This window comes from Dendrobates tinctorius, unplaced genomic scaffold (assembly GCF_039654945.1).
Source record: "Dendrobates tinctorius isolate UK_male_01 unplaced genomic scaffold, ASM3965494v1 ptg000086l, whole genome shotgun sequence".
NCBI classification, from domain to species: domain Eukaryota; kingdom Metazoa; phylum Chordata; class Amphibia; order Anura; family Dendrobatidae; genus Dendrobates; species Dendrobates tinctorius.
The window spans coordinates 61,239,685-61,383,863 of NW_027361754.1; the positions used below are offsets into that span (position 1 = coordinate 61,239,685).

The 144,179-nt window shown below is 45.8% G+C and overlaps 1 long non-coding RNA gene and 1 other non-coding gene across 2 annotated transcripts; both read left to right on the forward strand.

Moving 5' to 3' along the window:
* Positions 1–33,060: 33,060 nt before the first annotated feature.
* On the forward strand, positions 33,061–52,718 carry LOC141097946 (uncharacterized). Its single transcript, XR_012234100.1, has 2 exons — positions 33,061–33,171; positions 47,424–52,718. It is a non-coding gene; the product is annotated as an uncharacterized lncRNA (long non-coding RNA).
* Positions 52,719–136,656: 83,938 nt separating this feature from the next.
* Positions 136,657–136,738, forward strand: TRNAL-UAG (transfer RNA leucine (anticodon UAG)). Its single transcript has one exon. It is a non-coding gene; the product is annotated as a tRNA-Leu (tRNA).
* Positions 136,739–144,179: the final 7,441 nt, after the last annotated feature.

The window sequence follows — 144,179 nt, forward strand, 5'->3', positions numbered from 1 at the left end:
TATCCGCAGGGTCAGTTATGGTATGAATAATCTGGATGAGCCCTAGCTCCAAGGCAGTGTGATAGCTGAGAAGACAGCCTCCCGATCCTTGTAATGTGTGGAAAGTGGTTTTCTGCCTGTTTTCTTTATATCTAATTTCAGCATCAAATTGTCCCATTATAGCTAGAGGTGTTTTAGATCCATAAGGAAAGATTTTAGTCTGCACTTGTTGTAAGACTGGCCTTGTTTTCAATTGTTCATATGTAGTGCCATCTATGATATCCACTGAAGCTCCTGTATCTATTGTAAAGGTAATGTCAGTGTTGCAGATTGAGAGTGTAACACAGGGAGACTGTACTGAACCAGTGACAGAGGTAGTGAACACATAGTTCTCAGTCGCAGACATTTCTTCTGTGTCCTGATTTATCACTTTTACATCTGCAGATTTTGTCATAGGCAGCGGAGGCTTGTAGTGCGCTGATTTGCAAACAGCTGCAAAATGATTCCCTTTTCCACATTTACTGCAGGTTTGTCCCATAGTTGGACATTTATTCTGGTGGTGAGGGAAATCCTGTCCACATCGATAACATTTCTTCTGTTTCTGGGCTTGTTTGTCTGGTAAATTTTTCTGTTTGAGATTATGCACATGTAATTTATCCCCGTTCTCCATTACGGTAGCCTGATGATCTGCTATTTCTATAGCACGGGCCATTTTGAGCAAATCATGTAGAGAGATATCCTGCTGCAGAGCCTTACGCCTTAGGTTATTAGACGAGCAGGTGACAATTATTTGAGTTAGGATTTCATCATCTACATCTGTAAAGGCACATCCATGTGCTAACTCTTTCAGCCGTGTGACATAAGTGTCTATGGACTCTTCTGGAAGCTGCTTGGCAATCCTGAATTTATATCTTTCATATCTGATGTTCTGTTTGGGGTTGAAGTAGCCAGTGAGAGCTTTAGTGCAGTTGCTGTATGTGTCTGTTTCTGCTGCAGGTAACGTACTGTATATGTCATAGACTCCTGTGCCTGCACAATGCAGGAGCAAAGCTCTCTTTCTTTTCTCCTCCTTTATGTCCATGGCTTCTAGGAAATTCTCAAATCTGTTTAGCCATTTTCTCCAGTTATGGGAGAGATTAATGACATCAGTCATATCAAACTGTGGGAATGTGTGCAAGTAGTCAGCCATGATAGAGTCTCTCAGTGGTGCTGGCGTGTGAAGCGGTAAAATAGAGTCCGTACTCACAGCAGTAGGTGATTATATCCCATCCTCGTCGCCAGTTGTAATATCCACACGTTATGAAGAATTCAAGGTATTAAACTTTAGATATGTTTTATTCTTCGTCCTCCAGCACACAGCATAACAGTTGCATTCCCATGCTACACAGAAGTGAAACTGAAACTTCCCTTCTCATCCCTCTTGTCTCCAACCCCAAGTCCCATAAGTCTGGCTTGCTTAAAGAGACAGATCTAATTATTATACATTACAGCCCCGACTCCTCGCTTCGTGCTCTAGTGTACAGTGAGGCCTCGCTATACCCCTGTATAAGGATCTAGTGACGCAGTGTAGACTGTTATTCAGCATTGCTGCTTCCTCAGATTGTCAGCTCTTGTGATCAGGCCCCTGCTCCTCGCTCCTGTCTCTCCTGTACAGTGAGGCCTCATTCTACACCTGTATAAGGATCTAGTGACGCAGTGTAGACTGTTATTCAGCACTGCTGTGTCCTCAGATTGTCAGCTCTTGTGATCAGGCCCCTGCTCCTCGCTCCGTGCTCTCCTGTACAGTGAGGCCTCATTATACACCTGTATAAGGATCTAGTGATGCAGTGTAGACTGTTATTCAGCATTGCTGTGTCCTCAGATTGTCAGCCCTTGTGATCAGGCCCCGACTCCTCGCTCCGGTCTCTCCTTTACAGTGAGGCCTCATTATACCCCTGTATAAGGATCTACTGACGCAGTGTAGACTGTTATTCAGCATTGCTGTCTCCTCAGATTGTCAGCTCTTGTGATCAGGCCCCTGCTCCTCGCTCTGGTCTCTTCTGTACAGTGAGGCCTCATTATACCCCTGTATAAGGATCTAGTGACGCAGTGTAGACTGTTATTCAGCATTGCTGTCTCCTCAGATTGTCAGCTCTTGTGATCAGGCCCCTGCTCCTCGCTCCGGTCTCTCCTGTACAGTGAGGCCTCATTATACCCTTGTATAAGGATCTAGTGACGCAGTGTAGACTGTTATTCAGCATTGCTGTCTCCTCAGATTGTCAGCTCTTGTGATCAGGCTCCTGCTCCTCGCTCCGGTCTCTCCTGTACAGTGAGGCCTCATTATACCCCTGTATAAGGATCTAGTGACGCAGTGTAGACTGTTATTCAGCATTGCTGTCTCCTCAGATTGTCAGCTCTTGTGATCAGGCCCCGGCTCCTCAGTTGTAGCCTTACCATGCATTGTGGCATTTTTTGTTCATGTGCTTTGTGAATTAGTAAATGCTGTGATATGTGTCGGTGCACATGATGCCTCCTGATCCTGATGCAAACGCAGGTCCGTGCATCCCTATGTTAAGTATAGGGATGTAATCTGGATCAGGGTGCATCAGGATGGTGGGCACTGATCTGACTAAGGAAAGTGCCACTGACTGGGTGTGCCTTTCCTACCCTCCCCTTACCCCTGTTTGGCTCTGGCATGGCAGCTGCCCTCCCATGATTTGGTAGGGTGGGGTTTATATAGGGGGGAGCCGATTGGGATGAAGAAGGGGCTAGCACAGCCCCTTCCTACATATATAAAGTCCCTGGATGTTATCAGCCCTTCCTCTTCCTCCGTTCACTGCGGTCCTGGAAGTGCTTTTTTAGCACTGTCTCGCAGGAAGATGGCAGACCCTCTGATAGAGGCCCTGCGAGCTCGGGTTCTGCAGGAGGGTGAGCCCTGGTTTCGGACATTGGTGGAGGGGATCAGCGCTCACCTGTCCTCGGCAGTTATGCCCCCTAGCGCGGGTCAAGCGGCGGTCGCCCCGGCCGCCGCCGCTGTGGCTCAGTGTGTGCAGCCGGCGGCGGGGGGGCAGGGAGGAGGCAGGCGGTCTGAGGGCCGAACCCGCCCTCCTCTGCGTCTTCGGGAGGCCTCACCGGTACCTGCCGGGGTTCGTGGGCGGCGCGCGGTGAGGCGGAAGTCGCCGCCCCATCACTTCCGGTCTGGCGCCGATGAACATGGGGCGGCGGCGGCATTACAGGATGCGGCGCCCCGGTCCCCAGCAGCAGCACGCAGCAGCGCAAGTGTGTGCGCATCACGGGCGGCGTCTAAGGAGGTGGGTATAGGGAGGGAGGTGTGGGGTCAGCACAGCATGGGGCTGCCGGTCACAGCGTCGGGGCCCATTATGGGGGGCAGGAATAGTACCTCCTCCGCCGGGTTGGCGGAGGAGGCGATTCGTGAACAGGCCACGGTTGCTTTGGGGGGGTACAGGGACAAGCCACAGCTCTGCAGCAGCCGGGGTCAACCCCTGCCCAGCCGCCCTTGATTACACCCGTTAGTGCCGCAAGGGGTAGCTTAGATACAGGGGCAACTGGGGCTCCATATAATGACGCCCAGTTTCCAGCGGCCCAGGCCCCGCACGTTAGGGATGCAGAAGGGGTTACAGTGGTTCATGCGGGGATAAGGGGTTCCCCAGGTAGGAGGGAGGACAGGCGTAGGCGCCGGAGATTCTCGTCCTCTTATTCGTCGTCCCCACATTCGCGGCGGGAGCGTCGCACATCTAGGAGGAGTAGGAAGAGTTCCCGGCGGTCGGGGCGCAGGGAACCTTCTCATGGACGTCATCATCATCGGTCCTCGAGGCGTGGCTCCCCATCTTCGGTGACGGAGATGTCAAGCACGTCTGCGAGTCCTGAGCATGACCGGGGCCCTCCTCCTAGTCATCGGGAGTCGAGGGCGCAGTCAAGGACTTCCAGCCTGGTCGAGACGACCGTGCCTCCCAGGGCTACAAGTCGCAGCTCGTTCAGCCAAGAGGTGTGTCCAGGAGCCGGAGTACCTCCATCGATGGGAGTCCCTCCTCCATCAGTGGACCTGGGTGAGTGTTCCCTTTTGGGACTGCAAAATGCGGATAATGCTGTGGTTCTTTCGGCTCTGAAGGCGTTGTTTGGGCAATTGCCCTGAACATCCGGTGTTGCGCAAGACAAAGCAAAAGTTGATACTGCGCCAGCGGGAGTGTATAAAGATACCATGTTTTGCGGGGTGAGTGCGCTTGGGTCGCACATAGACGAAGAAACTAAAGCAAAAATTTGGAATAATGGTTATATAGACATTTGGTCGCTAATTTCAGTGGATCAACATACGGTGGATAAAGAGAGGAGAATGTTTGAGAGATTTGCGGATAAAGGGCACCAGAAGGTGGCGAAAACCATGAACAATTGGTTACAGGCTTTTGCAGTGCTGGGTTGCATTATGGGGCAGAAGCATCCGGGTCGTTGTTCGGAGCTTTTTATTTACCAAGATATGATTTACAACTCTTATAAGGCTCATGGTGGATCGGCATGGTGGCGGTATGATGAAGAATTCAGGAGGAGGTTGGCTCTCCATCCAGATATTGGTTGGGGGGTGAAAGCGACCGAGGTTTGGTTAAGGCTGATGATGACACAAAGGCAATCTCCCTTTCCATCAGCGGCTGCTGGACAATGCGCAACAGGCTCCAGTTCAGTGGTGATAGGAACTGAAGGAGTTAAATTGAGTTCTGTCTATGTTGCATTCTCTTGTTTAAAACCTTATCTGTTCTTCGAGGAGATGTCTCAGACATCTCCCTTGTGAACCAAGGTCAAATACCTCTGCTTTTTCGCCTAAATGACTTTCTTTGTCGAAAACAAGTTGTAAAATCATTTGTACTGCGCATGTCTGTAAAATGTTTAAATTCTTTACTATAAAAGACGGAAGCCTAACTGATAAGCCAGAGGCGTCTTGGCAGGCATCCCGAGTGGTATTATACAGCCGTGTCTGTGTTATCCTTCTCGACGGAGCCTTTGATTAGAGACATATGGTGCTTCACACCTAAGAACATCGGTCCTTCAGATGAAAGAGTAATCTGAGGGATCCCGACAGTTTCCTGGCGCCCGAAACAGGGACCTGATATAGGCACCTCTCCAAGACTACCCGATCTACAGACCACTCCAGTTACTGATGAAATTGTGAACAGCAGACCTAAACACCTGGCCAGGTAAGAGATCAATTTTTCTCTTCTCTGCTCTTCATAATCTATCATTATAACTAAGGTCCGTATAAAGGGGAATCTAGTAGAGGAGGGGGCCGTAAAATCAGGTCCATATAAGAACTCTGAGGAAATCGGGTGTGACACGCATATGTAATTTCTGCTCGAATGAGAGGTTACTGTAGGTTCTGTCTGTGCACAGCTATTTTTAGAAAAAGAGCTGATGCAAATCAAAATGGGAGAGGTCTGACATTACGGAATATAAGGCTGGGTGAACAGTTCATACTGCGCAGCCCGGACGGACAAGTTTTTCACAATAGACGATTCCGCACTAGAAATAGAGGAGGTTGTTGAATGGCTACTTTGATTTGAAAGGTTGTGGAAAGTAGAAAAATAAGCTGCACAGTAGGTATTCGTTCAAAGAGTGGTGATATTGCCTAACTGGGTCATGTGACAGCGTCCTTTCGGGGAGGTCACCGCCTAAGCTTAAATCAACACCCTTTACGAATAAACCTTGTGACAGATAAGAGTGTGACCGAATGAGCACAGGACCGTGAAATGAGCCTGTGACAGGATATGACTGAAGAACCCCAGTAGATGGACACTTTATTTACAATCCTGTGTGTTGTGGGAGTATTTCTGTTCGGATGCTACATAGCATATAAGTACACGAAACACGTAGTACACCGAGGAACAGACACTCCATTTAGCCTGTTAGCACCTTAGGAAGAAGGCAACGAGGTATAGTAGAGCCTAGTCTTGAGCTTACCCAATACACCACCTAAGGCAGGGGACTAACAGGAAGACAACAAGAGAGACAGGATAAGAATAAAAGATAAGATGGGGAACAGTCAGGGAAAGACACCTGAAGAAGGAAATCGGTTATGTGATATAATTGAGGATAGATATGGAAGTAGTGCAGCAAAGAACCTGGAAAAAGTATTAATCAAATCCAAAGTGCAAGATAGGCAGGCTGTGTGAATCCTTGTATATATGTCTATGAGAACCTCTGAATAAGATGAGAGATGAGTAATTGAGTAAAAAAAAAAAAAAAAAAAATCAGTGAATGAGCACGTATGAATGAATCATCACACATCATTTTTGTGTCAAGAGATTTGTGACCTTTCTAGTTGTGGTGGAATCCCGGACAGATGCGTTATAGATATTTCAAATCTACATCTGAGACTGAATGAATTGAGTAATGATATGGTTCGTGTTATGTGTGGCATTACATTGTAAAGTTTCCTGAATGCATTTGGCCAGAAAAAGGGCAAGGCATGGTTAATCTCATTATACAGTTATCTGCCCTTACAGTGAAATCCCGTGATTTTGAGTTTCTTTGTAGAAATTGATTTTGATAAGTCTAAAGAACTACAGAATTCTGTGAAGGACGACGCTGCATTCTGACGGGAGGGGTGAAGGATGGCGCTGCGTAGTTTTTCTTCTCCCTTCGCTCTTATCTCTGCGGAGTGTGAGCTGTGCTCAAAATTCTCTGTAATTCTATCCGTAAGGTACGCGCTGAAAGATTTGTGCATTTTAAAGCAACAGTACTTAATTGAAGATTGGAAGTTAAAAGTAAGATATGGTGCCTAATTTAGAAGGGAATTGTAAGTGATTGCTTGGTCATTAATGTGTTTGAACCTGCTTCTAGTTGTGTGATTGATTTGTATAGCAAATTGTGTCAAATTACAAGAGACAGAGAAGGAAGGAAGCAGTAAAACAAGTGGGACAAACATTGAAAAAGGCAAAAATACCAGAGTGTGAATGTTTGGATGTACAAAAAGGCACAGACAAGTGAAGAAAATAGCAAGTGAATAAATGATGCTTGAGAATGTGCAGCAGTATGGAAGGTGTATTATGAATGTTTGATTGACAAAGTGTAACCAGAGACCCAGACAAAATAGATGGACTTGTAAACACTGTGGTCAGACTCAGACAAACCCAGACTGAATAGCTACTTGTGTGACCTGTGCTACTGACCTAAGAGAATTGCACTAAATCCTATCCAGACAAGATCATAAGAAGCTGACATAATAGTGTGGATAGTGGGTAGTGGTGACATTGGCCCTTGAGGAGTAAGCTGACAGTAGACATCAGACGGCCAACCCCATGAGGACCTAGAAGTGTGACTAGAATAAGAAAGATACAGGTGTATTATCCCTGGAGCCCCTCTGACCAGCTAGCTTTGCTGAAGCAGCTGCCTGCCCCTGAAGACCAACCATTCCCGTTTTACAGACACATAAAGGAAGTACAGCAGACATATAAGTGTACCTGGGCAGACTTAGAGAGGTTGGTGAGTTTAAAGGCAGGTGACGCAATAGATCATATAATTAAGACACACAGATGTGACAAAGAATCAGGCTTGGGGCATGGATGATAAATCTGCACGATCTGGGGAGACGTACTGTGAGTCACTAAGACAATGGGCTGCAGTGGAACAATCAGAGCAGTCTGTACTCCTGACTAATGTGACACAGCAAAGAGGAGAGAGAGTAGAGATATACCTTGGACGGTTACAGCTGAAATGGGCAGACATGGGGTACATTTGCATAAACCCACTTGATGTTAGAATACTGGTGGATGCATTCATTGACGGTATGAACAAAGACTTACGAGACGCAGTACAGACAGCCAGACCTGAATGGAGACATGTAGATCCGAAAGACCTCCTTAAGGTAGCTAAAGAAATTGAGCAAACAAGGACAATAAAACGACCTGTCATGTATGCTGGAGCACAAGGAAAAAAGTGGAGACGTAATAGGAAAGGCATGTGAGATGACACTGACGATCCATGCCATACTCCTACAAGTTCAACCAAAACATCTGTCTATGGCCAGACAGCTCCGACTTGAGTGTGCTCTACTAATTCCTGAGTATGTCACTCCTCAAAAGATGTAACGTTCTGAATCCAGCCACCCTCCTGCCTGTGGATTCAGAAAAGGGGGAATTGGTGACCGTATTGGCAAGTGAGGAAGGATACTTTGACATGACGCATGAACATGTCTGCATAGAACTGATGAGTCAGGAGACAGTTGGGTTTGCACACATTCATGAAAAACCTGTTCCTAATGCAGACTTTGAGTTTCTTTTTTGTAGATGGCCCCAGATACCACCAGGATGGACGATTCTACACTGGATATGCAGTAGTATCCTCACATGAGGTAATCCGAGCGGAACCACTCTCTCCTCACATGTCGGCGCAGGAGGCAGAGTTGAAGGCACTCACTGAGGCGTGTAGAGCCGCTGCAGGTAAAGTCGCTAATATTTTCACAGATTCGAAGCCCATTAAAAATGCAGAGCTGGTGAAACAATTGATGGAGGCATTGATGTTACCAGTCCAGGTTGGCATTGTCAAGGTAAAAGCACACACAAAGGTGACTCCGTGGAGGTAGAGGGCAATAGAAGGGCGAACGAGGCTGCTAAAATAGCACAAGGCGGCCTAGAGAGAGCAGTGGACGGTGGCGGGGAGTCAGCGTATTCCAGCCACATTGGGTCTAGATGTCCTGAAATCCCTCCAGCAAAAGGCTGCGCAAACAGAGAAGGTACACCGAGGGAGACTGGGAGCTGAGCTGAACTCAAATGGAGTATGGGAGAATAAGGATAAAATGTGCCCACCAAAGTCCCTGTTCCCAATCATGGCGCAAGCAGCACATGGCCCCAATCACACCTCAAAAAGTCACATGTGTGCCATGGTAGATGCCTTCTGGATCGCTCCTGGCTTCAGTTGCGCAGCCGCGAAACTTGTACAATCATGCCTCATCTGTGCACAGCACAACCCAGGTAAAACAGTAAAAGTCCCTAAGAAAGCGACACCTAGGCCTCTCTACCCGTTTCAGAGACGGCAGATTGACGACATACAGCTACCAAGGTAGGAGTGTATGCAAATATCCTAGTATGTGTAGATCTCTTCTCTGGATGGCCAGAGGCCTACCCGGTGAAAACGGCTACAGCTCGAGCTACTGCAAAGAAACTGGTGATGGAACTAGTACCACGATTCGGTGTCCCTGAAACAATTGAATCAGACAGAGGTACACACTTTACTGCTGAGGTAATGCAAAATGTAATGCAAATGATAGGTGTAGAACAAGCATTTCATACACCCTACCACCCACAGAGTTCAGGGAAGGTAGAGAGAATGAACGGGACACTAAAATTGAAAATACAGAAAACCATGGAACAAACCCATAGACCATGGCCAGAGTGTCTCCCATTAACATTATTCTCAGTAAGGTACACACCCACGGGGAAAACTAAACTGTCACCCTTCGAGATACTGTTTGGAAGACCACCGAACACAGGGTTGTACTACCCACAGGTCTTAACACTCAATGTGGATAATTTGACAAGTTATGTAATCCAGTTGCAAAAGCATTTAACTCAAATGCATTCTCTAGTTTTCTCTTCCACTCCAGATCCAGATAGTGTGGAAGGAACTCACTGTCTACAACCTGGTGATTACGTATATGTCAAGAAACACTCCAGAAAGACCCTTGAACCCCGATATCAAGGACCTTACCAAGTACTCCTGACAACGCCTACTTCTGTTAAGTTGGAAGGACGACCAACCTGGATCCACGCATCGCATTGCAAACTAGCCACAGGAATTAACAAAGCATAAGAGTGCATAATGTTTTGGTTTGGTTTTGTTGCATTATCTGTAATAATGGTAGCTGCGTGGGACAATCTAAATTCTCCAATGTCCTTGAATAATAAGTTTATACAACATCATGAAAAATTACTGAATGATTGGTCAAAAGACACTCAGTCTCCAGCAGACTGCTGGATCTGCACACATTCACCAATATCGGCCACTAGTATTCCGTTCCTTGTTATTCCTATGCCACCCGAGGAATTATTTGCCTGGACCAGTTGTTCTGATACACTTGCTAATAATGCCACAAATAATGTGAAGTTATGGAACACAACTGTTGGAATACCTATTGTGGGATGGGTAGGATACCCTTGGTGGCAGGGTAATCTTTCAGGAAGTAATACATACCTTCAATATCTGGCATATAAAGGGGGAGCTTGGGTACCCAGGAATAGAACTCGATTAACCTACCTGGGGCAAATTCCAATGTATGGCCTACAAGTTAGTTTTAATGTAACTTCCCACTCTACTGATGCCTTCAAACCAATACTGCTAGAAAGAAGGTTGCATAACACGTCCTGGGAGTATTCCAATTTATTTCCCCAGGGCAATAATGAAACTTGTTTTAATATTTCAGGTAATATACCTTGCAACGAGTCATCTGGATATGAGAAAGGAACTCCCACCTGTGGAAATCCCGATGTAGGGTAGTGTAGCCCTTTAGGACAACTTCCAAATTGGTGTATGCTTCAGAATGTATCTGCGTTCATAGATTTAGTTCATAGACTGGTATTACAACATTCAGCCCTATGGGACCTACCTAGTGACATGTTCTGGGTATGTGGAGACAATGCATATAAATGGTTGCCAGTAGGGGTAAAAGGTGCTTGTACTCTGGGTCGTTTGACTCCAGCTACCTTTGTTATTCCGAATGACCAGTTGAATACTCAGAGCATACCTAAACACACGTTGTACAAAAGAGCTGCTGACAATACACCTCGCCTCTCTGGGAGACCACATATAGTGCAGATGAGTGTGGCTAATAAAATTGTCAGCTCTATTTTTATTTATCCTATGATTACTCAAATGTGGGATAAATTAGTCAGGGCTACAGATTACTTAGATGACCAAATATGGGATATATTGGATATATTGAACACCACCGTTGCTGTCCAAAATCATTGTTGTCTGTATCTTCGTAATATATGTGCTATTGAAACTTGTTTTTTGGTGTATCTCTGTATGCAAGAAAAGATGTAGAAATAGATAAGGAAGTTTGACTGTAAACAACAAGAATTTAACTATTATTCCTTTGAGTCCTAGATTGACATCTCATTTCTGGCATGAAGGAGCGTACTCTTGCAATGATGGACGTGGCTTCAGTATCTGGGGGATGGAGAAGGTAGAAGACCTGTCTCCCTTGGGCAACCCGTCGGCCTGGGATAGTACCTGGTGAACGAGCCACTATCCGCTGTTGTTGCAGGATCCAGTGTTCCAGATTGTGGAAAATGAATATGTCAAAGGGGGGAATGATAGGAACTGAAGGAGTTAAATTGAGTTCTGTCTATGTTGCATTCTCTTGTTTAAAACCTTATCTGTTCTTCGAGGAGATGTCTCAGACATCTCCCTTGTGAACCAAGGTCAAATACCTCTGCTTTTTCGCCTAAATGACTTTCTTTGTCGAAAACAAGTTGTAAAATCATTTGTACTGCGCATGTCTGTAAAATGTTTAAATTCTTTACTATAAAAGACGGAAGCCTAACTGATAAGCCAGAGGCGTCTTGGCAGGCATCCCGAGTGGTATTATACAGCCGTGTCTGTGTTATCCTTCTCGACGGAGCCTTTGATTAGAGACATATGGTGCTTCACACCTAAGAACATCGGTCCTTCAGAAGAAAGAGTAATCTGAGGGATCCCGACAGTGGTCGTGCGGAGACCCGGTGCCTGTTGGTTGTTCAATGAAGGGCACTGCAGATTCTACGGCCTTTGTAAGTTTAAGCATGAATGTTCGGCATGTGGCGGTTCCCATCCAGCATGTAAATGTTCGCGGCCAGCAGGAAAGTTGCCAGTTAAGCCGCAGCAAACTGATAGGAAGGACGCCGGTGAGCGTAGTCGAGATGGGACCGTGGTTAGACCGTTATCCTAATAAAGAAGCAGCAGGTCAGCTGCGTTTTGGTTTTTCTGAAGGTTTTTTCATTCCGTTCAGACTGCATAGATACAGTGGTTTCCCGGCGAATTTGAAATCAGCTCGGGAACATCCAGAGGTTCTCGTTGAGAAGATACAGAAGGAGGTTCGCCTTGGTAGGATGGCTGGCCCCTTTTCAATTCCGCCGTTTCAGGAGTTTAGAGTGTCGCCGTTAGGGGTTATTCCAAAGAAAGAGCCGGGTTCGTTTCGATTGATACACCATTTATCGCATCCGAAGGGGTGTTCCGTCAACGACGGGATTTCGCCTGAAGACACGTCGGTGTCTTATGCATCGTTTGATCGGGCAGTAACGTTGATCAGAGCCGCGGGAGAAGGTGCTTGGTTGGCAAAATTGGATGTTGATTCGGCGTTTCGTTTGCTGCCAGTGCACCCGGATTGTTTTCATCTGTTAGGTTGCCAAGTAGACGGCGAGTTTTACTATGACATGTGTCTCCCCATGGGATGTTCTATCTCTTGTTATTATTTTGAGCTTTTTAGTTCATTTCTGGAATGGGTAGTGAGATGGGAATCCGGGAGCAGGTCCGTTACCCACTACCTGGATGATTTTCTTTTCGTTGGTCCAAAGGACTCGGATTTATGTCACAGGTTGCTTGCGGCATTCACGTCAATTGCAGAGAGATTTGGTGTGCCATTGTCCCAAGAGAAGACTGTCGGCCCGGTGCAAGTTTTTATCGTTTTTAGGCATTGAAATTGATACGGTCGCCATGGTGTACCGTCTTCCCAGTGAGAAGATTCAAAAATTGATGTCGATGATTGAAGGATTCATGTCAGTTAAAAAAGTTACCCTCTTACAGATGCAATCGCTGCTAGGTCTCTTGGTTTTTGCCAGTAGAATCATGCCCGTCGGCAGGGTTTTTTCGCGGCGGCTGTCATTGGCTACTAAAGGTGCTTCTAGCCCTCCTCACCGGGTGCGGGTTACAAGGACTATGAAGGCAGATTTGGAAGTGTGGCGGTCATTTCTGGAAAAGTTTAATGGTCATACCTGTTTTATGTTGCCTCGCCGCATGGCTCGTGATTTGGGTTTGCATTTTACAGGAGATACAGACACTGGTTTTCTGGTGGTTTTTGAGAACAGAACGTGTAGGGAGCCGTGGCCGGATGTTTGGCGGAGTTCGGGGTTATGTCGTGATGGGACATTGTGTGAGATTTTTGCGATTGTCGTTTCGATTGAGCTTTGGGGTGAGTTACTCGGTAACCAGGAGATTCATATGCAGACCGCTGATTTGCGTGTGGCCAGATGTATCAATCATATGTCGTCCAAATCGCAGCCGGTATTGAGTCTGCTGCGCCGGTTGGCTTTATTGTGTCTGAGATTTAATATCTGGCTTCGAGCTCAAATGGTACAAGAAAGTGATCTTTGCATGTCTAATTTTTCCATTCACCCTGATTTGCAGGTGCTATCAGGTACTTGCCCCAATGCTCTCCCGGAGGTTTTCCGATGTCCGCTGCACCTGTAGGAGGTGGTCGCGAACAGCTGATGTCACTGGTTCGCTTGTCAGTGACTGCGTCCACGTGGCAAGCTTACGGTAAGGCGTGGATGGAATGGTGCTTATTGGCGGGTTCCAGGCCGGTGCGAGTTTGTGGGGATGCGAGGTTACAAGTTACAATAGAGTACCTATGCCATTTGAGGGATAGGGGTTTGTCGGGGACCTCAGTACAACAGTGTTTGACGGGCATCGCTTTTCATTTTCAATTGTTAGGTTGGGTGGATGTTACAAAATCCTTTATTATTCGGCAGGCTATTAAGGGGTGGAAGAGGATTCACCCTACTAGCGAGTGCCAGCACCCTATTTCACTAGCCTTGTGGGCCAACTGATAGATATTTCGCAAAAGGTCTGTAGTTCGAAGTTCGAAGCGACTCTCATATCCGCGGCGTTCAGTTTAGCATTTTTTGGCGCCTTAAGGGTCGGGGAATTGGTTCCGCGGGGAAGACAAGGTTCAGAGTGTTGTTTTCTAGTGGGGGATGTGGTTTTCTTGGATACGGCAGTGCGGGTACGCATAAGGAAGTCCAAAACTGATACATTGGGACGGGGTTCTTGGGTTTTGCTGAATGCCTCAGACTCCCCAACGTGCCCAGTCGCTTTGCTGATGGCATACTTGGTTATTAGATGCGGTGGTGAATTCTTCTTCACGCACGCAGATTCATCGCCATTGACTAGGTATCAATTTCAGGCGGTGTTCAATAAATGTCTGACGGGGGTGGGAGTGTCGGTGCGTGATTATGGCACGCATTCTTTTCTCATTGGGGCTGCTACGGAGGCTGCTAAGGAAGGTTTGACTGATGCTGAGGTTCAGCGGATTGGGAGATGGCGTTCAGCGTGCTTTGCTAGGTATATTCGCCCGGATTTATTGTACTAACGTTTTAATTCTTTCCGCAGATTCGGTTAGACCAACGGTGTGGCTGCTGGGACACTCATACATATTTTGGGCGGCGCAGCGAGCGGAGTGCCGCCCTGGTGGGAGGCATTTAGGTTTCCGAGATGTGTCCTGCATGTGGAGAGGCATCAGGGGTTTGCAATGGCCGCAAGTTCTCCCGGAAGTGGTGTCGATTGCAAGAGGAACCAGGGGTCCGACAATTTTGGTTTTGCACGCAGGGGGAAACGATTTATGTTCCTACAAAATAGCAGAGCTTCTTACGATGATGCGAGCCGACATGGAGCGATTCCATGGCTTTTTTCAAGAATTGGTGTTCGTCTGGTCAGAAATTGTGGCAAGGAGCGAGGGATGGTATGGCAGTGGAGCGCACCAGGAGGAACATAAATGCTCGGATTTCTAAGTTTGTTCGCGAGCGTTTTGGGGTAGTGGTTAGGCACAGACAGTTGGAAGGGGACAATGCTGCATTGTTGAGACCCGACGGGGTACACTTGAATGATATCGGGCTCGATATCTTCCTCTCCGGTCTCCAAGATGGCATTGAGCAGGCATTGCTTTTAATGGGTGGGGGTCGGAGTCCTGTTTGAGGACAGGATCCTCCGTGGCGGTGGAGAAGTTATGGCACGAAGCTACGGCTTGCTGGCTGACTTGCCTGCGTCTATGGAGCAGGGCATTTGGCGGCTAGCGCGTTTTAAGTAAGCTAAGTGCCTGTTTTTCAAATGGTTGTTAAATTTTATAAAAGAGGTTTTAATAAAGCTGTGACCGACTTTCACCCATCATTCGATCTCAGTGTTTGATTAATAGTGGTTAAGAGGGGCTGAGGAAATGCATTAAGGGGTTACCTTCCCCTCCCCTTAGGTCAACACAGTCTTGCTACGCATCACAACGCACCGTACCACAACGCTAGTGTGAACGCAGCCCCACTCGTGCAGCCCCTAACCAGGAGCCCCTATACTTGCTCCCAATACATTTTATTATCATTACCACACTATAACACAGGGCACAAGCCCTTCTAGTGAGGCAGGAAAGATCCCTGTATGACAGAGCAGCATGCGGACATAGTCTATATATTATGCCTGCATACTGGTCCCATACAGCACATCCCTCGCTTCCGAGAATGCTCAGTGCCACAAAACGGATTCCTGCACACGGAAGCACATGGATCCGTGTTGTCCTGGATCCGTGCTCCATAGAGCTCCATGTTAATTCCAGACGTGTAGCTGCGGATCCGTGCGTCTCCCTGTGCCTGTGTGTTTATCAAATGACACAAAACTGCAACAAGTTGCTTTTTTGTGCATCTGATAAAATATGCAGACATGCGGATCTGTGGGAAAACGGTGACAACTGGATGCACACGCAAGTCCCATCCGTCAGCACTGAAAGTCACTGGAGACGAAAACGGATCCGTGTGCAGCCAAAATATGCAAGTGTGACACCAGCTTAACCCTATATAATGATTGGGGCTGGACCTAGATCTCTCCACAGGTTTTTGTCTAAAATCACTTTATATTATTTACGCTACCCTTAGGGCTCATACTCACTAGCGAGAGAGTCGCGTGATTCTCGTGTGAGTCTCTCGCATGGAAACCTGGCACTGCCGCCGGCACTCGGACCGGAGGGGGTGACTGCATAGAAGTACATGTAACCGCACGCTCCGGTCCGAGTACTGGTAGCAGTGCCAGGTTTCCATGCGAGAGACACGCACAAGAATTGTGCGACTCTCTCGCTAGTGAGTATGAGCCCTTAGCAGCAACAGCTGACGTCCTCTATCCTCCTCCCTGTAGTGTTGTCCTGAATCCTCCTGGCCCTGCGTTCAACGGGATCCGTTACATAGCAGCACTAATGCTATGTAGCAGATGCGTAAGCGCACCCTTTGGCCGCAATGATACTAACGCATCCAAAATCGGCATGATACGTTACTTCATGACGTACCCTTGAACGCGGTCTGCAGCAGTCGGGGGTGTGTCATGAAGTAACGCATCATGCCGATTATGGCATCCGTTTGGATGTGTTAGTAGCATTGTGGCCAATGGTTGCGTTAACGCGTCCGTTACATAGCGCTACTGCCGCTTGCTATGTAACAGATCCCGTTGAACGCAGGGCCATTAACGCAATGTGAACCTGGCCTAACACTATGAGAAGATGATATACCAAACAATGTGCTGAGTCTCTCCTCCTGCACATACTATATACTGTATGTATACACCATGGATGACGGCAGTGGCGGATTAAGTGGACTATGGGCCCGGGGCTGTTCATAAAACCTGGGCCCCTGTACCCCCCTTCCCACCTGAGCGCTGCGGTCCCCGTGCGGGAATTGACAGCCGTACGGACCGCAGCACTTGGTTTGCTGCGGGTCCATACGGAAAACCCGCCACCATTCCACCATGTGTACCCCCCCCCCCAAGTACATATGCGACTTGCACAGTTAGTCATGTACCCACGAGCTGCTCTCCCTAATGCTCTCAATGTTCAGTAAAAAACTGAATGCAGGAAGAGAAGCTCGTTGTCACAGGACCATAACTATGAAAATCGCATATGAGTGAGGTGTCCATGTGATGAGTACTGGAACCTGCAGAGCTGAATCCTGACATTGCAGCTTCTGAATTCTCACAACGAATGCACTGCACACATTTAGGATTCTCCCTTGCCGATATACAGTCATGTCAACACAAGTATGTGATTTGTATACTTCTGGCCACATTCCAACTAGACGTGCCCGGCCTCGCTCCGTTCACTTTCATTGAGTGAGGCCACACATGTCTAGTCAGCATGTGACCGCATGTATGTAAATTACCAGCATGAGAGAATCCTGACAGCATTCAGTGAGCACTGTGAGAATTCAGAAGTCTGCAGTCACATAGAATGTCTGCAGACTCAGCACAGACCTGGACAACCCCTGTAATGCTCCTGACATAAATAAAAAACATGAGAATTAGTCAATATCACAAATAATATTTACATCCAGGTACCTTATAGATGACGTCATCTCTGGAGTCGTTCTCCTTTTCTTCTTCTTGTCCAGACCCCATGATGAGTTTGCTCATCCACATCTCGTCTCTGCAGACTTCCATCTTCTCCAGTCTTCTGCAGCAAATCTCCACACGATCCCCTTAAAGATAGAAGTGTCATTATAATGCTCCTAAATACAAATATCTGCAATATACTGTCTCCTCACACTATTCCCCTCCCTCCTCATACTGTCTCCTCATATATTTACCCCCTCACTCTCTATACTGTCTGCTCACACATATCCCCGACTCCCCATACTGTGTCCACATGCATTCACCCGTTCGCACCCCTTACTGTCTGCACCCATCCCCCATACTGTTTCATCATACATGCCCTCATACATACTCTTCATTTTGTGTCCTCAAATCTCCCCACATACATTAAATACCATCCCCACTCCAAATCCCCCCCATCCCCAATCCCCCACACACATTAAGTACCCCCCATCCCCACTCAATAACCCCTCGTCCCTACTCCCAAATCCCCCCACACATTATGTACCCCCACTCCAAATCCCCCCCACACATTAACCCCCATCCCCACTCATTAACCCCTCCACACATTAACCCCCATCTCCACTCATTAACCCCCATCTCCACTCATTAATCCCCATCTCCACTCATTAACCCCCATCTTCACTCATTAACCCCCACCCCCACATTAACCCCCCTCTCCACTCATTAACCCCCATCTCCGTTCATTAACCCCCATCCCCATCTTCGGTGGTTCTTCAGCTCCACAGAGGAGCACACTTACCACCAGCGTTCGCTCTGGGCGCCGGGAGTGACGTCAGCAGCGTGATCACATGACCTGATCACGCTGCTGACGTCGCTCTGACCTGGCGGTCAGAGCTTCAATTGTACTGGCGTCTATAGACGCCAAGTACAATTGCTGCCTGGGAGTCGGCGCGGCCTCCTTCTCTGCGTCGGCTGTCAGCTTGACAGCCGACACAGAGAACCGCCGACTCCCAGGACTGGTAGCGGCAGAACACAGCCGCCGGGGAGGGAGGGAGATACTGGCATACTGCGGACCGCTGCATTAGGCGGCCGGGCGGCTCGACTGCGCCCCCCTGGATACGCCACTGCCCTGGGCCCCCAAAAAACCTTGGGCCCGGGGCGACCGCCCCATCCGCCCCTATTAAGATCCGCCATTGGATGACGGGCCAGTAAAGAAGATCTTTATTCGGGACTAAGGCCGGGGTCACACTGGCGAGGAATACGGCCGAGTGAGAGGCGCTAAAAGCACGCATTAGACACGGACCAATGATTCTCTATGGGGTCCCTCGCACCAGCCGTATATTTCTCCTCCGTATCCTACGCTCCGTGCCACTCGCAGCATGCTGCGATTGTCAGCGTACTACGGCCGTAATACGCCAATGCAAGTCTATGGGTGCGCAAAAAATACGGATTACACACGGACCACACATGTGACTTGCGAGAAATACGCACCAGGTGTCTTTTAGAAAAGCCGGCAATTCAGTGCGCTATACAGTAAACTCACACTGACTGTTTTAATAAAGAAATGAAAGAATAGATATAGACACATAGAATACATACATGCATAGATATATATATATATATATATATGCATTCTATGTGTCTATATCTATTCTTTCATTTCTTTATTAAAACTGTCATAGGGCTCCATTATATGTCCATTTTGCAAGCCTGCGAGAAATTCTCGCCATACGGATTACATACGGATTACATACGGATGCTGACATGCGCAAAATATGCGACCACACCTTGATTACGGATGACATACGGAGCACTGTTTAGGGGTCTGTCATCCGTATTACGCATATAAAATACTGACCGTATTTTGCGTTGGTTAGTGTGACCCCGGCCTAAAGGTAATGCACAGATCATTGCAGATGATGATGATGATTATAACAATGTGCTGAGTCCCTCCATGCCATATATGCCATGGAGGAACTGGCAGTGTATATTTGGGACTGAAGGGTTAACTCCCCTGCATTTATTCACAGTCCTCTCCTGACTGCTCCTCCCCCAGATGAGTCACAGTCAGGCTTCAGTAAGCTGGGTCTGATAAGCTGCTGAGGCCCCAGGAAAAAAAAAAACGGCTTGTTCACCCTGCAGAGCCGGCTCATTTCATTCACAGCAGGGAGCCGGCTCTTTGAATCGGATCGTTCATGAACGACACATCACTAGAAGGCTGAAGCAGACCTCAGTGACCTGGAGCTGCTAGCACAGGAAAGAGATATTCGGAAAGCCTAATTCTCCATAAGAAAGATAGTTTTGTACGGAACGTAAGGAGACGAAGAGAACTAAGGACTAGGATTAGAGCAGAGCCCTTCCTCAAGTTCTAAGCGCATGGCCGGGGTCCGGTCCCCGAGGTTGTATGGATACTAATGGTCCTGCAGCAGACACCGGAGGAATAGAAGTTGTCACCACTTTATTCCCACACAAGACTTGGGGGCACAACAGCAACGTGAGTGAGCCGGGACTTAGTAGCAAGGAGTCCCCGAAGCAGGCTACAGCTGTCTGCCGTACAAGTAGAATTCTTAGGAACATCTGACAGGAGGAACTCCAGTGTAACTCAGTACTGTGAGTACTTCAAATAGGCCCTATAAGAGGAGACGTTCAGGAAAGGCACATGTTGGCGGAGTGTTGGAACGGAGTACTTCATCTTGCCTGGAGGTTGGCTGAGCCCCTGACCTGGAGGACACGTCAAAGATGCGGGCACCTGTATGCACAACAGACTGTGACTAAAGCTTTGGAACTACATGCCCTGGTGTCCTCCGCTTATTCCTGCGCAACACACTCAGCACTGCTACATCTCTGTGCCTAACACTACACCATCTACATCTCTTCCCTATTTCTTCATCTACTCTGACCTGGGACTACAGCCCTGCCTGTGGAGGGCCACAACATCATTACTGCACCACACCATCTGTTCCAGAGGATCTGTCTTCAGCGTCGGCCTAACATCTTCATTGCCGAACACCACAGGTGGCGTCACGAATCATACACTCATAAACTTTAATCATTATACATATACCATATATATATATACTACATGCAACATGCATACTACATTTATACCATATGCATGTAACATGCATAGTACATATATACTACATATATACCACATGCATGCAACATACATATATACAACATATATACTACATGCATGCAACATACATATATACTACATACATACTACATATATACCACATGCATGCAACATACATATATACAACATATATACTACATGCATGCATACTACATATATACCACATATATACTACATGCATGCAACATACATATATACTACATACATACTACTTATATACTACATGCTTACTACATATATACCACATGCATGCAACATACATATATACTACATGCATGCATACTACATATATACCACATATATACTACATGCATGCAACATACATATATACTACATGCAACATGCATACTACATATATACTACATATACTACATGCATGCAACATGCACACTACATATGTACTACATATATACTACATGCTAGAGTTGAGCGAAACGGGTCGAAAAAATTCAAAAGTCACCGACTTTTGGCAAAGTCGGGTTTCATGAAACGAAACCCGACCCTAGGATGAGGTCGGCCACGAGGTCGGCGACTTACGCGCCAAAGTCGCGTTTCAAAAGTTTGTTTTGCGCTCTTTTTCAGCCAATCAGGATCCACGGACACTGTGGGCAACGTGATGACATAGGCACGGGTCACCACCATCTTTCAGAAGGGCATGCAAGTGATTGGCTTGCTTTGGTGGGCGTCACAGGGGGTATAAAAGGGCGTGCACGCCGACCGCCATCTTACTTCTGCCGATCTTAGTATAGGGAGAGGTTGCTGCTGATTCTGTAGGGAGAGCGTTAGGCAGGGAAGAAGACAAAAAAACTGCTTCTGCTGCTAGCGATTTGGCCTGCACAACACACCAGTCACTGTGTGTGCAGTGCAAGGGGAGGCTATATTGTGGTGGATCAGCGGTGTTGGTTGTTGGGCTGCCTTTTAAGGCTTCCTGACACGCTGGCATTGCTGTTTACCCACTGCTCCGCAAACTGCTTTTTTAAAAGCAATCCAATCTCCCTTATCCTCTCGTCACTTTGGTCACAGGCAGCTTTGCCATCGAGCGTGTCACATAGCGCTCAGATATCAGTGGGCCGCACACAATCCACAAGTGTCCAGTGTCCAAAAGTGTACGCAGAGATTCAAAATCTCCATTATCCTCTCGTCACTTTGGTCACAGGCAGCTGTGCCATCGAGCGTGTCACATAGCGCTCAGATATCAGTGGGCCGCACACAATCCACAAGTGTCCAGTGTCCAAAAGTGTACGCAGAGATTCAAAATCTCCATTATCCTCTCGTCACTTTGGTCACAGGCAGCTGTGCCATCGAGCGTGTCACATAGCGCTCAGATATCAGTGGGCCGCACACAATCCACAAGTGTCCACTGTCCACAAGTGTACGCAGAGATTCAAAATCTCCATTATCCTCTCGTCACTTTGGTCACAGGCAGCTGTGCCATCGAGCGTGTCACATAGCGCTCAGATATCAGTGGGCCGCACACAATCCACAAGTGTCCAGTGTCCAAAAGTGTACGCAGAGATTCAAAATCTCCATTATCCTCTCGTCACTTTGGTCACAGGTAGCTGTGCCATCGAGCGTGTCACATAGCACTCAGATATCAGTGGGCCGCACACAATCCACAAGTGTCCACTGTCCACAAGTGTACGCAGAGATTCAAAATCTCCATTATCCTCTCGTCAATTTGGTCACAGGCAGCTGTGCCATCGAGCGTGTCACATAGCGCTCAGATATCAGTGGGCCGCACACAATCCACAAGTGTCCACTGTCCACAAGTGTGTGCAGAAATTCTAAAACTCCCCTGTCCTATAGACACCTTGTATCTTGTTTTACATTACTATATAGTTTGTTGGATTTTGTCTACATTTCTACCAAAAATGAGGAAGGCTGGTGGAAGAGGCCGTGGAATTGGGCGGGGGTTGGCAGCTGGTAATGATGGTGTTGGTGGTGGATCTGATGGTAGTGGCAAGAGCAAAATAGGGGGAAGAGGGTGCTGCTTCCAATAGCTCAGATGAGGAGCATCCACAGCAGACATCGACATCGCAACAGCTGTTATCTGGCAGGCCCGGAGCACTCTAAAGACAGGTTCCAAACATCAAAAGAGTTGCTGGACAGCTTGTCCAGAGGGTCAAAAGATCACAGCGTGCTAGGCCGCAAAATGTCTGCCAAAGTAGGAAGAGTGCAGTGTGGCACTTTTTTGAACAAAATCCTCATGATCAGGCCAAGGTTATCTGTAAGAAGTGCGCAAAGACCTTTAGCCGAGGGAAAAATCTGAAAAATTTGAATACCAGTTGCATGCTTAGACATTTAACCAGCATGCACTTGCAAGCGTGGACACAACACCAAACCTCAAGTGCCACATGTGCAACTGATCACAACGAAGGTAGTCAGCAACGCTACATTGTTTCCCCCACTGTAAGCCCACCGGTTAGCACAGCAGCAAATGTTGAGGTGTCGTTGCAAGGCCACAGCAGTCAGGGAATCCCACTGTTATATCAACGAAAGACTGATTCTAGGCCATCAGAAAGAACACCAACTCCATCACCATCATCAACCCTCTCTCAGTCCGCCCTGTCCACCGCTACTTCCACCATATGCAGCTCTCAAGTCCAGCTCACCCTCCCAGACACTATGAGTAGGTCAAGAAAGTACTCAGTCTCTCATCCGCGTACACTGGGTTTGAACGCCCACATTGCCAAACTAATCTCGTTTGAGATGATGCCCTTTCGGTTGGTGGAAAGCACAGCTTTCCGCGAACTCATGGCCTATGCAGTACCACGCTATGACCTACCCAGTCGCCACTTCTTCTCTCGCAAAGCCATCCCAGCCCTCCACCATCATGTGAAAGACCGCATTGTCCATGCACTCAAGCAGTCAGTGAGCGGAAAGGTGCACCTCACAACTGATGCATGGTCCAGTCGGCATGGCCAGTGCCGTTATGTGTCCATCACTGCGCACTGGGTTAATGTGGTGGATGCAGGGTCCACAGGGGACGGCGGTGGTGGGACAGTGCTGCCTAGCCCACGGTATAGGAAACAGTTGGCTGTAGGCGTTCGACCCTCCTCCTCCTCCTCCTCCTCCAGAAGCGACAGCTCGTCCACAGAGCGCAGTCGTACGAGCACTCCATCTGCAGCTGCCACTGTTGCACACGATGTGTCCCCCTATCGAGCAGCTAGTGGAAAGCGTCAGCAGGCTGTGTTGCAGATGATGTGTTTGGGCGACAGACACACCGCCGAGGTGCTGGCCGAGTACTTGAAGCGACAAACTGAGTCATGGCTGGGCAGTGTACATCTTGAGGCAGGCAAGGTAGTTAGTGATAACGGCCGTAATTTTGTGGCAGCCATAGCCCTTTCAAAACTCAGCCACATACCTTGCTTGGCTCACACCTTGAACCTGGTGGTGCAGTGCTTCCTCAAAAATTATCCGGAGTTAACAGCCCTGCTCCAGAAGGTGCGAAGACTGTGCGCGCACATCCGCCGGTCGCCTGTACACTCCGTTCGTATGCAGAAGCTGCAGCGATTGCTCCACCTTCCCAACCACCGCCTCATTATCGACATTGCAACAAGGTGGAACTCCACCCTGCACATGGTGGAGCGGCTGTGCGAGCAGAGGCAGGCCATAATGCATTTGTGGGAGGATACACGGCCAGGCACTTTGAGAGCAGACATGGAGTTGACAGGCGTGCAGTGGTCGAAGCTGAAAGACCTTTGTAAAGTCCTTCAGTGTTTTGAGGAATGCACACGGCTGGTAAGCGCAGACAACGCCATCCTAAGCATGAGCATCCCACTTATGCGTCTGCTCATGCAAACTTTGACGCACCTTAAGGAGCAGGCGTCTGCAGCCAATGTTGATGAGGAGGAAGAGGAGGAGGGAATCCTTGATGACATTCAGCCATTGTCTGCTCAGGGACCTCTCCTGGGCGAGGTGGAGGAAGAAGAGGAGGAGGAGGAGGAGGATGATGGGGATGATTACTTAGGGGAGGAGGATGCATCTCGTGGGGCAAGTGAAAATGTTGGCGTGGCAAGGTCTGGTACAGGGTTTGTGCGTGACTGGAGGGATGTGGATTTGCCAGAAAGTGCTCCTCCACCCAGCACTCGCAGTGCATCATTGACACCGGGAACATTGGCCCACATGTCAGATTATGCCTTGCGGATCCTAAAAAGGGACCCCCGCATTGCCAAAATGATGAACGATGACGACTACTGGTTGGCCAGCATACTGGATCCACGCTATAAAGGCAAATTACAAAACATCATGCCACAGGAGAACCTTGACCTAATATTGGCTAATAAACAAGCAACTCTGGTAAATCGGTTGCTTGAGGCATTCCCAGCACACAGCAGCGGTGATGGTTCTCACACGAGCCGTACGGGCCGGGGGCAGCTTGGCAGAGGTGTTCGTGGTGCACACAGCAGAAGTGGCGTTGGAGACAGGGGTTTCATGACAATGTTGTGGACTGATTTTTCAAATACCGCTCACACAACTGGTAATACTGCATCGATGGAAAGTGACAGGAGACAGCAGTTGTCAACTATGGTTACAAACTACTTTTCCTCCCATATCGATGTTCTCCCACACAGGTCATTCCCCTTTGACTATTGGGCCGCTAAACTGGACACCTGGCCTGAATTGGCCCAATATGCCTTACAGGAGCTCGCTTGCCCAGCTGCAAGTGTGCTATCGGAAAGAGTCTTCAGTGCAGCTGGATCAATCCTGACAGAAAAAAGGACCCGTCTGTCAACCCAAAATGTGGATGATCTAACCTTCATTAAAATGAACCACGCATGGGTTTCCAAGGATTTTGTCCCACCTTCCCCTGATGACACATAGGGTGACAGAAAAATGGCTTGCTTTGGTCCACCTCTTCCTGGTACTTCACCTATTTCGCCTTTTGCATCAGTTGAATGTCCAACATCAACATATGCCACTTTCTAAAACTCCCTAACTGTGCTGCCTCCCCCCCATGGCCGGGGTCACCACCTAGCGCACGACACCGTGCGAGTGCCGTTGCCCTGGACAGGTGGGTAGGCCGACTCTTGGGCTCGGGCACTGGCACAGGGTCCCTCATAGTGCAATCAAGTGTCTCTGACGGTGGTGGTGCACACCCGCCGTCAGACACACCGCTGTACTATGAGGGGCCCAGTGCCAGTACCGACGCCCACGAGTGGGCCCCCCTTGCTTGGCCAGGGCCCCAGCATTTGCAATCTTTACCTCTCCCTGCTCCTCCGCTGTGTAATCTGGGCCATCAAATCCATACTGTGCCTGACACCGTCTGAGCCTGCCTCCTGAGACATATATTTTGAATGTGTACGCTATCCATACATGTTATCCAGGGATACGGTACCCTTTCTAACCTTTGTGCAATGACGTGCAATCCATACTGGGCCTAACACCGTCTGAGCCTGCCTCATGCTGTATAGACATATATTTTGAATGTGTATGCTATCCATACATGTTATCCGGGGATACGGTACCCCTTCTAACCTTTGTGCAATGACGTGCAATCCATACTGGGCCTAACACCGTCTGAGCCTGGCTCATGCTGTATAGACATATATTTTGAATGTGTGCGCTATCCATACATGTTATCCAGGGATACGGTACCCTTTCTAACCTTTGTGCAATCACGTGCAATCCATACTGGGCCTAACACCGTCTGAGCCTGCCTCATGCTGTATAGACATATATTTTGAATGTGTACGCTATCCATACATGTTATCCGGGGATACGGTACCCCTTCTAACCTTTGTGCAATGACGTGCAATCCATACTGGGCCTAACACCGTCTGAGCCTGCCTCATGCTGTATAGACATATATTTTGAATGTGTACGCTATCCATACATGTTATCCGGGGATACGGTACCCCTTCTAACCTTTGTGCAATGACGTGCAATCCATACTAGGCCTAACACCGTCTGAGCCTGCCTCATGCTGTATAGACATATATTTTGAATGTGTACGCTATCCATACATGTTATCCGGGGATACGGTACCCCTTCTAACCTTTGTGCAATGACGTGCAATCCATACTGGGCCTAACACCGTCTGAGCCTGCCTCATGCTGTATAGACATATATTTTGAATGTGTACGCTATCCATACATGTTATCCGGGGATACGGTACCCCTTCTAACCTTTGTGCAATGACGTGCAATCCATACTGGGCCTAACACCGTCTGAGCCTGCCTCATGCTGTATAGACATATATTTTGAATGTGTACGCTATCCATACATGTTATCCGGGGATACGGTACCCCTTCTAACCTTTGTGCAATCACGTGCAATCCATACTGGGCCTAACACCGTCTGAGCCTGCCTCATGCTGTATAGACATATATTTTGAATGTGTACGCTATCCATACATGTTATCCGGGGATACGGTACCCCTTCTAACCTTTGTGCAATGACGTGCAATCCATACTGGGCCTAACACCGTCTGAGCCTGCCTCATGCTGTATAGACATATATTTTAAATGTGTACGCTATCCATACATGTTATCCAGGGATACGGTACCCTTTCTAACCTTTGTGCAATCACGTGCAATCCATACTGGGCCTAACACCGTCTGAGCCTGCCTCATGCTGTATAGACATATATTTTGAATGTGTACGCTATCCATACATGTTATCCGGGGATACGGTACCCCTTCTAACCTTTGTGCAATGACGTGCAATCCATACTGGGCCTAACACCGTCTGAGCCTGCCTCATGCTGTATAGACATATATTTTGAATGTGTACGCTATCCATACATGTTATCCGGGGATACGGTACCCCTTCTAACCTTTGTGCAATGACGTGCAATCCATACTGGGCCTAACACCGTCTGAGCCTGCCTCATGCTGTATAGACATATATTTTGAATGTGTACGCTATCCATACATGTTATCCGGGGATACGGTACCTCTTCTAACCTTTGTGCAATGACGTGCAATCCATACTGGGCCTAACACCGTCTGAGCCTGCCTCATGCTGTATAGACATATATTTTGAATGTGTACGCTATCCATACATGTTATCCGGGGATACGGTACCCCTTCTAACCTTTGTGCAATGACGTGCAATCCATACTGGGCCTAACACCGTCTGAGCCTGCCTCATGCTGTATAGACATATATTTTAAATGTGTACGCTATCCATACATGTTATCCAGGGATACGGTACCCTTTCTAACCTTTGTGCAATCACGTGCAATCCATACTGGGCCTAACACCGTCTGAGCCTGCCTCATGCTGTATAGACATATATTTTGAATGTGTACGCTATCCATACATGTTATCCGGGGATACGGTACCCCTTCTAACCTTTGTGCAATGACGTGCAATCCATACTGGGCCTAACACCGTCTGAGCCTGCCTCATGCTGTATAGACATATATTTTGAATGTGTACGCTATCCATACATGTTATCCGGGGATACGGTACCCCTTCTAACCTTTGTGCAATGACGTGCAATCCATACTGGGCCTAACACCGTCTGAGCCTGCCTCATGCTGTATAGACATATATTTTGAATGTGTACGCTATCCATACATGTTATCCGGGGATACGGTACCCCTTCTAACCTTTGTGCAATGACGTGCAATCCAAACTGGGCCTAACACCGTCTGAGCCTGCCTCTTGCTGTATAGACATATATTTTGAATGTGTACGCTATCCATACATGTTATCCGGGGATACGGTACCCCTTCTAACCTTTGTGCAATGACGTGCAATCCATACTGGGCCTAACACCGTCTGAGCCTGCCTCATGCTGTATAGACATATATTTTGAATGTGTACGCTATCCATACATGTTATCCAGGGATACGGTACCCTTTCTAACCTTTGTGCAATGACGTGCAATCCATACTGGGCCTAACACCGTCTGAGCCTGCCTCATGCTGTATAGACATATATTTTGAATGTGTACGCTATCCATACATGTTATCCGGGGATACGGTACCCCTTCTAACCTTTGTGCAATGACGTGCAATCCATACTGGGCCTAACACCGTCTGAGCCTGCCTCATGCTGTATAGACATATATTTTGAATGTGTACGCTATCCATACATGTTATCCGGGGATATGGTACCCCTTCTAACCTTTGTGCAATGACGTGCAATCCATACTGGGCCTAACACCGTCTGAGCCTGCCTCATGCTGTATAGACATATATTTTGAATGTGTACGCTATCCATACATGTTATCCGGGGATACGGTACCCCTTCTAACCTTTGTGCAATGATGTGCAATCCATACTGGGCCTAACACCGTCTGAGCCTGCCTCATGCTGTATAGACATATATTTTGAATGTGTACGCTATCCATACATGTTATCCGGGGATACGGTACCCCTTCTAACCTTTGTGCAATGACGTGCAATCCATACTGGGCCTAACACCGTCTGAGCCTGCCTCATGCTGTATAGACATATATTTTGAATGTGTACGCTATCCATACATGTTATCCAGGGATACGGTACTGTTTCTAACCTTTGTGCAATGACGTGCAATCCATACTGGGCCTAACACCGTCTGAGCCTGCCTCATGCTGTATAGACATATATTTTGAATGTGTACGCTATCCATACATGTTATCCGGGGATACGGTACCCCTTCTAACCTTTGTGCAATGACGTGCAATCCATACTGGGCCTAACACCGTCTGAGCCTGCCTCATGCTGTATAGACATATATTTTGAATGTGTACGCTATCCACACATGTTATCCGGGGATACGGTACCCCTTCTAACCTTTGTGCAATGACGTGCAATCCATACTGGGCCTAACACCGTCTGAGCCTGCCTCATGCTGTATAGACATATATTTTGAATGTGTACGCTATCCATACATGTTATCCGGGGATACGGTACCCCTTCTAACCTTTGTGCAATGACGTGCAATCCATACTGGGCCTAACACCGTCTGAGCCTGCCTCATGCTGTATAGACATATATTTTGAATGTGTACGCTATCCATACATGTTATCCGGGGATACGGTACCCCTTCTAACCTTTGTGCAATGACGTGCAATACATACTGGGCCTAACACCGTCTGAGCCTGCCTCATGCTGTATAGACATATATTTTGAATGTGTACGCTATCCATGCATGTTATCCAGGGATACGGTACCCTTTCTAACCTTTGTGCAATGACGTGCAATCCATACTGGGCCTAACACCGTCTGAGCCTGCCTCATGCTGTATAGACATATATTTTGAATGTGTACGCTATCCATACATGTTATCCGGGGATACGGTACCCCTTCTAACCTTTGTGCAATGACGTGCAATCCATACTGGGCCTAACACCGTCTGAGCCTGCCTCATGCTGTATAGACATATATTTTGAATGTGTACGCTATCCATACATGTGTACCACAGGGCTCTGTCCTGGGCCCTGTATTGTTCAACATCTTTATCAACGATTTAGATGAAGGAATTGAGGGTAAACTGATTAAATTTGCTGATGACACAAAGCTAGGAGGGATAGCTAATACTAGAGAAGAGAGAGAGAGGATTCAAAAAGATTTAAATAAACTGGAGAAGTGGGCAGCAACTAACAGAATGGTTTTTAACAGGGAGAAATGCAAAGTACTACATCTGGGCAATAAAAATGAAAAAAGCATATATAGAATGGGAGGAATAGGGCTAAGTGACAGCACATGTGAAAAAGACTTGGGTATACTAATAGATCACAGACTGAATATGAGTCAACAGTGTGATGCAGCAGCAAAAAAGGCAAATGCAATTCTAGGATGTATTAACAGAAGCATACAGTCTAGATCACGTGAAGTAATTATTTCCCTCTACTCCTCTTTGGTCAGACCTCATCTGGAATATTGTGTCCAATTTTGGGCACCACATTTTAAAAAAGACATCAACAAACTGGAGCAAGTTCAGAAAAGAGCGACCAGAATGGTGACCGGTCTGCAAACCCTGTCTTATGAGGAAAGGTTGCAGGATTTGGGAATGTTTAGTTTGCAAAAGAGAAGACTGAGAGGAGACTTAATAGCTGTCTACAAATATCTAAAGGGCTGTCACATTGTAGAAGGATCAACTTTATTCTCATTTGCACAAGGAAAGACTAGAAGCAATGGGATGAAGCTGAATGGGAGGAGACACAGATTAGATATTAGAAAAAACTTTTTGACAGTTAGAGTGATCAATGAGTGGAACAGGCTGCCACGAGAAGTGGTGAGTTTTCCTTCAATGGAAGTCTTCAAACAGAGGCTGGACAGACATCTAACTGGGATGATTTAGCGAATCCTGCTTTGAGCAGGGGGTTGGACCAGATGGCCCAGGAGGTCCCTTCCAACTCTACGATTCTATGATTCTATGATTCTATGATTCTATGTTATCCAGGGATACGGTACCCTTTCTAACCTTTGTGCAATGACGTGCAATCCATACTGGGCCTAACACCGTCTGAGCCTGCCTCATGCTGTATAGACATATATTTTGAATGTGTACGCTATCCATACATGTTATCCGGGGATACGGTACCCCTTCTAACCTTTGTGCAATGACGTGCAATCCATACTGGGCCTAACACCGTCTGAGCCTGCCTCATGCTGTATAGACATATATTTTGAATGTGTACGCTATCCATACATGTTATCCAGGGATACGGTACCCTTTCTAACCTTTGTGCAATGACGTGCAATCCATACTGGGCCTAACACCGTCTGAGCCTGCCTCATGCTGTATAGACATATATTTTGAATGTGTACGCTATCCATACATGTTATCCGGGGATACGGTACCCCTTCTAACCTTTGTGCAATGACGTGCAATACATACTGGGCCTAACACCGTCTGAGCCTGCCTCATGCTGTATAGACATATATTTTGAATGTGTACGCTATCCATACATGTTATCCGGGGATACGGTACCCCTTCTAACCTTTGTGCAATCACGTGCAATCCATACTGGGCCTAACACCGTCTGAGCCTGCCTCATGCTGTATAGACATATATTTTGAATGTGTACGCTATCCATACATGTTATCCGGGGATACGGTACCCTTTCTAACCTTTGTGCAATGACGTGCAATCCATACTGGGCCTAACACCGTCTGAGCCTGCCTCATGCTGTATAGACATATATTTTGAATGTGTACGCTATCCATACATGTTATCCGGGGATACGGTACCCCTTCTAACCTTTGTGCAATGACGTGCAATCCATACTGGGCCTAACACCGTCTGAGCCTGCCTCATGCTGTATAGACATATATTTTGAATGTGTACGCTATCCATACATGTTATCCAGGGATACGGTACCCTTTCTAACCTTTGTGCAATCACGTGCAATCCATACTGGGCGTGAGAACGGCTGGCGAGCTGTTAAGCAAGCTACAGCACCTGTCCAGACAAGTACAGGGATTCCCTAGCGAGGAGACTTATTTGATTGTTTTCAATGTTGGGACAGCAATTTTTGGGGAGCACTATACTCTGGAGAATGATAGATGGGGCCCACCATACACTGGAACATTCCAAAGGTGGACATCAGACACTGGAGCAGCATTTACAGGGCCCATTATACACTAGAGCATTAGAAATGGGGCCCATTATGTTTGGAGCATTATTTGGGCCCATAAGACAGTGGAGCTTCATCCATGGGGACCAACATATACTGTAGCATTATGTGGAGCTCATCATATACTGTTTCAAACATTATATGGGACCAATGATTCTGTATGGAGAAATAGATGGGCCTTGTCATGAGATGTAAAAAGTGAAGTATTTTTCATTGGACTATACCGCTATTTCTCTGCCGTATCGGAGCATGATGAGTTGTGGTATGTGTTAAAGGGGCGCTCTTTCGCCCAGGGCACATGAAAACCTGCAGCCAGCCCTCCCCCCCACAAATTTAGCCAAATAACCCCCATTTTTCAGTGCGTAACTTGTATTATGAAGTTAATTAAGGTTGACAAGCTTAAGTAAGAAGAATTGATGCTTTTGGCATTCAAATGGGCACTGTAGGTGTGTTTCCTGTCCTCCTCTCACTGCCGACTTTTATTCCCCATTGACTTACATTGGGTTTCGTGTTTCGGGACGACCCCGACTTTTCCCTATAATCGGACGATCTTGCTCGACCCGACTTTTGGAAAAGTCGGGTTTCACGAAACGAAACGCGACCCTAAAAAACCAAAAGTCGCTCAACTCTACTACATGCATGCAACATACATACTACATATATACTACATGCACACTACATATATACTACATGCATACTACATATAGACCACATGCATGCAACATGCACACTACATATGTACTACATATATACTACATGCATGCAACATACATACTACATATATACCACATATATACTGCATATATACCACATACATGCAACATACATATATACAACATATATACATGCATGCAACATGCATACTACACAGGGCCGGTGTTTCCACCAGGCAGACCAGGCAGATGCCTGGGGCCCCCACCTACAAAGGGGGCCCCCTGCATCTGCTGCCCATTTATGAAGTGCCCAGAGGGTGTACAGCAGTGAATAATGTTGTGCATTGCTCTGAAGTCTTGGAGCGTCTCTCGCAAATCCCCTTGAGCCCCCCCTGTCACTTTCTCCCTGCAGTCAGGTTAAAAGTTGAGAGTGAGGGGGAGGGGTCGATTACAGCACAATGACAGCCAGGAGATGCCTGCAGCTCTGTATGTCTCCTCCATAGTCCTGATCATGGCTGCTCCTAGCACTGTCCTGAGAATGGATATGCCAAAGTGAAGCCACAGAACCTGGTAAGAGCAGCAATAACACATTAGAGTGCAGTGATTTACTCACTGTGGTCTGGAGCTCTGTGCTGATCGCTGTAGGATCAGTATCACAGCCACATACAGCAGCGATCAGCATCAGCTCTGACCACAGTCACTAATCACTGCTTGTAATGTGACAGGGCGACCTCCTGTCACTACTGTCCGAATGACACAAGACAGGGATATTGTCTGCTGAATCAGGGGATTTATGATATAGAAATAAATGAATTCCCATGTGAAATAAGGGTAAACCATACACATATATAGTACAGGTGTGCATAGGAATCAGCGTTTTTGGTGCATTTTTTTTGCAGCCAAAGCCGGCTCTCTTGGCAGTAAAAACACTGCTTTCAAAATGCCCATTTTTTAGGGTATGTGCAGACGATCCGGAAATGGCAGCACTTTGGACGCAGCGGACATGTGCTCCATCTGTTGAACGCAGGTGATTCCACGAGTGGTCACTGAACCGTGCAGAATCACTGCACCCAATACATCGTAGGGGTGAGATTTCTCTTGCGGAGACTCGCATCTATATTAGATAAATTGACATGCTGTGGTCTGGAGAGTCGTGCTGCATGTCCGTCTCTGCGGGTGAGGTGCGGGAGTATGTGCACGCATAGTGGACATGGAATTTCTAGAAATCCCCCCCACTGTGCTGTAACATCTGGATGCTGCGCGTTGGATGCTGCAGATGTACGCAGCATCCAGAGTTTACTGATTGTGGACACAGACCCTAAGAGCTTTGCTGTTTTTTATTTTACAATGTGCATTTTGTCTACAGTACATGTTTAATAAAGTTCGTTTTATTCATCAAAAACGCAGCGAAAACAGCGTTGCGACATTTGCAGCTTTTCTTAAACTTTTTCATTGCTTTCTACGGGTGAAAAAAATTGCTGAAAGAAGTGACACTCTGCGGATTTAAAAACGCTGCAGTTGTGAAATTCAGTCAGGAGAAAATAAAAGGGTGTGAGGAGATCTCGGAAAATCTCAGTCTTTGCTTGTGCTATAAAATGCCGTAAACTTCTTATTTTCAGAAGAAAAAGCTGCAGAAATTCTGCATATGAACACGGTCAAAAGCTGCTTTATAAAGTGCCAGCGAAACATATGAGATTTCCGAATTCTCCTGCATGCGCTTAAATCTGCAGCTTGTCACTTCATTCAGTGTGTTTTCACCCGTAGAAAGCAATGAAAGAATAAAAAAAAAACTGCAGTTATTTCAACGGCATTTTTCGCTGCAATTTTTTAAGTGTTTTTGGTGAATTAAACTATTAAGTCTCATTTACACGTTCAGTATTTGGTCAGGATTTCACATCAGGATTTGTAATGCAGAAACAGCAGTGGAGCAATCAGAGGAAAAGTATAGTAGAAACATGTCACCACTAGAGTTGAGCGATACCGTCCGATACTTCAAAGTATCGGATCGGAATGGATCGGCCGATCTTAAAAAAAAAGTATCGGTATCGCCGATTCCGATACCGGAAGTCCCATTCAAGTCTATGGGACTTCCGGTATCGGAATAAGAAAAACCCTGTTTTTGCCTTGTACAGCCTCTCTGGGGTCTGTACGGGCCTTTCGGGGGGCTGTGCCGGCCTGCCAGGGGGTCTGTGCAGGCTCCGGTGGTCTGTGCCGGCCTGCCGGGGGGATGTGCCGGCCTGCCGGTGGTCTGTGCAGGCTCCGGTGGGCTGTGCCGGCCTGCCGGGGGGCTGTGCCGGCCTGCCGGTGGGCTGTGCCGGCCTGCCGGGGGGCTGTGCCGGCCTGCCTGTGGTCTGTGCAGGCTTCGGGGGTCTGTGCAGGCATCGTCCGATGGGACTACAAGTCCCATCGGGTGATGCCTGCTACCATGACAGTGATTGACACATTAGCCAATGATGGGACAGTAGTAGTCCCATCATCCGGCTAATGTGTTGAATGTAAAAAAAAAAATAAAAAAATTACATGCTACATACATGCTACATACATACAACATGCATACTACATACATGCTACATTCATACTACATACTACATACATGCTACATACATACTACATATATACTACATGCAACATACATACTACATATATACTACATGCATGCAACATGCATACTACATATATACTACATGCAACATACATACTACATATATACTACATGCATGCAACATGCATACTACATATATACTACATGCTACATACATACTACATATATGCTACATACATACTGCATGCTACATACATACTGCATGCTACATACATGCTACATACATACTACATATATACTACATGCATGCTACATACATACTGCATGCTACATACATACTACATGCTACATACATACTACATACATACTACATGCATGCTACATGCTACATACATACCACATACATACTACATACATGCTACATGCATGCTACATGCTACATACATAACACATATATACTACATGCATGCTACATACATACTACATACTACATACATACTACATACATACTACATGCATGCTACATACATACTACATGCTACATACATACTACATATATACTACATGCATGCTACATACATACTACATGCTACATACATACTACATATATACTACATGCATGCTACATGCTACATACATACTACATATATACTACATGCATGCTACATACATACTACATACATACTACATGCATGCTACATACATACTACATGCTACATACATACTACATATATACTACATGCATGCTACATACATACTACATGCTACATACATACTACATATATACTACATGCATGCTACATACATACTACATGCTACATACATACTACATATATACTACATGCATGCTACATACTACATACATACTACATGCATGCTACATACATACTACATGCTACATACATACCACATACATACTACATATATACTACATGCATGCTACATACATACTGCATGCTACATGCATGCTACATACATACTACATACATACTACATGCTACATACATACCACATATATACTACATACATACTACATACAATACATTCATACAATACATACATAGACATACAGTACATATAACATAGAGTAACATACTTACCAATACTTGTCACATTGTTCCCCGAAGCCATTGTCTTTTACGGAATAAATATTAACATAACAAACCACAAAAATACTCACCCACGATCCTAAGCAGTCCACGAGTGTGTCCCACGACGATCTTGGGTAGAGAACTGCAGCATCAGCTGATGCTGCCGTTCTCTACGGGCTGCAGGAATCCAATGACGGAAGGTAGGTATCCTTCCGCACTGTATTCCTCCGCCACTTAAAAAAAAAAAGTCCCTAGTCTCACTTTATGCCATTGCTGTGTGGGAATTTCCCACACAGCAATGGCATAAAGTGAGACTAGGGCTTTTTTTTTTTAAGTGGCGGAGGAATACAGTGCGGAAGGATACCTACCTTCCGTCATTGGATTCCTGCAGCCCGTAGAGAACGGCAGCATCAGCTGATGCTGCAGTTCTCTACCCAAGATCGTCGTGGGACACACTCGTGGACTGCTTCGGATCGTGGGTGAGTATTTTTGTGGTTTGTTATGTTAATATTTATTCCGTAAAAGACAATGGCTTCGGGGAACAATGTGACAAGTATTGGTAAGTATGTTACTCTATGTTATATGTACTGTATGTCTATGTATATATTGTATGTAGTATGTATGTGGTATGTATGTGGTATGTATGTAGTATGTATGTAGCATGCATGTAGCATGCAGTATGTATGTAGCATGCATGTAGTATATATGTAGTATGTATGTAGCATGTAGTATGTATGTAGTATGTATGTGGTATGTATGTAGCATGTAGTATGTATGTAGCATGCATGTAGTATGTATGTAGTATGTATGTAGCATGTAGTATGTATGTAGCATGCATGTAGTATATATGTAGTATGTATGTAGCATGTAGTATGTATGTAGCATGCATGTAGTATGTATGTAGTATGTATGTAGTATGTATGTGGTATGTATGTAGCATGTAGTATGTATGTAGCATGCATGTAGTATATATGTGTTATGTATGTAGCATGCATGTAGTATGTATGTAGTATGTATGTAGTATGTATGTGGTATGTATGTAGCATGCATGTAGTATGTATGTAGTATATATGTGGTATGTAGTATGTATGTAGTATGTATGTAGTATATATGTAGTATGTATGTAGCATGTAGTATGTATGTAGCATGCATGTAGTATATATGTAGTATGTATGTAGCATGTAGCATGCATGTAGCATGCATGTAGTATGTATGTAGTATATATGTAGTATGTATGTAGCATGTAGTATGTATGTAGCATGCATGTAGTATATATGTAGTATGTATGTAGCATGTAGCATGCATGTAGTATGTATGTAGTATGTATGTAGTATATATGTAGTATGTATGTAGCATGTAGTATGTATGTAGCATGCATGTAGTATATATGTGTTATGTATGTAGCATGTATGTAGTATGTATGTAGCATGCATGTAGTATGTATGTAGTATATATGTGGTATGTAGTATGTAGTATGTATGTAGCATGCATGTAGTATGTATGTGGTATGTATGTAGTATGTATGTAGTATGTATGTAGCATGCAGTATGTATGTAGCATGCATGTAGTATATATGTAGTATGTATGTAGCATGTAGTATGTATGTAGCATGCATGTAGTATATATGTAGTATGTATGTAGCATGTAGTATGTATGTAGCATGTAGTATGTATGTAGCATGCATGTAGTATGTATGTAGCATGTAGTATGTATGTAGCATGCATGTAGTATGTATGTAGTATGTATGTAGTATTTTTTTTTTTTTTTTAACATTTAACACATTAGCCGGATGATGGGACTACTACTGTCCCATCATTGGCTAATGTGTCAATCACTGTCATGGTAGCAGGCATCGCCAGATGGGACTTATAGTCCCATCGGACGATGCTTGCACAGACCCCCGGACATCAGCACAGCCCCCCGGCAGGCCGGCACAGCCCCCCGACAGGCCGGTACAGACCCCCACAGGGTGCACAGACCACCGGCAGGCCGGCACAGCCCCCCGGCAGGCCGGTACAGACCCCGGGCAGTCCACACAGCCCCCCGGCAGGCCAGCAGAGACCCCCGGAAGGCCCGAAATGACGGCGCATCATGATGCGCACACACCGCGCATCATGATTACGTCATTTCGGCTGTCAATCAACTTTGAACTTCCGATTCCGATGCCGACTTCCGATATTGAAAAAATATCGGAAGTCGGTATCGGAATTCCGATACAGCAAGTATCGGCCGATACCCGATACTTGCGGTATCGGAATGCTCAACACTAGTCACCACTTCTGGATTTCTCACCCGCCTGGTTTTGACTTGCATATACTGAACGTGTGAACGTGGCCATTAACATACTGTAGACAAAGCAAACATTCACACTTTAAAAAAAGCTGAAAAAAGTGTAAAGAACACCAGAAACAAGCTGAAAAACAGGTGTTTTGAATGCAACATTTTTACTGCCAATAGAACATGTTTTGGCTACTGAAAAAAATGCATGTGAACATAGCCATAGCGTTTCAGAGTAAGATTATCTGTGGTGTTACATAGGACTACAGGTGACATCTACTATATTATCTGTTCTCCGAGAGTTATCTCTGCTATCTCTGGTGTTACATAGGATGAGGTCACAGTCATATGACTGGTCACGTGAGCCAGGGAGGGCTTCTGTTCTGGAGTGTGTTGTGCATAGAGGGAATTATATGGCGATCGGTACACAGCCCCTTCTGAAACGACAGGTGGGCATGGTGGCTGATTCGCAGCACGGGAAAACTGCAATCCCGGCCGGGATAGCGGGTGGGAGTGTCAAAATTGGACTGTCCCGCTGGATCCAGGACAGTTGGGAGCCCTGCTGTGTTATCTGCAGTGTTAAAAAAACAAATTAAAGGGAATCTGTCACCTACTTTTGGAGGGCTATTTAAATGAGGTCGGTCCGGTCCGATGGGTGGTGTTTCCGATCTTGCCGCCTCCCCATCCTTGGCAGCCGTCCGCAGTTTTTTCATGAATAGGAGTAGGTGTCCACCATTTTTCGTGCATGTGCTTAGCATTCTTGGCTCGCGCATGCGCAGTATGCTTTGCCCAACTGCGGGCAAAGCCGAAAAGCCTGACTGCGCATGTGCCGCTTAATTGGGCCCAGGAACACAGCAAAATACTTCTGGGGCTTAGTTAACTGGCGCATGCGCAGTCAGGCTTTTCATTTTTGCCCGCAGTTGGGCAAAGCTTACTGCACGTGCACGAGCCAAGAATGCTTAGCGCACACGCAAAATATGTCGGACATCTAATCCTATTCATGAAAAAACTGCGGCCGGCGGCAAAGGATGGGGAGGCAGCAAAGATCGGAAACACCGCCCATTGGACCGGACCAACCATTGGACCGGACCGACCTCATTTAAATAGCCCGCCAAAAGTAGGTGGCAGATTCCCTTTAAGAGGGGGTTGGGGGACAACGCTTTGTCTTGGGGTTGGGTCCCCCAATCTTTTCTGACCCTAGCAATGCTCCTGTGTAATGCTATTAGTGGAAGACCCATTGGCTGATATAAAGCCCCTGAATATGGGGACCACAGTGCCAGCACTGGCTCCAGGCCCCTCTGCCACCTGTATCCGCATCCTGCTCATGTATTGTAACCTAAATGTGTGTTTTTACAATGTTACCATTTGGGGCCCCACTTTAAACTTTTGCCTAGGGCCCCACTTTGTCTAAAACCGGCCCTGATACTACATATATACCACATATATACTACATGCATGCAACATATATATATACTACATATAAACTACATGCTACATACATACTACATATATACCACATGCATGCAACATGCATACTACATATATACTACATGCATGCAACATACATACATACTACATCTATACCACATGCATGCAACATGCATACTACATATTTACTACATGCAACATGCATACTACATATATACTACATGCATGCAACATACATATATACTACATGTATAAAAAAAAGTCCCTAGTCTCACATTATGGCAAAAGCTGCATGGGAAATTTCTCACACAGCAATGCCATAAAGTGAGACTAGGGACTTTTTTTTTACAGTGGCGGAGGAATACAGTGCGGAAGGATACCTACCTCCCGTCATTGGATTCCAGGAGCCCGTAGAGAACGGTAGCATCAGCTATGTATATATGTAGTATGCATGTAGTATATATGTAGTATGTATGTATGTTGCATGCATGTAGTATATATGTAGTATGTATGAATGTAGTATATATGTAGTATGTATGTTGCATGTAGTATATATGTAGTATGTATGTTGCATGTAGTATGTATGTTTCATGTAGTATATATGTAGTATATAGAAGAACGACATCATCAGCTCACAGAAACTGACCATGTACCAGAGTCTACAGAGAGACTACAGACTGGCCCCATACCTGGAGAAACTCCAGGACCCCAAAGACCGCAAGATCCTGAGCCGGTATAGACTCAGTGCCCACAGTCTGGCCATCGAATCCGGCCGACACAGGCAGAGCTACAACCCCAGGGAGGAAAGACTGTGCCAACACTGTGACCAGGAGGCCCTGGAGGAAGAGACCCACTTCCTGCTACACTGCTCCAAATACTCAGCAGTGAGGGACACTCACTTCAGGAGACTCTCACATCTCTTCCTGGATTTCACCACCATGAAGGAGGAAGAGAAAACATACATCCTGCTGGGGGAAGAAGAGAGAGCAGTGGAGATAGCAGCGAAATATGTGAGTGAATGTCATAGACTGCGAGAAAGAGAACTATGATATGCCATGGATTTCTATGGCCCCCACCCTGGATCTGCCCCATGCCCCCATCCACCTTCCCTATGCCATGGACTTCTATAGCCCCATCCTGGATCTGCCCTCATCCACCTTTCCTACAGTCCCTACCCAACATCCCTACAGTCCCTATCCCTATTCCCTTCTCTACACTTGCTTTGGCAAAACTAATGTGTATTTAGTCCTGTCAATAAAGCTTCTTTGAATCTTTGAATCTATATGTAGTATGCATGTTGCATGTAGTATATATGTTGTATATACACTCACTGGCCACTTTATTAGGTACACCATGCTAGTAACGGGTTGGACCCCCTTTTGCCTTCAGAACTGCCTCAATTCTTCGTGGCAGAGATTCAACAAGGTGCTGGAAGCATTCCTCAGAGATTTTGGACCATATTGACATGATGGCATCACACAGTTGGCGCAGATTTGTCGGCTGCACATCCCTGATGCGAATCTCCCGTTCCACCACATCCCAAAGATGCTCTATTGGATTGAGATCTGGTGACTGAGGAGGCCATTTGAGTACAGTGAACTCATTGTCATGTTCAAGAAACCAATCTGAGATGATTCGAGCTTTATGACATGGCGCATTATCCTGCTGAAAGTAGCCATCAGATGTTGGGTACATTGTGGTCATAAAGGGATGGACATGGTCAGCAACAATACTCAGGTAGGCTGTGGCGTTGCAACGATGCTCAATTGGTACCAAGGGGCCCAAAGAGTGCCAAGAAAAAATTCCCCACACCATGACACCACCACCACCAGCCTGAACCGTTGATACAAGGCAGGATGGATCCATGCTTTCATGTTGTTTACGCCAAATTCTGACCCTACCATCCGAATGTCGCAGCAGAAATCGAGACTCATCAGACCAGGCAACGTTTTTCCAATCTTCTACTGTCCAATTTCGATGAGCTTGTGCAAATTGTAGCCTCAGTTTCCTGTTCTTAGCTGAGAGGAGTGGTACCCAGTGTGGTCTTCTGCTGCTGTAGCCCATCTGCCTCAAAGTTCGACGCACTGTGCGTTCAGAGATGCTCTTCTGCCTACCTTGGTTGTAACGGGTGGCAATTTGAGTCACTGTTGCCTTTCTATCAGCTCGAACCAGTCTGCCCATTCTCCTCTGACCTCTGGCATCAACAAGGCATTTCCGGCCACAGAACTGCCGCTCACTGGATTTTTTTTCTTTTTCGGACCATTCTCTGTAAACCCTAGAGATGGTTGTGCGTGAAAATCCCAGTAGATCAGCAGTTTCTGAAATACTCAGACCAGCCCTTCTGGCACCAACAATCATGCCACGTTCAAAGGCACTCAAATCACCTTTCTTCCCCATACTGATGCTCGGTTTGAACTGCAGGAGATTGTCTTGACCATGTCTACATGCCTAAATGCACTGAGTTGCCGCCATGTGATTGGCTGATTAGAAATTAAGTCTTAACACACAGTTGGACAGGTGTACCTAATAAAGTGGCCAGTGAGTGTATGTATGTTGCATGCATGTAGTATATATGTTGTATATATATGTGGCATGCATGTGGTATATATGTAGTATGCATGTGGTATAAATGTAGTATGTATGTATGTTGCATGCATGTAGTATATATGTAGTATGTATGTTGCATATATGTGGTATATATGTAGTATGCATGTAGCATGCATGTAGTATATATGTTGTATGTTGCATGCATGTAGTATATATGTGGTATGTATGTAGTATGCATGTGGTATATATGTAGTATGTATGTTGCATGCATGTAGTATATATGTTGCATGTATGTAGTATGCATGTAGTATGTATGTTGCATGTAGTATATATGTAGTATGTATGTTGCATGCATGTAGTATATATGTTGTATATATATGTGGCATGCATGTGGTATATATGTAGTATGCATGTTGCATGCATGTGGTATAAATGTAGTATGTATGTATGTTGCATATATGTGGTATATATGTAGTATGCATGTAGCATGCATGTAGTATATATGTTGTATGTTGCATGCATGTAGTATATATGTGGTATATATGTAGTATGCATGTGGTATATATGTAGTATGTTGCATGCATGTAGTATATATGTTGCATGTAGTATATATGTATGTTGTATGCATGTAGTATATATGTTGCATGTAGTATATATGTATGTTGTATGCATGTAGTATATATGTTGTATATATGTATGTTGCATGCATGTAGTATATATGTTGTATATATATATGTGGCATGCATGTGGTATATATGTAGTATGCATGTTGCATGCATGTGGTATAAATGTAGTATGTATGTATGTTGCATGCATGTAGTATATATGTAGTATGTATGTTGCATATATGTGGTATATATGTAGTATGCATGTAGCATGCATGTAGTATATATGTTGTATGTTGCATGCATGTAGTATATATGTGGTATATATGTAGTATGCATGTGGTATATATGTAGTATGTATGTTGCATGCATGTAGTATATATGTTGTATATATATGTGGCATGCATGTGGTATATATGTTGCATGCATGTGGTATAAATGTAGTATGTATGTATGTTGCATGCATGTAGTATATATGTAGTATGTATGTTGCATATATGTAGTATATATGTAGTATGTATGTTGCATGCATGTAGTATATATGTTGTATGTTGCATGCATGTAGTATATATGTGGTATATATGTAGTATGCATGTGGTATATATGTAGTATGTATGTTGCATGCATGTAGTATATATGTTGCATGTAGTATATATGTATGTTGTATGCATGTAGTATATATGTGGTATATATGTAGTATCCATGTTGCATGCATGTAGTATATATGTTGTATGTATGTTACATGCATGTTGTATATATGTGGTATATATGTAGTATGCATGTTGCATGCATGTAGTATATATGTATTATGCATGTTGCATGTAGTATATATGTAGTATGCATGTTGCATGCATGTAGTATGCATGTTGCATGTAGTATATATTGCATGCATGTAGTATGCATGTTGCATGCATGTAGTATATATGTTGTATGTTGCATGCATGTAGTATATATGTGATATATATGTAGTATGTATGTTGCATGCATGTAGTATATATGTAGTATGCATGTTGCATGTAGTATATAAGTAGTATGTATGTATGTTGCATGCATGTAGTATATATGTGGTATATATGTAGTATGTGTGTTGCATGCATGTAGTATATTTATTTGATCAAAATTATGTTTACTAAATACCCTTATTATTATTACCTTTATGCATTATTTGCAGTATACATTTTTTACTTTTTAGTTCAGGATATTTGTGTTTTTTGCTTTTTGTTTTCTCTGGTTAATGGTCATGTGTTGATATGCGCTTACATTGTGCATACACATTAACTTACTTTTCTCAGTTCAGATTTGTTTTTTATTCATTTCATTGTGCATTCAGTGCATATATGGGTGTGACCGCCCTCTTTCTGAGCTGGGAAAGCCATCCAGTCTGGCCTAAGCTGTTACTAGTGGTTCAGCCGCTCGACCCTTGTTCACATTCACGCCACTTGGCAAGTGAAAAGGTTTTAAATACTAGAGTAGGGACTGTCCCACAAGGGTTGCCGTGACGTGGCGGGATGGCTTGTACATTATTTTGATCAAAATTATGTTTACTAAATACCCTTATTATTATTACCTTTATGCATTATTTGCAGTATATTTTTTACTTTTTAGTTCAGGATATTTGTGTTTTTTGCTTTTTGTTTTCTCTGGTTAATGGTCATGTGTTAATATGCACTTACATTGTGCATACACATTAACTTACTTTTCTCAGTTCAGATTTGTTTTTTATTCATGTAGTATATATGTTGTATGTAGTATGTATGTAGTATGTACAGTGGGGCAAAAAAGTATTTAGTCAGTCAGCAATAGTGCAAGTTCCACCACTTAAAAAGATGAGAGGCGTCTGTAATTTACATCATAGGTAGACCTCAACTATGGGAGACAAACTGAGAAAAAAAAATCCAGAAAATCACATTGTCTGTTTTTTTTTCATTTTATTTGCATATTATGGTGGAAAATAAGTATTTGGTCAGAAACAAAATTTCATCTCAATACTTTGTGATATATCCTTTGTTGGCAATGACAGAGGTCAAACGTTTTCTGTAAGTCTTCACAAGGTTGCCACACACTGTTGTTGGTATGTTGGCCCATTCCTCCATGCAGATCTCCTCTAGAGCAGTGATGTTTTTGGCTTTTCGCTTGGCAACACGGACTTTCAACTCCCTCCAAAGGTTTTCTATAGGGTTGAGATCTGGAGACTGGCTAGGCCACTCCAGGACCTTGAAATGCTTCTTACGAAGCCACTCCTTCGTTGCCCTGGCGGTGTGCTTTGGATCATTGTCATGTTGAAAGACCCAGCCACGTTTCATCTTCAATGCCCTTGCTGATGGAAGGAGGTTTGCACTCAAAATCTCACGATACATGGCCCCATTCATTCTTTCATGTACCCGGATCAGTCGTCCTGGCCCCTTTGCAGAGAAACAGCCCCAAAGCATGATGTTTCCACCACCATGCTTTACAGTAGGTATGGTGTTTGATGGATGCAACTCAGTATTCTTTTTCCTCCAAACACGACAAGTTGTGTTTCTACCAAACAGTTCCAGTTTGGTTTCATCAGACCATAGGACATTCTCCCAAAACTCCTCTGGATCATCCAAATGCTCTCTAGCAAACTTCAGACGGGCCCGACATGTATTTTTTTTTATTTTACGTTCAACACATTAGCCGGATGATGGGACTACTACTGTCCCATCATTGGCTAATGTGTCAATTACCGTCATGGTAGCAGGCATCGCCCGATGGGACTTGTAGTCCCATCGGACGATGCCTGCACAGACCCCCGGCAGTCCGCACAGACCCCCGGCAGTCCGGCACAGACCCCCGGCACAGACCCCTGGACAGTCGGTACAGACCCCCGGCAGTCGGCACAGACCCCCAGGCAGTCGGCACAAACCCCCGGCAGGCCGGCACAGACACCCGGGCAGGCCGGTACAGACCCCCCGGAAGGCCCGAACTGACGTCGCATCATGATGCGCACAGACCGCGCATCATGATGACGTCATTTCGGCAGCCAATCAGAGCCACAACAGTGGCTCATTGCATTATGGGAACTTCCGATTCCGATATCCGATATTGAAAAAATATCGGTACTCGGTATCGGAATTCCGATACAGGGAATATCGGCCGATATCCGATATTTGCAGTATCAGAATGCTCAACACTAACTATCACTAATATCCCACATCATCCCATCAGCAAGAGCCACCGGACTACTACCACTAATATCCCACATCCTCCCATCAGCAAGAGCCACCGGACTACTAATATCCCACATCATCCCATCAGCCAGAGCCACCGGACTACTAATATCCCACATCGTCCCGTCAGTCAGAGCCCCTGGACTACTACCCCTAATATCCCACATCATCCCATCAGCCAGAGCCACCGGACTACTACCCCTAATATCCCACATCATCCCGTCAGCCAGAGCCACCGGACTACTACCCCTAATATCCCACATCATCCTGTCAGCCAGAGCCACCGGACTACTACCCCTAATATCCCACATCATCCCGTCAGCCAGAGCCACCGGACTACTACCCCTAATATCCCACATCATCCCATCAGCAAGAGCCACCGGACTACTAATATCCCACATCATTCCATCAGCCAGAGCCACCGGACTACTAATATCCCACATCGTCCCGTCAGTCAGAGCCACCGGACTACTACCCCTAATATCCCACATCATCCCGTCAGCCAGAGCCACCGGACTACTACCCCTAATATCCCACATCATCCCGTCAGCCAGAGCCACCGGACTACTACTCCTAATATCCCACATCATCCCGTCAGCCAGAGCCACCGGACTACTACCCCTAATATCCCACATCGTCCCATCACAGCCACCGGACAACTACCCCTAATATCCCACATCTTCCCGTCAGCCAGAGTACTTTCTTTGAAAACCTGAGTCAGCAAGGCTATATAATCCTGATTATATGATGAGCATTTTATGAGTCCAGTAGTTAGACAGAAAAAAAGTTTAACAAAGAATAATTCAGCCATTCTCATGTGACTTTTCAAAGTAAGTACACCAGCCTCATCATGTACGTTTAATAATGTATGCAGTTTGTATTATGACAGATCTCGTTAACATCCTATAATCTTATGAATCATCACTAGATTATATCATCATTTAACCCCTGGGACTCCGCCTATCCTGATAATGAAGGTACAACGGCCGCCCCAGAACCTCAGTGTTTGTGCAAAACGCAGCGGCCTTGGTATCCAGCAATTTTACCACAATCCTAAGCTTTACCCTGACATTGGGCACCCAGCTTGGGATCAACTGCAGTATTCAACATTTTTATTCTTCCCTTTTGTGTCTCTTCCCAGGAGGTGAGAGGTTCAGAGTTCCCGTACAAGAGGAGAGCACGAGTTCAGACTCCAGTCCTCCCAAGGACGGTCCAGCATGACGGAGGTCTCGCAATGGAGCGCAGTTCATGGACTGCTTATTACTCACTGGTATCCAGTGGCTTATTCTACCGGACAGCGATACGGGAGAGATCTATAGACACGCCACTCAAAAATCTCTGCACCAAAGCGAATTGTCAAGGATTTAACCTTTTCACAACCAGACCGGTTTAACTTGAAGCTGATTTTTATGTTTTTTTCCCGTTCGAAAGATACGTCTTTATTTTTGTAAAAAGCTGAAAAAAGATACAATTTTAATTTAATATTTCTTTAATTCTGCATAGTGAACTTGAAAATTTAAAATTTAGCTTCATTCTGATATATGTGATTTTTATTGATTTTCTACTCATGGTTAGGTCACGTTCACACGGTCAGTATTTGGTCAGTATTTTATATCAGTCTTTGGAAGCCAAAACCAGGAGTGGGACAGAAAAGTACGCTGCTCCAAAATATAAAGGGAACACTTACACAACAGAGTATAACTCCAAGTAAATCAAACTTCTGTGAAATCAAACTGTCCACTTAGGAAGCGACACTGATTGACAATCAATTTCACATGCTGTTGTACAAATGGAATAGACAACAGATGGAAATGAATGGCAATTATCAAGACACCCTCAATAAAGGAGTGGTTCTGCAGGTAGGGACCACAGACCATCTCAGAACCAATGCTTTCTGGCTGATGTTTTGGTCACTTTTGAATGTTGGTTGTGCTTTCACACTCGTGGTAACATAAGACGGACTCTACCACCCACACCAGTGGCTCAGGTAGTGCAGCTCATCCAGGATCGCACATCAATGGGAGCTGTGGAAAGAAGGTTTGCTGAGTTTCAGCGTAGTGTCCAGAGGCTGGAGGCGCTACCAGGAGACAGGACAGTACACCTGGCGATGTGGAGGGGCCGTAGGAGGGCAACAACCCAGCAGCAGGACCGCTACCTCAGCCTTTGTGCAAGGAGGAACAGAAGGAGCACTGCCAGAGCCGTGCAAAATGACCTCCAGCAGGCCACAAATGTGCATGTGTCTGCACAATGGTTAGAAACTGACTCCATGAGGATGGTCTGAGGGACCGACGTCCACAGATGGGGGTTGTGCTCACAGCCCAACACTGTGCAGGACGCTTGGCATTTGCCACAGAACACCAGGGTTCGCAAATTCGCCACTGGCGCCCTGTGCTCTTCACAGATGAAAGCAAGTTCACATTGAGCACATGTGACAGAGTCTGGAGATGCCATGGAGAGCGATCTGCTGCCTGCAACATCCTTCAGCATGACCGATTTGGCAGTGGGTCAGTAATGGTGTGGGGTGGCATTTCTTTGGAGGGCCACACAGCCCTCCATGTGCTCGCCAGAGGTAGCCTGACTGCCATTAGGTACCGAGATGAGATCCTCAGACCCCTTGTGAGACCATATGCTGGTGCGGTTGGCCCTGGGTTCCTCCTAATGCAGGACAATACCAGACCTCATGTGGCTGGAGTGTGTCAGCAGTTCCTGCTAGATGAAGGCATTGAAGCTATGGACTGACCCGCCTGTTCCCCAAACCTGAATCCGATTTAGAACATCTGGGACATCATGTCTCGCTCCATCCACCAACGTGTCACGTTGCACCACATTCTGTCCCGGAGTTGGCGGATGCTTTAGTCCAGGTCTGGGAGGAGATCCCTCAGGACACCATCTGCTGCCTCATCAGGAGCATGCCCAGGCATTGTACAGTAGGGAGGTCGTACGGGCACGTGGAGGCCACCCACAAAACTGAGCATCTTTTCCTTGTCATGAGGCATTTCCACTGAAGTTGGATCAGCCTGTAATTTGATTTTCCACTTTGATTTTGAGTATAATTCCAAATCCAAACCTCCATGGGATATTCATTTTGATTTACATTAATAATCATTATGTTCTATTGTTCTGAACACATTCCACTATGTAATGAATAAAAATCTGAAACTGGAATATTTCATTCAGAGATATCTGGGATGTGGTATTTTAGTGTTCCCTTTATTTTTTTGAGCAGGGTATAATTAGAAACATGTCCCCACTTCTGGTTTTTGCTTATAAATACTGATGTGAAATACTTACCAAATACTGAAGGTGTGAGCGTGGCCTTAGGGATATTGGTATGACTGGCTGTGACTTTATCATTTCTTTGAGGCTATGGTCAGACAGCTGTGGCTTCCCTCATCTGAGATAATTGAGTCAATTATGCTAATTAGATTATGATCACAGTGTGATCTGATTCTCACAATGGAGAAGATGGAGAATTTTTTTTCCCTATCTTCCTTATTGTGCCAGTCTGTGAAAATCAGGCTGCACTCAGATATCATCCGAGTGCAGTCTGGTGTTTTCTACAGAGACATTTACTTGCATGGCCGAGAGTGCTCTGAATATTTGATCCAACTCGGGCATGCTGCGTTTTTGTGGTTTGTCTGAGGAAAATATGGGACATACGCACTGCCTCTTAGACTAACGGTCCAAGTGCAAACCAATATTTTGTCAGATCAACATTCGGACTGAAAGTATGGCAATGTGCATGAGCCCTTAGTATGATATCTGCTCTAATATCTGCAGCATAAATTGACATGCCGATATTTCTGTCACAGAATCCTTCCCACATGAATCCACCCCAGGGGAATTTTAGCAGCAGAAGTTCAGTACAATGTTCAAAACAGATCCCATTTACTTGCGGTGTAAGATGCCTGCAGCGTGTTCTCGGCACGTCCGATCTAGTGCGGAAATGCAGAGTATTTTGTAATCAAATATCGTGTTTTGGGGCAGATTTTCATGGGGAAGATTTTCATGACCAGATGTCGGAACTTTAGGTCCAGTCACACTGCAATGTTATTGTGAACGTTAGGAAGTCTCGTTTCATAATCGTGCAGTCTGAACAGCCACGAGACATGCAGCCGAGGGGACTCAAACATATTATTCGTGCACGCCGAAGTCACTCGGTTAGCACCCGAGCATGCTCAGAGAGCACCTTATCCCAGCACGTTCAATCATCACTAGTCTTAGTGTGTCGGTGCCACATTTCTTTTTCTGATGGCTCCGCCAGAAGAATGAATCTCCAGTGTGCACGTGTCCTGAAGGTTTTTGTACCGCGACATTAAAGCGGATCGTCTCCAAAATCCACAAAGAATAGTGTATTTGGAGCAGTTCTTGTATTTTGTACCAGATCCACTCCTAAATCCACATGAAAAAAAAAGTGGTGCGTCCTTTCCGACAGGCACATACCGGTGCTTCTCACTAAATTATAACTGAACAGCCAGCTTCTTTAGCAATGACCTTTTGTGACTTACCCTCCTTGTGGAGTGTGTCAGTGACTGCCTTCTGGACATCTGTAAATTCAGCAGTCTTCCCCATGATTGTGGAGCCTACTGAAACAGACTAAGGGACCTTTTTAAACACTTAGGAAGCCTTTGCAGGTGTTTTTTGTTAATTATTCTAATTTACTGAGATAATGACTTTTGGGTTGTCATTGGCTGTAAGCCGTAATCATCAACATTAACAGAAATAATCACTTGGAATAGATCACTCTGTAATGACTCTATATAATATATGAGCATCACTTTTTGTATTGAAGAACTGAAATAAATGTTTGATGTTCTTATTTTGTGAGATGCACCTGTAAATGACCCGAGCGAGCCTCGATCTTAAAATATAAGTAGCCGATCATCTCTCTTACTCCATGAGGCAAGTTACGAGAAAGAAGGAAAAGGGTCGCTTTTAAAATCACTCAACTTGTAGCAATAACACAAAAATATTACCAGCTACTCCCTTGTCCGCAGCCAATTTCAAGAGTTTTTCCAAAAGTCACGTGGCTTGGGTATACTATTGTTAGCAGGACGAGCAATTATTTTCCATCACGTTCTGTAATGATTCTCGGGGTATTTTCAGAGCGTTTTTTCTTTTTAAAGGTGGAAATATCTGACGTAGTTTACAAGAGAAATCCATATCAATTTTTATTTCAGTCTTTTGGTTTCAATATAACGTTTGGAGCAGGATTGCACAAGGAAACCAGATCAAAGAAGGGAGGCGACACAATGTTTACACGGCTCATTGTTTGCATAGTTCATTGTTTGCATGGCTCACTGTTTACACAGATCGTTGTTTACATGGATTCATTGTTTAACCCCTTAGCGACCGCCGATACGCCTTTTAACGGCAGTAATTAAGTGTACTAAAACCACAGCGCCGCTAATTCACGGCGCTATGGAGAAAGCGAATAGCGCCCCCCCAGTGACGGATTTTCTCCAGGGTCTCGGCAGCCGGGGGTAGCCGAGACCCCAGAAAAAATGAATCGGTCAGTTTTTACCGACCCCGCTTTTGCGATCACCGTTATTAACCCTATAGAAAGAAAATGGCGGGCGCATGCGCTGTGCGGACGCCGGGAATCTGCCTGCTCCGGCTGGCAGATTCCATTCTGATCACTATGATAAACTATCATAGTGATCAAAATGAAAAAATAGTACATAACCCCCCCGTTTATCACCCCCTTAGTTAGGACAACATAACGAAATAAAGAAAATATTTTTTTTTTCAGTTTTCCATTAGGGTTAGGGTTAGGCTAGAGTTAGGGTTAGGGTTAGGCTAGAGTGAGGGCTAGGGTTAGGGCTAGGGTTAGGGTTGGGCTAGGGTTAGGGTTAGGGCTACGGTTTGGGCTAGTATTAGAATTAGGGTTAGGGTTGAACTAGGATTAGAATTTTGATTAGGGATTAAGGTTGGGATTAGGGTTAGGATTAGGGTTAGGGGTGTGTTGGGGTTAGGGTTGGAGCAAGAATTGAGGGGTTTCCACTATCTACCATCTTTGGGGGTCTAAAAATTGGGGTCTAAAAAAATCACTTTTGTGGAAATAAAAAAGACTTTTCATTTTCACGGCTCTGCGTTTATAAACTTCTGTGAAGCGCTTGGAGGCTCAAAGTGCTCTCCACACATCTAGATAAGCTCCTTGGGGGGTCTAATTTCCAAAATGGGGTCACTTGTTGGGGGTTTCCACTGTTTAGGCCCATCAGGGGCTCTGCAAATGCAACATGACGCCCGCAGACCATTCCATCAAAGTCTGCATTCCAAAATGGCACTCCTTCTCTTCCAAGCTCTCCCATGCGCCCAAACAGTGGTTCCCCCCACATATGGGGTATCAGCGTACTCAGGACAAATCGCACAACAACTGTGGGGGTTTGATTTCTCCTGTTACCCTTGTAAAAATAAAAATTTGGGTGCGAAAAGATCATTTCTGTGGAAAAAAAATTATTTTTAATTTTCACGGCACTACGTTATAAACTTCTGTGAAGCACTTGAAGGTTCAAAGTGCTCACCACACATCTAGATAAGTTCCTAGTTTCCAAAATGGGGTCACTTGTTGGAGGTTTCCACTGTTTAGGCACATTAAGGGCTCTCCGAACGCAACATGGCATCCGATCTCAATTCCAGCCAATTCTGCGCTGAAAAAGTCAAACGGCGCTCCATCCCTTGCGAGCTCTGCCGTGTGCTGAAAAAGTGGTTTACCCCCACATATGGGGTATCCGCGTATTCAGGAGAAATTGTACAACAAATTTTGTGGTTGATTTTCACTTTTAACACTTGTGAAAAAAAAAAAAGTTGGTTCTGAAATAAATTTTTTCCAAAAAAAATGTAAAGGTTAATTTTTTCCTTCCACATTGCTTTAGTTCCTGTGAAGCAGGTAAAGGGTTAATAAACTTCTTGAATGTGGTTTTGAGCACCTTGAGGGGTCTAGTTTTTAGAATGGTGCCACTTTTGGGTATTTTCTGTTATGTACACCCCTCAAAATTACTTTAAATGTAATGTGGTCCCTAAAAAAAAAATGGTTTTGTAAATTTTGTTGTAAAAATGAGAAATCGCTGGTCAAGTTTTAACCCTTATAACTTCCTAACAAAAAAAATTTTGCTTCCCAAATTGTGGTGATGTAAAGTAGACATGTGGGAAATGTTATTTATTAAGAAATTTGTGTGACACATCTCTCTGATTTAAGGGCACAAAAATTAAAATTTTTAAAATTGCTAAATTTTCAAAATTTTTGCCATATTTCCATTTTTTCATAAATAAACATAAGACTTATCGAATAAATTTTACCACTAACATGAAGTACAATATGTCGTGAAAAAACATTCTCAGAATCAACGGGATCCGTTAATGTGTTCCAGAGTTATAACCTCATAAAGTGACAGCGGTCAGAATTGTAAAAATTGCCCTGGTCATTAAGCTGCAAAATGACAGTCACTAAGGGGTAAAACAGCTCATTGTTTATTCGGATACATTGTTTACAAGACTCTGTTTATGCAAATTCATTGTTTGCACGGCCCATTATTTACACAGCTCACTGTTTAAACATCTCTTTGTTTACATAGATTATTTGTTTACACAGCTCATTGTTTGCATGACTCATTGTTTACATGGTTCACGGTTTACACTGCTCATTGTTTACCTTCCTCACTGTTTACACCGCTCAGTGTTTACAGAACTCATTGTTTACACGGCTCACTGTTTGCACGACTCACTGTTTACACTGCTCACTGTTTACATGACTCGTTGTTTACACCGTTCACTGTTTACACAGATCAGGGTTTACATGGCTCATTGTTTACGCTGTTTGCACAACTCACTGTTTACATATCTCTTTGTTTACGTAGATTCATTGTTTGCACAACTCATTGTTTACATGGTTAATTGTTTATACAACTCATTGTTTACATGGTTCACGGTTTACACTGCTCATTGTTTATCTTGATCACTATTTACACAGCTTGTTGTTTACACAACTCATTGTTTACATAGCTCATTGTTTACACGGCTCACTGTTTGCATGGCTCACTGTTTACATGACTCATTATTTACACCTTTCACTGTTTACATAGTTCAGTGTTTATACAACTCATTGTTTACACGGCCCATTGTTAACACAGCTCACTGTTTTACACATCTTTTTGTTTACATAGATTCATTGTTTACATAGCTCATTGTTTACATGACTCATTGTTTACACGGCTCACTGTTTACATGGCTCACTGCATACACGGCTCACTGTTTACAGGACTCATTGTTTACACGGTTCACTGTTTACACAGATCAGTGCTTATGTGGCTCAATGTTTACGCTGTTTACACAGCTCACTGTTTGCATGGCTCATTGTTAACACAGTTCATTATTTACATAGCTCATTGTTTTTGTGGCTCATTGTTTTTGTTGCTCATTGTTTCCACGGCTCATTGTACACCTACATGTACATGGCAGTAGATTCTCTCATCCCAGCGTATCGGCCCAATAATGCTGCCATATTTCTCTTTACACCCGCTGCTGCAATTTTCAGGCTTTGTACACACAACATTTTTTGTAAAGTGTCAAATTTGGAGCGGATTCCACGAGGGATCCTCTTCAGAGAAGTGACATCTCACTGCTTCATCAGAAAAAAAGTTCTGTCTCGCCGGATGAACTACAAAGTGGGTTTCCGTTGAATGAAATAGGAAGAGGATTTTGGAGCCGATCCACTTAACAAATACTCCGTGCCATCCCCTGTGCATACAGGTGTAGGAAATCTATATCTCCACTACATCTCAGAGCGAAGACCAAAGCTGCGGTGTAGGGTCGACCCTGGACCTGGGGAGGGTATGTAGCGCCCAGTTTGTTTTTAATGATTAATGCCGTTTCTAGTAGACAGTTTGGGATATGTTCACACATTGTGTTTTTGCAGGGTTTTTTACTGCACCAAAAACGAGAGCGGTGGCAGGAAACCACTGAATGTTTTATGCAGCAATTACACAGAAAAAAGCCACATGTGAAAATATCCTTACAGCGGATGAGATTTCATGAAAACTGTTTTTTCTTTTTCTTTGGTTGCATTTTTTTTCCTATAGTTGAATGCCCCCATAAAACAGCATGTAAAAGGTACTGATTCCCCGTGTTTATGCACTAAAAAAAAGCATTTGACGCTCTGCTTCAAATCTGCACCAAAAAGGGAAAAAAGGCAGAAAAACAGCAGCGGCTTTGAACGTGGTTCTGCTACACGCGGTTTCACCGACATTGTGGATCAGTTGCCATGCTTGGCATGAGGCTGAAGTTGGTTTCTTATTCAGCAATTTTTTCTTTTCTTGTTTTTACAGGTTTAACAACAAAAAATAAGCAACACAATAATAAAACATGCCCATTTTTGTGCCAGTTTTATAATTTTTGACGCTGATTTTAAGTGTATTCACATCAGGGCACCTCACTGCATTGTTTTTTTATTATTGTGTTGCTTATTTTTTGTTGTTAAACCTGTCAAAACAAGAAAAGAAAAAATTGCCGAATAAGAAACTGACAAATAAGAAACCAACTTCAGCCCGAATAAGAAACAGGACGAACAATAAATCAGCCCCGAATAAGAAACTGGACGAATAAGAAACCAACTTCAGCCCGAATAAGAAACTGGATGAACAATAAATCAGCCCCGAATAAGAAACTGGACGAATAAGAAACCAACTTCAGCCTCATGTTTTTAAGGGGTTAAATGACTTTGGGCCACTGAAATCACACTAAGAACACAAAGATAGTGATGCCCTGCATCAAACCCAGGTTCCTCCAGCCTGGCCCAAATGTGTTATGGGTACCAGAACTGGCATCAAAGTGGGCACACAGCCAATTTTCACAGATTTGAATAAGCAACTGATGTTGTTAAGGGGTTAAATGACTTTGGGCCACTGATGTCACACTATGAATACACAGATAGTGATGCTCTGCATCAAACCCAGGTCCCTCCAGCCTGGCCCAAATTGGTTCTGATAATCAGAATTGGCATTAAATTGGGCACACAGCCAATTTTCACAGATTTGAAAAAGTAACTGATGTTTTTAAGGGGTTAAATGACTTTGGGCCACTGATGTCACACTAAGAACACACAGATAGTGAAGCTCTGCATCAAACCCAGGTCCCTCCAGCCTGGCCCAAATGGGTTCTGATAATCAGAATTGGTATTAAATTGGGCACACAGCCAATTTTCACTGATTTGAATAAGTAAATGATGTTTTTAAGGGGTTAAATGACTTTGGGCCACTGATGTCACACTATGAATACACAGATAGTGATGCCCTGCATCAAACCCAGGTCTTTCCAGCCTGGCCCAAATGGGTTCTGATAATCAGAATTGGCATTAAATTGGGCACACAGCCAATTTTCACAGATTTGAAAAAGTAACTGATGTTTTTAAGGGGTTAAATGACTTTGAGCCACGACGACACACTAATAATACACAGATAGTGATGCCCTGCATCAAACCCAGGTTTCTCCAGCCTGGCCCAAATGGATTATGGGCACCAGAACTGGCATAAAAGTGGGCACACAGTCGATTTTCACAGGTTTGAATAAGTAACTGATGTTTTCAAGGGGTTAAATGACTTTGGACCACTGATGTCACACTAAGAATACACAGATAGTGATGCCACGCATCAAACCCAGGTCCCTACAGCCTGGCCCAAATGGGTTCTGGGCATCAGATGCTCCATAAAATGCTCCTTAGATTATGCCCCATACGATGCTCCATGGTTTATGTCCCCATAAAATGCTCCATACATTATGCCCCCGTAAAATGCCCCATAGATTATGCCCCATAAGATGCTCCATGCATTATGCCCCATAAGATGCTTCATAGATTATGCCCCCATAAAATGCTCCATAGATTATGCCCCATAAGATTCTCCATAGATTATGCCCCACAAAAAAGATGCTCCATAAAATGCTCCACAGATTATGCCCCATAAGATGCTCAATAGACTATGCCCCCATAAGATGCTCCATAGATTATGCCCCCATAAAATGTTCCATAGATTATGCCCCCATAAGATGCTCCATAGATTATGCCCCCATAAGGTGCTCCATAGATTATACCCCCATAAGGTGCTCCATAGATTATGCCCCCATAAAATGCCCCATAAAATGCTCTATAGAATAGGCCCCATATGCTGCTGCCACTGCTAATAAAAAAAATATATTACATACTCTCCTCTCGTCGCTGGCGGCCAGGTGTCGGGTTTTGAGCAGGCGGGGACTCTGGTGCACTATGGGGGACTTGTGCCGGTGTCACCGCTGGCTCAGGGACCCGGCACCTGCGATATTCACCTGTCCCCGGTCTATTGTTGCTCGTCGCTGTCTGACGGGTCCCTCTGTCAGTGACTGTTCAGGCAGAGGGCGCGGCACGCTCTAACTACGTCATCGCGCCCTATGCTGCCTGAACGTCACTGACAGAGGAGGCCGAGGACAGAGCAATGTGCAGCGATGGCCCGGGGACAGGTGAATGTTGCTTACACCTACCCCCTCCTAGGACAGTCTCTGCAGTCTCTGTGTCTCCTGCAAGAGAATGGTCAGCCATAATATACTGAGCGGCCATGATGAGTCAGGCAGCCATCTTGTCAAAAGTTAGAGAAGATTCAACTTTTACAAAAGAACTCATAAGATGTACTTTGAAATGGAGGATGTAGAATGAGATCATGTCTGCTATCACCCTGGCAGGCTTGCAGAAAGGAAAATTAGATCAATAGGGGAATAAGGTTACCAAATATATGGTCAATGTGTGTATACGTGATAGTTTTGGAAGAAAGAACAGAATCATTAAAATGTCAAATGCATGAATTTATGGATCAAGCCTGAAAGCAGTGATAAGATTAAGGACAGTAGCCATAGATACCAATGACTTATGGGTTTTAGTGTTGCTTGGAGAAACATTAATTAATGTCTTCGTATTATGTCATTATATTCTCTGTTCTAAACCATGTTTCTTTAGAATTATCATGTAAGCACCTTAGAATTATAATTTAAATGCCCTCTGCGGCAAGATGCAGCTTTCTTTGTTCCCATTATGTATAAGAAGCCCCTGTTACTGTTGCTTGTTGCCATTCCACCGCCATCATGCCACTGTGCCACACCATGGCCAGGGCACGGAGCCTTATCACCGCCAGACCTCCTAGCGAATCTCTGCCCATCTGAATTCCTGTTTTTGCCAGCATATTTCAACTTCTCTGATTGTCCGTTCTGTTTTGCCGTGTATCTCCTGAATAAACGTCGACCTCAGCTCAACGAGAAGATCGTCACCAGTTTTGTTCGGCTCTCTCAGTAAGAGCTTTTTCTTACATCTCCGACAGCTCTTCCTACCTTCAGCGGTCATGTGGTACCGCTCATTAAAGTCATGAATATGTGCATATTCGGCGTACTTCCTGTGTGGCGCGGTGGATTGAAGCTGTGACAGAGCCGATTGCCAATTATTATATATATATATTTATATATATGTCAGTGACACACACATATATATCTGTATATATCTTTATTAGTGATGAGCAAACGTGCTCGTCACTACTCGTCACTCGCCCGAGTATCACGGTACTCGGTGTACTCGGCGAGCACCGAGCATTTCCGGGATTACTCTGCGGGAACTCGGGTCTCCACCCAGCTTTTTTGGAGGACTTTAGAGACCCAGTCACGATGCAGGGATTGTCTGCCAGGCAATGAAACGCCGCAGCCAGCTTTGCTGTGGTCGTGCAGTGATTGGCTGGCCGCACAGCATCATCAGGGGTATAAGAGACCAGACACCGCCATGCTCAGCGCATTCAGCTTCCGATTTAGATAGTGTAGGGAGAGCTGCTTCCGATATAAGTTCAGATTTGGGGATTAATTAGTCAGTGTGGGTTCTACCATCGTAAACTACTCACATCCAGCTAAACCAACAGTCATTCAAAGGACTAATTCCGGAGTCACTGTACTTATATACAGCACAGTGTGGTATCTCCATGTCAGCTCATATCTGTGTGTGCTCAAAGTTGAGCCAGTTTAAGCCGGTTTTCCTTTTTGGTCCTGTGTGTCACTGTACTACTATACCGCACTATTTATCCAAATAAGCAAAAAGTACAGGCACACATTTGTCAGTGTGGTATCTCCGTGCTAGCTCTTATCTGTGTGTGCTAAAAATTGAGCCGGTTTAGACCGGTTTTCATTTTTTGTCCTGTGTGGCACTGTAGTTATATACAGCACTATTTAGCCAAAAAAGCCAAAAATACAGGCCACACATTTGTCGGTGTGGTATCTCCCTAACAGGCCTCATTTATCTGTGTGAAAAATTTGGCCATTTTAGGCCTTCACATTGTATTTTTTTTGCAGTCTGTTAACGTACTTATTGACACAAATCTGATAAGGCAAAACAAATTTTTATCTACAGTCCAGGTAGGTAAAAGTGTGGTATTCCAGCACACGTTTCACAGAATCATAGAATCGTAGAGTTGGAAGGGACCTCCTGGGCCATCTGGTCCAACCCCCTGCTCAAAGCAGGATTCGCTAAATCATCCCAGTCAGATGTCTGTCCAGCCTCTGTTTGAAGACTTCCATTGAAGGAGAACTCACCACTTCTCGTGGCAGATTGTTTCACTCATTGATCACTCTAACTGTCAAAAAGTTTTTTCTAATATCTAATCTTTGTCTCCTCCAATTCAGTTTCATCCCATTGCTTCTAGTCTTTCCTTGTGCAAATAAGAATAAAGTTGATCCTTCTACAATGTGACACCCCTTTAGATATTTGTAGACAGCTATTAAGTCTCCTCTAAGTCTTGTCTTTTGCAAACTAAACAATCTTTCCTCATAAGACAGGGTTTGCAGACCGGTCACCATTCTGGTTGCTCTTTTCTGAACTTGCTCCAGTTTGTTGATGTCCTTTTTAAAATGTGGTGCCAAAACTGGACACAATATTCCAGATGAGGTCTGACCAAAGAGGATTAGAGGGAAATAATGACTTCACGTGATCTAGACTGTATGCTTCTGTTAATACATCCTAGAATTGCATTTGCCTTTTTTGCTGCTGCATCACACTGTTGACTCATATTCAGTCTGTGATCTATTAGTATACCCAAGTCTTTTTCACATGTGCTGTTGCTTAGGCCTATTCCTCCCATTCTGTATATGCTTTTTTCATTTTTATTGCCCAGATGTAGTACTTTGCATTTTTCCCTGTTAAAAACCATTCTGTTAGTTGCTGCCCACTTCTCCAGTTTATTTATATCTTTTTGAATCCTCTCTCTCTCTTCTCTAGTATTAGCTATCCCTCCTAGCTTTGTGTCATCAGCAAATTTAATCAGTTTACCCTCAATTCCTTCATCTAAATCGTTGATAAAGATGTTGAACAATACAGGGCCGAGGACAGAGCCCTGTGGTACCCTACTTGAGACATTCTTCCAACTGGATGTGCAGCCATTTACGACCACTCTTTGGGTCCGATCACTAAGCCAGTTATGAATCCACCTAACAGTTGCTTTGTCCATTCCATACTTAGTCATTTTTTCAATAAGGATTGTATGAGATACTTTGTCAAATGCTTTGCTGAAGTCAAGATATACTATATCTACAGCATTTCCTTGATCCACCCAATCAGTGATTCTGTCATAGAAGGAAATTAAGTTAGTCTGACATGACTTATTAGTTACAAACCCATGCTGACTCTGTTTAATCACTTCATTCTTATCCAGGTACTGATATACATGTTGTTTAATAATTTGTTCAAAGATCTTTCCTGGTATAGAAGTCAGACTCACCGGCCTATAGTTGCCTGGGTCCACCTTCTTCCCCTTTTTGAAGATAGGAACAACATTTGCTCTTCTCCAGTCTTCTGGGACTTCTCCTGTTCTCCAAGAATTTTCAAAGATTATGGAGAGGGGTTTAAAAATTTCTTCTGCTATCTCCTTCAGTACTCTGAGGTGTATTTCATCTGGACCTGGAGACTTGAATTCATTTAGGTTAGCTAACTGTTTCCTCACTATCTTTCTGTTTATCGATATCCTGGATTCTTCTATTCCCTTAATAGGACAGTGAAAAACAGTTGATGTTACATTTCCTTTCTGAGAGAAAACAGATGCAAAATAGGAATTTAAAAGTTCGGCCTTCTCAACATCCTGTCTTACCATTTCATAATTTTCATCCTGTAAAAATCCTATAGCATCTTTGACTTTTCTTTTACTTTTGACATATCCCCAAAATCCTTTATTATTGCTTTTGACATCCCTTGCAAGCCTCAATTCATTGTCAGCTTTAGATAATCTGATTTGTGCCCTGCAGGTTCTGCAGACAGCATTATATTCTTCTTTAGATATGCCTCCCTCTTTCCATTTTATAAACATTTTTTCTTCCTTTTTAGCATGTGCTTAAGTTCTGTGTTCATCCATCCTGGCTTCCTTAAATGCTTCCTATTCTTCCCTCTTTTCGGAATTGTTAACAATTGTGCTTTGAGAATTTCATTTTTCAAGATTTCCCATCCTTCCTGGACATTTTTGTCTTTAAGGATATCCAGCCATTGGATCCCTCCAATTCTCTTTCTGAATCCCTTAAAATCTGCCTTTCTGAAATCTAACCTTGACGTCTGAGTCTTCACAGGTCTTCCTCCTCTACAAGTTGCCTCCCAAATCAGCCATTTGTAGTGAACGTGTATAATATTCTAGTCCATTTACAATGGGCAAGGCGCGTGGTAAGGGACGGGGAAGTGGACGTGATGGTGATGGTGCAGGACAAGGCCGTGGGCAAGCTGAAATTGGGCCACTGAAAACACCCACATCTTCTTGCTGGACTTTAGTGTCCGAAGTCCTAGGGGACCACGGCATGACATCACTATTGAAGCTCGAGCAGTGTGAAAAAGTTGTTGGTTGGATAGCGAATAATACTTCAAGTTACTTATCCACCACCACCAGCACCCTGTCTTCCACACGGTCAAGTCACAGTAGCCGTAAATCTAGACAGCATATTCCTTTCCCTGATCCTCCGTCCTCCCACCATACTGAGTGCCTTGAGACAACTGATCCCACACTCGGACACTCCGAAGAGCTGTTCAGTTTTCCATTTGGATATTCGTGCCTCTCGCCCGGTCCACTTGAGGAGGAGGACCAGGGTGGGGAAGTGGAAGATGAGGTGGTGGATGATATAGTAACAGACCCAACCTGGAGGACATGCAGAACGAGGACAGCAGCACACAGGGGGAGGTAGGCGTTGCACCACTTCAGGCAGGAAGAAGTGTAGTGACTGCAGACAGAAGGTGTGCAACCGTTCCCTGTAACACCAATATGACGGAAATGGCCAGTCCAACTGTTAGGTCTTCCCGGATCTGGTTATTTTTTAAAGACTCTGCCGATAACCCCAAACAGGCCATTTGCAACAACTGTCATGCCAACATCAGCAGGGGTAGGAAAACTACCAGCGTTACAGCCACCAGCATGATCAGGCACATGGCAGCAAAGCACCCATCTTTGTGTGCCCAACCCCATGCTGTGTCTGCTGGTGACACCACAGCTTCTTCCACTGTTGTGCGTTCTATCCAATCCCCTGTCCATGGTGCATGCAAAGATGCCTCCTGCCCTGCACCTGCTGTTGCCCACAGTCAAATAGCACCATCATCAAGCACTTCCACGTACTTGTCCCAGCGCAGCCTTCAGTGGTCTATACTCCAGTCATTGGAATGTAAGCGTAAATACACAGGCAACGCCCCACAGGCCACAGTACTCAATTCTCATATTTCTCATCTGTTTGCGCTTATGTTGCCTTTTAGGCTCGTGGAGACGGAAACTTTCCGCAACCTGATGGCGGCGGCTGTCCCAAGGTACTCGTTCCCCAGCTGCCACTATTTCTCCCGCTGTGCCGTCCCGGAATTACTCAAGCATGTGTCCCACAACATTACCCATGCCCTCAACAATGCAGTTAGTGGTAAAGTACACCTAACCACGGACACGTGGACAAGTGCTTGTGGCCAGGGACGGTACATCTCGCTGATGGCACACTGTAACATAGTGGAAGCCGGGACCCAGTCAGACTTTGGGATGGAACACGCCCTCCACATGCCATGGATTGCGGGCCCTACGTCAATCAGGGTTGCCCCCACTGTGTACAGCTCCTGCACCTCCTCCTCCTCTTCAGCCTCCATCTCCGAAATGAGCACATCAGTCACAAGTTGGAAGAGCAGGCAGATGTGTGGCTGACACCGCTGAATCTCCAGCCAGGCATGGTTGAGTATGACAATGGCAGGAACCTGGTGGCGGCTCTAAGGCAAGGCGAACTGACACACGTACCATGCCTGGCCCATGTGCTCAACCTCGTTGTTCAACATTTTCTAAAAAGCTACCCGGAGCTGCTGGATCTGCTGGTGAAAGTACGCCACCTGAGGGCCCATTTTAGAAAGTCAGCTTCATCTTCAGCAGCGATTGCAGATTCTGGCTCACCGACTGGTGTGTGATGTCCCCACGCGTTGGAACTCTACACTTCATATGTTGGAAAGGATTTGTGAGCAGAAGAGGGCAGTTGTTGAATACCAGTATCAACAAGGCCTCTGTTTTTCAGGTTGGACTCCACACACAAGACATCAGGAGTAGACATGGATGTCAGACATATGTGTGGCGCCCCCAGGAGTATGGCTGCCACAGTGGCTTTGCCTTCCTCCAGGGGAGGGTAATGCCAGGCTTGGAGGCAATGATGGGTCTCTCTTGCAGTCAATCCATACATGCAACATAGTTCCACTCCAGGCCAGCAGGGGGAACTATGAACCAGGATTAAGGGGAGGGGTGCCTTCTGAGGGCCAAGAGGAAGGAGTGGTCAGTTAGTCTGTGGAGGGTGAAGTGTGGTCTCCACGGCTGTACGGATACTAAGGGTCCTACAGCAGATACCAGAGGAGTAGGAGGCTGTAAATGCCCTGCTCCCATCTAAGACTTGAGGCACAACAGCAGCTTGGATAGAGAGCGAGGACTCAGGCGAGGAGTCCCCGAGAGAGGCTACAGCTGTCTGCCGTGCAAGTACGGTTCTTGGGAACATCTGACAGGAGGAACTTCAGAGTAACATAGTACTGGAGTGCTTCATTCAAACAAGCGTTAGGAAGGAGACTGCACAGTCCGTCTGCTGAGAGAGAATCCCTGAGTTGCTTCCAGGCTAGTCTGCTCCGTTACCATCTGTAATCAGGACCCTGGACTGCAGTTATCAAGTAAAGGTACAGAAATTGCACCCTGCTGTGTCTTGTCTGCTTCCTACCTTTCCGGCACTGCTACATCCCCGTGTCAACCACATCTACACTGCCCTGGGACTATAGCTCCCCCTGTGGGGAGCTTTTACATCCTTGCTGCACCATACCATCAGTCCCAGTGGATCTGCCTGCAGCGTCGGCTTAACACCTCCCTTGCCGAGCACCACAGGTGGCGTCACAAACTATTCCATTCCATTAACTACATTCCCCCATTACTTGGGCACCCAGGGCCACGGACCGGGTCACTGCTGCTGTGACACATCCCACTGACACCGGGCCTGGTACCAAGTACCCCACAGCCCTGGGAGGGCGACCCATATGTAACATCCAAAACTTTGAGCAGTACACCAAGATGGTGAGCGGCGATGACGCCATAATTAGCATCACCATCCTGCTCATCTGCATTCTGAAAAGTTCTCTACTCAGAATGAAAGAGGATGCATTGCAGGCAGAGCACGAGGACATAGATCAAGGAACCATACAGGGTGATTACACACAGCCCAACCTCATGTCATCTCATTGTGGTTTGGTTGACAATGAGGAAGAGGAGGAGGAGGAAGAACAGGAGCTACTTTCATGCGCTATAGACGGGACTGCAACCACAACTGTCATACCATTTGTTCAGCATGGATAACCTGAGGACAGGGAAGAAGAGGAGGAGGAGGACACCTTGGTCAGTCATCCTGTTGGTGAGGACATGGAAGGCTTGTCTGTTACCAGTCTGGCACGCATGGCTGACTTTATGTTGCAGTGCCTTTCCCGTGAACCTCGTATTGTGAAAATATTGGGTAACAGTCATTACTGGCTAGTGACACTTTTAGACTCGCGCTACAAGAAGAACTTTCAATCTCTTGTTCCAGAGGCAGACAGGTGTACCAAAATGGTGCAGTACCAAAGGTCCATTGTTGCTGAATTATTAAAAAATTTCCATCTCAAAATGCTGCCAGCAGAGATAACAGTTCATTGGCCAACCAAGCGAGACAACTCCAATCCAGCAGAGACACACTGGCAAAGTTCTGGGACAGTTTTCTAAAACCCTCCCATTGCCCTGAGTAATCAAGGAATGCAATGTTTTCTAATGCTGAGGGAATACCTTGCTGACCATATGTTAGGCATGGGGGTTCCTGTCTCTGCACAGCAGGAATCCCAAGCCTTTCATTCAGCAGTCTCCCATTCCTCTCCGGCCACAGAGGAGGCTGTTCAGCAGACTCGACGATCCAGGCGCTCTGCTAAGACGAGCTCTGTAGGTTTGGTTGCTGCTGCCACCTCTGGTCCAGCTAGAGCAACGCATGCTGGTCAGCAGCGAGCTACTCCAGGGACTAAGTCCTCCTTTCGGTCCACTGAGCATGCCCATGGGACGATCTCTCATTGGAGATTGGAGGTCACATGCTCAGGTCCTTCTCCTAGCTCGAATTGGACCATCAGGAAGGTCCCGGAAGGACGCGGCTATAAAAGGTTTGCATGGCCGCTCGGCCATGCGCTAATATAGAGAAAGATTCAGACCATGTGGAGTGAGTGTTGTATGCATGCATGAATGTCTCTGGTGAATGACTCATTGGAAACCCCTACCCTTGGTACGCATGTGTTGTGTAACCTAGCCTGCTAGCGCCCAGGCTGAGGTCCAGGTAGAGGTAGAGTCAGAGACTGCATCAACATACACTGGTGGTTTTGTCTGTACGCCATGGTGCACATAATCTGCATTCTTCTGTGGTCAGCGTTCATTAGAGGTGTCCGCAGGTGCGACGCCGCACGCTCAGTAGGTCTAGAGGGACTCAGACCTCGTGTCCTGGGGGCAGAGTTCTGTGACCACATACTGAGCGCTATGTTGCCGAGTGCTGTGAGTTTTACAGGCTCCGGCATTTATGTTTTGCAGTAGTACAGCTCTGTGTCGTAACAGAGTTCACTTCTGTTCACACTGGGTGACGTTAACCCACGTGTGACCTTTTGTATACCACTTTATACTTCCGCCATTACTAAGCAGCAGTTTACCACCCCTGCACGGTGGACCCCGGGCTGTGAACACACCTTACTATTATTTTATTATTTGGTGCGTTCCGTCATTATATTAGCGCCAGGGTCTGGCTAGTAATTGCGGACGAACAGCAACTGCTGCAGCACATCCGGCAGCTAGGGGGCAGGTTGGCGGCTTTCGAGCGTTCACCCTCAGCTGCAGATGTTACTGCGGTCGCTGTTCAGGCAGCCACGGAGGCTGTCTCCCATGTGACCACTGCCATCCCTACTCTGACTTTGTCCCGCCTCCCTTTGCCCGAGAAGTTTTCGGGTCATAGTGCCTCATATAGGGTTTTCGTCAGCCAGTGCGCTATACAGCTAGTGCTGCTGGTGGCACGATTCCCCTCAGAATGGGCTATGGTGGGATTTATCATCTCTCTCCTGTCTGGCAGGGGTCTGGAGTGGGCCACTCGGCTGTGGGAGCGCGGTGACCCCGTGCTACAGAGTGCCTCTCAGTTTCTGGTCACTCTGAAGCAAGTCTTTTTGGGGCCTCGGGTCACATGACACTGCGCTCCAGCTCCTGGCTTTAACACAGGGTTTGTCCTTGGTCAGCCAATATGCCATCCACTTCCGGACTCTGGTCTCAGAGCTGGAGTGGCCTGATAAGGTCCTAATTCCAATCTTCTGGAGCGGCCTTGCTCATCACGTCAAGGACGCCCTGGCCACTAGGGAGACTCCCGCAACGCTGGAGGAGCTCATTACCGTCTCCACCCACATTAATCTTCGTTTTACCGAGCGAGGGCTGGAGCGGGTCCAGTCCAGCCAGAGGTTTAGATTGGCACCAACCTTCACTAAACCTCCGGAACTCCCCGATCAGGTGTCTGAGCTCCCAGAACCCATGGAGGTGTCTCGCACGGGTTCCAAACCCCGGTCCGCGTGAGCATCCCTAGTTTGTTCCCTCTGTCGGCAGCCTGGTCACCATGCCAACAGGTGCCCACAGCAGTCGGGACGCTCGAGTCTAGTTGCTGTCAGAGGGGGTCTATTAGACACCGCAACATTTTCATCCAAGTTGTCCTTTAAGGGGACACTTGAGTTCGGCTCTTCCACTCTGGAGGTGCAGGTTTGTGTGGATTCCAGAGCAGAGGGCAATTTTATGTCCTCCGCCTTCGCCCAACGGCATGCAATCCCCTTGGTCTTGCTACCTCAGCCTGTCACTATCAGAGTGGTGAATGGAGCGACACTACCCTCCCAGGTTATCCACCAGACTGCTCCACTGAGTCTCTCCCTGTCTCCGTCCCATCCGGAGACGTTATCTCTACTTGTTATGCCGGAGGGCATCGATCAGGTCCTCCTAGGGGGTTCCCTGGTTGCGTTTCTACTCTCCTCATATAGAGTGGTCCTCGGGAAAAATTCTGAGTTGGAGTAAGTCCTGTCAGGGTAGATGCCAGAGGGACTGCGTACAGGTCACTACCATAGAGGTTCCCGCAGATCTTTCCTCGCTCCCCAAGCACTATCACCAGTATGCGGACGTTTTCTCCAAGAAAGCGTCAGAGTCTTCCACCGCACCGTCCCTATGACTTTCCTATTGACCTCTTGCTCGGTGCTGAGCCTCCTCAGGGTCGTGTCTATCCCCTATCTTTCCCGGAGACCGAGGCCATGTCTCAATACATCAGGGAGATTCTGACAAGGGGATTCATTAAGAAGTCAGTGTCACCAGCGGGGGTGGGAGTCTTCTTTGTCCAAAAGAAGAATGGAGAAGTACGTCCCTGCATTGATTACAGGGGTCTTAACGCCATCACCGTTAAGAATAAATATCCTGTACCTCTGATATCAGAACTGTTTGATAGATTACGAGGAGCGAGGGTTTTTTGCAAGCTGGATCTGCGGGGGGCCTATAATCTGATGCGTGTCTGTGAGGGGGACGAGTGAAAGACAGACGGCCTTTAACATCAGGGATGGCCATTACGAGTATCTAGTCATGCCCTTTGGGCTTTGTAATGCTCCTGCCTTCTTCCAGGATTTTGTGAATGATATCTTTCGAGATATGCTCTCTACCTCGGTGGTTGTCTATCTGGATGATATTCTCATTTTCTCTCCAGATATGGACTCCCACCGGAGAGAGGTTTGCAAGGTCTTCGACTGCTTATGGGCAAATTCCCTCTACGCCAAGTTGGAGAAGTGCCTGTTTGAGCAAGTGTCCTTGCCTTTCCTGCCCAGGGATTGGCTATGGATCCTGCCAAGCTGCAGGTGGTAATGAACTGGCAGGAATCCCACTCTCTCAAAGTGGTGCAGTGCTTTTTGGGGTTCATAAACTACTATCGCCAGTTCATTCCCCACTTCTCCACCTTGGTAGCTCCCTTAGTTGCCCTCACCAAAAAGGGAGCTAACCCCAAGTTATGGTAGGAACAGGTCTCTAAGGCCTTTTCCTCTGTCAAGTCCCACTTTGCTAGCGCTCCCAATCTACATCGTCCCGATGTAGATAAACCTTTCATCTTGGAAGTAGATGCCTCTTCCGTTGGTCCCGGAATCGGTCCTCTTCCAGAAGGATGCTCAGGGTCGGATGCACCCGTTTCTTCTTCTCTACAACTTTTTCACCAGCGGAGAGGAACTGTTCCACTGGGGACAGGGAGTTGCTAGCGATGAAATTGGCCTTCTCGAAGTGGAGACATCTCCTGGAGGGTGCTCGGTACCCTTTCCAGGTGTTCACCGACCATAAAAACTTGGTCAATCTCCAAACTGCCCAGCGGTTAATTTCCCGCCAAGCCCGATGGTCTCCCTTTTTCTCCCGGTTCCACTTCACCCTACATTTTCTTTCCGGTGAGAAGAATGTTCGGTCCGATACGCTCTCTCGCTCCGTGGTGTCAGCGGAGGAGGAGCCTCGGTTAATTGTACCATCTGAGAGCCTGAGGACAGCGGCCTCGGTTGCCCGTGAGTCTGCACCCCCGGGCAAGACTTTTGTCTCTGCCCGTTTGCGTCCGGAGGTCCTCTCTTGGGCTCACATGTCCAGGGTGGGTGAACACTTTGGTACTAAGCGGACAGTTGAGCTTTTGGCGAGGACGTACTGGTGGCAGCATATGGCCCATGATGTCAGAGACTATATTCAGGCGTGCGTCTCCTGCGCCAAGAATATGTCTTCCCGGCAACGACCCGCTGGTTTACTTTACCCCTTACCGGTGGCAGACAGGCACTGGGAGATATTTGGAATGGACTTTGTGGTGGGTCTACCCAAGTCCAGTGGCAGCACAATTATTTGGGTCGTCACGATCATTTTTCTAAAATGGTGCACTTGGTGCCTCTCTCTCAGCTACCTTCCGCACGGGGTCTAGCAGTGTTGTTCATTAAACATGTTTTCCGGTTACACAGCATGCCAGACAAGATTGTCAGTGACCGGGGTCCCCAGTTTGCATCTCGGTTCTGGAGAGAGCCCAGTATTGAGCTGAATCTCTCCTCGGCCTATCATCCCGAGATGAACGGGTTGGTAGAGAGGGCCAACCAGACCCTGGTCACATCTCCGACATTTTGTCTCGGCCAAGCAGGATGACTGGGTATCCTTGGTGCCGTGGGCAGAGTTCGCCTTGAACAACACTGTGGCCGATTCCACCGGCCAGACCCCATTCCTTCTTAACTATTGCCAACATCCTCGTGTCCCGGTGCCCATGCCCGTGTCATCCACCGACTCTAGGGTGGCAGACAGGGCAATGGAGGCACGTGATATTTGGGGCCGCACCCAGGATGCTATTCGGGCCTCTAAGGAGAGAATGAGGGTCTCCGCGGACGCACACTGGCGTCCTGCTCCAACCTTCTCCCCTGGCGACTTAGTGTGGCTCTCCGCCCGTAACATCAGGCTGCGAGTCGAGTCCATTAAGTTCGCTCCTCGATACATTGGTCCCTTTAAGTTCCTCGAGCACATCAGATCTGTGGTCTATCGGATGGCCCTTCCACCACACTTGGCTATCTCTAACAACTTCCACATGTCCCTTCTTAAGCCGGTCCACATGTCTTGGTTCTCCGAATCATCTGCCGGAACATCAGACCTGTTCTCAGACGAGTTTGAGGTTAATGCCATCATTGGATGCAGGGTGGTACATGGGAAAAAGTTTTATTTGGTGGACTGGAAGGGTCATGGTACAGAAGCTCGGACCTGGGACCCAGTGGAGAAAATCCGCGCTCCGCTTCTCATTGCGGCATTTGAGCGCAGCGAGGCTCAGAGGGGAGGGGGCCCTAGGAGGGAGGGTAATGTTAGGCATTGGGTTCCTGTCGCTGCACAGCAGAAATCCCGAGCCTTGTATTCGGCAGTCTCCCATTCCTCTCCAGCCACAGAGGAGGCTGCTCAGCAGACTTGTCAATCCAGGCACTCTGCTCAGACCAGCTCTGTAGGTTTGGTTGCTGCTGCCACCTCTGGTCCAGCTATAGGAACGCATGCTGGTCAGCAGCTGGCTACAGTACTCCAGGGACCAAGTCCTCCTTTCGTTCCACTGAACATGCCCGTGGGACGATCTCTCATTGGAGATCGGAGGTCACATGCTCAGGTCCTTCTCCAGATCGAATTGGACCATCAGGAAGGTCAGGAAGGTCCCAGAAGGACGCGGCTATAAAAGGTTCGCATGGCCCCTCGGCCATACGCTAATATAGAGAAAGATTTAGACCATGTGGAGTGAGTGTTGTATGCATGTATGAATGTCTCTGGTGAATGACTCATTGGAAACCCCTAACCTTGGTACACATGTGTTGTGTAACTTAACTTGCTAGTGTGTCGCCCTCCCAGGGCCGTGGGGTACTCGGTACCAGGCCGGTGTCAGGGGGGATGTGTCACAGCAGCGGTGACCCGGTCCGTGGCCCTGGGCGCCCAAGCAATGGGGAATGTAATGTAGTTTAAGTGGAATGGAATAGTTCGTGACGACACATGTGGTGCTCGGCAAAGGAGATGTTAAGCCGACGCTGCATGCAGATCCTCTGGGATAGATGGTATGGTGCAGCAGTGATGGTATAGCCCTCCACAGGCAGGGCTGATGTCCCAGGGCAGTGTAGTTGTAATGGTTGTCATGAGGAGCAGGCAGTGTAAAGGATGGTACCCAGATGTAGTGGTGCTGAGCGGGTTGGCGCGAGAATGAATGGAGGACACCGAGGCTTGCAGTTCCAAAACTTTACTCACAGTCTGTGGTACACAAGGGTGCCTGCCTCCGGGCCATGTCCTCCGGGTCAGAGACTCAGCCAACCTCCAGGCCAGATGGAAAGCTCCTCTCCAACACTCCGCCAACATGTACCTTTCCTGAACGACTCCTCTATTGCGCCTTAAAGTGTGAAGAGCTCCAGTACCGTGGTACATCCTGTTAGATGTTCCCAAGAACTCTACTCGCATGCCAGACAGCTATAGCCTGCTTTGGGGACTCCCTTCTCCTGAGTCCCGGCTCTCTAATCAGTTGCTGTTGTACCCCAAGTCTTAGATGGGAGTAGTGCATTTACAGTCTACTACTCCACTGTGTCTGCTGCAGAACCATAAGTGTCCATACAACCTCGGGGACCAGGCCCCGGCCTTGCGCTGAGAACCTATAGTCAGGGTTCCTCTTCCAACTCACGTCCTCTCTGTTCTCCTACTCCTTCATTCCGTAATTGTCTTTCTCTCTTATGGAAGCTTAGGTTCCAGTTCTACATCTTTCTCCTTCTTTCCCTTTCCCGTGCCAGCTGGCTCAGATCACTGAGGCAGCTGCAGCACTCCTTCCTCCATCCCTTCTTCCAGGGATCCTCACTCCTGTCTGAGTGACTTCTTACCCACCTGACCTTTTGCCAGACTGAACCTGTAATCCTACACTTTCCCACTCTTTTATATATCTCAACTCCACCCACCTCCCAGCACATCCAGTGTTCCAAGCAGGGAACCACCAGAGGTGCTCTGCTACTCTCTAAGCAATGAGCCACAAAGTGGTTGTGCAGAACTACCCTGTTGTGTGGGGTGCGAGTGTTGGAGTGTGGAAAGGAGTTCCCACCTTACCTGAATGGTGGGGCACTACACCTTAGGAGAAGGTGCAGTACCTCTGTGGCGACTGAGCCTCAGGGGCGCCACACTAGCCCCAAGGCTGAGATCCAGGTAGAGGTAGAGTCAGAGACTGGCATCAACATCCCCCGGTGGCTTTGTCTGCACGCCACGGTGCACATAATCTGCATCCCTCTGTGGTCAGCGTTCATTAGAGGCGTCCGCAGGTGCGATGCCACATCCTCAGTAGGTCTAGAGGGACTCAGACCCCGTGTCCTTGGGGCTGAGTTCTGTGACCACATACTGAGCGCTCTCTTGCCGAATGCTGTGAGTTTAACAGGCTCCGGCATTTATGTTCTGCGGTAGTGCGGCTCTGTGTCTTAACAGAGTTCGCTACTGTTCACACTGGTGAAGTTAAACCATGTGTGACCTTTTGTATACCACTTTATACTTCCGCCTTTACTAAGCAGTTTACCACCCCTGCGCGGTGGACCCCGGGCTGCGATCGCACCTTACTATTATTTTATGATTTGGTGCGTTCCGCCAGCCCTAGCACCGTACCTACGTCCTCCATGATTCCTCTGTGCCTTTTAATTATTGGGTATCCAAGCTGGACTTGAACTGGCTCTCTACGCCTTGGAGGTCCTGGCCTGCCCTGCAGCTAGCGTTTTGTCAGAGCTGGTTGAATTATCACAGATAAGCGCATTCGCTTTTCAGCGGAAAATGCAGACAGACTGACTCTTATTAAAATGAACAAGGGATGGATTGGTCCTGACTTCTCGACACCACCAAATGATGACAGCGAAACATAATCTCCAATGTAGTGTTTTTTTGGGAGGTGCATTCCCATGCACCTCTTCACACCCACACATGGGTATACGCTTCCTGATTTTGGCTATTTGGTGTCTTCCCCCTCTTTCTACTCATCCTCACCATCCACCACCACTCGAACACCAGGGTGAATGTATTCCTGCAAGCTCCAGTCATTTTTAGGCAAGGGTGTTACGATACCCATCACCAAAATACAAAAAATATGTACATCCCATAGGGGAAATGTTTGACAGTCCATACACTAAGTGTATGGGCATTCCAACTTTATGAGACCTGCTCCTAGAAATTGGGCCTATTATTTAATCAGGCCTTCCTCCAAGTCTCATCATTCACCGCCACTAGATCAAAAGGGTTTACGTGTACGGTGTAGCTACAGCCAGTGTCAAATTCCGAACAAGGGTGTGTGGTTTTGCTGGGCATAAAATACTTGTTATGGAAAAGGTTGAGGTGTACCCCACAGGGGAAATGTTTGCCAGCCCATACACTTAGTGTATGGGCATTTTACAAGTCTAGGAGACGCGCTCCTTTTTAATGGGACATTTTTAGTTAAGAGGCCCTCCTCCATCTTTCTTCCAAGGGGGATGGGGTTATTGGGGTGCAGAATGGGAGTACAAAATGAATAATGTGAATTGGATTTTCCTGTTCCCATCCAGTACCTGGGTTCAAAGGCATATTGGGGTGCATATGACTTGGTAGCAGAGCAAGCCTTGCAGACAATGCATTAGAAAAGGGTTTGGGATTACGAAATGAATAATGTGAAGTGGATTTCTTGTTGGACATCCAGTACGTGGCTTGAAAAGCTTATTGGGGTGTATGTAACTTTGGGGCAAGCCAGGCCTTGCATTCAATGCAACGTGTTTTCTGGAAGCCCTCCTGGACATCTCGTGAAAGGGGTATTGGGGTGCGTTGTAATTCTTGGCAGCCCATCCACTCACCTCATAGGCAATAACAGCATAGGAGACCCACTGTTTAATAATGGCCCTTTAAGATTAATGCTGCCTGATGCCCCTGTAAAAATAGGCTCTATGACTTTAAGAGTGACTTTATGTGTCACACACCACGTGGCCAGCTAGGGTTGGTAAATGTTACAATAACATTTCCCAGTGAATGCATTTGTATTGGTTGAAAGCAATGTTAAAGTTGAAAACGCTGCGTCTGAACATAGCCCAAGTGGGGGAGGAACATTTTGGTCTGGGGTTAATTATTTTGCCCTATATACATGTCATTAACCTGGAAAGGATGTACCTTAACATATTTCCCAGCAAAATCCTTTTTGGTTTCGTTTTGGTATGTTTTTTGGTGCACAGGTAAAAATAGCATGAAACTATGACAACCTTGTTTAAAGCTGTGAACTAGGAGTTAGGAATGCTTCCAGGGGTGATCTCCATGATGTCCCCTTGTCATTTGAACAGTGTTTCTACCATTTTCAGACCTTAAAAGGACCCCTGGGGGAATCACGGTAAAAATGCTCGGGTCTCCCATAGACTTACATTGGGCTCGCTGTTCTGTCCGAGTACCCGAATATTCCAATTTTCTCGAACCGTGCAACGAGCACCCGAGCATTTTAGTGTTCACCCATCACTAATCTTTATATTGCAGAGAGATGGAAGAATAGCCGGTAATTCATTCGTCGGTTCTGTAAAATCACTGCAGGAGCCGACAGGATAGAAGACATGGTTTACATACACTAAACAGATGCAGAATAGTTAGATATATAGATGTCAGTGACCAATACAATTAGTAGTGTGTGTGTGCAAATTAGGGGACATGTATGTAATTAATTAAAGATTCTTTTGGGGGGAAAATAGTGTGGGCTCCCGTGCTATTTTCCAATCCAGAGAGGGAAGGCCAGCTATTGGGGCCAATGTTTATAGCCTAGGAAGGGGTTAATACCTATGGATCTCCCCAGGCTATGAATATCAGCCCGCAGCTGTAATTCAGTGTGTCCGTAAAGTCATGGTGCACTTTTAGCGCCTTTTCTCTGGCCAAACCATATAAGACTTGTTCATGAGGAGAGATAATAAGAACCAATCAAACAACACAAACTCATTTAGGCTATGTGCCCACGTTAGCGTTTTTAAACGCTCAGAAAACCTGACTCCTTCCCAGAAAACGTGCGGTTTATTTCCGCGCATTTTTTGAGTGATTTTTGCACAAAAAACGTGCGTTTTTTATGCGTTTTTTTCCGCGCATTTTCTGGGAACATTGGAAACAGCTAAAAGTGCGGAGCTATGCGGAAATTAATGAGCATGCTGCATTTTTAGCCGCTAAGCGTTTTCTGAGCGGAAAAACCGCATGCATTGGCACAAAAATCCAAAAATGCATTAAATTTAATGGGAAGCTTCTTTTAACCCCTTCATGACCAAGCCTATTTTGACCTTAATGACCCGGCCATTTTTTGCAATTCTGACCAGTGCCCCTTTATGAGGTAATAACTCTGGAACGCTTCAACGCATCCTAGCGATTCTGAGAATGTTTTTTCGTGACATATTGGGCTTCATGGTAGTGGTAAATTTAGGTCGATAATTTTTGCGTTTATTTGTGAAAAAATCTGAAATTTGGCAAAAATTTAGAAAATTTCGCAATTTTCAAATTTTGAATTTTTATTCTGTTAAACCAGAGAGTTATGTGACACAAAATAGTTACTAAATAACATTTCCCACATGTCTACTTTACATCAGCACAATTTTGGAAACAAAATATTTTTTTGTTAGGAAGTTATAAGGGTTAAAAGTTGACCAGCGATTTCTAATTTTTACAATAAAATTTACAAAACCATTTTTTTTAGGGACCACCTCACATTTGAAGTCACTTTGAGGGGTCTATATGGCAGAAAATGCCCAAAAGTGACACCATTCTAAAAACTGCACCCCGCAAGCTACTCAAAACTACAATCAAGAAGATTATTAACCCTTCAGGTGATTCACAGGAACTAAAGCAACGTTGAAAGAAAAAATTGACATTTTAATTTTTCCAACAAAAATTTTCTTTTAGCATCAATTTTTTCATTTTCACATGGGTAACAGGATAAAATGGATCCGAAAATTTGTTGGGCAATTTCTCCTGAGTACACCGATACTTCATATGTGGTCATAAACCACTGTTTGGGTGCACGGCAGGGCCCGGAAGGGAAGGAGCGCCATTTGACTTTTTGAATGGAAAATATGCTGGAATATTTAGCAGCTGCCATGTCACGTTTGGAGAGCCCCTGTGTGCATAAACATTAGAGCTCCTCCACAAGTGACCCCATTTTGGAAACTAGACCCCCAAAGGAACTTATCTAGATGCATAGTGATCACTTTGAACCCCCAGGTGCTTCACAAATTGATCCGTAAAAAAAAAGTACTTTTTTTTCACAAAAATTTTCTTTTAGCCTCAGTTTTTTCATTTTCACATGGGCAACAGGATAAAATGGATCCTAAAATTTGTTGAGCAATTTCTCCTGAGTACACCGATACCTCATATGTGGTCATAAACCACTGTTTGAGCGCACGGCAGGGTCCAGAAGGGAAGGAGCACCATTTGACTTTTTGAATGGAAAATTAGCTCCAATCGTTATCGGACACCATGTCGCGTTTGGAGAGCCCCTGTGTGCCTAAACATCGGAACTCCCCCACAAGTGACCCCATTTTGGAAACTAGACCCCCTAAGGAATTTATCTAGATGTGTAGTGAGCACTTTGAACCCCCAAGTGCTTCACAAAAGTTTATAACAGAGCAGTGAAAATAAAAAATATTTTTTTTTCCTCAAAAATGATTTTTATCCCGCTATTTTTAATTTTCACAAGGCTAACAGGAGAAATTGGACCACAAAAGTTGTTGTCCAGTTTGTCCTGAGTTTGCTGCTGCCCCATATATGGGGGGAACCACTGTTTGGGCACACGGCAGGGCTCAGAAGGGAAGGAGCACCATTTGACTTTTTGAAATGCAAATTACTTCTAATCGTTAGCGGACACCATGTTGTGTTTGGAGAGCCCCTGTGTGCCTAAACATTGGAGCTCCCACAAATGACCCCATTTTGGAAACTAGACCCCCTAAGGAACTTATCTAGATGCATAGTGAGCACTTTGAACCACCAAGTGCTTCACAAAAGTTTATAATGCAGAGCCGTGAAAATAAAAAAAAATTTTTTTTCCTCAAAAAATTATTTTTTAGTGCGCAATTTATTATTTTCACAAAGGTACCAGGATAAATTAGACCCCAAAAGTTGTTGTCCATTTTGTCCTAAGTACGCTGGTACCCCATATGTGGGGGGAACCACTGTTTGGGCACACGTCGGGACTCGGAAGGGAAGTAGTGACATTTTGAGATGCTGACTTTGATGGAATGGTCTGCGGGCATCATGTTACATTTGCAGAGCCCCTGATGTACCTAAACTGTGGAACCCCCCCACAAGTGACCCCATTTTGGAAACTAGACCCCCCAAGGAACTTATCTAGATGTGTGCTGAGCACCTTGAACCCCCAAGTGCTTCACAGAAGTTTATAACGCAGAGCCGTGAAAATAAAAAATATTATTTTTTCCTCAAAAAAAATGATTTTTAGCCAGCAATTTTTTTTTCACAAGGGTAGCAGGATAAATTGGACCCCAAAAGTTGTTGTCCAGTTTGTCCTGATTGTCCTGAATACATTGGTACCCCATTTGTGGGTGGGGACCACTGTTTGGGTACACGTCGGGGCTCAGAAGGGAAGTAGTGACATTATGAAATGCTGACTTTGATGGAATGGTCTGCGGGAATCATGTTACATTTGCAGAGCCTCTGATGTACCTAAACTGTGGAACCCCCCCACAAGTGACCCCATTTGGGAAACTAGACCCCCAAAGGAACTTATCTAGATGTGTGGTGAGCACCTTGAACCCCCAAGCGCATCACAGAAGTTTATAACGCAGAGCCGTGAAAATAAAAAATAATTTTTTTTCCTCAAAAAAATGATTTTCAGCCAGCAATTTTTTTATTTTCACAAGGGTAGCAGGATAAATTGGACCCCAAAAGTTGTTGTACAGTTTGTCCTGAGTACGCTGGTGCCCCATATATGGGGGGAACCATTGTTTGGGCACACGTAAGGGCTCGGAATGGAAGTAGTGACGTTTTGAAATGCAGACTTTGATGGAATGGTCTGCGGTCGTCGTTACGTTTGCAGAGCCCCTGATGTGCCTAAACAATAGAAACCCCCCACAAGTGACCCCACTTTGGAAACTAGACCTCCTAAGGAACTTATCTAGATGGCTGGTGAGCACTTTGAACCCCCAAGTGCTTCACAGAAGTTTATAACGCAGAAACGTGAAAATTAAAAAAAAAATTTTTCCACAAAAATATTTTTTTAGCCCCCAATTTTTTATTTTCCCAAGGGTACCAGGAGAAATTAGACCCCCAAAGTTGTTGTGCAATTTTTCCTGAGTACGCTGATACCCCATATGTTGGGGTAAACCACTGTCTGGGCACACGTCGGGGCTTGGAAGGGAGGGAGCACCGTTTAACTTTTTGAACGCAAAATTGACTGGAATCAATGGTTGCACCATGTCACGTTTGGAGACCCCCTGATGTGCCTAAACAGTGGAAACCCCACAATTCTAATTTAAACCCTAACAACCCCACAATTCTAACTTCAACCCTAACCCCAACACATCCCTAACCCTAATCCCAACCCTAACCATAACCCAAACACACCCCTAACCCTAATCCCAACCCTAACCCTAACGACAAGCCTAACCCTAATTCCAACCCTAACCCTAATTCCAACCCTAACCCTAATTCTAACCCTAATTCCAACCCTAACCCTAATTCCAACCCTAACCCTAATTCCAACCCTAATCCTCTTTACAACCCTAACCCTCTTTCCAACCATAACCCTAACCCTCTTTCCAACCCTAAACCTAACCCTAATGGAAAAATAAAAATGATTTCTTTATTTTATTAGTTGATCCTGCCTATGGGGGTGATAAATGGGGGGTTTATTTACATTTCATTCTATTTTGATCACTGTGAAAGTGATCAAAATGAATGAATGGAAATTGGAGCCGGCGGCCGCACTGCGCATGTGCCCGCCATTTTCCAATATGGCGGTGCCCATGGTCCGGGACCGCGGGACACTGGGAGCCATAACGGGACTCGGTGAGTACCGGGGGGTGGGAGGAGGGGCCATCGGAAGCTGGGGGGAGCGGAGGGAAGGCGGGGGGAGATGATGACAGCGGCAGCGGCACATCGCCGCTGTCATTCAGTGGCGGGGGCAGATCGCCACCGTTAACGGGTGGGTGGGGGGTCGGATCGCTGTCACCAGCCATGTCCGATGCTACAGCAGCGTCGGACATGGCTGGATTGTAATATTTCATCAATTTTCATTGATGAAATATTACTATCGCTCTGATTGGCTGTTTCACTTTTAACAGCCAATCAGAGCGATCATAGTCACGTGGGGCGAAGCCACGCCCCCTATGGTGAAGTACAAAGCCCCCTGTATCTGCCGGTCGGGTGACCTTTCAGTGACCTAGGTCACCCGACCCGCAGGGGGGCTTTAAAGTCATGACGCCACATAGGCGTCACTGGTCAGATTGGCACCAGTTTTCATGACGCCTATGTGGCGTCATTGGTCGGGAAGGAGTTAAGCGTTTCTGAAGCGTCTAATCCAGCTCAAACGCTGCCGAAACGCTTACAAAAAAGCAACGTGGGCACACAGCCTTAAGGGCCTGTCACACTAAGCGATATTGCTAGCAATATCACTATAACGTCACTGGTTTTTGTGACGTTATAGCGATATTGCTAGCGATATCGCTATGTGTGATACTTACCTCCGACCGCTCCCCGCTGGTTGTCGCTGATCGCGCGAGAACGTCCTGGACCGTTCCTCGTCGTCAGCTTCCTGCTGGGCTTCCTGCTGTGGAGACGAGCGACGCGTTGATGCGGGTGGGAGGACGTCTTCATCGCTTCGTCTAACAGGTAAGTAGCGTCCCCCGACCGCTGCGATGTCGCTGGTGAGTCTGCCTGTGTGGCAGCTCACTAGCGACCATTTAGCGATGCACCAGCGATCCTGACCGCGTCATATCGCTGGTGCATCACTAAGTGTGACAGTACCTTTAAGCTGTTTTATGAGCCCCCAGTCAGATTAACTCCTGACACACTGAACTCTGATTAATACACTGTCAGTTCTGTGACATCATGCAACCACAAGCTATAGTTTGGGTGTGTGTAGGGCAACAAATGGAGCCCACATTGAACTGCACTGAATAGGTATGAAACTGGGAGAGTTTTTCTTTTATTTGGAGCAGATTTCACGTTTCTATCGTCTTTTGTTGCTTTCCAGTGACTGTCAAAAGTGCACCCTGACTTTACGGACACACTGTATTTAGTGTTTATTGGCTATTAAAATAGGGCCCCCCCCAAAAAAAAAATTGACATGGGGTCCCCTTATAATTAATAGCCAGAAAACTCTATGCAGACAGCTGTGGGCTGATATTCATAGCCTAGGAAGGGGCCATGGATATTGACCCCCCTGGCTACAAACACCAGCTCTCAGCCACCCCAGAAATGGCACATCTGTAAGATGAGCAAATTCCGGCACTTAGCCTTTCTCTTTCCACTGCCCTGTTGCGGTGGCATATGGGGTAATAGTTTGCGGGTTGATGTGACCTTTGTATTGTAAGGTCACATCAAGCCCGGTATACTAATGGAGTGGTGGTCAATAAGACACTTATCCATTACTAATCCTATAGTTGTTACTGGTTCAATAAAGACACAGCCAGAATAAAGTATTTTAATGAAATAAAACACTAGTCACAGTTTTTCATCTTTATTATCCAGCTAATACATGCGACTCCCTCGTTCCCCTGTAATAAATAAAAAAAACAACAACAATATACCATACTTGTCCGTCGTTCTGTCCCACGCAGTAATCAATATCGGGAAAATACAGTTTGCAACCCGAAGCGGTGCTAAGATGCGACCGCCCCGCTGCAAACTACTGGTGAATGAATGAGATGATGCCAGCGCAGCTACAGAGACTAGCGGTGACGTCACTGAGTCTACCCTTCATGCCGGCCTGACCTGCGATGAACTCTGCAGCGTGGGAAAATGTACTAGCATTCGGCTGTGTGCCCACTTTAATGCCAATTCTGATGCCCAGAACCCATTTAGGCCAGGCTGGAGGGAAATGGGTTTGATGCAGGACATCAGTATCAGTGTACTCATAGAGTGAGATCAGTGGCCTAAAGTAGTTTAACCCCTGAAAAACATCAGTTACTTATTCAAACCTGTGAAAATTGACTGTGTGACCACTTTGATGCCAGTTCTGGTGCCAATAACCCATTTGGGCCAGGCTGAAGGTACCTGAGTTTGATGCGGGGCATCACTCTCTGTGTTTTCATAGTGTGAGATCAGTGGCCCAAAGTCATTTCACCGTTTAAAAACATCAGTTACTTATTCAAATCTGTGAAAATTGGCTGATTGACCACTTTGGTGCCAATTCTGATGCCCAGAACCCTTTTGGGCCATGCTGGAGGAACCTAGTTTTGATGCGGGGCATCAGTTTATGTGTACTCATAGTGTTAAATCAGTGGCCCAAAGTCATTTAACCCCTTAAAAACATCAGTTACTTATTCAAACCTGTGAAAATCGACTGTGTGCCCACTGATGCCAATTCTGATGCCCAGAACCCATTTGGGCCAGGCTGGAGGGACCTGGGTTTGATGCAGGGCATCATTATCTGTGTATTCTTAGTGTGACATCAGTGGCACAAAGTCATATCGCCCTTTGAAGCCCATTTTTGTGCCAGTTTTATAATTTTTGACGCTGATTTTAAGTGTTTTCACATCAGGGCACCTCACTGCATTGTTTTTTATTATTGTGTTGCTTATTTTTTGTTGTTAAACCTGTCAAAACAAGAAAAGAAAAAACTGCCGAATAAGAAACTGCCGAATAAGAAACCAACTTCAGCCTCATATTCTTCATGATTCGTGAATTTGGCACAAAGTCAAAAATCATCTTTTTTTTCTGTCTCGACTTGTTTTTTGTGAGTTTTTGGTGCCAAAAGCCGCACATAGCATGCAGAAAAAAAAAGGATCAGACGCCTTTTCCATCGCTCTCCTCCTAGATATGTGCTCTTGTGTAATGACTGTGTCATACCCCATGAATAATAGATCTCCCACTTTCTGCCAGCTGTGGACTCTTGTTACAGTACTGAAGTCCCTGGTGGTGCGAACTGTTGTGTCACCAGGGAGCATCTTCAGTGTCAGCAGGCAGGATGGCCAAGCGGTCTAAGGCGCTGCGTTCAGGTCGTAGCCTCTTGTGTAGGCGTGGGTTCGAATCCCACTACCCACCATTTTAAGAAAATCAAATAAACCTAGAATAAGTGGCAGCGTGTGTAATAACAGTCTCCAGGTCTTATAGCCTAATGTATTCACCATAAATATTTATATGTGTGTCTATACAGTTGGTGTATATATGTGTGAGTATATTTTTGTGTATGTATATTATTGATATATTATTGTTATATGTGTGTATATATGTAGGTTTGTGTGTGTGTAATAAATATATATTGTATATACACAAACTTTGGACATATTTATACTTTATACCAGCTAAATATAAGCAAAAGCCTGATATATACAATATATAACTTCATTCTAACCCAAAAAGCAGCTGGATTCCTAACCCCCCAACATTTAACCTCCAGATATGGGACTTACGCGCAGTATGTACAATTACCGGTAAAAAAGTTGATAAAAAAAGCTTGCAGACATCAGGGATCGAACCGGGAACCTTTCGGTCCTCAGTGGTGTTGAGAGATACCATCCGATACCCTAAAATATCGGATCGGATGGTATCGGCCCGATACGAAAAAAGTATGGGGTATCGCCGATTATGATACCGGAAGTCCCATTCAAGTCTATGGGACTTCCGGTATTGGAATAAGAAAAACCCCTTTCTCTCCTTGTACAGCCTCTCGGGGGGTGTACGGACCTTCCGAGTGTCTGTGCCGACTGCCGGGGGTCTGTACCGGCCTGCCGGGGGGCTGTACCGACTGTCCAGGGGTCTGTGCAGGCTGCGGGGGTCTGTACCGGCCTGCCAGGGGGCTGTGCCGGCCTGCCGGTGGTCTGTACCGACTGTCCAGGGGTTTGTGCAGGCTGCGGGGGTCTGTGTCACCATGACGGTGATTGACACATTAGCCAATGATGAGACAGTAGTAGTCATGTGTTGAATGTAAAAAAAAAAAACATACTACATACATACTACATGCATGCAACATACATACTACATGCATGCAACATACATACTACATATATTACCTGCATACCACATATATACTACATGCATGCAACATACATATATACTACATATATACTACATGCAACATGCATACTACATATATAAACATGCATACTACATATATACCACATGCATGCAACATACATACATACTACTACATATATAATACATGCATGCAACATACATACTACATGCATACTACATATATACTACATACATACTACATGCATGCAACATACATACAACATATATACTACATGCATACTACATGCATGCAACATACATATATACTACATATATACTACATGTAACATGCATACTACATATATACTACATGCATGCAACATGCATACATACTACATATATACCACATGCATACTACATATATACCACATGCATGCAACATACATACATACATACTACATGCATACTATATATATATTACATGCATGCAACACGCATACTACATATATACTACATGCATGCAACATACATACATACTACATATATACTACATGCATGCAACATACATACATACTACATATATACTACATGCATGCAACATGCATACTACATATATACCACATATATACTACATGCATGCAACATACATACATACTACATATTGTGAGAATCAGGTGGGAATAGTGGATGAGGGCAGGTATATCTCGCTCAGATTCCTTTCCTATGTGGCCTAGTCTGGTCAGTATCGCACCTGCTTGCTAATGAATAATGGGAGGTGGATATAAAAGGATGCCAGGTGGTTGCGTGAGTGTCTCGGCCTGGGAACACAGAGAGCCTGTCTGTGTGAGAGACACACGTGAATGAAAGCAGTACCCACTGTAACTGTGGTTTGGCTGGACGGGAGAAGCCCGCCAGTTGGTAGTTAGGTTGTCCATTGTTTAGTTAGTGCCGGACAGGCAAGGATTTGTTTTATGTTTTATTTCCTTTTGCATTGCTTTCACCGTTAATAAACCTGACCCAGGGTCAGTTATACACGAATCCCCGCTCTGCGCCTGAGTTTCATGCTGAATGCACGTGACCTTTGACCCCAGCAGAGGCGATCCCGGAGTGTTTTATCACATTTTGGTGGAGAACGCGGGCATCACGTTGCAAGCATGAGCATGGAGGACGTGGTGAAAGCGCTGGTACAGTCCACCGCCGTCCAGCAAGAAGCTAATCGGGTGATGATGGCCCAGCTGAAGGAGTTGGTGGACATGACAGTTACCGATCGTTCGCTTCTCCAGCAGGTGGCGCAGCGCTTGGCAAGCTTACCTGAGGTTAACCTGGAAGCCGAGTCGAGAGTGATTCACGTGAGTCGGTACTGGCAGAAGCTGACGACAGAAGATGACGTCGAGGCATACCTGACTGCGTTTGAACGGACGGCGTTGCGAGAAAAATGGCCGAAGGCAAGATGGGCCGGCCTGATTGCCCCGTTTCTTTCCGGTGAGGCCCAAAAGGCTTATTATGACTTAGAGCCTGAAGCTGCGCAGGACTTTGACAAACTGAAAGCCGAGATCTTGGCCCGGCTGGGAGTGACGACCGCTGTCCGTGCACAGAGAGTGCATCAATGGACTTATCAGCCTGATAAACCACCGCGGTCACAGATGTTCGACCTGATTCACGTGACGAAGAAGTGGCTACAACCCGAGGTGCTGACATCGCCAGAGATAATCCAGAGAGTCGTCATGGACAAGTACCTGAGAGCTCTACCGCCAGCCCTGAGGAAGTGGGTAAGCCATGGAAATCCTACGACAGCAGATCAACTGGTGGATCTGGTTGAACGTTACTCCGTGGCGGAAGGACTCCGAGACGACGCTACCCCACCTCGTTCTTCATCATCTCCACAGGGAACCGGTAAGACTGTTCCAGGGAGTAGGGGAGATGGAAGACAGTGGGGGAGGAAAACGGGACTGCCCGCACTGCGAGGCCGAGAGTAACGAACTATGGTCTAAGCAAGGGGCCCGTTAGGTGTTTCCGCTGCCAAGAGATGGGACATATTGCTGCGAACTGTCCGGTCACTACTGAACCCATGCAGTGTGACGTCACAGACTCTAAAAACCGCATGTCTATGGTTGCACGGGTGGTGAGTGTGAATGCCGGTCAAAATGATGTGGAAAAACACTTGTGTGATTTAATTGTTGATGGCAAAAATGTGGTGGCATTGTTAGACTCGGGAAGTGTGGTGACTCTGGTGAAGGCCAGTCTGGTGTCAGCCCCGACTGGACCATCAGACAAATTTTCTGTAACATGTGTGCATGGAGACACCTGTTCGTACCTCACCACGGTCATATGCATTACTACTTCCTATGGGTCTGTGCAACATAAAGTGGGACTCGTCCCGGCATTATTGCATGATGTTATCCTGGGCCGGGATTTTCCCCACTTCTGGCAATTGTGGGAGAATCAGTTGATGCCTTCGGGTAATGGTGTACATGATTCTTCTCCCAGGGCGCGTGTGGGTCCCGAACCCCGGGAAGAGGTCTCCCCGGAAGACTCGGGGGAAGAGTCTGCGGGAAATGACCTGCAGTTCCCGTTTTCAGTCATGGCGGGTGATACGGAGGAGACCGGGGAAGAGGAGGAGGCCGACAGCCGTCCACCTCCCCGTTTGCCGGATTTAGAAGTTCAGAAAGATGACTTCCAAAGCGAGCAAATAAAGGATCCTACCCTTTCTCAGGCTAGGACAAATGTAAAAGTGATAAATGGGGTACCCGTAGAACCTGGCTCTAGGCTGGCATATCCTTACATGGTTCTGGAGAATGATTTACTCTATCAGATAGAGAAAAAGGGGGAAGATACGGTACAACTATTAGTCGTGCCAAAACCCTACCGGTGGCAGTTGCTGGACCTGGCCCACGGACATGTGATGGGAGGTCACCTGGGAGTCCAGAAAACCACCGAAAGGATATTACACTGTTTTGTTTGGCCAGGCATGCATCACGATATTCGTGTATATTGCGAGTCTTGTCCTGACTGCCAAGCCTCTGCACCTAAACCCCGGTTCTGTAGCCCTTTGGTACCCCTACCTATTATTGAAGTCCCGTTTGAGAGGATTGGGATGGATTTAGTTGGGCCCCTTCCACGGTCTGCACGTGGACACCAACATATCCTGGTCATCTTGGATTATGCCACCCGTTACCCGGAGGCCATCCCTTTGCGTAACACGGCCACCAAGACGATTGCCAAGGAACTGGTGCATGTGTTTAGTCGGGTCGGTATACCAAAACAGATACTCACCGACCAGGGGACCCCCTTTATGTCCAGGGTAATGAAGGAGCTCTGCCGATTGTTACAAATCGAACCGTTACGCACATCCGTGTATCACCCTCAAACAGACGGGTTGGTCGAACGGTTCAATAAAACTCTGAAGCAGATGCTGAGAAAGGTGATAGACAAGGATGGGAAGAACTGGGACTATTTACTTCCGTATTTGCTTTTTGCCATCAGGGAAGTACCCCAGTCTTCCACGGGATTCTCGCCTTTCGAGTTATTGTACGCCCGTCGTCCTCGCGGACTGTTAGACATTGCAAAAGAAACCTGGGAGGGTCAGGTCACTCCGTTTAAAACAGTGATAGATCACGTCACACAAATGCAGGACCGTATTGCGGCTGTTATGCCTATCGTCAAAGAACACATGATACAGGCTCAAGGAGCCCAAAAAAGAATCTATGATAGGGGCGCCAAGATCTGTACGTTTGCACCCGGAGATAGGGTGTTGATCCTGGTCCCCACGGTGGACAGTAAGTTCCTGGCAAAGTGGCAGGTCCCCTTTGAGATCAAGGAAAGAGTTGGTGAAGTAAACTACAAAGTATACCAGGCAGGTAAACGGAAACCTGAACCGATTTATCATGTAAATCTGATAAAGCCCTGGAAGGATCGGTCTGCCTTGTCAGCGGAGCTGGCCCGTCCCGTCTGCTCGCATACCGTACCGGAGACTCTCTCGGAGCGGCAAAAGACTGAGGTCAGGCAGTTTCTACTTCACAACCAAAAGTTTTTCTCAGAAAAACCCGGGCAGACTATGCTAATGAAACATGACATCGTAACGGAACCTGGTGTCACAGTTCACGTAAAGCCCTACCGAATCCCGGAAGCGCGCCGTGAAGCCATTTCCCGAGAAGTGAAGGCGATGTTAGAGTTAGGAGTCATTGAGGAATCGCACAATGCGTGGTCCAGCCCGATTGTGCTAATTCCTAAACCGGACGGCACCAGTTCTGCAATGACTTCAGGAAACTGAATGCGGTCTCAAAATTTGATGCCTATCCTATGCCCAGGGTCGACGAGTTAATAGATCGGTTAGGAAAAGCCCGGTATATTACGACCCTAGATCTAACAAAGGGGTATTGGCAGATCCCTCTGGCTGAGGCTGCCAGAGAAAAGACGGCATTTGCTACGCCGGAAGGTTTATTTCAGTATGTGTATATGCCGTTTGGACTGCACGGGGCACCGGCGACCTTCCAGAGACTGATGGATCGAGTCTTGAGGCCACATAGGCGGTACGCTTCGGCCTATTTGGATGACATTGTCATTTACAGCTTGGACTGGGAGACTCATCTCCAGAAAGTACAAGCTGTGATTGACAACCTGTGGGAGGCAGGTCTAACCGCGAACCCCAAGAAATATCACATCGGGCTAGAAGAAGCCCGGTATTTGGGGTATGTAATTGGGAGGGGTGTTGTTAAACCCCAGGTTGATAAGATTCAGGCGGTTCAGGACTGGCCACAACCTGTCAACAAGAAGCAGGTGCAAGCCTTCCTGGGGATCGCCGGCTATTATCGCCGGTTCATACCCAATTTTGCAGCCATCGCTACCCCCCTGACGGATCTTACAAAAGGGAAAGACTCCGTCATGATTAAATGGAGTTTAGCGGCTGAAGAAGCCTTCCATAGCCTAAAACGGGCACTTTGCTCTCAGCCCGTACTGGTGACTCCGGACTTCCGCAGCGAGTTTGTGGTACAAACGGATGCCTCTGATACCGGTATCGGGGCCGTACTCTCACAAGTGAGGGACGGAGTGGAACACCCAGTCCTCTATCTCAGCAGGAAGCTGAATAAACACGAGCAAAGGTATGCAGTCGTAGAAAAAGAGTGCCTCGCCATTAAGTGGGCTCTAGAGGCCCTCAAATATTACCTGGTGGGCCGAAAGTTCAGGCTGATCACTGACCATGCCCCTCTCAAGAGGATGCACTTGAACGAACGGAATAGCCGGGTGACCCGGTGGTTCCTTGCCCTGCAGGCCTACACTTTTACGGTGGAGCACCGCCCAGGGGTACAGATGGGGAATGCAGATGCCCTGTCCCGAGTGCACTGTTTGGCGGGTGTCATTGCTCGACCAGAGTGGTCTGAGCAGAGGGGGGGGGATATGTGAGAATCAGGTGGGAATAGTGGATGAGGGCAGGTATATCTCGCCCAGATTCCTTTCCTATGTGGCCTAGTCTGGTCAGTATCGCACCTGCTTGCTAATGAATAATGGGAGGTGGATATAAAAGGATGCAAGGTGGTTGGGTGAGTGTCTCAGCCTGGGAACACAGAGAGCCTGTCTGTGTGAGTGACACACGTGAGTGGAAGCAGTGCCCACTGCAACTGTGGTTTGACTGGACGGGAGAAGCCCGCCAGTTGGTAGTTAGGTTGTCCATTGTTTAGTTAGTGCCGGACAGGCAAGGATTTGTTTTATGTTTTATTTCCTTTTGCATTGCTTTCACCATTAATAAACCTGACCCAGGGTCAGTTACACCCGAATCCCAGCTCTGCGCCTGAGTTTCATGCTGAATGCACGTGACCTTTGACCCCAGCAGAGGCGATCCCGGAGTGTTTTATCACAATATATACTACATGCATGCAACATACATACTACATATATACTACATGCATACCACATATATACTACATGCATGCAACATACATATATACTACATGCAACATGCATACTACATATATACTACATGCATGCAACATGCATACATACTACATATATACCACATGCATACTACATATATACCACATGCATGCAACATACATACTACATACATACTACATATATACTACATGCATGCAACATACATACTACATATATACTACATGCATGCAACATACATACATACATACATACTACATATATACTACATGCATGCAACATACATACATACTACATATATACTACATGCATGCAACACACATACATACTACATATATACTACATGCATGCAACATGCATACCACATATATACTACATGCATTCAACATACATACTACATATATGCATGCAACATATATGCATGCAACATACATACTACATATATACTACATGCATACCACATATATACTACATGCATGCAACATACATATATACTACATATATACTACATGCAACATTCATACTACATATATACTACATGCATGCAACATGCATACATACTACATATATACCACATGCATACTACATATATACCACATGCATGCAACATACATACTACATACATACATACTACATGCATGCAACATACATACTACATATATACTACATGCATGCAACACACATACATACTACATATATACTACATGCAACATACATACTACATGCATGCAACATGCATACATACTACATATATACTACTTGCATGCAACATGCATACTACATATATACCACATATATACTACATGTATGCAACATACATACATACTACATATATACTACATGCATGCAACATACATACTACATATATACTACATGCATACCACATATATACTACATGCATGCAACATACATATATACTACATATATACTACATGCAACATGCATACTACATATATACTACATGCATGCAACATGCATACATACTACATATATACCATATGCATACTACATATATACCACATGCATGCAACATACATACATACTAAATACATACTACATATATACTACATGCATGCAACATACATACTACATATATACTACAAGCATGCAACATACATACATACTACATATATACTACGTGCATGCAACATACATACTACATATATACTACATGCATGCAACATGCATACTACATATATACTACATGCATGCAACATACATACATACTACATATATACTACATGCATGCAACATACATACTACATATATACTACATGCATACCACATATATACTACATGCATGCAACATACATATATACTACATATATACCACATGCATACTACATATATACCACATGCATGCAACATACATACTACATAGATACGACATATATACTACATGCATGCAACATACATACTACATATATACTACATGCATGCAACATGCATACATACTACATATATACCACATGCATACTACATATATACCACATGCATGCAACATACATACTACATAGATACGACATATATACTACATGCATGCAACATACATACTACATATATACTACATGCATTCATACTACATATATACTACATGCATGCAACATACTACATCTATACTACATGCATGCAACATACATACATACTACATGCATGCAACATACATACATACTACATATATACTACATGCACGCAACATACATACTACATATATACTACATGCATGCAACATACATACTACATATATACTACATGCATACCACATATATACTACATGCATGCAACATACATATATACTACATGCAACATGCATACTACATATATACTACATGCATGCAACATGCATACATACTACATATATACCACATGCATACAACATATATACCACATGCATGCAACATACATACATACTACATACATACGACATATATACTACATGCATGCAACATACATACTACATATATACTACATGCATGCAACATACATACTACATATATACTACATGCATGCAACATACATATATACTACATGCAACATACATACTACATATATACTACATGCATGCAACATACATATATATAACATATATACTACATGCATGCAACATACAGTACATGTATACTACATGCATACTAAATATATGCCACATATATACTACATGAATGCAACATAAATACAACATATATACTACATGCATGCAACATGCATACTACATATATACCACACATATACTACATGCAACATACATACTACATATATACTACATGCATGCTACATACATACTACATACAATACATTCATACAATACATACAGATAGACATACAGTACATATAACATAGAGTACATACTCACCATCACTTGTCACTTTGATCCCCGAAGCCATTGTTATATGAGGAATAAATATTAAAATAACAAACCACCAATATACTTACCCCTGATCCGCAGAAGTCCACGAGTGTCCCACGACGATCTTGCGTGGAGAACAGCAGCATCATCTGATGCTACCGTTCTCTACGGGCTCCAGGAATTCAATGACGGGAGGTAGGTATCCTTCCGCACTGTATTCCTCCGCCACTGTTAAAAAAAAAAAGTCCCTAGTCTCACTTTATGGCAAAAGCTGCGTGGGAAATTTCTCACACAGCAATGCCATAAAGTGAGACTTGGGACTTTTTCTTTTTACAGTGGCGGAGGAATACAGTGCGGAATGATACCTACCTCCCGACACTGGATTCCTGGGGCCCGTAGAGAACGGTAGCATCAGCTGATGCTGCTGTTCTCCACGCAAGATCGTCGTGGGACACTCATGGACTTCTGCTGATCAGGGGTAAGTATATTGGTGGTTTGTTATTTTAATATTTATTCCTCAGATGACAATGGCTTCGGGGATCAAAGTGACAAGTGATGGTGAGTATTTACTCTGTTATATGTACTGTATGTCTATATGTATGTATTGTATGAATGTATTGTATGTAGTATATATGTATGTTGCATGCATGTGGTATATATGTAGTATGTATGTATGTTGCATGCATGTAGTATATATGTATGTTGCATGCATGTAGTATATATGTAGTATATATGTATGTTGCATGCATGTAGTATATATATAGTATATATGTAGTATGCATGTTGCATGCATGTGGTATATATGTAGTATGTATGTGGTATGTATGTTGCATGTAGTGTATATGTAGTATATATGTATGTTGCATGCATGTAGTATATATGTTGTATATATGTATGTTGCGTGCATGTGGTATATATGTAGTATGCATGTAGTATATATGTAGTATGTATGTTGCATGCATGTAGTATATATGTAGTATGTATGTTGCATGTAGTATATATGTAGCATATATGTAGTATGTATGTATGTTGCATGCATGTAGTATATATGTAGTATATATGTATGTTGCATGCATGTATTATATATGTAGTATGCATGTTGCATGCATGTGGCATATATGTAGTATGTATGTTGCATGTAGTATATATGTAGTATATATGTATGTTGCATGCATATAGTATATATGTTGTATATATGTATGTTGCATGCATGTTGTATATATGTAGTATGCATGTATTATATATGTAGTATGTATGTAGTATGTATGTTGCATGCATGTAGTATATATGTAGTATGCATGTAGTATATATGTAGTATGTATGTAGCATGTGTGTATGTTGCATGCATGTAGTATACATGTGGTATATATGTAGTATGCATGTTGAATGCATGTAGTATATATGTAGTAAATATGTGGTATATATGTAGTATGCATGTTGCATGCATGTAGTATATATGTATGTTGCATGCATGTGGTATATATGTAGTATGCATGTAGTATATATGTGGTATATATGTAGTATGTATGTTGCATGCATGTAGTATATATGTAGTATGTATGTTGCATGTGGTATATATGTAGTATATATGTATGTTGCATGCATGTAGTATATATGTTGTATATATGTATGTTGCATGCATGTGGTATATATGTAGTATGCATGTAGTATATATTTAGTATATATGCAGTATGCATGTTGCATGCATGTGGAACATATGTAGTATGCATGTTGCATGTAGTATATACTGTATGTATGTTGCATGCATGTAGTATATATGTGGTATATATGTAGTATGCATGTTGCATGCATGTAGTATATCTGTAGTATGTATGTTGCATGTAGTATATATGCGGTATATATGTATGTTGCATGCATGTAGTAAATATGTATTATGTATGTTGTATGCATGTAGTATATATGTAGTATGTATGTAGCATGTATGTAGTATGTATGTAGCATGTAGTATGTATGTAGTATGTATTTTTTTTTTTACATTCAACACATTAGCCGGATGATGGGACTACTACTGTCCCATCATTGGCTAATGTGTCAATAACTGTCATTGTAGCAGGCATCGCCCGATGGGACTTGTAGTCCCATCGGACGATGCCTGCACAGACCTCCTCAGCATGCACAGACCCCCGGACAGTCGGCACAGACCACCGGCAGGCCGGCACAGCCCCGCGGCAGGCCGGTACAGACCCCCAGCAGTTGGCACAGACCCCCGGGCAGTCGGCACAGACCCCCGGGCAGTCGGCACAGACCCCCGGGCAGGCCGGTACAGACCCCCCGGGCAGGCCGGTACAGACGCCTGGGCAGGCCGGTACAGACCCCCGGGCAGGCCGGCACAGACACCCGGGCAGGCTGGTACAGACCCCCCGGAAGGCCCGAACTGACGGCGCATCATGATGCACACAGACCGCGCATCATGATGACGTCATTTCGGCAGCCAATAAGAGCCATAAAAGTGGCTCATTGCATTATGGGAACTTCCGATTCCGATATCCGATATTGAAAAAATATCGGTACTCGGTATTGGAATTCTGATGCAGCGAATATCGGCCGATACCCGATATTTGCAGTATCGGAATGCTCAACACTAGTCCTCAGTCATGCGCTCTCCCAACTGAGCTAACATCGGCCACACAAGCTATAATTGTCACTTCCTTATATGAGTGCACTATAGAGAAGCCTGGGCTTAAAGGAACAGTACAATTTAGAATCCTAGAATGTTCGCGTTGGAAGGGACCACCCGGGTCATCGTGTCCAACCCCCTGCTCAATACAGGAGTCACTAAACCATCTCAGACAGAAGTCTGTCCAGCCTCTGTATGAAGACTTCCATGGAAGGAGAACTCCCAACCTCTCGTGGCAGCCTGTTCCACTCACTGATCACCATCACTGTCAAAAACTTACTTATAATATCTAATCTGTATCTTTTCCCTTTCCGTTTTATTGATCGTAACAGCAAAACTAGAACAATGTTTCTTCATGTATTTATTATTCATCTAAGACTTTATTTATTAAACAAATTCACTTGACTTATTATCTGATATAACGGCTTCCGGTATTTATTTTTTTAAAGAATATGTATGAAATAATTCAAATAAATAAGTAAATTCATTATTGGATTAACTAAAAAATTAATTCAATTGAAACCACACGACTGGATTAATGTGCAGCGCGATCTATGACCCTCGGTCTGTGCTCCCAAGCGTGGAAATGCTGGATTTTTTTTCCCCGATCCTTTTTTTTTTAACCTGGGTTTTTACAGCTTTTTCTCTTTTTCATGCTTCTTTATTTATTTAAACATTGAGATTCTGCATTTAAAAACACAATTGTGTCTTTTCAACCGTTCTTTCAGGCTGCCCATAAAATCTTATTGAGAAGAAAAACAGTAAAAAAAAAAAACCCCACCTTAGACTGCTTGGCCATCCTGACTGCTGACTCTGAAGATGCTCCCTGGTGACACAACAGTTCGCACCACCAGGGACTTCAGTACTAACAGTAATAGCTGTGTAACAAGTGTCCACAGCTGGTAGAATGTGGGAGATCTATTATTCGTGGGGTGTGACACAGTCATTACACAAGAGCACATATCTAGGAGGAGAGCGATGGAAAAGGCGTCTGATCCTTTTTTTTTCTGCATGCTATGTGCGGCTTTTAGCACCAAAAACTCACAAAAAACAAGTCGAGACAGAAAAAAAGATGATTTTTGACTTTGCACCAAATTCACGAATCATGAAGAAAACTAGGCTGAAATTGGTTTCTTATTCGTCAGTTTCTTATTCGGCAATTTTTTCTTTTCTTGTTTTGACAGGTTTAACAACAAAAAATAAGCAACACGATAATAAAAAACAATGCAGTGAGGTGCCCTGATGTGAAAACACTAAAAATCAGCATAAAAAATTATAAAACTGGCACAAAAATGGGCATCAAAGGACGATAATGAAAAGGTTAAATCAATTTGAGCCACTGAAATCACATTAAGAATACAGATAATGATGCCCTGCATCAAACCCAGGTCCCTCCAGCCTGGCCCAAAAGGGTTCTGGGCATCAGAATTGGCATCAAAGTGGGCACACAGTCAATTTTCACAGATTTGAATAAGTAACTGATGTTTTTAAGGGGCTAAACAACTTTGGGCCACTGATGTCACACTAAGAAGACACAGATGGTGATGCCCTGCGTCAAACCCAGGTCCCTCCAGCCTGGCCCAAATGAGTTATGGGCACCAGAACTGGCATCAAAGCGGGCACACAGTCGATTTTCACAGGTTTGAATAAGTAAATTGTTTTTAAGGGGTTAAATGACTTTGGGCCACTGATGCCACACTAAGAACAGACAGATAGTGATGCCCTGCATCAAACCCAGGTCTCTCCAGCCTGGCACAAATGGGTTATGGGCACCAGAACTGGCATCAAAGTGGGTACACAGTCGATTTTCACAGGTTTGAATAAATGATGTTTTTAAGGGGTTAAATGACTTTGGGCCTCTAATGTCACACTAAGAAGACACAGATGGTGATGCCCTGCATCAAACCCAGGTCTTTCAGCTTGGACCAAATGGGTTATTGGCACCAGAACTGGAATCAAAGTGGGCACATAGTCGATTTTCACAGGTTTGATTAAGTAACTATTGTTCTGATGGCATCAGAATTGGCATCAAAATGGGCAAACAACCAATTTTCACAGATTTGAATAAGTAATTGATGTTTTTAAGGGGTTAAATGATTTTGGCCCACTGATTGAACACTGTGAGTACACATAAACTGATGCCCCGCATCAAACAAAGGTTCCTCCAGCCTGGATCAAATGGGTTATTTGCATCAGAATTGGCATCAAAGTGGGCACACAATCGATTTTCACAGATTTGAATATGTAACTGATGTTTTTAAGGGGTTAAATGACTTTGGGCCACTGATGTAACACTATGAATACACAGATAGTGATGCCCTGCATCAAACCCAGGTCCCATCAGCCTGGATCAAATGGGTTATTTGCATCAGAATTGGCATCAAAGTGGGCACACAATCGATTTTCACAGATTTGAATATGTAACTGATGTTTTTAAGGGGTTAAATAACTTTGGCCACTGATGTCACACTAAGAACAGACAGTTAGTGATGCCCTGCATCAAACTCATGTCTCTCCAGCCTGGCCCAAATGGGTTATGGGCACCAGAACTGGCATCAAAGTGGGCATACAGTCGATTTTCACAGGTTTGAATAAATAACTGATGTTTTTAAGGGGTTAAATGATTTTGGGCCACTGATGTCACACTTTGAATACAGACGGTGATGCCCCGCATCAAACCCAGGTCCCTCTAGCCTGGCCCAAATGGGTTCTGGGCATCAGAATTGGCATCAAAGTTGGCACACAGCCAAATTTCACAGATTTGAATAAGTAACTGATGTTTTTAAGGGGTTAAATGACTTTGTGCCACTGATGTCACACTAAGAATACACAGATAATGATGCCCTGCGTCAAGCCCAGGTCTCTCCAGCCTGGCCCAAATGAGTTATGGGCACCAGAACTGGCATCAAAGTGGGGACACAGTCGATTTTCACAGGTTTGAATAAGTAACTGATGCTTTTAAGGGGTTAAATGAATTTGGGCCACTGATGTCACACTAAGAACAGACAGATAGTGATGCCCTGCATCAAACCCAGTTCTCTCCAGCCTGGGCCAAATGGGTTATGGGCACCAGAAGTGGCATCAAAGTGGGCACACAGTCGATTTTCACAGGTTTGAATAAATAACTGATGCTTTTAAGGGGTTAAATAATTTTGGGCCACTGATGTCACACAGTGAATACACAGTTAGTGATGCCCTGCATCAAACCCAAGTCACTCCAGCCTGGCCCAAATGGATTCTGGGAACCAGAACTGGCATCAAAGTGGGCACACAGTCGATTTTCACAGATTTGAATAAGTAACTGATGTTTTTAAGGGGTTAAATGACTTTGGGCCACTGATGTCACACTATGAATAGACAGATAGTGATGCCCTGCATCAAATTCAGGTCCCTCCAGCCTGGCCCACATGGGTTCTGGGCATCAGAATTGGCATCAAAGTGGGCAAAGAGCCAATTTTCACAGATTTGAATAAGTAACTGATATTTTTAAGGGGTTAAATGACTTTGGGCCACTGATTTAACACTATGAGTACACATAAACTGATGCCCCGCATCAAAACTAGGTTCCTCCAGCATGGCCCAAAAGGGTTCTGGGCATCAGAATTGGCATCAAAGTGGGCACACAGCCAATTTTCACAGATTTGAATAAGTAACTGATGTTTTTAAACGGTGAAATGACTTTGGGCCACTGATCTCACACTATGAATACACAGATAATGAGGCCGCACATCGAACTCAGGTCCCTTCAGCCTGGCCCAAATGGGTTATTGGCACCAGAACTGGCATCAAAGTGGGCACACACTCAATTTTCACAGGTTTGAATAAGTAACTGATGTTTTTAAGGGGTTAAATGACTTTGGGCCACTGATGTCACAGATAGTGATGACAGATAGTGATGCCCTGCATCAAACCCAGGTCTCTCCAGCCTGGCCCAAATGGCTTATTGGCATCAAAGTGGGCACACAGTCAATAGACAGCTCAGCAGACAGTATCACACAGAATAGGATTAGATACACAGCTCAGCAGACAGTATCACACAGAATAGGATTAGATACACGGCTCAGCAGTCAGTATCACACAGGATAGGATTAGATACATAGCTCAGCAGGCAGTATCACACAGGATAGGATTAGATACACGGCTCAGCAGTCAGTATCACACAGGATAGGATTAGATACACGGCTCAGCAGACAGTATCACACAGGATAGGATTAGATACACGGCTCAGCAGACAGTATCACACAGAATAGGATTAGATACACAGCTCAGCAGACAGTATCACACAGAATAGGATTAGATACACGGCTCAGCAGTCAGTATCACACAGGATAGGATTAGATACATAGCTCAGCAGGCAGTATCACACAGGATAGGATTAGATACACGGCTCAGCAGTCAGTATCACACAGGATAGGATTAGATACACGGCTCAGCAGACAGTATCACACAGGATAGGATTAGATACACGGCTCAGCAGACAGTATCACACAGAATAGGATTAGATACACAGCTCAGCAGACAGTATCACACAGAATAGGATTAGATACACGGCTCAGCAGTCAGTATCACACAGGATAGGATTAGATACACGGCTCAGCAGACAGTATCACACAGAATAGGATTAGATACACGGCTCAGCAGTCAGAGTCACACAGGATAGGATTAGATACACGGCTCAGCAGACAGTATCACACAGAATAGGATTAGATACACAGCTCAGCAGACAGTATCACACAGAATAGGATTAGATACACGGCTCAGCAGACGGTATCACACAGGATAAGATTAGATACACGGCTGAGCAGTCAGTAACACACATGATAGGATTAGATACACAGCTCAGCAGACAGTATCACACAGGATAGGAATAGATACATGGCTCAGCAGACAGTATCACACAGGATAGGATTAGATACACTGCTCAGCACACAGTATCACACAGGATAGGATTAGATACACGGCTCAGCAGACAGTATCACACAGGATAGGATTAGATACACGGCTCAGCAGACGGTATCACACAGGATAAGATTAGATACACGGCTGAGCAGTCAGTAACACACATGATAGGATTAGATACACAGCTCAGCAGACAGTATCACACATGATAGGATTAGATACACAGCTCAGCAGACAGTATCACACAGGATAGGAATAGATACACGGCTCAGCAGACAGTATCACACAGGATAGGATTAGATACACAGCTCAGCAGACAGTATCACACATGATAGGAATAGATACACGGCTCAGCACACAGTATCACACAGGATAGGATTAGATACATGGCTCAGCAGTCAGTATCACACAGGATAGGATTAGATGCACTGTTTTATGTGCAGTATAATCATTATAATTTGTTATAACTAACCACAGTTGGTTACTATGCCCAGGCAACGCCGGGCTCTTCAGCTAGTATATATATATATATCCCTATTGTGTAAGTACATGCAAGTTCTGTGGCACATTCTTAGGACCGATGAGGAACATAAAAAAATGCCAAAAAATTAAGTCTATCAAACTCTTTCCCAGCTTTCCCTAGATGTAAATACTTATGTCCCACCCCAAAAATTGAGAAAAGTATTCAAGGAGAGATTCCTTTATTGGCTAACCAGAGAAATTATGTTGGCAAGCTTTCAAGGCTCAGAAGTCAGGCCAGCTTTCCCTAGAAAGGATAAATATATCTGCTAAGGCTTGTTACTGTAGCTACAAAGGAGTTTTCTCTAAAAGAAGAAAATTCACGAATTACTCTAGTCCCCGAATAGTTTAGGATCCATCAATAATAACACATTAAATAATAGACAATATAGTGACACCTAGGGGTGAAATAAAAAGATGATGGCAGCGGTGGGATTCGAACCCACGCCTCCAGAGAGACTGGAGCCTAAATCCAGCGCCTTAGGGTGTGTGCAGACGCTGCGGAATCCGCTGCGGGTTAATCCGCACGGATTTTGCAAAAACCGCAGATAAACCGCAGGTCAAAAGACCTGCGGATTATCTGCAGTTTTGCCTGCGGTTTGGTCCTGCGGATTCACCATCTCCACAATGGTGGAGATAGGAACCCGCTGCGGATTCCGCAGAAAGAATTGACATGTCAATTCTTCCTGCGGTTTCAAAACCACAGCAAATCCGCGCGGATTTTTCCGCAACGTCTACACAGCGGTTTTTTTTTACCATTCATTTGAATGGTACTGTACACCGCAGCTAAAACTGCTGCGGGTCCGCAGCGGCCGAAACCGCAGCGGAATCCGCAGCATGTGCACATACCCTTATACCGCTTGGCCACGCTACCAGGTGACTTTGCCATTTAATTGCATAGGGGATGAGCCAATACCAGCAGCCCAAATCCTGCCCCCCTCCGAGTTAGAGTGGGAGCCGCCCATAAATGTAACCTTTTCAGTTAAAACCTTACCGTGTCTAAGCAGTGTTCATTAAACTCACCATTAACTAAAAGTGATTTTATGACCATGAAGCACTGATTTTTTTTTCCTCCTTATTTTTATATCTCTCTATATAAAATTGAATGTGTGTGTGTGCGTGCGTGTGTCATCAACCAATCACGAAGCATCTTTCATTTCACCAGAACTGTTTAAAAGAAGCTGAGCTGTGATTGGCTGCTATGAGCAACAGTTTTCTCACACCATGACAATACCTCAGCAGACAGTGACTGGGTGGGAGAAATATAAGCTTCCAGCCATTGTCTGCCCCCCAGAAAGGAGCAGAGAGCACATGACAGAAATGAATCCCCCCCTCCCTGCCCATATACCCATCGCACATCCTCCATCCCATAGGCACATCTTCCCTCTTAAAGGGATCTCCAGTATGGAAGTTAGTGCAAATCCCTCAGAGCTCTGATTCTGACCCCAGGACTGTCTTAAAGGGTTCATTGGCATGAAAGTCCAGGCAATTCCATCCAGAGCTTTGGTTTGACCCCAGGCCTCTCTTAAAGGGATCCCCAGCATGGAATTAGGACTGTTCCACTCAGCGCTGTGGTTCTGAACCCAGGGCCTCTTAATGGAATCATTGGTATGGAAGTTGGGGCAAATCCACTCTGCGCTCTGATTCTGACCCCAGGCCCCTCTTAAAGGGATCCCCGGTACGGAAGTGAGGGCAAATCCACTCTGCGCTTTGGTACTGACCCCAGGCCTTTCGAAAAAGGGATCTCTGGTATGGAAGTTAGGGTAAATCCCTCAGCGCTCTGATTCTCACCCCAGGCTTCTATTACAGGGATCCCCGATATGGAAGTTAGGGCAATTCCACTCAGTGCTCTGGTTCTGACTCCAGGCTGACGGGATGATGTGGGATATTAGGGGTAGTAGTCCGGTGGCTCTGGCTGATGGGATAATGTGGGATATTAGGGGGAGTAGTCCGGTGGCTCTGGCTGACGAGATGATGCGGGATATTAGTGGTAGTAGTCCGGTGGCTCTGACGGGATGATGTGGGATATTAGGGGTAGTAGTCCGGTGGCTCTGGCTGACGAGATGATGCGGGATAATAGGGGTAGTAGTCCGGTGGCTCTGACTGACGGGATGATGTGGGATATTAGGGGTAGTAGTCCGGTGGCTTTGACGGGATGATGTGGGATATTAGGGGTAGTAGTCCGGTGGCTCTGGTTGACGAGATGATGCGGGATATTAGGGGTAGTAGTCCGGTGGCTCTGGCTGACGGGATGATGTGGGATATTAGGGGTAGTAGTCCGGTGGCTTTGGCTGATGGGATTGTGTGGGATATTAGGGGTAGTAGTCCGGTGGCTCTGGCTGACGGGATGATGTGGGATATTAGGGGTAGTAGTCCGGTGGCTATGGCTGACGGGATGATGTGGGATATTAGGGGTAGTAGTCCGGTGGCTTTGGCTGATGGGATTGTGTGGGATATTAGGGGTAGTAATCCGGTGGCTCTGGCTGACGGGATGATGTGTGATATTAGGGGTAGTAGTCCGGTGGCTTTGGCTGATGGGATTGTGTGGGATATTAGGGGTAGTAATCCGGTGGCTTTGGCTGACAGGATGATGTGGGATATTATAGTGAATGTGGCTATGCGGAGTGGGCGGGGCTATACACTCAGCTTTTTATATATATATATATATATATATAGATAGATATAATCATTATAATTTGTTATAACTAACCATAGTTAGTTACTATGCCCAGGCAGCGCCGGGTTCTTCAGCTAGTTTATAATAAAGTAAAAAATTTTCTTTTTTCAGACCGTTTAGGAATTTCTTTGCAATTTCAAAGGGCATTCGTCATCCAAAAAGAGAGAAGGAACTCCGCCCAAAATAAAATAAGAAAAGTTTATATTCAGAGCTGTGCTGATATGTGAGTGTGGCAGTCTATTAGCAACCGCTGATTGGCTGCAGCGCAGACTTGACAGTTTTGCTGGAGTATTGGGAGACCTGGTGGAACAGTGCTGATGCAAGAGGAGCGTATGATTCAGATGATGTAAACAATGGTGCGGAACAGCTGCTATCTGCATGTAACAGTGTCCTCCCTTATTATACTATTATTACACCTATGCTGAGCGCCGCTTTTCTCCTTCCTAATTTAGAGCTTTTCTTTTTTTTTATCAGCATAAATTGTCATTTAAGAAATGATTGTCCATTCAAGAAGAGATTTGTGTTGGCTGATTATCCTAGGAAAGCGTGTTAGACGATAATAATCGTGCTGCCCATCTCACCCGACGAGCAAGCAGCACCCTTGTTCGTTGGGTGAATTGACCTTTTAAGGGAGCCCGACGTACTCACTAAATTGTCCCTATCCCTAAGTTTTTTGGATGCAGATTGCTCTCACACAAGAGTGTTTTTTTTACTTGGAAAAGAAAGAAATGAGGATGGAGAATCAAAACTTTAAGGCTAAGTTCACACGTAGCGGAACTCTTGCGGAAATTACCGCGAGAGTTCCGGAATACCATTCCGCTGGAAAATTGCATTTTAAATTCCCGTGGAAAAACTAGCATTTTGCAAGCATAATTAGCTTGCAAAATGCTAGCGTTTTCCAAGCGATCTGTAGCATCACTTGGAGAACTGATTGACAGGTTGGTCACACTCGTCAAGCATAGTGTTTGACGAGTGTGACCAACTTTTTACTACTGAGGCCGCCTATGCAGCATCAATAGTAAAAGATGGAATATAAAAAAAAAAAAAAATGGTGTTATTCTTACCTTCCGACGTCCCGCGCAGCCTTCCCGCCTCTCTCCACGCTCTCGTTCCCAGTAATCCTTTGCGAAAATGACCGCGATGATGTCCGTTCTCGTGGGATCGCGACGTCTCACGGTTATTCACGATGACGTCGCGCGAATGACCGCGAGACTTCGCGATCCCGCGAGAACGGACATCATCGCTGGCATTTTCGCAAAGGATTACTGGGAACGAGAGCGTGGAGAGAGGCGGGAAGGCTGTGCGGGACGTCGGAAGGTAAGAATAACACCATTTTTTATTTTAAATTCTATTTTTTACAGGGATATGGTACCCAAAGCCCGGAGGACAGTCTCCTCTCCTCCGGACCGTGGGTAACATCCGCAATTGTTCTGCTTACTTTTCGCATGGTGTGCACAGTCACATGCGGAAAGTAAGCGGAACAATGCATTCCTATGGGTGCGGGATCACCGCGATTCCGCAAAATTAATGAGCATGCTGCATTTTTTTCCACGAAGCGATTCCGCCGCAGTAAAAACCGTAGCATTAGCACAGCATTGCGGAATCCCATAGGAATGCATGGGATGCTTAGATTTCGCGTTTTCGTGGCAAAAATCGCGCAGTTAAAACCGCTGCGGAAACGCGAAAAAAAATGCCACGTGTGAACTCAGCCTAAGGCTGTGTTCACTCTCTGCATTACCCCCCCCCACACACACACACATCTCAATTGTTTTTGTGTTTCTGCAAAAAATCTGCTTCGTTTAACAGTTCGTGATTTCGTGAGATCTCCTGCCCACTGGTGACTAATGACGCTGTCGAAAGGTGTGGGTTTTTTTTTTTTTACTGTTTTTTATCTCTGTAAGATTTTATGGGCAGTCTGAAAGAACGGTTGAAAAGACACAATTGTGTTTTTAAATGCAGAATCTCAATGTTTAAAAATAAAAAAGCATGAAAAAGAGAAAAAGCTATAAAAACCCAGGTTAAAAAAAAAAGCATCGGGGAAAAAAAATCCAGCATTTCCACGCTTGGGAGCACAGACCGAGGGTCATAGATCGCGCTGCACTTTAATCCAGTCATGTAGATTCAATTGAATTAATTGTTTAGTTAATCCAATAATGAATTTACTTATTTATTTGAATTATTTCATACATATTCTTTAAAAAAATAAATACCGGAAGCCGTTATATCAGATAATAAGTCAAGTGAATTTGTTTAATAAATAAAGTCTCAGATGAATAATAAATACATGAAGAAACATTGTTCTAGTTTTGGTGTTACGATCAATAAAACGGAAAGGGAGAAGATACAGATTAGATATTATAAGTAACTTTTTGACAGTGATGATGATCAGTGAGTGGAACAGGCTGCCACGAGAGGTGGGGAGTTCTCCTTCCATGGAAGTCTTCATACAGAGGCTGGACAGACTTCTGTCTGAGATGGTTTAGTGACTCCTGCATTGAGCAGGGGGTTGGACACGATGACCCGGGTGGTCCCTTCCAACGCTAACATTCTAGGATTCTAAATTGTACTGTTACTTTAAGCCCAGGCTTCTCTATAGTGCACTCATATAAGGAAGTGACAATTTGAGCTTGTGTGGCCGATGTTAGCTCAGTTGGGAGAGCATATGACTGAGGACTAGTGTTGAGCTTTCCGATACCGCAAGTATCGGTTATCAGCCGATATTAGCTGTATCGGAATTCCGATACTGACTTCCGATACTTTTTTCTTATCGGATACCGGAATCGGAAGTTCCCATAATGCTATGAGCCCGCTCGCTTTGATTCAGCCAATGGGAATCCTCAGAAGTGTGGGCACATCCTGTTAGGCATGTAGGCATGTTAACTATTGGCATGGCTGTGATTGGCTGCTGAAATGATGTCATGATGCACTATAAAAGCCACCGCCGCCGCCATTTCTGGTCACTCTGCTGTGAATTCAGTTAGGGACAGGCTGCTGTTGAAGACTGTGAGGGACAGTTAGAAATAGCGATTTTCAAAACAATATTGTGCTTTACCCAGGCTACATAAACCACCACTGTAGCTTTCTTTTCCCTAGCAGCAGTGTTCACAGCTGTCTGCAAGGGCTGTGTAAGTGCAGCTCACGCTGTGGAGTGGGTTCTGCAGTCACGCCTGGTTGTAGGCAGCCCAGCGTGCCTCACTGCTGCCTCATACATATTTTTCTTTTTGAGCTGCATATTTTTAAAAAATTCTATCTAGTGTGCTTCCATCCGTATCCATATACATTGGTTGCAAACACTAGTAGTAGACAGCGGAGCCTTTCTGCAGCCTGTCAGTGCTAGTGCCCATTTAGCTGCACTGTTCATGGCTGTCTGAGAGGTCTCTGACTGTGTGTGAGTGCAGCTCACGCTGAGTAGTGTGTCCTGCAGCTACGTCTGGTTGTAGGCCGCTCAGCGTTCGTCACTGCCTCACACATATTTTTCTTTAATTGCAGCTCATTTTTTATTCTCCTATTAGTGTGCATCCATCCGTATCCATCTACATTGGTTGGTTGCAAACACTATATAGGAGTAGATAGAGGAGCCTTTTTTCTGGCTTGTGCCCTTCAGCTGCAGCCAGATTAGTATTACCCAATTTTTTTGGAGCCTCATCTTTTGCATTGTAGGTTACCTGCCTGCATTGTAATAGCTCCAGAAAGTTGGTGATACTCTCACTTTCAAATCTTTGGTCACATCCTTTTAGTTTTTTTTCCCATAAAAAAAAAGCAAAGTTCACCAAACACTACATTTGAAAGTTGTGTAGGCCACATTAGCTCCCATTAAAGTGTAGTCGACACACACACTGCATAAAATTAGTGTTTCTTAAACCTGTAACCAGCTGTTCAGGAATAAGCACACTAAGGCCCCTCTTTGTACTTTTCTGCCTATCTTTCTCAGTCTAGCAAGATGAAGAAGGCAGGGAGTAAGGCACGTGGGCGTGGGCGTGGAGTTTCAGCAGGGAGAGGACGTGGGGATTCTGCAGGGAGAGGGCGTGGGGATTCTGCAGGGAGAGGATGTGGGGATTCTGTGCCTGCTGTTGGCACCAGTGAGTCAGCATCCCCCAGTTTTAGCAGGCAACAGTCCTTTATGCGCAGCTTTGTAGGACCTCACCGTACCCCACTGCTGCGGGAGGAGCAAATTGAAGCCGTTGTGGGATGGATGGCAGCTAACGCATCGACTTCTATTACTTCCACATCCTCTCAGGGCCAGAGCACCGAAGAGCAACCATCTGTCTCTTCACCACCTGCCAAAGTGCCCAGGCAGTCAGAGAGCCCTGGACAGGAGCCATCACAGTCTCTACTTCTTTTCTCGGAATCTGTTGGTTTGGAAAGAGGGGGCCAGCCAAGCAGCATTCCAGAATGTGAAGAAGAGGGAGTATGCAGTAATGCGCAACTTCTTTGTCCCTCTGAATCTAAAGAGGCGGGTGGGCCAGTGCCTATGGTCAGCACACCTCAGTACGCATCAGATGATGACGAGACACAGGTGCCACTTTCTGTTGCATACGGTGCTGGCGAGACAACCCAGGAGAAGCAGGTGTTTGAAGAGGGGAGTGTAGATGATGAGGTCCTTGACCCATCATGGCGTGAGGAACAGGAAGGTGGTGGGAGCAGCTCTGAGGAAGAGATTCCCCGAACGGCAAAAACCGGAGGGAGAGGGAGGGGGCAGACTTGGTTGCCTGTAGCCTCCACTTCAGCACCCGTTAGGAGCATTCCACTTTCAAAAGGCAAAACGGGTGCTCCCAAGACTTGCAGTGCGTGGTCCTTTTTTGACACAGTTGCAGATGACATTTGCTTTGTCAAATGCAAGCTGTGTCATCAGAGAGTCAAAAGAGGGAAAAATGTCAGCAACCTCAATACCACTAATATGTGGAAACATGTGCGGACCAAGCACGAGGTGGAGATACACAGACACACTGAAAACGTAGGCCAACGTACAGCACCACCTACCACCTCTTCAGCTCGTGTTTGGGGCCTCTTCCTCCAGCTCACACACAGCTGGTTCGGCTTCCTCACAGGATCGCCAAGGAAGAACCTCTGGCACTGTTGTACGGAGACCCTGTGACATTCCACCCACAACACCACGTTCCAAGTCATCCTCACACTCCCAGGCCACTCGACAGCCATCGGTAGCACAGGTATGGGAGAAAAGGCTGCCATACTCGGCAAACCATCCCCGAGCACAGGCTCTGAATGCTGGCATTGCCAAACTATCATAAGTTGAGGATCCAAGAAAAGCACTTCTGAGCATCCGCGCTGCTTTAGTGATAAGAATTCTTCAGAAATCCATATAAATCTTTCAAGTTCTTTATTATATGTACTACAGAAACTACGCGTTTCGAGGTGACAAACCGCACCTCTTCTTCAGCTTTCAGTACAGAGTTGTGATCGGTCTATACAAATGACAGCCTTATATGCTGTGTGGGCGTAACCCCCCGTTGTGAGAGAAGGGCGTCAACCTGCACATACTGCACATAAAGATATTTGGAAAAGACAAGCAAAGTGACATATATATATAGAAAAACATATATTCGGGATCGTGATAGTATTGTGTATCCTATTCAGACAATCAATGCAATAATATGGACTTTTATAATTAAATAAAAAGAAATATATGAAATATGTAGAACACAAAAAAAAAGGGAACAAGAGAGGATAAGAACCAGTTTCATTGTGGTGAGTTTGAGACTCCATATTATTGCATTGATTGTCTGAATAGGATACACAATACTATCACGATCCCGAATATATGTTTTTCTATATATATATGTCACTTTGCTTGTCTTTTCCAAATATCTTTATGTGCAGTATGTGCAGGTTGACGCCCTTCTCTCACAACGGGGGGTTACGCCCACACAGCATATAAGGCTGTCATTTGTATAGACCGATCACATCTCTGTACTGTAACCTGAAGAAGAGGTGCGGTTTGTCACCTCGAAACGCGTAGTTTCTGTAGTACATATAATAAAGAACTTGAAAGATTTATATGGATTTCTGAAGAATTCTTATCACTAAAGCAGCGCGGATGCTCAGAAGTGCTTTTCTTGGATCCTCAACTTATGATACCTAGTGGACGCTGTCCACCTGCACGAGCTCTGCAGCAGCTATATGACTGCAACAAACGTTGAGAGTGGTTGTGTCTGAACACAACCCATAAAGGGTGAGTACTCCAGAGTACTTTTATATTTTAATTGATTTATACCAGGTGAAGCCCTATGTCTGCGCCCCCGCCCTTGTTTTCTATTGCCAAACTACTGGCACTTGAAATGCTGTCATTCAGGCTGGTGGGGACTGACATCTTCCGGGACTTCATGGCATTGGCAGTCCCACAATACACCATGCCCAGCCGCTTTTATTTCAGCAGGCAAGCCGTCCCTGCCCTGCAGAAACATGTGGAGGCAAACATAAAACATGCGCTACTAAACGCCGTCAGTAGCAAGGTCCACCTGACCACCGATGCGTGGACCAGTAACCATGGACAGGGACGATACCTTTCCCTCACTGCCCATTGAGTCAATGTTGTGGAGCCGGGCACAGATCTGGAGAGTGGTGCTCTACGTGTTCTGCCAACTCCACGGATTGCAGGAATCCAGTCTGTACACATTGGTTCCTCCTCCTACTCAAGTTCCTCTGAAACAGCGCAGCAGGAGCCTGTTACAACCGATATGAGCACAGCCGTGGCCAAACATCAACAGGCCGTACCGAAATTAATTTCTTTGGGGAATCGAAGCCACACAGCGCAGGAGCTCTGGAATGCCATCAAGCAGGAGAGCGACGTGTGGTTTGTGCCAGCGAATCTCCAGCCGGGCTTGGTAGTGTGTGACAATGGCTGAAATCTGGTGGCAGCTCTTGGCCTTGGCAAGCTCACTCACATCCCATGTCTGGCACATGTGCTCAACTTGGTCGTGCAGAGCTTTCTGAGGGACTATCCGGATCTTGATGCACTGCTGCACAAGGTCCGCATAGAGTGCGCTCACTTGCGGCGTTCCAGCACGGCAAGGTCGCGCCTTGCTGCTCTGCAGCGCCGATTACGCCTTCCGGAACATCGCATCATTTGTGACCTACCCACCAGGTGGAATTCTACGTTACATATGTTGGAGCGGTTATGTGAGCAGCAGGCAGCAGTCATGGAGTACCAGCTGCATCAGGCGCAAACAAGTCGCACTGTGCGCCGGTCACACTTCAGCACCACTGAGTGGGCCTCTATGAAGGACATCTGCCTCGTTTAGCGTGCCTTCGATGATTCCACGCGGATGGCGAGTGCAGATGATGCACTAGTCAGCATGACTGTCCCCCTTATCTGCCTGCTTCAAAAAACACTGCAAGCACTAAGGGATGAGGTTTTGGAAGAGGTGGAGGATGAGGAGTCCCAAATGCCATCTGCTTCTGGACAGTCTGCGCTACGTGCTTCCTCACAAAGGCCTAGGCAGGGGACACTTTGTGAGGAGGATGAGGAGGAGTCGATGGAGGAGGAAGACATTTCTCCAGAGGAGGGAGGTACACAAAGCTCTAGTCAGTATGTACAGCGAGGGTGGGGTGATGCAGAGCAGGCAGAGATCACGCCTCAAGCAGGGGACAGCGGTTCTTTGGCAGTTGGGAGTCTGCAGCACATGGTTGACTTCATGCTGCAGTGCCTGAGAAACGACCGCCGCATCGCCCACATTCTCTACACGGCTGATTATTGGGTGTACACCTTCCTAGATCCTCGCTACCAGGACAACTTGCAAACCCTCATACCAACGTTGAATCGGGAGCGTAAACTGAGTGAGTACCAAGACACACTGGTGCAGTTCATCATGTTTTCCATTCCACCCGACAGCAGTGGTGCTAGTGCTTTACAAAGCACCTCTGTGCGTAGAGCCAGTGGAGGAAACTCGGCACAAAGAGGGAGCAGAGGCAGCGCCTCAGCACAAGGCAAGACCACTATGGCCCAAATGTGGCAAAGTTTTGTGTGTCCGCCACAATTGTCTACACCATCACTGACGGCTCCAGTCAGCAGGAGGCAATGTTTCCGTCAGATGGTGACAGACTACATGTCTTGCCCTGTGAGTGTACTCCCAGATGGCTCTTCCCCCTTCAAGTTTTGGGTCTCTAAGCTGGATACATGGCTAGAGCTTAGCCAATATGCATTGGAGGTGCTGGCTTGCCCTGCTGCCAGTGTCTTATCGGAACGCGTCTTTAGTGCCGCAGGTGGTTCACTAACAGACCATCGCACGAGACTTTCTTACCAATAACGTCGACCGGCTTACTTTTCTGAAAATGAAAAAGGCCTGGATCTTCCCAGAATTTGCCAGTCCTCTTCCCGACTAAATAATTGGTTGGCAACTGTATCCAGGACTCCTGTTGTGTTCATGCTTCTACCACCTGAACTATAATCCCTGGGCTTCAACACAGCCAGTTGTCGCACAGATGTGTCGTCTGCACAGAGAAAAACACTAGCTTCTGTGTTATTGGGGTTCAGTAATGCCAGCTGCTCCCCTGCTGTGTGGATGGCAAAGTCTCCTGCTCCATCCACATTCAAACTACTACTGATTTTTAACCCTGCTCCACTTAGGCCTCTGGCTCCACTGTCTCTAGTATTTCCCCTGGCCTCCAACCCCGCCAGTTGCTGCTCTGAAGTGGCGTCTGCACAATCCACACTTGTTCCTGAGTTACTGGGGCTCAGTCACGTCACTTGATCCCCTGAGGTGTGTCCGGCAATGTCTCCTGCTCTGTCCACATTCCCATTACTAGTAGTGGGAATGTGGACAGAGCAGGAGACTTTGCCGGACACACATCAGGGGACTAACTGACGTGTCTGAGCCCCAGTAACTCAGGAACAAGTGTGGATTGTGCAGACGCCATGTCAGAGCAGCAACTGGCGGGGTTGGAGGCCGAGGGAAATACTAGAGACAGTGGAGCCAGAGGCCATAGTGAAGCACGGTTACAATCAGTAGTAGTCTACAACCTATATAAAACTTGCTGCAAGTTGGCCTCCGCCTGCTGCATGATTGATCCTGGGCTCCAACAACGCCAGTTGGTGTTCAGAAGTGCCTTCTTCACAGAGAAAAACACACTAGCTCCTGTGTTAGTGGGGTTCAGAAATGCCAGCTGTTCCCCTGCTGTGTAGACGGCAAAGTCTCCTGCTGCCTCCACATGCCAACAACATCAGGCCTCAGCCTGCTCCATGCCTCAACCTGGGCTCCAACAACGCCAGTTGGTGTTCAGAAGTGCCGTCTTCACAACAGAGCAAATCACACTAGCTCCTGTGTTAGTGGGGTTCAGTAACGTCAGCTGTTCCCCTGCTGTGTGGACGGCAATGTCTCCAGCTGCCTCCACATGCCAACACCATCAGGCCTCAGCCTGCTCTATGCTTCATCCTGGGCTCCAACAACGCCAGTTGGTGTTCAGAAGTGCCATCTTCACAGAGCAAAACACACTAGCTCCTGTGTTAGTGAGGTTCAGTAATTCCAGCTGTTCCCCTGCTGTGTAGACGGCAAAGTCTCCTGCTCCATCCACATGTAAACTACTACAGATTTGTAACTGTGCTCCACATAGGCCTCTGGCTCCACTGTCTCTAGTTTTTCCCCTGGCCTCCAACCCCGCCAGTTCCTGCTCTGAAGTGGCGTCTGCACAATCCACACTTGTTCCTGAGTTACTGTGGCTCAGTCAAGTCAGTTGATTCCCTGATGTGTGTCCGGCAAGGTCTCCTGCTCTGTCCACATTCCCATTACTAGTAGTGTGAATGAGGACTGAGCAGGAGACCTTGCCAGACACACATCAGGGGATCAACTGACGTGAATGAGCCACAGTTACACAGGAACAAGTGTGGATTGTGCAGACGCCACTTCAGAGCAGGAACTGGCGGGGTGGGAGGCCAGGGGAAATACTAGAGACAGTGGAGCTGGAGGCCATAGTGGAGCACGGTTACAATCAGTAGTAGTCTACAACCTCTATAAAACCAGCTGCAAGTTGGCTTCCGCCTGCTGCATGCTTCATCCTGGGCTACAACACAGCCAGTTGTAGCCTGGAAGTGCCGTCCACACAGATTGAAACACTCGCTCCTGTGTCTGTGGGGTTCAGTAATGCCAGCTGTTCCCCTGCTGTGTGGATGGCAAAGTCTCCTGCTGCCTCCAAACTCACACTACATCGTATTTTCTCCTCGCTCTAAGTAGGCCTCAGCCTGCTCAGAGCATTGATCCTGGGCTACAACACAGCCAGTTGTAGCCTGGAAGTGCCGTCCGCACAGATTGAAACACTCGCTCCGGTGTCTGTGGGGTTCAGTAACGCCAGCTGTTCCCCTGCTGTGTGGATGGCAAAGTCTCCTGCTGCCTCCAAACTCACACTACTACTGATTTTTAACCGTGCTCCACTTAGGCCTCTGGCTCCACTGTCTCTAGTTTTTCCCCTGGCCTCCAACCCCGCCAGTCGCTGCTCTGAAGTGGCGTCTGCACAATCCACACTTGTTCCTGAGTTACTGTGGCTCAGTCACGTCAGTTGATTCCCTGATGTGTGTCCGGCAAGGTCTCCTGCTCTGTCCACATTCCCATTACTAGTAGTGTGAATGAGGACTGAGCAGGAGACCTTGCCAGACACACATCAGGGGATCAACTGACGTGACTGAACCACAGTTACACAGGAACAAGTGTGGATTGTGCAGACACCACTTCAGAGCAGGAACTGGCGGGGTTGGAGGCCGGGGGAAATACTAGAGGCAGTGGAGCCGGAGGCCATAGTGGAGCACGGTTACAATCAGTAGTAGTCTACAACCTCTATAAAACCAGCTGCAAGTTGGCCTCCGCCTGATGCATGCTTCATCCTGGGCTACAACACAGCCAGTTGTAGCCTGGAAGTTCTGTCCACACAGATTGAAACACTCGCTCCGGTGTCTGTGGGGTTCAGTAACACCAGCTGTTCCCCTGCTGTGTGGATGGCAAAGTCTCCTGCTGCCTCCAAACTCACACTACATCGTATTTTCTCCTCGCTCCAAGTAGGCCTCAGCCTGCTCGGAGCATTGATCCTGGGCTGCAACACAGCCAGTTGTAGCCTTGAAGTGCCGTCCGCACAGATTGAAACACTCGCTCCGGTGTCTGTGGGATTCAGTAACGCCAGCTGTTCCCCTGCTGTGTGGATGACAAAGTCTCCTGCTGCCTCCAAACTCACACGACTACTGATTTTTAACCATGCTCCACTTAGGCCTCTGGCTCCACTGTCTCTAGTTTTTCCCCTGGCCTCCAACCCCGCCAGTCGGTGCTCTGAAGTGACGTCTGCACGATCCACCCTTGTTCCCTGTGTTACTGTGGCTCAGGCACGTCAGTTGATCCACTGATGTGTGTCCGGCAATGTCTCCCGCTCTGTCCCCATTCACATTACTAGTAGTGGGAATGTGGACAGAGCAGGAGACTTTGCCGGACACACATCAGTGGATCAACTGAAGTAAATGAGCCCCAGTCACACAGGAACAAGTGTGGATTGTGCACACGCCACTTCAGAGCAGCGACTGGCGGGGTTGGAGGCCAGGGGAAATACAAGAGACAGTAGTAACAGAGGCCTAAGTGGAGCCCGGTTAAAATCAGTAGTTGTGTACAACCAATATAAAACTCGCTCCAAGTAGGCCTCAGCCTGCTGCATGATTGACCCCTGGGCTACAACATCGCCAGTTGCAGCTCAGAAATGTCTTTGGCACAGGCACTCCCTCCTGCCCAGCCTGGTTCCAGCACGCCTGCTGTTTCCGGGTAGTATCAACGTCACTTTGCCACCGATACGTTGTCCTGTCGTGTTGCGGTCTGGTTAGCAGAGTCTATGGTGCCTGCAGTTTTGGCGCTTCCTATGTGGGCTGCGGGTTCTGGTAATAAAAGCTGGTTCCATAGTGCCAATAGGACAAGCACCCCCTGTTGGACTGTGGGTTTCGGAAACTGCGTCCTGCTCGCGACCTTGCAACTTTGTTGATCATGGGTACCTTCTGCTACCCATCCAGGTTCCAGCACCGTCAGCTGGTTCTCGGAAGTGTCTTTGGCACGGGCACTCCCTCCTGCCCAGCCTGGTTCCAGCACGCCTGCTGTTTCCGGGTAGTATCAACGTCACTTTGCCACTGATACGTTGTCCTGTCGTGTTGCGGTCGGGTTAGCCGAGTCTATGGTGCCTGCAGTTTTGGTGCTTCCTATGTGGGCTGTGGGTTCAGGTAATAAAGGCTGATTCCGTAGTGCCAATAGGACAAGCACCCCCTGTAGGACTGTGGGTTTCAGAAACTGCGTCCTGCTCGCTGCCTTGCAACTTTGTTGATCATGGGTACCTTCTGCTACCCATCCGGGTTCCAGCACTGTCAGCTGGTTCTCGGGAGAGCCTTTGGCCTTGGTGCCTCTGTTATGAATGAGTCACCGTAGGAGGCAAAAACAAAAATGCTAGCTAAGTCCAGAAAACCAGAGAGGTTGGCAGCTATCGGATTGCAGACCCCTGATCCTATCACAACTAACAGTAGCTGTGGGGGGTTCCTACGAGGCCCTAGACCCCTCGATCACAGCCGGAGAAATAAATAGGCCTAAAGAAAGAAAGGGGAAATCTAAACTGCCCCAGAGCAGACCCCAAAGCAATAGGCAGCCCCTAACATATAATGACGGTGAAGCAAGATGAAAACACTAACACAGACAGAAAGATAGACTGAGCAAAGACGGGGCCCAAAACTACCTAGATAGGAAAGGACAGGAAGGCTGCTGTCTGCAATCCGTGAAAAACCCTATGAAAATAAGAGCCAACAGACTGACAGTGAAAAAGGCCCTGAAGACGCTAGGCTTCAAAAAAGCTATGTCAGTACTCAAGAATATTCTGAAGACAGAGCAACCGGCAAAAGGAGATTCAGCTCATCCCAGCAGGGAATGACAGAATCCAGAAAAGCAAGGAAAACAAACACAAAACACAAATGCAAACAGGCAAAGCAGAAACGTAGCTTTAGGGAAGCAGGAATCAGTCTGGTGTCCTAGAAGTTCACAGAGAAATCACCCGCAGGGCAGGAGGGCGTCGGCAGCCTTATATCCAGTCAGTGACTCCACTCAGCCAGTCATCCTCATTAGACTCAGGTGCCTGATAATCAGGCTCATTACCTTCCTTTACCAGAATAGGGAGTTCCCCAGACGTCAGTGAAGAAGGGGAAAATGAACTCACAACAGTACCTCCCCCTTGAGGAGGGGTCACCGAACCCTCAACCACGCCACCAGGGCGATCAGGGTGAGCCCGATGAAAGGCACGCACCAATCTTTTGGCATGAATATCAGAGGCAGAGACCCAGGAATTATCCTCCTGACCATAACCCTTCCACTTAACCAAATACTGGAGTCTCCGTCTAGCCAGACGGGAATCCAGTATTTTCTCTACCTCATATTCCATGTTACCTTCAATCAATACAGGGTCTGGAGGTGTCACCCCAGGAACAACTGGTTCAACAAACCTCTTCAACAAGGACTTATGGAACACATTATGGATTTTAAATGTGACAGGAAGAGCCAAACGAAAAGAGACCGGATTAATAATCTCCAAAATCTTGTAAGGTCCAATAAATCTAGGCTTAAACTTAGGAGAAGCCACCTTCATAGCAATATTTTTTGAAGATAACCACACCATATCACCAATCTTAAACTGGGGACCAATGGTCCTATGTCGACTGGAAAACCGCTGGGCCTTTTCCTGGGAGAGAGATAACTTATCCACCACTTGGTCCCAGATCTGGTGCATTCTCTCCACCACAGTGTCAACACCTGGGCAGGCAGAAGGCTCCACCTGCCCTGAAGAAAATCGAGGATGAAACCCAAAGTTACAAAAAAAAGGTGACATCAAAGTGGCAGAACTAGCTCTATTATTTAAAGCAAATTCGGCCAAGGGCAAAAATGAAACCCAATCATCATGATCAGCGGAAATAAAACATCTCAAATACGACTCCAAGGTCTGGTTTATTCTCTCTGTCTGCCCATTGGTCTGAGGGTGAAAAGCAGAGAAGGACAACTGAATTCCCAGCTTGGAACAGAAAGTCCTCCAAAATCTAGACACAAACTGAACTCCTCTGTCAGATACAATGTTCTCAGGAATCCCGTGCAAGCGAACCACCTGTTGCAAAAACAGGGGCACCAACTCAGAGGAAGATGGCAACTTAGGGAGTGGTACAAGTTGAACCATCTTAGAGAACCTATCACAAATCACCCAAATAACAGTCATTCTTTGAGAGACCGGCATATCAGAGATGAAATCCATTGAAATATGGGTCCATGGCCTCCTGGGGACCGGCAAAGGCATCAACAACCCACTAGAGCGAGAACAAGATTTAGACCGGGAGCAAGTCCCACAGGACTGCACAAAATTCCTGACATCATGAGACAAGGTGGGCCACCAAAAAGAGCGACTCACCAGATCTCTAGTACCAAAAATACCTGGATGACCAGCCAATGCAGAGCAATGAACTTCAGACATCACTCTCTTCTACCACTGGTCAGGAACATACAACTTTCCACTGGGACAACGCTCAGGTTTGTCCTCCTGGAACTCTTGCAGAGCAAGTCTCAAATCGGGCGAGATGGCAGAAAGAACTACCCCTTCGCCTAAGATGGTATCAGGCTTGGTCACCACAGGAGAATCAGCAAAGAAACTCCTAGAGAGGGCGTCTGCCTTGACATTCTTAGTTCCAGGAAGAAAAGAAACCACAAAATCAAAACGTGTAAAAAACAAGGCCCACCTAGCCTGTCTAGGGTTCAAGCGTTTAGCCGACTCTAGGTAAATCAAATTCTTGTGGTCAGTGAGGACCACAACTTGGTGTTTAGCTCCCTCCAACCAATGTCTCCACTCCTCAAATGCCCATTTCATGGCCAACAGTTCCCGATTCCCCACATCATAGTTACGTTCAGATGGAGAGAACTTTCGGGAAAAGAAAGCACAGGGATTCATTTTAGATGTTACAGGATCCTTTTGGGACAAAACAGCTCCTGCACCAATCTCAGAAGCATCCACCTCTACCTGGAACGGGAGTGAGACATCCGGTTGCCGCAAAAGCGGGGCGGAGGTAAATCTTCGCTTCAGCTCCTGAAAGGAAGCAACAGCCTCCGGAGACCAATTCAACACTTCAGCACCCTTCTTAGTCAGATCAGTCAATGGCTTGGCAATACTAGAAAATTTTGCTATAAATTTCCGATAAAAATTAGCAAACCCCAAAAACTTCTGGAGGGCCTTAAAAGAAGTGGGCTGAACCCAATCATAAATGGCCTGTACCTTGGCCGGGTCCATTTCAATAGTTGACGGAGACAAAATAAATCCCAAAAATGAAATCCTCTGTACTCCAAAAAGGCATTTCGATCCTTTGACATACAGGGAATTCTCCCTCAAGATCCGGAACACAGTCCGAATATGTTCCACATGAGAATCCCAATCCTTGGAGAAGATCAAAATATCATCCAGATAGATAATCAAAAATTTATCGACAAAGTCTCGGAAAATATCGTTCTGAAGCACTGGAAGACAGAAGGGGCATTAGTGAGCCCAAAAGGCATCATCAGGTACTCAAAATGTCCCTCCGGAGTATTAAACGCCGTCTTCCATTCATCCCCCTGCTTAATGCGGATAAGATTATACGCCCCCCTGAGGTCAAGCATGGTAAACCAGCAAGCACCTCTAACTCTAGAGAATAGATCCGAAATCAGGGGTAACGGATACTGATATTTAATAGTAATTTTATTGAGGGCACCGATAATCAATACAAGGCCTTAAAGAACCATCCTTTTTGGCCACAAAAAAAAAAAAACGGCACCTAAGGGTGAAGAGGATGGTCTAATATGACCCTTCTCCAACGCCTCCTTAATATAGGACCGCATAGCCTCGTGCTCGGGTACAGATAAATTGAAGAGCCGACCCTTGGGAAATTTACACCCCGGGCTTAGTTCAATTGCACAGTCATAACTCCTATGAGGAGGCAAGGACGCAGACTCATTCTCACTAAATACATCATAAAAGTCCACCAAATAGTCAGGAACATCATGTGACTGAGGAGAGGTGGAAAAAACCGGAGCCTCACTAAAGGCACACCGACAACCCCAACTCACCACAGACACAGACTTCCAATCCAAAACTGGATTATGAATTTGCAACCAGGGAAACCCCAGAACAATGGCATCATGCAGACCATGCAACACCAAAAATCAGCAATTTTCTTGATGGTCTGGGGCGACCCGCATGACCACCTGGGTCCAAAACTGAGGTTTATTTTTAGCCAAAGGAGTAGCATCAATCCCCCTCAAAGGGATAGGCGTCTGCAGAGGTGTCATCGGAAATCCACAACGTTTAGCAAAATCCAAGTCCATTAGGTTTAGCGCTGCTCCCGAATCCACAAAAGCCTTGGCGGAAAATGTGGACAGGGAGCAGATCAGAGTAATTGCCAGAAGAAACTTAGGTTGAACACCACCAACAGAAAACGTGTGTGCAAAGCGTTTCTCTCGTTTAGGACAAACAGAAATAATATGCGAGGCATCTCCACAGAAAAAACACAGCTTATTACGCCTTCTGAACTCCTGACGTTGCGCCTTAGACAAAACTCTATCACATTGCATAGGTTCAGACGTCAGTTCAACCGGTGGCAACACCTCTCGTGCAATCCTGCGTTCACGTAAACGCCGATCAACCTGAATGGCTAATGACATAGAATCGTCCAGACCAGAGGGAACAGGAAATCCCACCATAGTATCTTTTACGGCTTCTGACAAACCCTTCCGAAAGAGAGCAGCCAAGGCATTATCATTCCAGGTAGTAAAGACCGCCCACTTTCGGAACTTTTGACAGTACAACTCTGCAGAATCTCGACCCTGGTTTAATGCCAACAGGGTCTTTTCAGCCTGATCAATAGCATTAGGTTCGTCATACAACAACCCCAAAGCTTGAAAGAATGCGTTCACATTAGTCAGAATAGGATCATCTGGTTTCAAAGAAAACGCCCAATCCTGGGGATCGCCACGCAGCAAAGAGATGACAATTTTAACCTGCTGCGCGGAGCTCCCTGACGAGTTAGGCTTCAAGGCAAAAAATAATTTACAGTTATTTTTGAAACTCAAAAATTTAGATCAATCCCCAAAAAATACATCAGGTGTAGGGATCTTTGGTTCAACAGCATGCGAACGAGCAAGGTAGGCGGAAATTCCCAGCACTTCCGCAGCGAGCTGCTCCACACAATCAGACAATTGCTTTATCTCCAATGAGAGAAAAAAAAATTCCCCCTACGGCCTCAGAGATATAGAGGAAAGAATATACACACACCTTTTTTTTTTTTTAAACACAATTCTATCCTGCTATTGAGTACCCTAGGATCTGCGGTATGGCGGGTGATTCTGTTATGAATGAGTCACCGTAGGAGGCAAAAACAAAAATGCTAGCTAAGTCCAGAAAACCAGAGAGGTTGGCAGCTATCGGATTGCAGACCCCTGATCCTATCACAACAACTAACAGTAGCCGTGGGGGGTTCCTACGATGTCCTAGACCCCTCGATCACAGCCGGAGAAATAAATAGGCCTAAAGAAAGAAAGGGGAAATCTAAACTGCCCCAGAGCAGACCCCAAAGCAATAGGCAGCCCCCAACATATAATGACGGTGAAGCAAGATGAAAACACTAACACAGACAGAGAGATAGACTGAGCTAAGACGGGGCCCAAAACTACCTAGATAGGAAAGGACAGGAAGGCTGCTGTCTGCAATCCGTGAAAAACCCTATGAAAATAAGAGCCAACAGACTGACAGTGAAAAAGGCCCTGAAGACGCTAGGCTTCAAAAAAGCTATGTCAGTACTCAGGAATATTCTGAAGACAGAGCAACCGGCAAAAGGAGATTCAGCTCATCCCAGCAGGGAATGACAGAATCCAGAAAAGCAAGGAAAACAAGCACAAATGCAAACAGGCTGTCACGTCACCGCCAGACTCAGGGCCTGCTGTCCCGGCCTCGGCCAGTAGGAGGCGCCGGACTATCACATCGCCATCAGACTCAGGGCCTGCTGTCCCGGCCTCGACCATTAGGAGGCGCCGGACTGTCCTATCACCGTCTGACCCGTGGCCTGCAGTCCCGACCTTGGTCTCTGGGAGGCGCTGTGCTTCAACCCCGAGTGGTGGCGGCGATAGTCATGAGGCTCCTGCGCAGGCGTCCGCTGGACGCAGGCTTCGCTACTCGGTCAGTCATGAAGGGGCTGGTGCATCACCATCCAGCCTGGTCCTGGGGGCGGTCCGGATGACATCATCAGCCCACGGGCCTGTGAGGGATGACCTGATCCCTCAAATACCTTGGGACTGCTCTTGCAGGCCGCCGGATATATTCTTGGTTCCCCTGCGTGTTACTGTGTGTATTACTGTTGACTGACTCTGACTTTTGCCTGGACTTCTGACCCTTCTTCTGCCTAACGATTCTGTACCTCTGCGACTCTCCTGGTTTATGACACTGACTTCGGCCTGGATTCTGACTCTGCTTTTGCCTAACGATTCTGTACTTCTGCGACTTCCCTGGTTTATGACTCTGGCTTCGACCTGGTATCTGTCTTTGCTGCTGTCTACCGTTTTTATACCTTTTCTGCCTGACTGGTTTAGTCTCGGATACCATTGCCTTTTTGTCCTGTATTGGAACACCTGTCTGGCGACCGTCCTGCTCTGGTCATTGCTCCTATTCAGACAGCACCTCCTGGGCTCTGCTATAAATCCAGATCCCTGTATAGGGGTAAAGGGTATCAGTGTTTCTCGGGGTGTTGTCTGGCTGCAGCCCAGACCGCAGGCAGACGTCACATTATATCCGGCCCAAAAAATAAAACTGCTTTTTGTGTCTACACTTAACACATATAAAAGCAGTTTTCCTCACCTTTTTTTTTCCTTCCTCCTGACTGAGCTGATTCTTGGCCCAAACACCTGTTACATTGCACAGCCTGGAAGGTTACTCTCAGGCCCAAGCATGCTGCAGCTTGGAAGCTTCAAGGAAAATGCTGGCTGTTGGAAATCCACACTCCGGGATCATCACCCCCTGGACAGCTTTGGGGGTCAGGTATTGCCCGCAAATGCGGCCAAACTGTTGTTACCAGTTTCCCTTTCTCTTGCTAAGAAACGTCTGTGTGTGAAGGCTTTTGTAGATTGTGGGGCTGCTGGCAACCTTATGGATTTTTTATTTGCTAAAAGCCTTGGTGTACCTCTGTCAAGGCTTAAAGAGCCTATTCAGACTACTGCGATTAATGGTACATCTATATTCCAAGGAGGCGTGGAATTCGTTACTGCCGAAATTTCTATGTCAGTGGGGACATTACATAACGAACAAATGTCATTTCTTGTTATATACAATTTATCAGATCCAGTTGTGTTAGGCATGCCATGGTTGCACCAACATAATCCGGTTATTGACTGGCGCATAGGTGAGGTTGTGCGCTGGAGTCCATGGTGTCAGAGAAACTGTATGTCTTTTTCAGTAAACCAGATTAAAATTAAAACACCTTCCATTCCCTATGCGTTTAGGGATTATGAAGATGTTTTCTCTATAGTGGAGTCGGAGAAACTACCTCCTCACAGAGAATACGATTGTCCTATTGAATTGGTCCCTGGTGCCCGTCTCCCTAAGGGGAGAATATTCAACCTCTCTGGTCCTGAGCGTGTAGCCATGAAGGAATACATAGCAGACAGCCTTCGAAAGGGCTTCATTAGACCTTCCACCTCACCTGTAGGAGCTGGGTTTTTCTTTGTAGAGAAAAAAGATGGTGGACTCAGACCATGCATTGACTACCGTGAGCTGAACGCCATAACCGTAAAAAATCAATACCCACTGCCACTCATTCCTGATCTGTTTAATCAGTTACTGGGAGCTCGATGGTTTACTAAGCTTGACCTCCGGGGGGCATATAACCTGGTCCGCATAAGAGATGGGGACGAATGGAAAACGGCCTTTAATACACCCCTTGGCCATTTTGAGTACCTGGTAATGCCCTTCGGACTCAGTAACGCTCCTGCAGTATTTCAGCACTTCGTCAATGATATTTTCAGAGATATTTGTGGGGTGTATGTCGTCGTATATCTGGACGACATTTTGATTTATTCTGCTGACCCTGTGACACATGCTCAACACGTCCGTTCAGTACTGCAAAGACTGCGCGAAAACTCTTTGTTCGCGAAATTTGAAAAATGTGGTTTTTTTGCCGAAGAGGTGCAGTTCTTAGGATACATGGTCTCAGGCAAGGGGTTCCGCATGGATCCTGCCAAGATTCAACCCATTAAGGATTGGGTACAACCCAAATCGCTGAAAGCACTGCAGCGATTTTTGGGATTTGCGAATTATTATCGCAAATTCATCAGGGGATTCTCAGAGATTGCCAAGCCACTCACGGACCTTACCCGGAAAGGGGCGGACGTGACTAATTGAAATCCTGAGGCAACCCGGGCTTTTTCTACACTAAAGGAGTGCTTCGTGGCCAACCCGGTGTTGATTCAACCAAACTTGCACCACCCGTTTATTGTGGAAGTAGATGCCTCCGAAGTCGGAGTGGGAGCAGTGCTCTCACAAGGCACTGCATCCCTCACTCAGCTTCGTCCATGTGCCTTTTTCTCCCGCAAATTCTCTGCTACGGAGAGAAACTATGACATCGGCAACCGAGAACTATTGGCAATCAAGTGGGCCTTCGAGGAATGGCGCCACTTCCTCGAAGGCGCCAAACACAAAGTTACTGTTATTACCGATCACAAGAACCTAACCAACCTAGAGTCGGCTAAAAGACTCAACCCTAGGCAGGCCAGGTGGGCCTTGTTTTTCTCCAGGTTTGATTTCTTAATCACCTTTCGCCCCGGAACCAAAAATGTGAGGGCAGATGCCCTCTCCCGCAGCTTTTGTCACACACACACCGAGGACTATGAACCAGGTCCCATATTGGCTAATGGCATTGTCGTGTCGGCAGTATCTCTGGACCTTCTGGAGGAGATCCGTAGGTCATCAGAACGAGCTCCTGACACTACGCCCCCCCAAAAATTATTCGTTCCAGCTACCTTTCGCTTACGAGTGTTAAAAGAATCTCACGACTCCGTCCTGGCAGGCCACCCGGGTCTCAATAATACCACTAGGCTGGTAACCAGGAACTTTTGGTGGCCAACGGTGGCCAAGGACTGTAAGGAGTACATCTCAGCGTGTGAAGTCTGTGCCCGCGCCAAGTCCTCCCATAACCGTCCTACCGGCTGGCTTCAGTCCTTGCCCACCCCTGACAGTCCATGGACCCACATCTCCATGGACTTCATTACAGACCTGCCACCCTCCGAGGGGAAAACTTGTATTTGGGTGGTGGTGGACAGGTTCAGTAAACAGTCTCACTTTGTTCCCCTGTCCGGCTTACCCAACTCTGAAACCTTAAGCAAGTTGTTTGTTCTTCACGTTGTACGTTTGCACGGCGTTCCGGCAAATATCGTATCCGACAGGGGTACCCAGTTCGTCTCGAAGTTCTGGAGGGCGTTCTGTAGACGTATTGGTGTTGACTTGTCCTTCTCCTCGGCATACCATCCCGAGACGAACGGCCAAACTGAGCGTGCAACCAAACGCTGGAGCAATACCTCCGCTGCTATGTCTCAGCACATCAGTCAGATTGGGTGGAACATTTGCCATTGGCAGAGTTCGCTCTCAATAATAGATACCAAGACTCCATCAAAACTACCCCCTTCTTCTGTAACCTTGGACTACATCCGCGCTTTGGATCATTTTCGGCCAAGATGTCGGAAATCCCAGGGGTTGAGCAAAATATACATCGTCTGAAGACTATTTGGTCCGAAGTAAACTCTAATTTAAAAGGGGCTCAAATTAGACAGACTTCGGCGGCTAATAGACGACGATCCCAGGGGCCGTACCTGGGAGTTGGTGACAAGGTTTGGCTCTCTACAAGAAACATCAAACTTAAGGTACCGTCGGCCAAACTGGGTCCCAGGTTCATCGGCCCATATGAAATTTTAGAGGTAATTAACCCGGTAGCGTTTCGGTTAAAGCTCCCGCAGACTTTTAAAATTCCTAACGTTTTTCATAAGTCCCTCCTCAAGGTATACCGTTCCCCAATTCGTCCCGTCCAGTCCCCACCTCCTCCAGTTTTGGTCGAGGGCGCCTTGGAGTACGAGGTCCAAGGCATATTTGATTCCCGTCTAGTGAGAAACTCGGTACAATATTTGGTGCATTGGAAGGGCTATGGCCCAGAGGAGAGGTCCTGGGTCCCCGCTAGTGACATTTGTGCTAAGCGGTTGATTAAAAGGTTTCACCTCCTCCACCCTGACAAACCGGGTTTTGAGGGTCCAGAGGCCCCTCTTAGAGGGGGGGGTACTGTCACGTCACCGCCAGACTCAGGGCCTGCTGTCCCGGCCTCGGCCAGTAGGAGGCGCCGGACTATCACATCGCCATCAGACTCAGGGCCTGCTGTCCCGGCCTCGACCACTAGGAGGCGCCGGACTGTCCTATCACCGTCTGACCCGTGGCCTGCAGTCCCGACCTTGGTCTCTGGGAGGCGCTGTGCTTCAACCCCGAGTGGTGGCGGCGATAGTCATGAGGCTCCTGCGCAGGCGTCCGCTGGACGCAGGCTTCGCTCCTCGGTCAGTCATGAAGGGGCTGGTGCATCACCATCCAGCCTGGTCCTGGGGGCGGTCCGGATGACATCATCAGCCCACGGGCCTGTGAGGGATGACCTGATCCCTCAAATACCTTGGGACTGCTCTTGCAGGCCGCCGGATATATTCTTGGTTCCCCTGCGTGTTACTGTGTGTATTACTGTTGACTGACTCTGACTTTTGCCTGGACTTCTGACCCTTCTTCTGCCTAACTATTCTGTACCTCTGCGACTCTCCTGGTTTATGACACTGACTTCGGCCTGGATTCTGACTCTGCTTCTGCCTAACGATTCTGTACCTCTGTGACTTTCCTGGTTTATGACACTGACTTCGGCCTGGATTCTGACTCTGCTTTTGCCTAACGATTCTGTACTTCTGCGACTTCCCTGGTTTATGACTCTGGCTTCGACCTGGTATCTGTCTTTGCTGCTGTCTACCGTTTTTATATCTTTTCTGCCTGACTGGTTTAGTCTCGGATATCATTGCCTTTTTGTCCTGTGTTGGAACACCTGTCTGGCGACCGTCCTGCTCTGGTCATTGCTCCTATTCAGACAGCACCTCCTGGGCTCTGCTATAAATCCAGATCCCTGTATAGGGGTAAAGGGTATCAGTGTTTCTCGGGGTGTTGTCTGGCTGCAGCCCAGACCGCAGGCAGACGTCACACAGGCAAAGCAGAAACTTAGCTTTAGGGAAGCAGGAATCAGACTGGTGTCCTAGAAGTCCACAGAGAAATCACCCTCAGGGCAGGAGGGCGTCGTCAGCCTTATATCCAGTCAGTGACTCCACTCAGCCAGTCATCCTCATTAGACTCAGGTGCCTGATAATCAGGCTCATTACCTTCCTTTACCAGAATAGGGAGTTCCCCAGACCTCAGTGAAGAAGGGGAAAATGAACTCACAACATGCCTCCTTCTCGGTATCCGAGTTCCAGCAACGTCTGCTGGTCCTTGGTAGTGCTTTTTAGCACAGGTGCCTCCTGCTTAGAAACCGTGTTACAGCACCGTCAGCTGGTCCACGGTTGTCCCATTGGCTCTTGTTCCTTCTGCTGCCCCTCCGGGTTCCAGCACCGTCAGCTGGTCCTCGCTAGTGTCATTTGCTCTTGCAGCTTCTGCTACCCATCCGGGTTCCAGCACTGTCAGCTGGTTCTCGACAGTGCCTTTGGCCTAGGTGCCTCCTTCTTGGTATACGAGTTCCAGCAACGTCTGCTGGTCCTTGGTAGTGCTTTGGAACACAGGTACCTCCTGCTTAGTAACTGTGTTCCAGCAACGTCAGCTGGTCCACGGTTGTGCCATTGGCTCTTGTTCATTCTGCTGCCCCTCCGGGTTCCAGCACCATCAGCTGGTCCACGGTTGTGCCATTGGCTCTTGTTCCTTGTGCTGCCCCTCCGGGTTCCAGTACCGTCAGCTGGTTCTCGGCATTGCCTTTGGCCTAGGTGCCTCCTTCTTGGTATCTGAGTTCCAGCAATGTCTGCTGGTCCTTGATAGTGCTTTTTAGCACAGGTACCTCCTGCTTAGAAACTGTGTTCCAGCAACGTCAGCTGGTCCACGGTTGTGCCATTGGCTCTTGTTCATTCTGCTGCCCCTCCACGTTCCAGCACCGTCAGCTGGTCCATGGTTGTGCCATTGGCTCTTGTTCCTTCTGCTGCCCCTCCGGGTTCCAGTACCATCAGCTGGTTCTCGGCAGTGCCTTTGGCCTAGGTGCCTCCTTCTTGGTATCTGAGTTCCAGCAACGTCTGCTGGTCCGTGGTAGTGCTTTGGAGCACAGGTACCTCCTGCTTAGTAACCGTGTTCCAGCAACGTCAACTGGTCCACGGTTGTGCCATTGGCTCTTGTTCATTCTGCAGCCCCTCCGGGTTCCAGTACCGTCAGCTGGTTCTCGGCAGTTCCTCAGCCTTCTTGTAACTTCTGCAACTTTTCCAAGTTCAAGCTTGTGGAAATGGTTTTTGATTCTCACTCTGGATCTCCCTGACAATGACCCTGAAGACGATGACCCTGAAGACCACACAGAAGAATACCTATAAGATGACCCTGAAGAAGATGACCAAGAGGACAAAGAACAGGAAGACAGCCACCAAGATGCAGAACAACAAGAGACAGAAGACCAAGAAGCATAAAAACCAAAAGCAGAAGAACATTAAGCATAAGACTATAAATCAGAGCAAATGATATTATCTAATTTATAAGCAGAAGAAGACTAAGCTGTGTATGGGGGTGAGTCTGTTCCTCCTCGTGGTGCCCCTGGAAAAGGCCTGCTACTGCAGGCCAAACTGAACGCGGACAAATCCTATTGTAAATCTGTTGTCACAGGCTGAACGGAAGGTGTAATCTTCAAACTTTTATAGATAACAACTACAGGAATGCCTGACACAAATAAGAATATGATGAAGAAGAATAGGAAGAAGCTGAAGAAGTTGAATATGAAGAAGAATAATAGTTGAATAAGAAGAATATGAAGAATGTTAAATAAAAATTAAATAGGAAGAAGGTGAAGAAGAAGAAGATGAATAAGGTGAAGAAGAAGTTGATGAAAAAGATCCTGCTGAGGATGATGAAGGAGAAAGTGTGGGAGAAGTAAAAAAGAAGGTGAAGAGCATGGAAGTAGTGAAACATACATATCTGACAAAATATAAAAGAGGTTAACATAGTAAATATCTTTGTAACTCCAAACGTCTTTAAAAAATTTTTTTAATTCCTGCTATTCCATTTGATTGGGCTAAAACTCTATAGCTTTAATGTCTCCTACACCTCCCACAATACATTCTACATTATTATTAGTTGTGTTTCTTCATGTAGAATTAACCTACAGGGAAAGAAAGGGTTTTTTTTAAATTCCGATATTTCAGTTCCATTGACTTGAATGACACTTCCGGGATCGGAATCAACGATACCCGATAATTTTTTTTTAGATCGGCCGATCCATTCCGATCCGATATTTTTCAGTATCGGGTGGTATCGCTCAACACTACTGAGGACCAAAAGGTTTATGGTTCGATCCCGGAAGTCGGCAGGCCTTTTTAACAACTTGTTTACCAGTAATTGTACATAATGCATGTAAGTCCCATATCTGGAGTTAAATGTTGAAGGGGTTAGGAATCCAGCTGCTTTTTGGGTTAGAATGAAGTTATATATTGTATATATCAGGCTTTTGCTTATATTTAGCTGGCATAAAATATAAATATGTCTAAAGTTTGTGTTTATACAATATATATACACTCACTGGCCACTTTATTAGGTACACCTGTCCAACTGTGTGTTAAGACTTAATTTCTAATCAGCCAATCACATGGCGGCAACTCAGTGCATTTAGGCATGTAGACATGGTCAAGACAATCTCCTGCAGTTCAAACCGAGCATCAGTATGGGGAAGAAAGGTGATTTGAGTGCCTTTGAACGTGGCATGATTGTTGGTGCCAGAAGGGCTGGTCTGAGTATTTCAGAAACTGCTGATCTACTGGGATTTTCACGCACAACCATCTCTAGGGTTTACAGAGAATGGTCCGAAAAAGAAAAAAAAATCCAGTGAGCGGCAGTTCTGTGGCCGGAAATGCCTTGTTGATGCCAGAGGTCAGAGGAGAATGGGCAGACTGGTTCGAGCTGATAGAAAGGCAACAGTGACTCAAATTGCCACCCGTTACAACCAAGGTAGGCAGAAGAGCATCTCTGAACGCACAGTGCGTCGAACTTTGAGGCAGATGGGCTACAGCAGCAGAAGACCACACTGGGTACCACTCCTCTCAGCTAAGAACAGGAAACTGAGGCTACAATTTGCACAAGCTCATCGAAATTGGACAGTAGAAGATTGGAAAAACGTTGCCTGGTCTGATGAGTCTCGATTTCTGCTGCGACATTCGGATGGTAGGGTCAGAATTTGGCGTAAACAACATGAAAGCATGGATCCATCCTGCCTTGTATCAACGGTTCAGGCTGGTGGTGGTGGTGTCATGGTGTGGGGAATTTTTTCTGGGCACTCTTTGGGCCCCTTGGTACCAATTGAGCATCGTTGCAACGCCACAGCCTACCTGAGTATTGTTGCTGACCATGTCCATCCCTTTATGACCACAATGTACCCAACATCTGATGGCTACTTTCAGCAGGATAATGCGCCATGTCATAAAGCTCGAATCATCTCAGATTGGTTTCTTGAACATGACAATGAGTTTACTGTACTCAAATGGCCTCCTCAGTCACCAGATCTCAATCCAATAGAGCATCTTTGGGATGTGGTAGAACGGGAGATTCGCATCAGGGATGTGCAGCCGACAAATCTGCGCCAACTGTGTGATGCCATCATGTCAATATGGTCCAAAATCTCTGAGGAATGCTTCCAGCACCTTGTTGAATCTCTGCCACGAAGAATTGAGGCAGTTCTGAAGGCAAAAGGGGGTCCAACCCCTTACTAGCATGGTGTACCTAATAAAGTGGCCAGTGAGTGTATATATTACACACACACAAACCTACATATATACACATATATAACAATAATATATCAATAATATACACACATACATACACAAAAATATACTCACACATATATACACCAACTGTATAGACACACATATAAATATTTATGGTGAATACATTAGGTTTTAAGACCTGGAGACTGTTATTACACACGCTGCCACTTATTCTAGGTTTATTTTCTTTTCTTAAAAAAAAGTGGGATTCAAACCCACGCCTCCACAAGAAGACTGAGACCTGAACGCAGCGCCTTAGACCGCTTGGCCATCCTGACTACTGACACTAAATATGCTCCCTGGTGACACAACAGTTTGCACCACCAGGGACTTCAGTACTAACGGTGATAGCTATGTAACAAGTGTCCACAGCTGGTAGAATGTGGGAGATCTATTATTCATGGGGTGTAACACAGTCATTACACAAGAGCAGATATCTAGGAGGAGAGCGATGGAAAAGGCGTCTGATCCTTTTTTTTCTGCATGCTATGTGTGGCTTTTGGCACCAAAAACTCACAAAAAACAAGTCGAGACAGAAATAAAGATGATTTTTGACTTTGCGCCAAATTCACGAATCATGAAGAAAACGAGGGTGAAGTTGGTTTCTTATTCGTCAGTTTCTTATTCGGCAATTTTTTCTTTTCTTGTTTTGACAGGTTTAACAACAAAAAATAAGCAACACAGTAATAAAAAAACAATGCAGTGAGGTGCCCTGATGTGAAAACACTCAAAATCAGCGTAAAAAATTATAAAACTGGCACAAAAATGGGCATCAAAGGGCGATAATGAAAGGGTTAAATCAATTTGAGCCACTGAAATCACATTAAGAATACAGATAATGATGCCCTGCATCAAACCAAGGTCCCTCCAGCCTGGCCCAAATGGGTTCTGGGCATCACAATTGGCATCAAAGTGGGCACACAGCCAATTTTCACAGATTTGAATAAGTAACTGATGTTTTTAAGGGGTTAAATGACTTTGTGCAACTGATGTCACACTAAGAATACACAGACGGTGATGCCCTGCATCAAACCCAGGTCCCTCCAGCCTGGCCCAAATGAGTTACTGGCACCAGATCTGGCATCAAAGTGGGCACACAGTCGATTTTCACAGGTTTGAATAAGTAACTGATGTTTTTAGGCTGTGTGCACACGCTGCGGATTTTGCTGCGGTTCCGCAGCGGTTTTGGCCGCTGCGGACCCGCAGCAGTTTTTGCTGCGGTGTACAGTACCATGATTCCCTATGGGAATCAAAAACCGCAATGCAGACGGTGCGGAATTTTCCGCGCGGATTATCTGCGGTTTTCAATCCGCAGAAAGAATTGACATGTCAATTCTTTCTGCGGATTCTCCTGCGGTTTGCCATCTCCTCTATTGAGGAGATGAAAAACCGCAGGGCAAAACCGCAGAGCAATCCGCAGGTAAAACCGCAGGTATTTTGACCTGCGGTTTCACCTGCGGATTTTACAAAATCCGTGCGGATGAATCCGCACCTAATCCGCAGCGTGTGCACACAGCCTTAAGGGTTTAAAGGACTTTGGGCCACTGATGTCACACTAAGAACAGACAGATAGTGATGCCCTGCATCAAACCCAGGTCTCTCAAACCCATTTGAGTCAGGCTGGAGGGACCTGGGTTTGACGCAGGGCATCACTGTCTGTGTATTCATAGTGTGACATCAGTGGCCAAAGTTATTTAACCCCTTAAAAACATCAGTTACTTATTCAAACCTGTGAAAATCGATTGTGTGCCCACTTTGATGCCAGTTCTGATGCCAATAACCCATTTGGTCCAGGCAGATGGGACCTGGGTTTGATGCAGGGCATCACCATCTGTGTATTCATAGTGTTACATCAGTGGCCCAAAGTCATTTAACCCCTTAAAAACATCAGTTACTTATTTAAATTTGAGAAAATTGTCTATGTGCCCACTTTTATGCCAATTCTGATGCCCAGAACCAATTTGGGCCAGGCTGGAGGAACCTGGGTTTGATGCGGGGCATCAGTTTATGTGTACTCACAGTGTTAAATCAGTGGGCCAAAGTCATTTAACCCCTTAAAAACATCAATTGCTTATTCAAATCTGTGAAAATTGGTTGTTTGCCCATTTTGATGCCAATTCTGATGCCCAGAACCCATTTGAGCCAGGCTGGAGGGACCTGGGTTTGATGCAGGGCATCACTGTCGGTGTACTCATAGTGTGAAATCAGTGGCCCAAAGTCATTTAACCCCTTAACAACATCACTTATTCAAATCTGTGAAAATTGGCTGTTTGTCCTCTTTGATGCCAATTCTGATGCCCAGAACCCATTTGTGCCAGGCTGGAGGGACATGGGTTTGAGGCAGGGCATGACTATCTGTGCATTCATAGTGTGACATCAGTGGCCCAAAGTCATTTAACCCCTTAAAAACATCAGTTACTTATTCAAACCTGTGAAAATCGACTATGTGCCCACTTTGATGCCAGTTCTGGTGCCAATAACCCATTTGGACCAAGCTGAAAGGACCTGGGTTTGATGCAGGGCACCTTATCTGTGTCTTCTTAGTGTGACATCAGTGGCCCAAAGTCGTTTAACCCCTTAAAAACATCAGTTACTTATTCAAATCTGTGAAAATTGGCTGAGACGTTGCGATCCCGCAAGAACGGACGTCATCGCGGTCATTTTCGCAAAGGATTAATGGGAACGAGAGCATGGAGAGAGGCGGGAAGGCTGCGCGGGACGTCGGAAGGTAAGAATAACACCATTTTTAATTTTTTTTATATTCTATCTTTTACTATTGATGCTGCATTGGCGGCCTCAGTAGTAAAAAGTTGGTCACACTCGTCAAACACTATGCTTGACGAGTGTGACCAATCTGTCAATCAGTTCTCCAAGCGATGCTACAGATCGCTTGGAAAACGCTAGCATTTTGCAAGCTAATTATGCTTGCAAAATGCTAGTTTTTCCACGGGAATTTAAAATGCAATTTTCCCGCGGAATGGTATTCCGGAACTCTCGCGGTAATTTCCGCAAGAGTTCTGCTACGTGTGAACTTAGCCTTAAAGTTTTGATTCTCCATCCTCATTTCTTTCTTTTCCAAATCAAAAAAACACTCCTGTGTGAGAGCAATCTGCATCCAAAAAACTTAGGGATAGGGACAATTTAGTGAGTACGTCGGGCTCCCTTAAAAGGTCAATTCACCCAACGAACAAGGGTGCTGCTTGCTCGTCGGGTGAGATGGGCAGCACAATTATTATCGTCTAACACGCTTTCCTAGGATAATCTGTCTGTTCTGTTCTTAGTGTGACATCAGTAGCCCAAAGTCATTAACCCCTTAAAAACATCATTTATTCAAACCTGTGAAAATCGACTGTGTGCCCACTTTGATGCCAGTTCTGGTGCCAATAACTCATTTGGGCCAGGCTGGAAGGACCTGGGTTTGACGCAGGGCATCACCATCTGTGTCTTCTTAGTGTGACATCAGTGGCCCAAAGTCGTTTAACCCCTTAAAAACATCAGTTACTTATTCAAATCTGTGAAAATTGGCTGAGACGTCGCGATCCCGCAAGAACGGACGTCATCGCGGTCACTTTCGCAAAGGATTACTGGGAACGAGAGCATGGAGAGAGGCGGGAAGGCTGCGCGGGACATCGGAAGGTAAGAATAACACCATTTTTTTTTATATATTCTATCTTTTACTATTGATGCTGCATTGGCGGAGTCAGTAGTAAAAAGTTGGTCACACTCGTCAAACACTATATGCTTGATGAGTGTGACCAACCTGTCAATCAGTTCTCCAAGTGATGCTACAGATCGCTTGGAAAACGCTAGCACTTTGCAAGCTAATTACGCTTGCAAAATGCTAGTTTTTCCACGGGAATTTAAAATGCGATTTTCCCGCGGAATAGAATTCCGGAACTCTCGCGGTAATTTCCGCAAGAGTTCCGCTACGTGTGAACTTAGCCTTAAAGTTTTGATTCTCCATCCTCATTTCTTTCTTTTCCAAATCAAAAAAACACTCTTGTGTGAGAGCAATCTGCATCCAAAAAACTTAGGGATAGGGACAATTTAGTGAGTACGTTGGGCTTCCTTAAAAGGTCAATTCACCAAACGAACAAGGGTGCTGCTTGCTCGTTGGGTAAGATGGGCAGCACGATTATTATCGTCTAACACGCTTTCCTAGGATAATCTGTCTGTTCTGTTCTTAGTGTGACATCAGTGGCCCAAAGTCATTTAACCCCTTAAAAACATCATTTATTCAAACCTGTGAAAATCGACTGTGTGCCCACTTTGATGCCAGTTCTGGTGCCCATAACTCATTTGGGCCAGGCTGGAGGGACCTGGGTTTGACGCAGGGCATCACCATCTGTGTCTTCTTAGTGTGACATCAGTGGCCCAAAGTCGTTTAACCCCTTAAAAACATCAGTTACTTATTCAAATCTGTGAAAATTGGCTGTGTGCCCACTTTAATGCCAATTCTGATGCCCAGAACCCATTTGGGCTAGGCTGGAAGAACCTGGGTTTGATGCAGGGCATCATTATCTGTATTCTTAATGTGATTTCAGTGGCTCAAATTGATTTAACCCTTTCATTATCGAACTTTGATGCCCATTTTTGTGCCAGTTTTATAATTTTTGACGCTGATTTTAAGTGTTTTCACATCAGGGCACCTCACTGCATTGTTTTTTATTATTGTGTTGCTTATTTTTTGTTGTTAAACCTGTCAAAACAAGAAAAGAAAAAATTGCCGAATAAGAAACTGACGAATAAGAAACCAACTTCAGCCTAGTTTTCTTCATGATTCGTGAATTTGGCGCAAAGTCAAAAATCATCTTTTTTTTCTGTCTCGACTTGTTTTTTGTGAGTTTTTGGTGCCAAAAGCCGCACATAGCATGCAGAAAAAAAAGGATCAGACGCCTTGTCCATCGCTCTCCTCCTAGATATGTGCTCTTGTGTAATGACTGTGTCACACCCCACGAATAATAGATCTCCCACATTCTACCAGCTGTGGACACTTGTTACACAGCTATCACGGTTAGTACTTAAGTGCCTGGTGGTGAGAACTGTTGTGTCACCAGGGAGCATTGTCAGAGTCAGCAGTCAGGATGGCCAAGCGGTCTAAGGCACTGCATTCAGGTCGTGGTCACCCCTGGAGGCATGGGTTCCCACTTCTGATAGCAATGGTTCCCTTTTATTTTTTTTTTAAGAAAAGAAAATAAACCTAGAATAAGTGGCAGCGTCTGTAATAACAGTCTCCAGGTCTTATTGCCTAATGAATTCACCATAAATATTTATATGTGTGTCTATACAGTTGGTGTATATATGTGTGAGTATATTTTTGTGTATGTATGTGTGTATATTATTGATATATTATTGTTATATGTGTGTATATATGTAGGATTGTGTGTGTGTAATATACATATATTGTATATACACGAACTTTAGACATATTTATATTTTATACCAGCTAAATATAAGCAAAAGCCTGATATATACAATATATAATTTCATTCTAACCCAAAAAGCAGCTGGATTCCTAAGCCCCCAACATTTAACCTCCAGATATGGGACTTACACGCATTATGTACAATTACTGGCAAACAATGTTAAAAGGTTTGCCGTCTTCTGGGATCGAACGAGGAACTTTTAGGCCTTAGGTCATATGCTCTCCCAACTGAGCTAACATCAGTCACATGAGCTCAAGTTGTCACTTCCTTATATGAGTGCACTATAGAGAAGCCTGGGCTTAAAGGAACAGTACAATTTAGAATCCTAGAATGTTAGCATTGGAAGGGACCACCAGGGTCATCATGTCCAACCCCCTGCTCAATGCAGGAGTCACTAAACCATCTCAGACAGAAGTCTGTCCAGCCTCTGTATGAAGACTTCCATTGAAGGAGAACTCACCACCTCTCGTGGCAGCCTGTTCCACTCACTGATCACCATCACTGTCAAAAAGTTACTTATAATATCTAATCTGTATATTCTCCCTTTCCGTTTTATTGATCATAACACCAAAACTAGAACAATGTTTCTTCATGTATTTATTATTCATCTAAGACTTTATTTATTAAACAAATTCACTTGACTTATTATCTGATATAACGGCTTCCGGTATTTATTTTTTTAAAGAATATGTATGAAATATTTCAAATAAATGGCTGATTATCCCGCATCATCTCGTCAGCCAGAGCCACCGGACTACTACCCCTAATATCCCACATCATCCCGTCAGCCAGAGCCACCGGACTACTACCCCTAATATCCCACATCATCCCATCAGCCAGAGGCACCAGACTACTACCCCTAATATCCCACATCATCCCGTCAGCCTGGGGTCAGTACCAAAGCGCAGCGTGGATTTGCCCTCACTTCCGTACCGGGGATCCCTTTAAGAGGGGCCTGGGGTCAGAATCAGAGCGCAGAGTGGATTTGCCCCAACTTCCATACCAATGATTCCTTTAAGAGGCCCTGGGGTCAGAACCACAGCGCTGAGTGGAACAGTCCTAATTTCATGCTGGGGATCCCTTTAAGAGAGGCCTGAGGTCAAACAAAGCGTTGGATGGATTTGCCTGGACTTTCATGCCAATAATCCCTTTAAGAGAGTCCTGGGGTCAGAATCAGAGCTCTGAGGGATTTGCACTAACTTCCATACTGGAGATCCCTGTAAGAGGGAAGATGTGCCTATGGGATGGAGGATGTGCGATGGGTATATGGGCAGGGAGGGGGGGATTCATTTCTGTCATGTGCTCTCTGCTCCTTTCTGGGGGCAGACAATGGCTGGGAGCTTTTGTTTCTCCCACCCAGTCACTGTCTGCTGAGGTGTTGTCATGGTGTGAGAAAACTGTTGCTCATAGCAGCCAATCACAGCTCAGCTTCTTTTAAACAGCTCTGGTGAAATGAAAGATGCTTCGTGATTGGTTGATGGCACACGCACGCACACACACACATTCAATTTTATATAGAGAGATATAAAAATAAGGAGGAAAAAAATCAGCACTTCATGGTCGTAAAATCACTTTTAGTTAATGGTGAGTTTAATGAACACTGCTTAGACACGGTAAGGTTTTAACTGAAAAGGTTAAATTTATGGGCGGCTCCCACTCTAACTCGGGGGAGGGGGACAGGATTTGGGCTGCTGGTATTGGTTCATCTCCTATGCAATTAAATGGCAAAGTCACCTGGTAGCGTGGCCGAGCGGTCTAAGGCGCTGGATTTAGGCTCCAGTCTCTCTGGAGGCGTGGGTTCGAATCCCACCGCTGCCATCATCTTTTTATTTCACCCCTAGGTGTCACTATATTGTCTATTATTTAATGTGTTATTATTGATGGATCCTAAACTATTCGGGGACTAGAGTAATTCATGAATTTTCTTCTTTTAGAGAAAACTCCTTTGTAGCTACAATAACAAGCCTTAGCAGATATATTTATCCTTTCTAGGGAAAGCTGGCCTGACTTCTGAGCCTTGAAAGCTTGCCAACATAATTTCTCTGGTTAGCCAATAAAGGAATCTCTCCTTGAATACTTTTCTCAATTTTTTGGGGTGGGACATAAGTATTTACATCTAGGGAAAGCTGGGAAAGAGTTTGATAGACTTAATTTTTTGGCATTTTTTTATGTTCCTCATCGGTCCTAAGAATGTGCCACAGAACTTGCATGTACTTACACAATAGGGATATATATATATATACTAGCAGAAGAGCCCGGCGTTGCCTGGGCATAGTAACCAACTGTGGTTAGTTATAACAAATTATAATGATTATACTGCACATAAAAACATTTCACATCATATATTCAACACTACAGATTTGCAACACAAATTAACTAAACGATTACCCAAGTATTGATAGTATTTTATTTTCAACTCTAACCCTATCCTGTGTGATACTGACTGCTGAGCTGTGTACCTAACCCTATACTGTGTGATACTGACTGCTGAGCCGTGTATCTAGTCCTATCCTGTGTGATACTGACTGCTGAACCGTGTATCTAATCCTATCCTGTGTGATACTGTCTGCTGAACCGTGTATCTAATCCTATCCTGTGTGATACTGTCTGCTGAGCCGTGTATCTATTCCTATCCTGTGTGATACTGACTGCTGAGCCGTGTATCTAATCCTATCCTGTGTGATACTGACTGCTGAACCGTGTATCTAATCCTATCCTGTGTGATACTGTCTGCTGAGCCGTGTATCTAATCCTATCCTGTGTGATACTGACTGCTGAGCCGTGTATCTAATCCTATCCTGTGTGATACTGACTGCTGAGCCGTGTATCTAATCCTATCCTGTGTGATACTGACTGCTGAGCCGTGTATCTAATCCTATCCTGTGTGATACTGACTGCTGAGCCGTGTATCTAATCCTATCCTGTGTGATACTGACTGCTGAGCCGTGTATCTAATCCTATCCTGTGTGATACTGTCTGCTGAGCCGTGTATCTAATCCTATCCTGTGTGATACTGACTGCTGAGCCGTGTATCTAATCCTATCCTGTGTGATACTGACTGCTGAGCCGTGTATCTAATCCTATCCTGTGTGATACTGACTGCTGAGCCGTGTATCTAATCCTATCCTGTGTGATACTGACTGCTGAGCCGTGTATCTAATCCTATCCTGTGTGATACTGACTGCTGAGCCGTGTAGCTAATCCTATCCTGTGTGATACTGACTGCTGCGCCGTGTAGCTAATCCTATCCTGTGTGATACTGACTGCTGAGCCGTGTAACTAATCCTATCCTGTGTGATACTGACTGCTGAGCCGTGTATCTAATCCTATCCTGTGTGATACTGACTGCTGAGCCGTGTATCTAATCCTATCCTGTGTGATACTGACTGCTGAGCCGTGTATCTAATCCTATCCTGTGTGATACTGACTGCTGAGCCGTGTATCTAATCCTATCCTGTGTGATACTGACTGCTGAGCCGTGTAGCTAATCCTATCCTGTGTGATACTGACTGCTGAGCCGTGTAGCTAATCCTATCCTGTGTGATACTGACTGCTGAGCCGTGTATCTAATCCTATCCTGTGTGATACTGACTGCTGAGCCGTGTAGCTAATCCTATCCTGTGTGATACTGACTGCTGAGCCGTGTAGCTAATCCTATCCTGTGTGATACTGACTGCTGAGCTGTGTAGCTAATCCTATCCTGTGATACTGACTGCTGAGCCGTGTATCTAATCCTATCCTGTGTGATACTGACTGCTGAGCCGTGTATCTAATCCTATGCTGAGTGAAAATGACTGCTGAGCCGTGTTTCTAATCCTATCCTGTGTGATACTGATTGCTGAGCCGTGTATCTAATCCTATCCTGTGTGATACTGACTGCTGAGCCGTGTATCTAATCCTATCCTGTGTGATACTGACTGCTGAGCCGTGTATCTAATCCTATCCTGTGTGATACTGACTGCTGAGCTGTGTATCTAATCCTATCCTGTGTGATACTGTCTGCTGAGCTGTGTATCTAATCCTATCCTGTGAGATACTGACTGCTGAGCCGTGTATCTAATCCTATCCTGTGTGATACTGACTGCTGAGCCGTGTATCTAATCCTATCCTGTGTGATACTGACTGCTGAGCAGTGTATCTAATCCTATCCTGTGTGATACTGACTGCTGAGCCGTGTATCTAATCCTATCCTGTGTGATACTGACTGCTGAGCCGTGTATCTAATCCTATCCTGTGTGATACTGACTGCTGAGCTGTGTATCTAATCCTATCCTGTGTGATACTGTCTGCTGAGCTGTGTATCTAATCCTATCCTGTGTGATACTGACTGCTGAGCCGTGTATCTAATCCTATCCTGTGTGATACTGACTGCTGAGCCGTGTATCTAATCCTATCCTGTGTGATACTGACTGCTGAGCAGTGTATCTAATCCTATCCTGTGTGATACTGACTGCTGAGCCATGTATCTAATCCTATCCTGTGTGACACTGACTTCTGAGCCGTGTATCTAATCCTATCCTGCGTGATACTGACTGCTGAGCCGTGTATCTAATCCTATCCTGTGTGATACTGACTGCTGAGCCGTGTATCTAATCCTATCCTGTGTGATACTGACTGCTGAGCTGTGTATCTAATCCTATCCTGTGTGATACTGACTGCTGAGCCGTGTATCTAATCCTATCCTGTGTGATACTGACTGCTGAGCCATGTATCTAATCCTATCCTGTGTGACACTGACTGCTGAGCCGTGTATCTAATCCTATCCTGTGTGATACTGACTGCTGAGCCATGTATCTAATCCTATCCTGTGTGATACTGACTGCTGAGTTGTGTATCTAATCCTATCCTGTGTGATACTGTTTGCTGAGCTGTGTGTCTAATCCTATCCTGTGTGATACTGACTGCTGAGCCGTGTATCTAATCCTATCCTGTGTGATACTGACTGCTGAGCCATGCGTCTAATCCAGATAAGGTCATCATCCTCCTTCACTAGTATGAGATAAGTATCATAGGGTGGAGCAATTTGGATGCTAAGCTAAGGGTGTGACCGAGGCCGTGTGTGCCTCTCCCTCTCTAAACAGTGTAGGTATTAAATGTGTGCTGATAAGTAGTATGTGCCACTGCAGAGAATTTTATGAAAATTACTGTATCCTCTTAATGTAATTATATAGTGATTAAATGTCATTTATGCATAGTGATTAGGGAAAGATGCAAAGGATAAGATAAGAGAGTAGATGTAAGTTAGAATAGGATTGGGTTTAGTATAGTGGAGCACTATAGAGTCAGGTAAACTAGCGTGCCAGTATAGGAACAGAGGCTGGAGTCACACTAACCTGCGCAAAATACGGTCCGTAGATTACATGCGTAATACGGATGAATGACCCCTAAATAGTGCTCCGTAGGTCATCCGTAAGCCAGGTGAGGTCGCGTATTTTGCACATGTCTGCATCCGTATGTAATCCGTATGGCATCCGTATGCAATCCGTATGGCGAGATTTTCTCGCAGCCTTGCAAAATGGACATTTAACGGTTTTGAGGCCTGCAAACAATTTAAATCATTAGCCTGCACCCTATTTAGACACTCAGAAACAGGTGGCTGCCTCCATTCTGTACATTTGTCACCTTGCTTTCACGAGGTGTGTTGGTGTTCTTTGTGCAGCATGGCAGAGGGTCTGCGATTCAATACAACTGAGCAGGTTCTCTTTACCTGGCTTTTGTCACGGCGCTTTGGGCAACCATATCCTGTGATAGTGGATCTGCGGAGGAGGAGACGCATGTGGGTACATCCACTTTTGAGGCAACGAATCACAAGAAGGCATTTTCACCGCCTCTATTCTTCTCTGCGGGAGCATCCGGAGAAATTTTACTAGTACTGTCGTATGAGCATTTCCACATTTGATCGCCTCTTGGAGACAGTGCGCCCTGGGATAACTTTTCAGGACACTATGATGCGCAAAGCCATATCTGCAGAGGAGCGACTTCTACTCACAATACGGTATGTACTACACAACCACATTCTCTATGTTCATAATGTGTGTGTTAAATTATGTTTTTTGGCCTTCTTGGACAAAGTTTAATGACCTCATCTTACTCAAAATATGTTTCACCTGACACACCAGAATGTTACATCTAATATGTCCTGCATATCACTTAGTCATTGTGCCACCAAATATGTGTGTGTTGTTCTCTCTCATTTCCTAACAAGTTTGGTCGGCATGTAACTGATTTTTTTGGACTTTAGGCATTCTAAACTTTACTATTTCTGTTGTTCTACAGCTTCCTGTCCACTGGCCTGTCTTATGCCGCCCTCCACCATGAGTTTCTCATTGGAAAGTCCACCATTTCAGGCATAGTGAGGTCTACATGTGCAGAAATCTGGACAAGACTCCATCAAGTGGTCATGCCCGAGCCCAGGATGGAAGACTGGTTAAGCATATCAAGGGACTTTGAGGAGGACTGCCAGTTTCCAAATTGCATTGGGGCCCTGGATGGCAAACATATCAGGGTGCGTAAGCCGCCGAACTCTGGCTCCCAATTCTTCAATTATAAACAATACTTTTCTGTTGTATTGTTGGCTCTGGTAGACCCTCAATACAAGTTTATAATTGTTGACATTGGGGCCTATGGAAGGACGGGAGACTCTAGAGTCTTCAATACTTCCATAATGGCTCGGCGGCTACGCACCAACCAGTTGGATCTACCACCACCACGCCAGCTACCAGGCTCCCCCGAACAATCAGTCCCTTATGTCCTTGTGGCAGATGAGGCCTTTCAGTTATCACGTAATGTCATGAGGCCATATCCCCGGCGCAACCTTGACCACAGGCGCAGAATTTTTAACTTGCGCCTATCACATGCTAGGCGACTGGTGGAGTGTTCCTTTGGGATTCTTTGTGCCAAATGGTGGGTACTCCAGTCCGCCATTCAGTTGAGTGAGCAAAATGTGAATGAAGTTGTGAAAGCCTGTGTTGTTCTGCATAACTTCACCAGGATCCATGATTGTTCCTCCTCTGATGGTGTTGTGCGTAGGCCGGATAATGTGGGCAGGGTGAGACCACCTATGAACCCTCAACGTAGACCGCTCTCTGGCCTCAAAGTGCGTGATATTTTCACTAATTACTTTATCTCACCTGAGGGGGCAACTTCTTGGCAAGAGAATGCTGTATCTATGTTATAATTTGTTTCTTTAATTGTGTCTAAATATATATTACTCAAGCCTTTATGATTCTATGAGTGTTTCATTGCATTGGTTTGTGTCTGTTAGTATGTTGTGAGGGATTGTGAAAAATCACACAGAGACATTAACTAGAGTAGACAAATTTTTAGTTTTGCCTTTTTTTTTTTGATTTGCTTAAAGGCAAACATAATATTGCCATATGAACATTTTGGCAATGGGCAAAATGACCCTTTGTGCCTTCTTTAACTTTTTTGAAAAGTAACATTACATAACAAAACACAAAAAAAGATTAGGCAATAACAACATTGCTGCATGACAAGATTAAACTAGATTTGCCAAAAAAAGGTGAGCTCCATCCCCAAAATAAATGCTAAAAGATAGCACATTTCCTCATAATGTTTTCCAATCATAGAAAGATTCCACCATGACAGGCAAGGCTACCTCACGGCTTTCAGACAGATATTACCTGTCTGTAGAACAGAGAATATTTAAGCATGCTATACTGGAAAGGATGAAAATACAAAACTCACTTGTTAAGACATAGAGAGAGCGTGATATTGTGAAGGCTGGTCGCCTTGAATAGTTTTACTAGAGATTGCTACCAAAAAATGTGACTACTTCACTAACGCCAGCACGCCTTTCCTAGGCATTAGCAAGTGAGTAGTGTCTTTTCATCCTTTCATTTTACAGTATAGCGCGTTGAAATATTCTCTTTTGTACACACATGTAATATCTGTCTGAAAGGCGTGAGGTAGCCTTGCCTGTCATGATGGATCGTTTCATATGTTTGGAAAACATTGTTTAAAAATGAGAATGTTAAATTCTGTACAAAATGTTGGTGATGGAGAACACCTGTTTTTTCCTTTCTATTTGGAGCACCAGTTAAAACCCACTGGACATCTCCCGCCATCAGAATCATAAATCCTCATAGGTTGGGGAAGGGGAACGTGGAAGAACAGCCTGTGTGTGCTGCTGGACACTGTGGCCAACATCGCCCTGTGTGGGGCCATACTATTGCCCATGATGCTGGAATTGTCCTGCCTCCTGGGACTGTTGGGGATACTGGCCAGAGTAATGATGATGGTGAGGGGCTTCTTGTTGGCTCTGGTAGGCACGTGGCTCATACCCACCAAGATAGCCAGATCGTTCCCAACCAGGTTGGGACCAGCCTCCAACACTGGGTGGGTACAACTGGCCATATTGGTGGGGTTGGCTTGAGGCTGACATTTGGGGCTGCGGAATAGAAGGTTGGGTATGGGGAGGAAGGGGTTGAGGTGTTGGCCCACGTATTAGGGGCTGTTCGGACCCTGCTTGAGCAAGCATCTGTGTGGATGGTCTCATGCGCATTAGATTTCGTGGTGAGAGCTGCCACCTCTCCAGAAATTCAAAAACCTCATATGGGGTATTGGGGGGGTGCTTGCATCAAGCAGGATCTGAATACATCCCCTAATACGGAGCCTGACCTCACGGGTAAGGGCACGGAGATAAAGGGTGAGGCTACGTGCATAGGCCTCCTCCCCATCATCTGTAGTTACTCTAGATAAATAATTGAGCATCCCTGTGTCCACATTGGTCCTGCTCTCTTGAATAGCGACCTGGCGCCTTCTTCTTGTTCGCCGTGATGTCAGAGCAGCCTGTGGGGAGGCCCTGATCTGGGCAGTTGGGCTGCTGCTCAAGTTGCCCGGCTCTTCCAGGATGGGTGATGGGGCAGCAGCAGACCGTCCTGGTGGTGTTGTGTGTAGGCCAGCCATTGTGTTGTCCTGTGATGCCTCATCTTCAGCCATCCTTCTTGTAGGGGGAGAAGATGGGCCAGCCACCTCATCCCCTACAGGATCTATAATGGGCTCTGCCTCTGAGGCCGTTCCTCGATCCGTAAGGTTGGATTGAGTTCTGTTATGAAATAGAACAGAGCCAAAAATACATCAATATTTTTGTCCCTGTAAAGTATTTGTGTAGAGTTGAGCAAAACGGGTCGAAAAATTTCAAAAGTCGCCGGCTTTTGGCAAAGTCGGGTTTCATGAAACGAAACCCGACCCTAGGATGAGGTCGGCCACGAGGGCGGCGACTTACGCGCCAAAGTCG